This window comes from Coenobita brevimanus, chromosome 24 (assembly GCF_032717465.1).
Source record: "Coenobita brevimanus isolate Jiangsu-jjx chromosome 24, ASM3271746v2, whole genome shotgun sequence".
Lineage (NCBI taxonomy): Eukaryota > Metazoa > Arthropoda > Malacostraca > Decapoda > Coenobitidae > Coenobita > Coenobita brevimanus.
In genome coordinates this window covers 1,892,143-2,034,642 of record NC_136977.1, presented here as the reverse complement: position 1 = coordinate 2,034,642, position 142,500 = coordinate 1,892,143, and the positions used below count along the sequence as shown (strand labels likewise).

Sequence of the window (142,500 nt, the reverse complement as noted above, 5' to 3'; positions counted from 1 at the left end):
TTAAAGAGAGAGAGAGAGAGAGAGAGAGAGAGAGAGAGAGAGAGAGAGAGAGAAAGAGAGAGAGAGAGAGAGGAGATGATAGAGAAAAAAATATATGTTGTAAAGATCATCATAATAATTACTGATATGGAAAAGAGAGGTAAAGAATATAGAGGTAAAAAGAGAGAAAAGAAAATTAAAGAGAGAGAGAGAGAAAAAAAAAAGAGAGAGTAGAGGACGTGAAGGAAATGTGAGCTATCTTAATGAGAGATAAGATAGAGACAGATTAATTTGTGAAAGCTAAGCATGTGAAGGTGAGAAAGTGAGTTTAGATTAGGTACCGTGTTTGTTTGTTGAGAGAGAGAGAGATTGGCGTATGAGTGTCCAGTAGAGGTGTTAAGTAATGTGAGAGAGGAACTATGATGGAGAGAAGGTGAGATATTAAAGTGAGTTGTGCGAGATAAGTGAAAATGGGGGTATTAGAATCCTGTTGTGTAAGAGAGAGAGAGAGAGAGAGAGAGAGAGATTCAAGGGAAGATAAAATGGAAGTGAGAATAGAGGAGAGGAGGAGAAAAGTGAGAGAGAGGGGAGTGTAAGATAGGAAAAATAAGGTAAGAGAGAGAGAGAGCATAAAGTTGGCGGCAGTAGGAGATTTTTGGTGTTAAGGACATGAGATCAATCACATGTTTTAGGCAAATTATTTAAACACACTTACACCTTTGGAATTATATACCTGGATATCTATGGCAGGTGTATAGGAGAAGTGTGTACGTGTGTATGTGTGTGTGTGTACGCGTGTTTGTACGTTTTTTACCCCATAGAAATCAAGCAGCACCATACATATAGGGAAGGCAAAACAGAGACACATAGAAGCTGGTGTTTGTGTGTGTGTGCTTGTGTGCGTGTGTGCGTTTGTCACTGGTGGTCGCCCCTGCCCCCTCTAACCCTCCCCTCCTGTCCCCTCTTGCATTTCTCCCCCACCCCTGCTGCATACACCTCCCGTGAATACACACACAGATGCACACAGGCGCACACAATGCAGAGGTGCACACACGCACATGTACGCGGCCCCCACAGTGATTGGGTGAGGTAAAGAGAGCAACGCTTCTCTCTCTCTCTCTCTCTCTCTCTAAAAGAAAAAAATATCTGCATGCGTCGTTATGCTACGTGTTGTCATGGTTGTTGTTATACTAGCATTTTATATATAAGAGAGAGTGAGGGAGAGCTATATTGTGTGTGTGTGTGTGTGAGAGAGAGAGAGAGAGAACTATAGTGTGTGTGTGTGTGTGTGTATAATCAATAACATTCAGCAGATACCTAAGTTTTATTTGGGTATATACCTTTTCTTATATTCATAGGTGATAAAAGTGGCCTAAAATAATATAATCATCATCATTATGTAAAACCATCATCATGTCATCATCATCCTCTATATCTAAAATTGTCATTATCGCCGTCATCATCATCATCATCTCCCTGAAAAACTGTCATGTCATCATCATCCTCTTTATATAAAATTGTCATCATCATCATCACCACCACCACCAACAACAACAACAACAACGTCACTATCATCATCATCATCATCATCATCATCACCACCACCACCAACAACAACAACAACAACAACAACAACGTCACTATCATCATCATCATCATCATCATCATCATCATCATCATTATAATCTTAAATGCCTGTCAGAAGAATTCATTACCTCTTCTGTAACTTCCTCCGCTCCTTGAAATAATATGGATTAAAACTCGTATTACCTAATCCCCCATCATCCTTTGCCAGGCGTAGGGGGTCGAGGCTAGGTTATCCTGGGAATTTAATCAGTTATTATTTTTTCTGTGTTAATATGAATAAAAATAATTGTGTCCGTGGTTGGAGCAGGGAAAGGTGTATGTGGATCTCTCTCTCTCTCTCTCTCTCTCTCTCTCTCTCATGGGGAAGGGATATTGAGTGGACTAGTGTGAGAGGGGGAAGGCAGGGAAGATAAGTAAGGGAGGAGGGTAGGAAAGGGGAGAGAAATTAGATAGAGGGAGGAAAAGTGAGTGGAAGGGAGGGGAGATAAAAATAGAGGGTGGGAGAGGAGAGAGGGATGGGTAGGGGGAGGGTAAGAGAGGGATGAGTAAGAGAAGGGAGAAGTAAAGAGGCTATGGAAGAGTAGGTAAGAGATGGGAATGAGGAGGGAAATGAAAGGGAGGGAGGTAAAATAGGGGGAAGGGAAGGGAGAGAATGGAATGAGGAAGGGAGAGGAGAGAGATAAGAGTGAGGGGAAATAATAAGAAATAATTAGGGTAGATTTAGGAGATAAAGAATAAGAAATATTTTAAGTATGTAAATAATCTTGAAAAATTAGATGTACTCCAGAAAAAAAAAGATATATAAGAAACTGGTAATATACGAGAGAGAGAGAGAGAGAGAGAGAGAGAGAGAGAGAGAGAGAGAGAGAGAGAGAGATTAACTAAAAAATGGTTTAATCCGTCAAGCCTACTTCACACACATCTCTCATGCACTCTGATCCCCCCCCCTCTCTCTCTCTCTCTCTCTCTGTTTACCTATATTTTCGTGCAGTCTCACCTTCGTTTATATTTTTTTCTCATTTCCTCTCCATTTGTATTTTCAGTATTATGTATTTTTTTGTATTTGTTTATAGTTATTTTTATTGAGTTACTTTGGGTTTATTTCAGTTCTTTTATGTCTGTGGGTCATCATTTCTCATTACATTTCGTGTTTGTTGTTATTTTTCGTCCAGCCAATTATTTGTAGGCCTAAGTTACTCCCACATCGGTAAATCCCCCCCCCCTCTCTCTCTCTCTCTCTCTCTCTCTCTCTCTCTCTCTCTCTCTCTCTCTCTTCTTTCTTTTTTGCCCATTTTTTTCCTGCTCCCCCTGCCAATTACGTACATCCCTCCCTTTCCCATTCCCCCCCTCTCTTCTTTCCTCCCCCCATCTCTCTCTCTCTCTCTCTCTCTCTTTCTCGTGGGGATGGAGATAGAATGGGAGGGAGGGAGGCTGAGAGAGAGCGTGGGGGGAGGGGGGAAGCCAGGTGACCCCCTCAGATAGGCTTCAGGTAAGGGAAAAAAATATATATTGGATATGAAGGGAAAGGGAGGGAGGGAGGAAAGAGGGTGATGGGGAGGGAGAAAATGAGAGAGGGAGGAAGGAGAGAGAATGGGGTAGGGACCATGAAAAAATGAATAAGGGGTAAAAGAAGAAAGGGAAGGGGAAGGAAGAGGAAGAGATGGAAAGAAGAAGGATAGAAGTTTATGGAAAAGCAGTGGAAAGGGATGGAAAGAAAGAGGGAAGGAAAGTTGGGCGAAAAGAAAGAGGAAGAGAAGGATTGGAAAGGAGAGTGGAGAGGAAGGAAGGAAGAAGGAAGGTGTTGAAAGGAGGGAAGGAAAAATAAGAGGAAAATCAGAGGCCGTGGAAAGGTAGAGAGAGAAGTGAGGGAAAGAGGGAGAGGATGGAAGGAAGGAGGGGATGAAAGTGAAGGAGGAAGAGGGTGAAAGAAGAACAAGAACCAGGAAGTAGGGTAGAGGGAATGGAGAGGAATTACGGAAGAGAGGAAAGAAGGGAAGAGAACTGAAAGAGAGAGACGAGAAATAAGAGGAAAATTGAGAAGGGGAAGGAGAGAAATAAGGGAAGTTTGGGAAGAGGGAAACGAGATAAATAATAGGAAGGGAAAGTGATGGAAGAACAGGAGAGAGAGAGGAGGGAAATGACGGAGGAGGGAGAGAAGAAAGGAGGGTAAGTTTGGTATGTGACATCACCTGGACAACCTCTCACGTTTCCTTCATCTTCCCTCCATTCTTTACGCTCCTCTTCAGTCTTCGCTCCTCTACCTCTTCCTCCTCCTCCTCCTCTTTCTCGTCTCTGTCATCCTCTTTTCAACAGGGAGGTAACTATGTGGATGAGAGGAAGGAGGAAAGGGAAGGAAATTTTGTGAAGGAAGGGAGATGCTGGAAATGAGAGACTGGAGGGAAGGAAGGGAGGAATAGAGGGAGGTGATGGAAATGAAAGACTGGAGGGAAGGGAGGGAGGTGGAGGGGAGGAAAGGAGGGTTAGTTTGGCCTGTCTCATCACCTGGACAACCTCTCACGTTTTCTTTATCGCATCTCCTCTCCTTTCTTTGTCATCTCTTTTTCTCCCTCTTCAGACAGCTCCTTCTTTCTCCTCTCCTTTTCTCACTCTTCTCCCTTCCTCCTTATGCTCCTCACCTTCCTTTACTCATCTTTACTTTTCCTTTTTTCTCCTCTTTATCCTCCTTTATGCTTTCATTTCTGACTCATCTTCATTTTCACTTCTCTTTGCTGTCATTACCTCTTCCCTTTTCCCTTTCATCTCACATTTCTCCCTTTCCCTCTTTCCCCCTCCTAGTTCCTTACTTTCTTTGCCTTTCTTCCGCCTCCATCTCTCCATTCTCCATTCCACCTTTCCCGTACCCCCCCCTCCCTCCCTCTCCCTCTCTCTCTCTGTCATCATCATCCCTTCTCTCTTTCCCCTCCCCTCCCCTCACCTGCCCACTTATGTATCAAACCAATCCTCCTTCCCCTCATTTTTCCCCTCACTCACCATTTAAATCCCTCTAATGAATCCTGCTAATGATAGGTGTCCAATCAGAGGGGAGACTTACCTGCGCCTCACCTGGATTTTTTGTTTACATCGGGCTCGACCAATGGGAGGGCGGGAAGGGGGAAGAGCTGAATTCTGATTGGCTGGCTGGCGGCGCTGGCCCTCTGGTGGCGAGTTGAGGGAGTGTGTTGTGGTGCCTTTTGGTGCTGGTGGGAAGATAGGTGAGAGAGAGAGAGAGAAGTGGTAGAAATAGGAACATGGGGAGAAGATATGAGGAGGAAAAAGTAGATGGATGTGCGGATAAAGTGTGTGTGTGTGTGATAGAGAGAGAGTAGAAATAGGAGCAAGGAGAGAAGATGGAAGGAGGAAACGGAGTAGATGGATTGACGGATAAAGTGAGAGAGAGAGAGAGAGAGAGAGAGCGCGCAACTGTTAACTCAGCAGGCCACTGGAAATGCCGTCTTCAGTGGGTGTAGGGGGGGTGGAAGGGGGCGATTAAGGGGGGGAGGAGAGAAAGGGAGTAGGGGAAGGGGAATGTGGAGGGAGGGATGGAGAACAGGAGAGTTACATAGATACACAGACCATGCAGATCTTATGGTTACTACGGGCGGTCCAGTGTCAGTATTAATAAAAAAAAAAAAATAATAAATAATTAAATAAATCTAAGGGAGTAAACATCCAATTTCACATACATTACCTGGTAAATTGTAACGCATAATAATAATAATAATAATATAATAATAATAATAATAATAATAATTGTAGTAGTAGTAGTAATAATAATAATAATAATAATGTCTAGGTTAATGTGGGTGGAAGAATTTATATGGAAAGGAAGAAAATATATGGAAAGGAAGAAAATAAAAACCATGAAGTTGCTCTATATCACTATCTATCTGTCTGTCTGTCTGTAATAGATAATAGATAGATAGATTATTCAACCAAGTGTAGAGATAAGAGGAGAAAGGTGGAGGAAATAGAGGAAAATAGTTGAAGAGATAGGGAGGGATAAAGAGAGAGAGAGAAAGATGGGACGTGAAGCAAGAGGATAGATAGGAGAGAGAAATAGGCAGAGACGGGGGCGATTATGGAAGGGGAGAGGAGGGGGGAGAGGGGAGATTAAGAGAGGGGATGAGGGGATCTCCAGGGAGGATCACCAAGGCACGTGAGAGAGAGAGAGAGAGAGAGAGAGAGAGAGAGTACGGAGGGGGTGGGGGTGAGGTTAGATAGACACGGGTAACCTCAGCAGGGGGTAGGCATAAAGGAGGGGAGGGAGAGTGAGAAAAGGAGGGGGGAGGTAGGTTAGTGGGGGGCATGCAATTTGACCCACCTCCCCTCGACACGTGTTACTTCCCCCCCTGTTACTCCCCCCTCTCTCTCTCTCTCTCTTCCCCCAGCTCTACCATTTATTCTTTCAGCGCGCGCGCGCGCACACACACACACACACACACACACACACACACACACACACACACACACACACACACACACCAGTACTAATTTTTAATCCCCCTTAACACACTCACACGCCCTTATCTCCCCCCCCCCTCAATACCATACACACTCCCACCTCTCTTCTCTCCCTCCCCTCACTTCCTCCCTATTTCCTCAACTCACTCTTTCTCCCTTTACTCCCTCCCCATATTCCTCTCTCTCTCCTCCCTCACTTCTCCTTCCCTCCACTTTCTTTCCCCTCACTTCTATCCTCCTCTCCTCTTCTTTTTTTTTCCCCCATTCACATCCTCTTCATCCCACACCCACACACCCTCCTATTCCCCCCACACTCTTCCCACACCCCTCCCCTCCCCTCCCCTCCCCTCACTCTTACACTCTCCCCCACCCTCCACACTCACTTCCCTCCCTCCTCCACCCTCCACAACCACTCTTCTCTCCCTCCCCCATCCTCCTTTCACATACTCCTCGCCCCCATCCCCTGCATCCACACCCCACCTCTGCACCCTCATTCATTACCATACTCCCTCATCTCTTCACTCCCCTCTCCACCCTCCAGCCTCTCTTCCCCCACTCCCACTCCTAACCCTCACACACACACACACACACACACACACACACACACACACACACACACACACACACACACACACACACCATCAGCTGTGAGGGGTGAATTGGGTGAGAGGGGGAGGGTTGTCTGTCTCTTGCTAGTGAATTTCCCAAAGGTCTGTCAGGCTTTGAGAGAGAGAGAGAGAGAGCGTAGGGTATGAATCGACAGAGATAGATATATAGATGTGTAGATAGCTTGGGGCTGAGAGGTAGATAGCACGTATGAGAGAGAGAGAGAGAGAGAGAGAGAGAGAGAGAGAGACGTGGGAGGGAGGTAGATACAATAGATATAAAAGATAAAAATTATTACGCAGCAAGTAAAGAACTGACACACGAGAAAAGTGAGAGAGTGAGACAGGAGAGAGAGAAAGTGAGAGAGGATTCACAAAGTGGGAGTTGCTGGGAATGTGACAGTTTGACAGACAGACAGACACTAAAGAAAAATGAAAATAATGGTAGACAGAGAGAGGGGAAGGGAGGGGAGGTTGAGAGGGGGGAAGGAGGGAGGGAGGAGGGAGGTTGAGAGGGAGGAGGGAGGGAGGGGAAGGGGAGATGATTAGTGCTACTGTGACGGACTGAGGGGAGAGAGGGGGGGGAGGCTGGTATCAGTGGGGGATGGGTAGATGGGGGAGGAAGGGAAGGGGAGAGGTGGTGGGGGAGGTAGGGAGGAGAACAGGGGGGGAGAGGGAGGGGGAGGGGCATGTCACACAAGCGCACATGACCCCTCTTGAGTACCCCCCACTCCCCTCCCCTCCTCCTCCCCCCTCATCTCGACCCAGCTGCTACCCTCTTCCCCTTTCACCCTCCCTTTTCTCTCCTCTTTATCCTCCTCCTCCTCCTCCTCCTCCTCCTTCTCCTTCTCCTCCTCCTCCTCCTCCTCCTGTGTCACTCTCATTCCTCGCTTCTTCCATCCCATTTCTTTTCTGTTCCCTTCTTACTTCACCTCAGTTTTTTTCCTTTTCATTCATTTATTCCTCCTCCTCCTCTTCCTCTTCCTCCTCTTCCTCTTCCTCTTCCTCCTCCTCCTCTTCCTCCTCCTCCTCCTCCTAATTTTCCCCTTACTAGCCTCCCTATGCAAAGGAAGAGGAAACAGAGAGAGAGAGAGTGGACGTTGATGAAATAAGAAAATAGGTCATTAAGACAGACAGACAGGCATACATTCTTTATACAGACAGACACACACACAATTAAGGTAGACAGAATGATGGATAGACAGACAGATAGATAGATTTAAAAAAGTGAGAGGGAAGGTGATAGAGGAAGGTGTGGAGTAACTTTATATGGACAAAAAGTTAGGCTGGAAGAAAATGGAGTAAAAAAAAGAAAATGTGAGAGAGAGAGAGAGAGAGACGAAAGAAAGTTAGAAAAAATACAGATTATTTTATGTTAGTTGAGAAAAAGAGAGTGAGGGAGGAGAAAGTGAATTGTTAGTGAGAAAGGCTGAAAAAAGAGAGCGAGTGAGAAAAAAAAAGGGAGTGAGAGAGGGACAAAGGGTGGACGTGGCTTTCTCTCTCCCTCACAGGTCTTCCCCTTGAGGGTCCACAGTTTTTTGAGGACCTGGCCAGCTGTCTCCCCTCCCCTCCCCTCCCCTTACCCTGTCGTCCCCTCCCCTCCCCTTCCTTTACTTACCCTCTCAACCCTGCCCTGCCCACATCTGTCCTGCCAACATTTCCACCTCCTGGCACCCTTTACCAACTATTCTCCTGTTAACACTATCATTTCCACCTTTGCCACCACCCTCTGCCCTCCTCATCCCTTCCCCTGCCACCACCCTCTGCCCTCCTCATCCCTTCCCCTGCCACCACCACTCTGCCATCATCCGTCCTTCCACTATTTACACCTCCGCCTTTAATTTACCAACTACCCCCCAAATAACATCACCATTTTCACCCTGCCTACCACCTCCTGCCTTCCCTCTCCCTGCTGTCACCTCTCTTTCCTCCGTCCGTCCACCATTTCTACCCCTGCCACCCTTTTATTTACCCTCTAACCACTTTCTACCCCTGTCAGTATCCCCTTCCCTCCCCTGCCAACATCAGTCCTTCCACCATTTCCTCTCTGTCACTCAGTCATCCCTTCCACCCTTTTACAAGCTGTCTTCCACTGACCACCACTTCCCTCCCTGTCAGCATCAGTCCTTCCACTATTCCCACCTCCCGGTCACCTGCCAACTGTTCTTCCAGCATTTCCACCCCTGCCACCATCCTCCTCTGCCAACGTCAGTCCTTCCATCATTCCCCCTCCCTCCCCTGTCACTCTGCCATCTTGTTAACCCTTGCATGACCAGAGAAACTTGCACTACGAAGCAGAAAAACGTTGTGGCATAAACAAACATTAAATAGCTGAGATTTCCGCTGGGGTACCGAAAGAGCCTGTGTCACTTCGGATATAAATACCCTCTTACGTTATGTGCATTGGAAGGTGTGATTCGATTGTGGTATATATAAATCGGAGGTCAAGGTCAGAGGTCAGTTCAAGGTCTGAATTGAGGTCGCAGCGTCATCCCACCACCGCCCTATCAGACGTGGGTCAAACTTGGCACACGCGATATATTTGACCTGGGGAAGAGGTGATTCGATTTGCGCGCGGATCAGTTGAAGGTCAGGTCGTGAGTGCCATTCCTTCTTGCTTTCTTGAGACGTTTTGGTTCAAGGAGAGACTTAAGACTAGAGGGTTAAGTATGGTCCTCAGTTACCCCTTCACTGCTGGGGAGTCTTATGCCGAGTTAAAGAAAAAGAAAAGAATAGAGTTAGGTAGTAGCAAAAATAAACTAAAATAAAAGTAATTGTGATGAAGTGGTTAAGCTGAAACGTCTACCACAATTTTGTCTGATGCTAGTAAGGTTCATCATCATCATCATCATCGCCGTCGCCATCATCATCATCATCATCATCGCCGTCGCCATCGTCATCATTATCATCATCATCGTCGTCGTCGTCATCTCCATCATAAACTCCATCATCATCATCATCCAGACTTTTCCTACTCTTTATTTTGACACTACCACAACTACAACCATTTATTCTGGTGCTACCACAACTACCAGCATCTGCCTAACTACCTTAACGAGTCTCAAGATAGTTTACCAGTTTGTCTCACTCTTGCTAACTCTAATGACACTTGAATCTCTCTCTCTCTCTCTCTCTCTCTCTCTCTCTCTCTCAGGCAAGATTATTTCCCCTCCCCATAAACTCCCCAGGGTGTGAGGACAGAGAAAGAGGAGGGGGAGGGGAGGGGGAAGAGCGGGAGGGGAAGGGGAGGGGAGGAGGAAGAGCGGGAGGGGAGGGGAGGGGAGGGAGAGGGAGGGTGATTAGATAACCCCAGGGATGCCAGGTCCCTCCCCCTCCCCCTCCCCAATAACCCCCCAGGCCGGGTCAGTTGGCTCTTTTGTCCCCCCGGGCCGGATTACACGAAGGGGGGGAGGGGGGATGGTTGTAGTGGTGGTAGTTGTGGTAGGGTATGTGATGAGGGTACTAGTAGTAGGTGTAGAGGTGGTGGTAGTTGTGGTAGGAATGGTCATGGTGGTGGTGGTAATTGTAGTAGGGCTTGTCATGAGGGTACCAGTGGTAGGTGTAGAGTGGTGGTACTGTAGTTGTGGTAGGAATGGTAGTGCTCAAGATTGTGGTAGGATTTATGATGAAAGAGTATTGATGGTGGCAAGTGATGGTAATGATTTTGGTGGTAGTTGTGGTAGGACTAGTAATGGTGGGGTAGGGTAGTTGTGGTAGGAGTGATAATGGTAGTGACAGTTGTGGTAGCCCTGGTAATAGTGGTGGTAGAGTGGTAATGGTAGTGGAAATTGTCGTTATGGTAGTTGTGGTGGAGCTTGTAGTTATGGTGGTGGTAATGGTGTATGTGTGTGTGTGTGTTTTAAGTGGTACTGAGAGGGAGAGAGTCAGCTGGAAAGGTTAATAAAATGACTGGAATGCTACTCTGTGTGTGTGTGTGTGTGTGTGTGTGTGTGTGTGTGTGTGTGTGTGTGTGTGTGTGTGAAATTCAGTTGTTCCTTGTGTACGTGCGTGGCCGTTTGTGCGTGCATGGGGGAGAGAGAGAGAGAGAATGAATGAATGAATGTGTATGCAATAGTAGGCAGACAGTGAGAGGAAAAAAAAAAACTGAAGGAAAGAAACTCCGATCTTAATTTCCATCTAAAAATTAAAAAAAATAAAACACTCATCTATGTTTACTTTCAACTCGCACAGATAAAACACAAGAAAGGAAAATATGCTTAAATTGATGATGGTGTGAATGTATGTTGCTTTGATAATGTTTACGTGTGTGGCTGTGTGTTTATATTAGTCTGTTTGTTTATATATTGATGCTAATGTTTATACTGAATGTTTTTTTTTTCTCTTCCGCAGGTGTGTGAGTGAGATAGAGTGGCTCTCATGGTTGGGTGGTAGGTATAGCTGTCTCTCTCTCTCTCTCTCCACACACACACACACACACACACACACACACACACACACACACACACACGAGAGTTATCTGATGCATAATACTTCCCAATCATGTCTTTCTCACATCCCCACCCTCCCGAACACTTGCTCTCCTAGACACACCTGCCAGATATCACACACACACACACACACACACACACACACACACACACACACACACACACACACCTGTTGCTTGTGTACGCCAGGTGTGACTGCCGGTGTGGGATGCGTGACAGCTTGCAAGATTGATTATACTCGTTAAGGTGTGTGTGTGTGTGTGTGTGAGTGAGTGATTTCAAGCCAACCTTAACAGTGGACTCGAGAGGAGAGAGAGAGAGAGAATGTAAGAATTAAGGAGTGAGAGGAAATCACAAGTGGACGACAGAGTGTGAAAAAGATATAGATTATTGTAAAAAGAAATTTAAATAGAAAAGAAACAATTACAGAAACAAGAGGAAGAAGAGGACTGATAAGAGGAGGGGGAAGGAGAGAGGGAAGAAGCTGAAGAAGAAGAGGAAGGAAGGGAGTTAAAGAGGAGGTGGATGAGTAGTGAAAAGGGATGGGAAAAGAGAGAGAGAGAAGGACGGGGTGAAGAAGGAGTGGCGGCTTTCCTTTTCCTCCCTCCGCTACTCCTATTTTTACCTCCCTCCCTCCCATATATCACCTCCACCTCTCCCTCCCTCTCATCCTCCACCTCTCCCTTCCTCTCATCCTCCACCTCTCCCTTCCTCTCATCCTCCTCCACCTCCTTCTCTCCCTCCTTTCTTTATCGTTTACACCTCTTCCCTCATCACTTCCCCGTCTCTCTCTCTCTCTCTCTCTCTCTCTCTCTGCTTCTTCCTCTCCATCTGTCAGTTTTACCTCCCCAGCCTTTCTCTATCCCCTCTTTTCCTCTTCCGCTCCCCTCCCTCTCCCCATCGTTCCTACCTTCTCATCCATTACCTCGCTTCCTCTCTCTCCTCTCCTCTCCCCTCCCCTCCCCTCCCCTCCCCCTCCCCCTCCCCATGTTCCTACCTTCCCATCCTTTACTTCGCTTCGTCTCCTTCCCCTCTCCTCCCCTCCCCTCCCTTCTCTTCCCCTCCCCTTTCACGTATCCTCTTTCCCTAGCGCCGTTTCCTGAATGGATGGCCAGGTTGAATGAACGAATGAATGAGATTAATGGATAGATGAATGAATAAATAAGTGAATGAAATGAATGGATAAATGAACGAATGAGTAAATTAATGAATGAATGGATGAATGAAGGAATGGATAAATGAATGAATGGATGGATGGATAAATGAATGAATGTATAAATGGATGGATGAATGTATAAATGGATGGATGAAAATGAGTGAGTGAATATAAACGATAGAGAAATGAAGTGAATTAATGAATGAACGAATCAGCGAATAGATTTTTAAAAGTATGAACGAATGTAGTGGATAAATGAATGATAAAACTGATGTAAATTAGTTTTTGAACTGAATAAAAATCGCCCACATGAATAGAAGTGAATACGCAAATGAAACACGAATGGATGAACAGCCTACCATACCTACCTTACCTGACCACACCTGACCACACCTGACCTCGCTCATTCAAATAACCTAATGTAATCTAACTCAAGCAGCCCAAACCAAACCAAACCTAACCTAACAAGCCCTAACAAGCTATTTCTGACGTGCCCTAACAACCTTTCCTAACCTAACCTTCCCTAACTCTTCGTTAACACTCAGGTGTATTAATTAAGGTGGTTAATTACACCTTGCGATGATAATAGTAAATTAGGAGACGTCATAGTGTTGATGGAGTTAACGGGAAGATGGGAGAGGGAGAGAGATTGGGGGTGGGGGGAGAGAAAAGGAGAGGGGAGGAGAAGCAGGGGTGTAGAGAGGTTGGGAGGGGGAGGTGATGAGAGGTGGAGAGGGTAGAATGAGAGAGAGGGGAGGGGAGGGGGAAAAGTACAGAGATGAAGAAGGTAGAGAGGGGAAGGGGGTCAGGTGGGGGAAAGTAGAGAAGTCAAGAAGGTAGAATGAAAGAAGGGAGGGGAGGGGGAAGTAGAGGGGGAAAGGGGGTGAGGTGGGGGGGGTAGAACACGGGCCAGTGCTCACGGTAATGGTAATGACCGGTAATAACGCGTGTGCCCCCGCTACCTGCCGAACACCCCCCCCCCTCTTCCACCCCCTCACTAACCCTCCCTCCTTCCACCCCCACCCCCTCCCTTCTCCTCGACATCTTCTTCCTCCCCCTGCTCTTCCCTCTCAACCTGCCGAACACACTCCCCCTCCCCTCATACCCCTACACCCCCACTTCCACCCTCTCTCTTATCACTCCACACCCTCCCTTCCCACCTTGACGTCTTCTTCCTCCCCCTCCGCCCTCACTATCCGCCGAAACCTCTCCCTCCTCTCCTCTTACCCTCCCCTCACCATCTTCCCTCTTATTCTTCCCTTCCTCTTCCCTTTTCTTTCCCACCTCCCTTCTCACTCAACACATCTCCCCCCCCTCCCCCTCCTTTTCCTCTCCATCCATTCCTTACACTGTAAAACCTCTTACTTTGCCTCCCTGTTCCTCAGTCTCCTCCCCACCTTTCTCCCCTTCCCTTCTCCATCTTCCCCCTCTCCTTGTCCTTCCTTTCCCCCCTCTCCTCGTCCTTACTTCCCCCCCTCTCCTCGTCCTTCCCTCTCCTCGTCCTTCCCTCTCCTCGTCCTCCCTTCCCCCTGTCTTCGTCCTCCCTTCCCCCTGTCTTCGTCCTCCCTTCCCCCTGTCTTCGTCCTCCCTTCCCCCTCTCCTCGTCCTTCCTTCCCCCTTTCGTCCCTCCTCCCTCCTCTTCTCCTTCCTTTCCCTCTCGTCCTCCATTCTTTTCCCCCTCCCCACTCTCGTCCACCTACTTCCACTCCGCCTTCTCCTCTTCTTTCCCTTCCTCTCGTGCTTTCTTCCCTTCCTCCCTCCACCTCCCCTCCAGCCTTTACCACCTCCCCCCCCCCGCTTCCTCCCAGTCATTACTCTTCCTCCTGTCTCCTTATTCATCCCACTTCCTCCTCTCCTGTTTCCTTCCTTCCTTCCTTCATTTTAGTCATTCATTCTCTCATTTTCTTTCTTTCCCTCTGGTTACTCATCCTTTACCCTCCTCCACTTCCTTGATCTGCTTCTGCGTTTCACATTTCTGGATTTCGTTACTAGAACCTTTTATTATATTAATGACTTATTACATTTTTAATTACATTTTTAGTATACTAGTTTGTCTTCATTTTTTTTTTTTAATTATTTCGTTGTCTTTTGTTTCAGTTTTGGTGCTTGTATCAGTTGTTCGTTTTTTACCTTTTTCTTATTTTCATTTAATTTGACACATATATTTAATGACTTTAGTTTCCCCTTCCTTTACTGTCCCTTCATTGTTGTTGTCCCTTCTTTCCCCCTGTTCTTTTTTCCTTCCTTCATTTTTCCTCATCTTCGTTTATATCTGCTTCACATTAAATACACTTTCTTTTTGTTCCTCTCCTAAATACAAGTGTCTCACCTTCCCCTCCTTTCCACTCCTTCATCCATTCTCTCCTTATCATTCTTTTGCATCCCCTTCTTTCCTTACCTTTCTCTCCTTCCTTTCCCCTCCCGACCCTTTCTTTCTCCTTCCCTCCTCCCTTCTCCTCTCCTCGTTCCCCATTTTTTCTCTCCCTTCCCTCCCCGAGAGTCATGTTGGGAGCGTAGTGAGGGGGGGAAGGTGTGTCCTGGGTAGGTGAGGGAAGGGCACGTACTGTATTTGTCCTTCCCACTTCCCCGTCACTTCCGCTGCCCCGCCCCGACCCCGCCCCATCCTGTGTTGCCCCGCTTTACTTAGCTGTATTCTGTTCTGCTCTGCTTTGATCTTCTCTGCATTGCCCTTCCCTAATTTGGTTACCATTTTCTGATCAGGTATGTCTTGCTTTTCTTCTTCTGTCTTTCCCACTGTCGCCATCATCATCGTCATCATCATCATCATCATCATCATCATCATCATCATCATCATCATCTATTCCCTGCCCTTTCCCGCCCTACTGTGCCTTATACTCTGCCCAGCCCTACCCTGCCCTATCCTACCCTACCCTACCCTACCCAAACCGTCCTTGTTCATCATGTTGTAGTGTTGGTGTGTCTGGGTTGTGGTGTCATGTGTATACGTGTTGCACTGTCCTTCCCTTTCCCGTGTGACCTAGTTCGTACACTGCCCTGCCCTGCCCTGTCCTGGTGTGTCATATCCTGCTTTCTGATGCCCTGCCTTTCTTTATCCTGTTCTGTTCTGTGGTTTTTATCCTTGTTTATTCCTTTACCGCTGTGCCTTGCCATACCCTGCCTTACCCTACCTCACACCTACCCTTCCCTTCTCTCTCCTCTCTGTTTTCCCATCGCCTGTTCACTGTCTTGCCCTTTTCTTTCCTTTCCTTTCCTTTCCTTTCCTGTGTGTTCCATCCTGGCCTTCCCTGCCTACCCTCCCCTCTCTAAAAATACACCATAACGCTTTGTCCCCTCGCCTCATATGTCTTGACCCCAACCTCTCCCCTCCCTGCCACACCTTCTTCTCTCTCCTTATTCTCTATCCCAACACTACCATATCCTTCCCAGCCTTATCCTGGTCTATTTTTATCCTATCTTCTATCCTACACTTCCCTGCTTCCCACTCCACTCTTACCCTAGCTCTAGTTTCATCCCACCCTACCCTACCTTACCTTGCCATCCCTAGCCTACCCTTCCCTGGCATACGGTACTCCTTGCTCTACCAATCCCAACCCTGCCCTACCTCACGTCATTTCTCCTTGTCTTACCCCGCTCCTTCACTTCCCACCCACTCCACTTTCCCCTCTCTTGTCTGCTTGTCTCATCGCCCCCTCGTCCAGTAAGCAGAGTTGTGGAGCAGAGTCACTAGCGTAAATACCCACCACTTCCTGCTTAAAGTGGTGATTGTGGTGAAGGTGGAGGTGGTATTGGATAAGACAGTGAATATCAATCTGTGTGTCTGTCAGCCTATCTATGTATACTGTATCTATCTATCCAGTTATCTGTCTATCTATCTGTCTCTATATATGTATCCATCCATTCATCCATCTATCTATCTATATCTATCTCAGTATACCTGTCTATTCTATCTAGGCTATATAGTGCGTTTGTATGTACCTGGTGCTTGACAGTCTAGTCCCTGAGGCCTAGCAGTCCTCACGCGTGCCGTTTGCCTTCACATGTCACCACTTCTGCGCTAACACCCACCGTCCATACTGAATACATGCTAGTGCTGTCTTCTCAAGGGCCGATGGTATGCTGTTAACGGGGATCATATTATGTGGTGGTGATGGTAATATGAGTGATGAATTGGTGATGGTAATATGAGTGTGATGAGTTAAATGACCGAAGAGAAGGTGTTAAAATGATTACCGCAGTGTAGTGACCTTCGTGGAGATGATTATGGTGAAAATAGTGATGATAGTGATGATTCCAGTGAGTGTAGTGATGGTGAGAAGATGAGTATAGTGACCGCGGTGATGGTGAACGTGACATGGAGAGGGAGCAGTGACCATAGCGATCGAGGGGAGGGGGGAGGTGAACGTGTGAGATTTTGTGTGTGTGTGTGTGTGTGTGTGTGTGTGTGTGTGTGTGTGTGTGTGTGTGTGTGTGTGTTTTACATGTGTACAGTATGTTCAAGCATCTCAAACGCATCTTGATTTTAGCGTCCTGTATTATTATTATTATTATTATTATTATTATTGCCTAAATATAAAATGTCGGGAAGAGCAAATGGGGAGAGGGAAGAGATTGGGGAAAAGAAAGGGAAGTGGAGAGGAGATGAGGAAGAGGGGAGAATGTGAGGAATATGTAGGGGGGGAAGGGGGAAGAGGAAGGAGGAACATGTTGAAGGGGAGATGGAGGAAGGAGGAACATACTGGAGGGGAGGGTGAGGGGAGGGGGTGAGGTGAAGTTGGGGTGGGTGGAGGGGGGAGAGGGGAAAGAGGAAGGAGGAACATGTTGAAGGGGAGATGGAGGAAGGAGGAACATGCTGGAGGGGGGTTTAGGGGAGGGGGTGGGGGGGGTTGGGGGTAAGGCACTTTGCAGACGTAGCGAGAGGCAGGGAGGTCGACTATTATTTCCGGTACGGCCACCACCTTCACCATAGCCACTTCCGCTAACCACTACCACAACTACCACAGCTACCACAACGACTACCACAGCTTCTAGTCTACCATTATTACCACTACCAGCACTACCACTACTCCCACAACGACCACCCTACCTACCACTATCAGTACAACCACGACTCCCACAACGACTGCCAGAGCTACCACTACCGTTACTACCACAGCAACTACTACCACTACCACAACCACCTCACCGTGAATAAAGAAGTTCCATTTTATCACCACAGCTACTACCACAGCCACCACGCCTACCACTACAATCTACCACCACTACCACACTACCACCACCCAAACCATCATCACTTATGTATCACCACACCTGTATTTCCACCTTAACTTGGCCCAGGTTTTCGTCCTTTTGCAGCTTATGTCACGTAGTTCAGTGGTAAGAAAAAAAAATGCTACGGCTCTGCACCCTTTCCATAGCACTTCTTCGTGACTAGCACCGTATTCCAGTGTTTATCTTTTGTTACAGCTTATGACTCAGGATAGATATGTGGCAATTTTAGGTCAAGTTGATTTGAACAGAGTATGTCAACATCTACTTCCAACACCACACTATCACCACCACATCTACCACAACCACCACCACATCTCAACCACCACAACTGTCAGGTTCTTTATCTCCACAATCATGACCTCTTATCATTTCTACTACGTCCACCATTCCTCTCTCTCTCTCTCTCTCTCTCTCTCTCTCTCTCTCTCTCTCTCTCTCTCTCATCCTTCCCTTTACTACTTTTCCTCTCTCCACACTTCTTTCCCTTCCCTCCTCCCTCCTCCTCATCGCCCTGTCCTCTCTCCCCTCCCTCCATCACGTCCCTTACCTCCCCTTATACTCTCCAATCCCTCATCTTACCACAACTCTTCCTCCCCCCTCCCCCCTCCCCGTTCGACCAAATGGAAGTTGTTTTATATTGTTCTCACGAGGGGCTCCCAGGTGTGTGTGTGTGTGTGTGTGTGTGTGTGTGTGTGTGTGTGTGCTTGGCGGGTAAACCTGTGAGTGTATGTGTGTGTGTGACTGTATATGTATTTGTGTGTGTGTGCTGTTATATATGTGTGTGTGGGTAGCTTATAGTGGTATCCTGTGTATGAGAGAGAGAGAGAGAGAGAGAGAGCACTTTGAAGCAGTAATGACGATACAGTTCTGGTTGGGTGGTGGTCAGGTGCCGTGATGGTCATGGTGCTGGTAGTTCGGATGGTTGTAGTTGTGGTAGTGGTGAAGGGGGATGATGGTTGATGTGTTAGTGGTGGTAGTTGTGATACTTCTTGTAGTTGTTAAGGCAGTTGGTTGAATTGGTGGTGGTAGTAATGGTAGTGGTAGTAGTTGTGGTAGTATGGTTAGTGATGGTGGTAATTGTGGTAGGGATGGTAAGGGTTGTGATGATATGTATGATGAGGGATTGTGGTAGTTGTGGTGGTGGTAATGGTAGTTGTGGTATTGATGGTATTAGTTGTAGTAGTAATGATGATGGGTGTGGTATTGGTGCCTGTGGAAGGAGTAAAGGAAGTAAAGAAAGAAAACATGGGAGGAAGGAAGTGAAAGAAGGAAAGGAGGTGAATGAGATGGGTAGGGGTGAAGTGGAGTGAGCAGCTGCACACACACACACACACACACACACACACACACACACACACACACACACACACACACACACACACACACACACACACACACACACACACACACACACTATAATCACCCCCGTCACCACCACCATTATCTAAACAGCACAGCGATTAAAACTGTAACTACACTGCTACACTTCATGCCACACCAAACAACAACAATAGTGCAAGCAAATTTAGAACAACGAAGCACTAGCAAAGGGAATACTAGCCTCACAAAGCTCTTCTAGGCAGGGTGGAATCGAAAACCGCTCTCTTTTATCATAGATTTAGTGGGGAAAGAGAGAGAAGTTTGGGAAAGAAAGGGCATTGGAGGGGAAAGAAATATGGAGAGGAAAGAAAGATGCTGTTAGAATATACAGTAGTTAACTTATCTTCTTAAAGGCCTCTCGTCTCAAAAATTCCCCTCCATCTTCATCTTGAGGAGTCAGTGTTTTTCTGTTCACTGTTGCGTCATTCTGTTAAGTGTCACTGTTATGATTTCTGTTTACGTGTCTACCCCTTTGCGGTCGACATGCAGCACCTGTCTACACACACACACACACACACACACACACACACACACACACGCAATTATTTTCGTATCTAGGAGGTGCGTGACATGGCCTGCAGCACAGTCACAGCCTTTAAATCCAGGCAACGATGGGTACACGAGGTTTTGCGTGCGTGTGTGTGTGTGTGTGTGTGTGTGTGTGTGAGAGAGAGAGAGAGATGTGCATGTATGTCTTTTGCCTGCTGTTCAGTGCTTTCTCTCCGTGTGTGTGTCTGTCCACATGCTCCTGTGTGTATGTCTGTGCTTACGGTTATGTGTATGTGCTCTTCAATGTGTGTATGTGTGTGGTGTCTGTATGTCTTTGCGTGTATGTGTATCATTGTATATGTATGTGTGTACTGTCGTTTCTGTGCGTGCCCTTCTCTCTCTCTTTCTGTGTGTGTACAGTTTTCTCTGCGTGTGTACCGTGTGTGCTTTTTTTTTGTATACATGCGCTGTGTGCTCATGTGTATGTATAACCATGCTCTTCAGTGTGCGTGAATAATGTAGCCTGTGTCGTGTGCGTGTGATGTATGTGCAACTTTTATGTATACTTTTTCGCATTTGTGGATGTGTGCGTGGTTGTACATGGTATCGTGTGTGTGTGTAAGGGTGCCTGATATTGATAAATGTGTACGTGACTTTCCATTCCATGTGCATTTGTACAGTTGTGTGCAGGATGTGTGCGTGTGTATGTGTACCGTTAAGAATACATGTATATATGTGTATGTACTCGTATATATGACTGTAGACCTATATGTACGGTATCAGATTCTCTCTCTCTCTCATAGAAAAGCAAGTGTATATATTGAATAGAATCGAACAGTATTTTTAGCCAGCAAAATTCCGGTTTAAATAGCGAATCGGGTCGTACTGTACGTCCCTTTAAATTACCTTTATTAATAAGCTCACCTGTGTTGGTTTTTAAAGGACTGTGGACTTTAAAAATGGTGGAAAAATATATTGAAAAGGTATGGCTCCTCCTATATCTTTTTGTGTCTATTTATATCTATCTGTCTCGCACTGTCTATCTATCTTTCTGTCTGTCCTAGTTTATCTGCCTACTTATATTTACTTATATCTATAGCTATCTGTCTATCTATCACCATTAAAGCTCTATGATTCTCTCTCTCTCTCTCTCTCTCTCTCTCTCTCTCTCTCTCTCTCTCTCTCTCTCTCTCTCTCTCTCTCTCCATTTGCTTTCCTTTGTTCATGTTCACTTTGTTCTTACTTTATGGCCGGGTCGTATTTCGTTCATTTTATATGTTCTCTGTATTTCGTGCGTGCGTGCGTGTGTGTGTGTGTGTGTGTGTGTGTGTGTGTGTGTGTGTGTGTGTGTGTGTGTGTGTGTGTGGAGAATTATTTAAGGTTCCTAAGTGCATTCTTCGTTGTGTGTGTGTGTGTGTGTGTGTGTGTGTGTGTGTGTGTGTGATTAAGTGGTTCCCGTGTATGTTTTAGAAAGTTAATAATTGGTAGTCATGTATTTGCGCTGGTGTAGGGGAAGAAAGGTGGGGGAGAGGGGAGGATACTTAGGGGTGGATTGAGGAAGGGAGGGGAGGGGATGGCAGAGCAGGGAAGAAGTTAGGGGAGGTGAGGGAAAGAGAGAGAGAGAGAGAGTTTGGCAGGGTAAGGGGAGGGGAAATGAGCATGGGTGATGGTTGAAACAAGGGTGACTGAGGTAGGGTGGCCATTGAGACGACCACGACATAACCACTCTATTGGTCCAAGACAAATACAGTAGCAGACTACCTTTGTTCTTGTGTTGGGGGGAAGGGGTCGTTATAGGGGAGAGGGCGGGGTGATGAGGGGGAGAAGAGGAGGGAAGAACGAAGGAAAGTTAGGAGGGTGGAGAGAAGGGCAGGTAGGGGAGAGAGGGTTGAGGAGGAAGGTAGGTGTGAAGAAAGGGAGATATGAAGGGAAGGATCAGTGTTATGTTGAGAAGTGTGTGTGTGTGTGTGAGTGTGTGTGTGTGTGTGTGTGTGTGTGTGTGTGTGTGTGTGTGTGTGTGTAAAGGGGGAGGTGGATGTATTACAATGCGAGGATAAAAGGGAGGAGGAAACTGGGAGAGAAGGGAGGAGGGAGCATGCAGGAAGAAAGAGAGGAAGAAAGTGGAAGAGAGGCGGAAAATATGAGGGGAGTGGAAAGTATAAGTGTGAGGGTAAGGGAAGAGGGTGGGATGTGGAGCAGGGAGGGGGCTTTAGAATGGGGGAAGAAGGGGGAGAGGGAATAGGAGGGAGGGAATTGAGAGAAAAGAGGATGGAGGAGGGGGAAGTGGCCAGAAAGTGGATAGAGGAGGAAAGAGGAAGGGGAGAGAAAGAGAAGAGGAAGGCGTACGAGCAAGAGGAGGAGTCAGAAAGGACGAGAGGTATGTGGTGGAGCGAATGATATGTTACAAAGAGGGAGAGAGAGAGAGAATTGGGATAATTGGTCAGTTTACAGTGAGAGAGAGAGAGGAGTAAAAGGGGAGAATCGGAGGGTTCGGAAGAGATAGCAGATGGGAGGAAGGAGGTGGATAGATAGATAGAGAGACAGAAAGAGATGAATAGATGACAGTGAAGAGGAAGGCATGCGGGTGAGGAAGGGGGAGATTGGATGGAAGGGGGGTAGGGATGGGGGAGAGAGAAGAGGGGGAAGGGGAAGGATAGGGTTACAGTGAATAGAAGAGTTTGGGGGAGGGGCAGGGGAGAGGGAGGTAGTAGTGGGAATGAGAGTTGGTGGGAGAGTTGGTAAGGGATAGGAAGTAAAATGAGTATTGAAGGAGGGGGGATGGGAGGGATAGGTATAGTGGGGGAAGGAGGATAGACTAGGGAGTAATTGGTGGAGGGAGATGGATAGTTAGGTTACAGAGAAGAGGAAGGTATAGAGAGGGGGTAGAGATAGGGAGAAGGGGTAGGGGAGGGATGGTTGAGCTACAAAGAAGAGGGGGAATAAGAGGATGGATAGGTTACATGAGGGGGGGAGTGGGGGGGGGGAGGTTAGGCAGCTTCTGGTGTGGCGAGGTCGAGAGGTCACGGTGGGCAGTCACGGTGAACTAAGCCAACACCACCTGCCTCACACCTGCCTCACCCCACCCCACCCTGCCTTAATTCACCCTACCCTGCCTCGCCTCACCTTATCCAACCCTGCCTCACACCTGTCTCACTCCACCCCACCCTGCCTCTGCTTACCCTACCTTAACTCACCGTACCCAGCGCTGCCTCAAGTCACCCTACATTGCATTACCTCACCTTATCTAGCCTTGTCTCACCCTACCTCAAGTTCCCCTACCCTGCCTCATCTCACCCTGCCTCAGTTTCCTCTGTCCTGCATCACCTCACCTTACACAGACTTACCTCACCTCACTCATTTCACCCTGCCCTCATTCACCTCACCCTGCTTGCTTCTTCTACCCTGCCTTGCCCCACACCACCCTACCCTACCCTATCCTACCCTACCTTACCCTGTCTTGCATTGCCTTACCCTACCTTACCTCACCTGACCTCATCTCACCTTACCTTACCCTACCCTACCCTACCCTGCTTCACCTTGCCTCACTTTTTTCATTTTATTTGCCATATTCATCACCCTGCCTCTCACCATTCTCACTCATCACTCAGTTTCACACCTGGCTTACTTACCTGCCTCATCCTTTCCCACTGCCTTACCTGCCTCGCCCTGCCTTACCTGTCTTCACCTGTCTTGCCCTGCCTTACCTGTCTTCACCTGTCTTGCCCTGCTTTATTCAATGCTGAGTTCATATAGGTTCCCCCCCCTCTCTCTCTCTCTCTCTCCCCTCCGTATTGACACCCCTGCCTTGTCCCCCGTCACGCCCCCCCCTTTCACCCCAGCTGCCTAGGGACAACACACACCTGTCTATCTGAATCTATCTATCTATCTGTGTCTGTCTGTGTATGCCTGTCTATTCAACCAACCATCCATTCTCTATCCTGCTATCTATTCATGTATCTATCCGTCCATCCCCCCACCCACAACCTCACACCATCCAAGTCTAGGTAGTGGAGGAGGGGGATAGAGGCCCACCCCCCTCCAATAGTTCCCCCCTCCCTCGCCCTCCCCCCCTCCCTCTCCCCCCATTCACAAGAGTGCACTCACCCCCACTCGAGCCCACACCACCATGAAACTACCATAATCTGCCATAAGTCACTCCTTCCAGATGTCACCCTTGCTACCATACGTCTCCGAGGATGCGCTAATGGCTTCACGTAACACACACACACACACACACACACACACACACACACACACACACACACACACACACACACGCACACGCACACGCACACGCACACAGTTAAGAAAGGAGGTTGGCTGAGAAGAGTGTTAAGATTTATTTATTTATTTTATCTGTTTCCTACCCCCTTTTTTGGTCGCCCTGTTTATAAGTCTCCTACTTTTGTGTCTTACTGTTCCTGGACTCCCCCCCCCCTCCATACTCCATGTACTATACTGTCTACTTGTACTTGGCCTAAAATTGCCGTCTCCCCTTCCTGAATGCTGATCTGTAACCAGGCATTAGAATATGGTGTTAGTCTTTGAGCGACAAGAGGGACAGTAGTTACAGATGGACGAAAATATTTTCCAGTTTAGATGGACGAAATAGATTGATGATGATGATGGTTTTAGGTATTTAATCTCCAAATGACTGACGAACTATAGTGGGAAATGAGGTGAAGGTGATGATGATGTTGATGATGATTTTGATGGTATGAGATGCTTAATTTCCACTAAGAATGATACACTGAAGTGGGAAATGATATGATGGTGGTGGTGGCGGCGATGGTGGTGGTGGTAGTGATGGCGATGATGATGATGATAGTGATGGTAGTGGTGACGATGATGATGATGGAAGTGGTGGTGGTGGTAGTGTTGACGATGATGATGATAGTGGTGGTGGTGGTAGTGTTGAAGATGATGATAGTGATGGTAGTGGTAATGATGATGATATATTAGGCATTTAAATACTTTTCCCCCTACCCCCCTTGAATCGATGTCACTTTGATGGGGGTCAGGTGGACGAGGGTGTACGCAGGTCAGGTCGTCAATACACTGTCATGTTTTCTCAAGAGTTTCGCGGAATTTGGGGCTGTGTTTGGTGCTTGTGGGGTTGAATACTTGGCCTTCTAGTGATTTCCGATTGATCTTGACCTTTGGTTCCTTCTTCTTCTCCGTCACCTTCTTCTTCGTCTCCTTCTTTCCCTTCTTCGTCGTCTTCTCCCCCTTCTTCATCATTCTCATCTCTTTTTCCTCCTTTTACTTCTTCTCCTGCTCCTCCTTTTCCCGCTTCATCTTCTCCTCCATCTCCTCCTCCTCCTTCTCCATTTTCTTCCCCTTCTTCTCCCCCTCCTCCATCTCCTCCTCCTTCTCCTCCTGTTTCTTCTTCTTCGTCTCCACCTCCTCCTCTTTCTCTTTCTTCTTCATCTTCTTCCTTTTTTTGTGCAATAAAATGAGAATGTAGCTGTGAATGTGTTTAAGGATTGCACTTTCGTTTTTTCTTTCTTTTCTGTTCTTGTTTTTTCTGGAATTACAGATGGTGTAGTGAAAGAATTTGAGTATTTTTGTCTTTATTTCTTCATTTATTTTCCTTTCCAATTGCCAGACAGTTTTATTTACCTTGGAGAGCGTTCCTGTCTCGAAAGGATTGTAAAACTGATGACTTATGAAGCGATTCCTAAGTGCGTGTGTGTGTGTGTGTCCGTCTGTGTGTGTATGTGTCTGTGTCTGTCTGTCTGTATCTGAATGTGTATGTGTGTGTCTGTGTGGCGGAAGGAGGCAGGAACCTGTATCGGTGTGTGCCTGTGCTTGGGCGGACCGACAGAGAGGGAGGCAGGCAAGCACGTTGGCTTAAACAAGATCCAGTTTGCTGAGTGCGTGTTTTAAGTTCGAGACGGTCACGCACACCTGTCTACACCTGATGGCCTCACACCTGGCGCCTCTACCTACCTGCCTGTCTACCTGTGCTTGCTGATTCGCTCTCTCTATCTTGCTTGCCTTCCTCTTGCTTCCTCAGTCCCTGCTTGCTTACTTGATTGATTGATTGTACCGCACTCGCTCACCTATGCATGTTTATATCTTCAAGGAAAAAAAAAAATCACCTATGGATATGACTGTGAATCCCAGGTATCTAAGTGGTTTATTTAAATCACATAGAAACACACACACACACACACACACACACACACACACACACACACACACACACACACACACACACACACACACACACACACACACACACACACGAGAAGAGTCTATAGATGCGGTGGAAGTTTGCGTGAGAAGAGGCGAGAGTAGATGATAGCAAGTAAGAGAAGAATAACACGGTGGGGAGATAAGATTGCCAGTAGAGTAGTTATCAGAGTAGCTCAGTCAAGTGTATATAGGTATGTTGTGGTAGTAGCAATAACGGCACACCTCAATCTCATCCCCTCACCTGTTCAAGATTGTCGTTTGAAAGGTAGTAGTTGACGGTACCTGTGTGTGTGTGTGTGTGTGTGTGTGTGTGTGTGTGTGTGTGTGTGTGATGGAGGTGCTGGGTGATTGAGATGGCTGTGGTGTGGTGGTGGTAGTTATGGTGAAGGTGGTTGATGATAGTGGAAGTTGATGCTAGCTTTGTGTAATGGAAACAGATGTGGCGGGTGATGGAGATAGTTGTGATGATGATGATGATGATGATGATGGTAGTTGTGATGATAGTGGTGGTTGACGTTAGCTTTGTGTGATGGAGACAGAGGTGGCGGGTGATTGAGATGGTTGTGGTGATGGTGGTAATTGTGGTGATAGTGGTAGTTGTGTGTGTGATGGAAATAGAGGTGGTGGGTGATGATGGTTGTTGTGGTTTGATAGTGTTAATAATTAGTGATGATAAAGATGGAGTGATTGAGGTGGTTGTGGTGAAGGTGGTAGCTGTGGTGGTCTGGGTGATGATGTTGACAATGATGGTGATAATGTTGCAAAGTCGTTATGCTTTCTAGATTGCTGCGTACACTCAGATCTTAAATATATAAAGAGAGTTCCTTTTAAATTGACTCTCTTTTCCTCTCCTCTCTTTTCTTCTATTCCCTCTCATCTCTTTTCGTCTCATTCTCCACCCCTTCCTCTCACCTTCTTCCCTCTTCCCCTTTCTTCTTCCCCTCACTTTCCCTTCCTTCCTCTCCCTTAACCTCTTTTTTTTTTTTTTTCTTCTCATATCTCTTCCTCTCTCTCTCTTTCCCTTTCCCTCCTTCTTTCTGTGTTTACTTTCTGATATCTTTCCTTCATGTGTTCTGGTGCGTACTTGTTTCCTTCGTTCCTACATTACGTCTCTTCTGTATTTCTTCCCATCCTTCCTTCCTCCCCTCCTTCCTTCCTTCCTTCTTTCCTTCCTTCCCTCCTTCCTTTCTTCCCTCCCTTCTTCCTTCCTTCCCTCCTTCCTTCCTTCCTTCCTCAGTATTTGAGTGTTAAATTCTTTCTCTCCACACTCCACTTCCGACCGACCACTCTCTGCCCACTTTATGTTGTTGTTTTCACCTACACACACACACACACACACACACACACACACACACACACACACACACACACACACACACACACACACACACACAAAAGTTTGCACCCGTGTTTTTTTATGTGCGTGTGTGTTTTTATTGGTTTATTTTTTCACTCACTCCAGTTTTTATAAGTGACTAGTATTTCCTTTGCCCTCCTATCAGACCTGTCAGAATCTCTCTCTCTCTCTCTCTCTCTCTCTCTCTCTCTCTCTCTCTCTCTCTCTCTCTCTCTCTCTCTCTCGTCTGTTAATTATCTCTTGTCCTTCCATCTACCCTCATCTCTCCTTCACCTATCCCACCCCACCCTTGTCTCTGCATGTCCCTATCCTTCACCCCTCACCTCCATTTACCCTTCCCTTACACGCTACCTGTCTTTCCTTCCATCCATCCCTCTTCCCATCCACTCCCTTTCACCTCATCCCATTCTATCAAGTCCTTTTCTCTGCCTAACCCTATCCTTCACCTCTGTCTCCCACCCCCCCATACTTCCACCTAACCTCCCCTATCTCTTCCTCCTCCCACAGCCATCCTTCTTTGTCTATCCTTGTCCTTCACCCCACTCCTTCCCCAAGATCCAATCGTCCCTTTATCCTTAACCTTTTCCCTTACCCTCCCTGCCTATTCTCTCACTTTTTCTTCATCCGTCACAACCTCACCCCTCCTGTTTATCCCTCCACCTTCCATCCAACCATCCATTCTGCTTATCCCTCCTCCTTCCACCTAACTCACCTTGCATTATTTTTACCCCTTCTCTCCTCCTACCTTCACCTTCCTCTCCTTTCCATCTTCACCTAACTCATACTCACTTTATCTAACCTGTTGCAATACACCCAAACTAACTCTAACCTTCCCTTACCCGCCTAACTTTACCTACCAGTATCAAGTCTGACAACCCAACCGAACGAAATTAACAGAAAATATCTTAACCCAGTCCAATCTTACCCATCCTAATCTAACCTGACATGACCTAACCCAAACTCACCTGACATGACAACCTAACCTGACCTCTTGACATGACCTAACCTAACCAGACCTGACCTGACATGACCTAAGCTAACCCAACCTAACCTGACCTGACCTGATCTAAACTAACCTGACATGACATGACATGACCTAACCAAACATGACCTAAGTTAACGTTGACAGACTTAACTTAACACTGCCTAACTTAGCACACTATCCTTTCCCCTCCTTCCACCCTCGCTTCCCCTCCCCTTCTCGTTCTTCCCCTCCCTCCTCCCTAATGGTCGACCTAGTGCTGACCTTTCCCCGTTGCCCTTTAGAGCGACGCAGCAGCAGCCGGTCACGCCCAAAGAGGAAGGTCACGGGTCAATAGAGAGAGAGAGAGAGAGTGTGTGTGACCCCCCCCCTTCCCCCTCTCACTGCTACTGCTTCTCCTGTTCTTTTGTTCTGGTTCTGTGTTATTTTTCGTTCTTTCTCTTGATTGACACCCCCCAGCCATCCACACATCTGCTGTAGCGTATCTTTCGTTTTCTTTATCTTCTGTTCTGCTGTTATTTCTTTCCTCTTCTTTGACACACCGCATACTCACTCTCCTCCTCCTGTTTCACTTCATTTCTCATTCATCTTTAGTTTCATTTATTTATTCACTCTTATTAATTTCTTTTTCCTTCTATGTCCCTTTCTTCTTTGATTTTTTCCCTCTCCTGTTAACCCCCATTTTTCTCTTATTCGCTTGTCCTTTTGTTTTCCTTTTCTTTCCCTTTTCCTTAGCCTATGCCAGTTCCCCTCTCACTTCCCCTTTCCCCCGTGACCCCCCCCCCTGATTCCACCTTCACTGCTACTGCTTCTTTCTTTTATTACACACACACACACACACACACACACACACACACACACACACACACACACACACGACTCTCTCTCTCTCTCTCTCTCTCTCTCCCCCATTTAACCCCCACTAACCTGCTTCTCTCTTTTTTTTTTTTTTTTTTTTTTTTTTTCCTCTTTTTCTCTCAATTATCTTTCCCAATTTTAACTTCTTACTGATGTTAGTTCTCTCCTCTCACCCTGCGATCTTCTCTCCTCCTCTCCTCCCCTCTCCTCCCTCCCCTCTCCTCCCCTCTCCTCTTCCCACTTCCGTTTTCTCCCTCACCCTTTTATGGCTTCTCATTTTTGCAATTTTCAGTTCTCCATTTTTGTCTCTACGTTAACAGCCTCTTGTATTGTCCTCTCTCTCTCTCTCTCTCTCTCTCTCTCTCTCTCTCTCTCTCTCTCTCACACACACACACACACACACACACACACACACACTTACGCCTTTTAAATTCAGCAGTGCAGTCTTTCACTTGATATGCTTATTGCTTTCACTGTTACTTTTGTTGCTATGAATACAACTTCCCCTCCCTACCCACTCCCACGCACCTCTCTATTCCATTACCCCTTCTTTTCCTCGACCCTGACCCCCTCCCTTTCCCCTTCACCTTCCCCTTCACCTTCACCTTGCCCTACCTATCCCCTCGCTTCATTATCTTTCCTCTTCCCTTCCACTCCCATACCTTCTCTTCTTTCCCCTTTCTCACGCCTCATCCCATCCCTCTCCCCCTTCTTACCCCCCTCCACACGTCCTTTCCCCATTCCCTTGCCCTGTTCACGACACTCCTCCCCTTTCCCCCTTCTCCTCTCTTCCATTCTCCTTTTCTCTCCCTTGGCCACTCCACCACACTTGCCTGTCCCCTTCTTCTCCTCTCCTTCCCCTTCTCCTCCCTTTCCCCTTCTCCTCCTCCCCTTCCCCTTCTGCTCCCCTTCCCCCTCTCCCCTTACCCTGCTTCCTCTTCTTCCCTTCCCCTTCCCCCTCTCCCTCTCCCCTTTCCCTTCTTACATTCCCCTTCCCCTTCTTCCCCTCTCCTTTCCCTCTCCCGTTCTTCTTCTCCCTCTCCCCTTCCTCCTCTCTCCCTCCCCTTTCCCTTCTTCCCCTCCTCGGTTCCGCCACCGATGTGAATTATTAAAAGCAATACTCGGGCCTGTATCGAACCCTGGATCTTATACTGTATACTCCCAGCCAAGGTGTACTGTGTGTAGGTGTAGGTGAGGGGTGTGTGTAGAAATGGGAGTGGTGTTAGGGGGGGTGTTATGACAGTTAACGATTATAAGTGTAGGTGAGGGGGTTGTGGAGTTGCAGTCGTGGGGGTGTAAGCGAGGGGTTTGTGGAGCTATAAGAGGGTTGGGGTGTTGTGGGGTGTAGGTGTGAGTTAGGAGGTTGTAGAGGTGTAGGCGAGGTTGGGGTGCACTAGTGTGTTGTGGTAATTCTGGAGTGAGAGTGTGGGTGAAGAGGTTGTGGAGCTGTAATTAGAATTCAGGTGAGTTCGTGCAGGTGTGGAGGTGTAGATCTGAGCAAGGGGGGTGTAGAGCTTTAGTGGAAGTGTGGGTGTAAGTGTAAGCATGGAGGTACTGTAGTTGATGCTGTGTGTGCGATTGTGAGGTGTAGATGCGACTGAGGGTGATCATGGAGATGCATTGGAACCGGGTGTAAGTGCAGGTGTGAGATAGTTATGTAATCGATGTTGTGTGTGTGTTTCAGGTGTGGGTATATCTGAAGATGTTGTGGTTGTGGGTGCAGAGTGTGGGTGTGGGTGTGATTTTGGGTCTGGGTGTTGATCTGTTATGTCGTGGGATGGATGTGAGTACTAGACTGGGTATGGTGGTGGTAGATCGTGTGTGTGTGTGTGTGTGTGCTATTTCCTTTATCGTAATTTCCTTTCCTTGTATCTGATCCCGTGTGTGGACTAAGAGGGCCAAGGATAGAATGATTGATGATGATGATGATGATGGTGATGGTGGTGATAATGATGATGGTGATGTAGTTCTATTGTGTAAGTTTAATTTTCCCTTTTTTTTTTATCCTACCCCTCTAGCTATATAGTGGCAGCCGTGTGATGATGATGATGATGATGGTGATGGTGATGTGTCGGCAGCTGTATTGTGCACGTTATGGCGGTAATTTAGTGCGTGTGTGTTGTTGATGACTGTGGCTATGGTGTTGATGTTAGTGATGTGGTGGAGGAAAGTGATGCCCATATAGTGGATGTAAGAGGACGGAAATAGTTGCGTATCGCGTTGTATCGTGTTATCGTAATGTTTATCGAATGGTATTGATGTCTAGCGTGTGGATGTGAAAAAAGATGGTCTGTGGAATTTTGTATATGTGTTCAAAGTTACTAAACCTTATATATCCTGGTCACGTCATTTAAAGATTTGATTATATGCATGTAGGGTGAATTCAAGATGTTTATAAGATTGGCTAATGGCGTACCGTATGCAGTAATAGCGTTTGTACAGTAATTACAATACCTCCCCCCCCCCAGGGAAACCGTCTAAGGTGAGAGGGTTAAGAAACGATCTGGATATAAATGGTTTGTAAATATTGAGGGACGAAATAGGAAGACGATGATGAGAGTAGTAATGATGATGTTTAGAGTAGTACTAATATTGATGATGATGAGAGTAGCAATAATGATGATGATGAGAGTAGTAATAATGATGATGGTGATGATGAGAGTAGTAATAATGGTGATGATGAGAGTAGTAATAATGATGATGGTGATGATGAGAGTAGTAATAATGATGATGGTGATGATGAGAGTAGTAATAATATTGATGATGAAAGTAGTGATGATGATGGTGATGAGAGTAGTAATAATATTGATGATGATGATGAAAGTAGTAATAATGATGATGCTGATGCTGATGATGACGACAACGATGTTGGTGATGATGATGACGGTGGTTTTGATGATGATAATGATGATGATGATGATAGTAATAATAATATTGATGATAACCTAGACGAAATAGAAGGTAGACCACTCACTAATTACCTTATTCTTTCTCTTCTACAGGTAAATAGCTCACCCCCTACTACCTCCCCTCCCTCCTCCCCTCACGTGCCGGTGTTGGTGCAGCTGGCGCCTTGCTCTTCAACACGCGCCGCATCGCACGTGTACGCTACGCCACCTGCAGGATTACGTACATGAGGGGTGTGTACATGTGTGCGTTTACAGGGTGTGTATTTTTGTTTTTCTTTCCTAGTGCAGTTGTTTTTCTTTTTATTTTCATTTCATCCATATTTTCCTTACTTTTTTTCTTCGATCTTTTTTCATCCTATCCTATGAAATTTCCATGGTATTTTTCTATGCTGCCTGGTGGTCCTACTTAATATTTTTTGCCGGCGTCGTTGGAGGGTCGTAGACGAGTAGGAAAATAATCCATTGTCACATTATTTCCTGTAAACAAAGAACCTTAAACAAAAGTAAACAAACATTATTTAGGCTTGTTGTTTGTTATCCTCTCTGCGTCTTTCTACAATTCCCTTCCCTTCCCTTCCCTTCCTTTCCATTCCCTTCCCTTCCCTTCCCTTCCCTTCCTTTCCATTCCCTTCCCTTCCCTTCCCTTCCCTTCCCTTCCCTTCCTTTCCATTCCCTTCCCTTCCCTTCCCTTCCCTTCCTTTCCATTCCTTTCCCTTCCCTTCCCTTCCCTTCCCTTCCCTTCCTTTCCATTCCCTTCCCTTCCTTTCCATTCCCTTCCCTTCCCTTCCCTTCCCTTCCATTCCTTTCCCTTCCCTTCCCTTCCCTTCCCTTCCCTTCCCTTCCCTTCCTTTCCATTCCCTTCCCTTCCCTTCCCTTTCCTTCCCTTCCTTTCCTTTCCTTTCCCTTCCCTTCCCTTCCCTTCCCTTCCCTTCCCTTCCCTTCCCTTCTCTTGCAACCCCTCCAGTGTACGCGTATGGGGTGTACATGTGTGCGTTTGATGGGTGTATTGTTAGAGGGGCATACTCATTTTCTCTCTCTCTCTCTTTCTAGCTATCTTTAACGTTCTTCTTTCGTCTCTTTCCCCCCCCCCCAATTCCCTTCATTTCTCCTTGCCTTCTCTCTTCTCTCTCCTCTTCTCGACAGCTGCGGTGTATGTACGGTACTTAAGGTGTACATGTGTGTTTCTTGAATGTGTACGTGGAAAGGGGATGTGTATATCCTTCTTTTCCTCTTACCTTCCCTAGACAGCTGCAGTGTGTGTGTGTGTGTGTGTGTTTATTGTGTCTATATTAGGAGAGGGTACACACGTTTCTCACCTGTATTTTACTATTGTTCTCTCCCTTCCCTTCCCATTTTTCCCCCTCTTCTTCCCTCCCCTCCCTGTACACATGTAATGTACGTGTATCCAGGTGTACATGTGTGTTTATCGAGTGTGTACTTCAGAGAGGAAAAAAGTAGAATATTTAACTAACCTTTTTTTCCTCCTTCTACCTTTGTTTCTTTTTTTTTTTTTTTGTCATTTAATGTTTTTCCCCTTTCCTGTCCTATTCGTTTCCCTTCTCGTCTTTCCTTTCGTCCCCTTTTCTCTTCTCTTCCCTTTTCGCCTTCTCCTCTCTTCTCCTCTCCTTCCCTCTTCTCTTCCCTTCTTTTCCTTCCTCTGTCTATTCTCTTTTCTCTCCTTAATTTGTGACTCTAACCCTAATCCCTAATTCGATCGTGACGTCAGATAGGATAAGCATAATTATACTTAATATTTTTCATTATCTTCATTAACGGGTCATTTATGGTGCACCGGAGAGTAATTACACAGGTGGGTTATTATTGTATTAGCACAAACTTAATTAATATAGTCATCATCGTCATCATCACATTATAGCGTGCAGGTAAGTGTGTTTGTGTATGATGAGAGTGTGGTGAGTGAGGCCTTGTCATTACCTCATAGTCAGTCTCATCACCCCACACTGACCCCCTCATTACCCTCTCCTCCCTGTCAGAGATGAGGTGTAAGGGTGAGGGGTGTAGGACGAAGGGGGAGTTTGGAAGGTAGACAAGGTGCGTGACTTACAGGTAGATGACATGCCAGGTGAAGGTAGGGTAGAGCAGGTCAAACACAGGAGCACAGAGGAGAGCAAACAGGAGCAGACCTAATGTTCCTTTCGAGGCTGTTTGATATGAGATTGGCTATGAGTAATGTAACGCAGGTGTTGGTTACAGAGGAGTACAAATATTCGTGTAATATAACGAATAACTTGTGTACAAAAAAGGAGGGAGGTAATGGCGAAGGGAGGATGAGGAGAGAACTGGTGTTGGTATAAGATAGATATAATATAACTAAAATAATTTCTATCAGAGACAAGGGTTGTGGTGAAGGGAGGGAGAAGAGGGAATTCTTTCTTTACTGTCTGTCATCAGGTCATATAAAAAGATGCCGTAGGTTAGTAACAGTCTGCTCTGTAACAGTTTCGAAAGGACATTTAGGTCTGTTGCTGTTTGCTCTTAGCTCTACATTTTGTGCCTTTGGGATGAGGACATCAGGAAGGGAGTAAGGTAGAGGAAGGAGGGCAATAGGGAAGACTACGGCAGGCATGCAGTCCCCTACCTCCCTACCTACTTACACACACACACACACACACACACACACACACACACACACACAAATCATTTAGATGCACATGAATAGTAAGCATGCTAATATACGGAAGGAAAAAATGTAAACTATTTCTCCTTGAAGTGTCCTCGGCATGATGGGGGGAGGGGAGGGGTAGGGTGGAAAGAGGATGTGGGAGGGACAGGTGGGCGGGGGGGGGGGAGGTGGAACGGGTATGGTGTGTGGGTGCGGGTTCTGAACGAGTGACCGTCAGGGACCGTCACGCCTGTGTGGGTGTGGAGAAGGACTGGGTGGGTGGGATCAGGTGCAGGGAGACAGACAGATAGAGGAATTTGAGGTAAGAGAGAGGGAGGTTGCTGGGGTAAAAGGTTCATGTAGATAGCTTTATGAACGACGAGAGAGAGAGAGAGAGCAGGGAGAAAAGAAGTGGAGTGGAATAAAGAGAGAGGAGGGCTGTGACGGTGGTGGTTCCTGCTCTAAGTGTGCATAAACCCGGGTCACGCAACCGAATGCCACCTTCCTTGTCTCTCTCCCTCTCTGTCATATATATAGATAGATACATAGATAGATAGGTAGATATTCAGCCATTTTATCCTTTATATTCATGTCCAATTCATAATCAGCTTCTTGTTTTTTTTTAGGCTTGACTGTGTGTGAGAGAGAGAGAGAGCTAGAAGGACAGGCCGACCATCTCATCACTAAAGCATCATTGACCAAGCGAAGAATAAGTGTCACCCCGTCCCTTTCCCCTCCCCCCTTCCCCCTTCTCTCCTCCCCCTCTTTCGCCCTTACTCCCACTCGTTCTACCTCCTCCCCTCTCAACCTCCCTTTCCCCCTTCCTCCATCATCCTGTCATAGTTTTCCTTATATTTCCCTCTTATCTTCCTCCCACCGTCTCCTCTCTGCTTTCCTCCCCACCTCTTCTCATCTCCCTCGTATTCTCCCCTGTACCTCTCCCCAAACCCTCTCCGTTTTCCTTATCCCTGCCTCATATTCTTCTCATTCCTCCCTTATGTTTCTGATACTCCTACTCTTCCTCCCTTCCTTACGCTACCTTCTTCTCTCCCTCCCTCCACTCTCACCTCCTCCCTCATAGCCTTTCCTTCGTAATATCCTCCCTTCCATCTCCTTGACCTTCTATATTCCTCCCTTAAAATCTCCCTTGCCATCTAATATTCGTCCTAGAATTCTCTCCACTCCTTTTCCCTCTCTCTATACCTTCCTTTTTTCCTATCCCTCATACTCTTTCTTCCATCTGTCCTTCTCCATCCCTTCCTTATTCTCTTCCTTCCTCTCCATCATGCCGTTCCTTCCTCCTCCCCGTCCCTCCCCCCCACCCTGATAATCTCCCTCATCCTCTCCCTCCCTCCCTCATACATGCATGTTAACCACCGCCTCATACCACGAATCCCTTATACATAGTGAATGCGCTTGTCTGCAGTCTACATCCATTTATACACTCCATCATACATTTCTCAGTACTGTGTGTGTGTGTGTGTGTGTGTGTGTGTGTGTGTGTGTTTAAATGTGTACTGTGTTTAAACTGTTTATGTATGTATGTATGCATTTGGTTATTTGTATGGGGATTGGAGATGTGTGTGTGTGTGTGTGTGTGTGTGTGTGTGAGAGAGAGAGAGAGAGAGTCGATATACCTATGTCAGTTTATACACCAGATCATACACTTCTGAGTACTGGGAGTGGTGTAGGTGTGACCGGTGTGTTTGGGTGTGGAGAGGGGTGGTGTGGATGTGTATGTTTTGGGGTACTGGTAGGTGGAATTTGGAGGTTAAGTTTGCATGTAAGCTATATAGGCCCTACAATGTGTGTGTGTGTGTGTGTGTGTGTGTGTGTGTGTGTGTGAGAGAGAGAGAGAGAGAGATGTCAGGAAGTATGTGGAGAGGGCGAGGTGATGAGGGGGGACTGAGTGCTGAGGGAAGGAGGGGAATACTTAAAAGGGGTGGGGAGGGAGGTATGGAAGTGCCAAGGAATGTATGGGAAGGGGAGGGGGGAATGTAGGTAAGTGGAGGGGAAGAGGAGGGAAAGCTGTAGGAAGAGAGAGAGAGAGAGAGGAATGTAAAGGAGTGGGAGTGGAGTGCCAATAAAGGGACAGAAGGAGAGGGGGAGGGGGGCAAGGGGAAGGGGAATGCCAGAGCAGAGTGGCAGCGACTGGGGTGTCAGGAGAGAAGGAGAGGGAAGAAGAAAAGAAAGGAGTGAGGGAGAGAAGGAGGGAGGATGGGAGACAAGTTGAGTAGCGAAGGAATGGAGGGAGAGCGAAAATGTAGGAGAGATGGAGAAGAAAGGGGGAAGGAAGGGAAAAAGGAGGAGGCATGGAGAAAAGGAAGTGAAAGGGGGGAAAGAAGGAAGTGCAAAGGAAAGCAAACAACGACAGACCAATTGGACCTTTGTAAGTCGTTTGATACAGGGTAGGTTATAACTGTCCAAACTACTGTATGAGGTAGGGAAATGGATAGTAAAGGAGGGATAGGGAGAAAGGAAAAGGGAGACAAGCAGTGAAGTGCCATTTTGAAGAGAAGGAAGAGAGGGAAGTAGGGATGGAAGGGATGGGGTGGGATGCAATGCCATATAGAAAAAAAAAAAAAAAAAAAGGAGAGGGGGAATAGGGAGAGAAGGGTAGGGGGAAAGGGAGTGCTAGAGAGAAGGGAAGAGTTGATGGGGTGACAGTGCAGTGCCGTAAAGAGAGGGGAGTGATAGGGGGGTGGAGTAGGGGAGGGGGTGAAGAGTAGGGGATGGGGGGAAGTCGGACGGGGTGCCAGAGAAGGGGTGGTGGGGGTGTAGTGCCGTAAAGAAGAGGGGTGATGGAGGGTGTAGGGGAGTGGGGGGAAGCGGGAGGGGGTGAGAGTGGGGGTTAGGGGAGGGGGGTGTTACAGGGGTGGGGGCAGTGACCGCTAACCCACACTCCCATGGCCTCTCTCTTACACTCCTACAGGTGACCGCATACACCACCCACACTTCTTACTCTTCTTCTTCGTTCCTCCTCTTCTTCCTTGATTTTTACTCTTATTCTTCCTCCTCATTTTTTCCTCCTTCCTATTTCTCACTCTTCCTCTACATCATTTTTTCTTTCTGTTCTTCCTGTTACACCTTTCTTCCTCATTCATTTTCTCTCCTTCCTCATACTCCTATTCCCCTTCCTCATCCCTTTCTCTCCTTCCTGTTACTCTTACTTCCTCCTCATCCTTTTTTTCTTCTTCCTGATTCTCTCTCTCTCTCTCTCTCTCTCTCTCTCTCTCTCTCTCTCTCTCTCTCTCTCTCTCTCTCTCTCTCTCCAACAATGCGTAACTACAGATTATGTCATTGCTCTACCGTAATATATATATTTTTTATTTCGTGTTTATTGACCGTGAAGGAACACAATGACGCAAACTGAGAGAGAGAGAGAGAGAGAGAGAGAGAGAGAGAGAGGTTACTGTCTGTTGTATTATTAGACTGATAAGACATTGACTGTTTATGGATGTATTCTTAACCTTGTGTGTGTGTGTGTGTGTGTGTGTGTGTGTGTTGCGTGCCTGTGTGTGTGTGTGTGTTGCGTGCCTGTGTGTGTGTGTGTGTGTGTGTGTGTGTGTGGAGTGTGTCTTGGGGTGTGTTTGCTGCTTGCCTTCATATGTGTTTGTTCCTGTTTGGTCACCGTTGTGTTATGCCTGTATGTGTTGTATTGAAGGTGTGTGTGTGAGAGAGAGAGAGAGAGAGAGAGAGAGAGAGACCACTATAACAACGAAAGAAATAGTGAAATGGAACAAGGTAATTACGTCACTCTCAGGATATAACCCAATTAGGGCTGGCCTCCCCTAATTACAGGTTAATGGAGAGGCGAAGACTAATTGAAAGAGATGTAATTAATCCTTTCACCACGAAGACCTGTTTTTGTGGTCAGCCTTGCTACTTTGAGATTATTATTATTATTATTATTATTATTATTACTACTACTACTACTACTACTACTACTACTACTACTACTACTACTGTTGTTATTATTTAGTGTGTGGACGTCTATTGTTATCAAGAGAAAAAAAAATGGTATAAAGAATGGGATGGTGGAGGAGGCAGAGGTGGGCGGGGGAGAGTCAGGCGTGGTGAGTGGAAGGTGAGTCAGATGGGTGAGTAATGGGTGAGGTGAGGGAGGAGAATAAGGAGGAGGGAGAGTGGGGTGGGGGAGGGGAGAAAGGGGTAGGGGAGGAGAGTACGGAGGAGGGAGAAGGGGGTGAGGCAGGAGGGAGGAAAGTAAGGAGGAGGGAGAAGAGTGAGAGAGCTAGAAAGAGGAAGAGGTGGTTGAAGGAGAGCTAGAAGGAAGACGTGAGGGTGGAAGGGCGACAGGGTTTGATGGAAGGTGATGGAGAGTTAGGTGGAGAAGGAGAGACGGATAACTAGAAGTGGAGACAGTCAGGTGAGTTGAGTAATATGCCAGGTAAATGGATGACGAGTGAGGTGGGGCGGTGAAGCAGGTGAGTTTGAGGAAATTGAGGTGTGGTGAATGGTAATTGAATGTGGTCAGTAATTGATAGTAGATGAAGGCAAGGAGAGTGATTGGGCCAGGTGTGAATGGAGAGTCACGTGAGATGGCAGTGGGTAGAGTCAGGTGGATTTAGAGTCAGGTAAAATGGGTCAGGTAGAGTTAGCTGGATGTAGAGTCGCAAGTCAGGTGAGAGTAGAGCCAAATTAATGAGTCAGGTTGAGAGTGGAAAGTTGGATGGGCTAGTCAGTGGTGAGTTGTAATGGTGGAGTCATGTGGCAGTGGAGTCAGGTGCGGGAGGGAGATATTCACGTTAGAGTATGGAGTCAGGTGGGTGAGGGAGGGAATCAGGTATGTAGGAGGGGGAAGAGAGAAGACAGGTGTTCAAGGGGAAAGTCAGGTGTACAAGGGGAGAGAAGCATATAAAGGAGGAAAGGGGAAAAGGGAAGGATTGCCTAGGGAATGTGGAGAGGAAAAAAACAGGTATTCAGAAGGGAAGGGAAGGCCAGATATCTAGAAGGGAGGGGAGGGGAGGGGAGGAAAGGAGAGATCGTCCAGGTGGGGAGAGAGTCGCGGAGTTCCCAGAGAGGGGAGGGAAACGTCAGGTATCCAGAGGGGGATGGGGAGGAGGTGAGTCAGGTGGTCGGTGTGGTCTGAGGGGAAAATATTGTGTGTCTCATCCCTGACCTGGAAACCTTGCAGCAGTCGCCAGGCACAGACCACGGCCACATTGGGGACCTGGGGAGTGAGGGGGAGGGGGATCCAAGAAGAGGGGGACCCTGGGGAGGGAGGGGGAGAGGGATCCAAGGAGAGGGGGACCTGTGGGGGGACTCCTGTACGTTCCTCACCCCCAAACATTACCACAAGTCCCCCCCCCCATTCCATCCCTCTTTTTTCTCTTCTCGTTTTCCCTTCACCCCCTTCTCTAACCGCAGCACACCCATCTCTTTAAATTTCCTTCCCTTCTTTCCCTCTACTTCTTCCTCTTCTCTGTTCCTCTCCCAAGTCCCCCCTATCCCATCCCCCTATTTTCTCTTCTCATTTTCCCTTTGTCCCCTTCTCTGATCTTAATACACCCATCTCTTTTCTGCCTTTCCTTCCCTTTGATATCTTACCTTTCCTTCCCTTCCCTCTTTCTCCCGTTCTCCTGTATGTTCCTCACCCCCTCACACAAACAACTCCCTTCTCCCCCTCCCATCGTTTCTCCTCTCTCTCTTCCCTTCTTCCCCTCCACTAACCGCAGTTCCTCACCTTGTCTACCTTCCCTTCTTCCTCTCCTCGTCCTTCCCCTCTTTATTTCCCCATCCTTTCCCTTCTTTCTCTCTCCATCCCTTCCCTTCTGTTCCCTCTGCCTAAGCACGTAACACTCCCATTTCTTCTTTTCCCCTTCCTTCCTTCCCAGACATATCTTAACCCAGCCTAACCTAACATGCCAATCTTTGTACATGGATGAGAATTACCGGTAAATTATATTCCTTCTTTCATTGAGGAATTTGAGATGGGAATTATAGTGATAGAGCCAGTTAACTTTTACCCAACATCAGGTACAGGATTCATCGTCATAGACATAAACACAAAGCTGCAAAGTGAAATACAAAGTCCCAAAAATTGACGATAATTTGTGAAGCACGTGAGTCAGATGGAACGTGTTTAGATTTCCTACACTATTGCTAACTGCACTCTGTAATGTGGGATGCATGCTAACCAAACATAAGCACAGGTGTTCCAAGTATGACAACAGAAAATTAGGGGCTCTGCATATGGCCTTTGGAATTATAATGTTAATAATTTTCCCTTCCTACCTTCCTCTACCCAGGTTACCTCCGTCTTACCTATCTTCTCCCCTTGCCCTCATCCCTCTCCCTCTACCTCCTCCCCCCCCCCCTCCTTTTTCCCCACCTTTCCCCTACATCTTACATTCCATCTCCCCACCCCCTTCTAACCTGCTCCCCTCGCTACCACCTCACCCCTCCCCTTCCCTCCCCTCTACCTTCTGTTCTCCATAAATTTGTGGGTTGGTTTAGGGGGGAGGGGATGACCACACGAGGGAAAGAGGTGACCTGTTGGATGAGGGGAGGGGAGGGGAGGAGTATGGGGTAGGGGAGGGTAAATATATAGAGGAGAGCGAGGGAAGAAGGGGAGATTTGTGTGTGTGTGTGTGTGTGTATTTTATTGTGTGTAAGGGTACGGGTTTATCCTATGTACGGCATTTTGTGACTGCTTCTGTGTAACTTCCATCATGTATTTGTCTGTGTATGTATTTGGATATGTACGTTTATCTATGTTGATATGTACGTATGTATATGATTGTATTAAGTTACAGTAGGCTATATACGGTGTGTGTGTACTTTGTTTTATGTACGTTATGTATGTATTTATGTGTAAAGTATGTATGTTTGTTGATATACTTGTGGATGTTTGTACGTTATGCGTTCTGTGTATGGATGTGTGTTTGTGTATGTATGTGTTCTGTGTATGTATGTACCTATGTATGTTTATGTATATATGTGTTCTGTGTATGTATGTGTTGTGTTTGTATGTGTTCTGTGTATGTATGTACCTATGTATGTTTATGTATATATGTGTTCTGTGTATGTATGTGTTCTGTGTATGTATGTATGTTTGTGTATGTATGTATGATTGCTCCTTCCCCTGGCCTGCACCACACCCACCACACACCACAACTACCTCCACACACGCCATTCTAAGCACCACCACCACTACCACAACCACACAATCACCACTACCAAGATTACCTCTCTGTCGTAGCTGTCACTATGTTCTGCCACCATTACCATAACTACAGCTACTACTATCACCATTACTACCACCATCACCACTACTACAACTACCACCATTACCAAAACTACAACTGCTACTATTATCACCACTACTACAACTACCACCATTGCAAGGCTATCATCACTACTACCATCATTACCACACCTATAACTATCACCATTAATACTACCGGTACCACAACTGTGACTACTACCACCATTGCAAGACCACAACTATGACCACTACTACCACCATTACCACAGCTGCAACTATTACTACAACGTTCACCATCACCACTACAGGAGTTACGTTATCTGCTTTCCTTATCTGTGCTTTAACCCTTTATGTACTTCTGAGAGTCACAAGCACATTACAGTACTGTACTAATTACAACTATAACCACTTCTACTACCACAGCCCACACCATAACATCCACCACTATTTTTACCACCACAGTCAACACCATACCAACCACAACTACCACCACCAGCACAAAGCTACTGTAACCACAACTACCACCACCACCACAAAGCTACTGTAACCACAACTACCACCACCACCACCACAAAGCTACTGTAGCCACAACTACCTCCACCACCACAAAACTACTGTAACCACAACTACCACCACCACCACAAAACTACTGTAACCACAACTACTACCATCGCCAAACCCTCCACCATAACCACCACCACCACCACCATGACCCCAGCTACCACCATAACCACAACCACCACCATAACCACAACTGCTGCCGTAAGTCTGACCTTGCCATCCCCTCTACCACCACTCCCCCTTCCCCCCAATCACGGGCAGGTGACCTCACTAACAACTAAAGGTAGCCAGGTGTATAGAACAACCCCCACCACACCATCCCCACCCCTCCACCATCCCCACCCCCTTCACAAAGTCCTCCCCCACCCTCTCTTCATGTTCGTTTTCTTTCCCCTTCCCCCTTCTGTCCCACCTGTCTGTTTCTCTCTCCCCACCACATCCCACTGAAGTATTTCCTCCCCTCTCCCCCCTTCCCCTACCATTGTATCCATTCCTCTCCCTCCTCACCCAATAATTTTCCCCCTACCTCCTTCCCTTTCCCCTACCGTCCTCCCCTTCCCACCCTTCCCGTCCCTTCCCTTCCACCAAGTCCGTTTTTATTAATATTATTTTTTTTTTATCTTTCCCTCCCTCCCTCCCTCCCTCCCTCCCTCCCTCCGGCCTTTCCTCTCCTTCCTGCCTTCCATAACCTTCCTTTCCCCTCCCCTTCCTGTCACCCTTGTGTTCCACTCTTACGCCTTTCCACCTGCTCCTCTCTCTCTCTCTCTCTCTCTCTCTCTCTCTCTCTCTCTCTCTCTCTCTCTCTCTCTCTCTCTCTCTCTCTCTCTCACACACACACACACACACACACACACACACACACACACAAACTACCCCCTCCATCTTCTCTTTTCCTTTTTCCCCGCTTGTTGGGGAAAGCGGAGGTGAAGTCAGAGTGGGGGGAAGGGGGAGGGAGAGGGGAAGTGATGGTGGGGGAGGCGAGGTGAGAGGGGTAAAGGGAGAGTAAGTGTGGGGAAGTGGGACGGGAAGAGGGATATGGGGAAGGAAAATGAGAGGGGAAAGGGGGGGAGGGGGTCTGTGGTCACAAGTTCCCCAGACATACTCATTGGGGGGCGTGGTTGGGGGGGGCGGCGGTCAGGAAGTGTGGGCGGCCGAGGGTGGTAGTGGGTAACAGGTGGTAGTGTGTGTGTGTGTGTGTGTGTGTGTGTGTGTGGAAGGGTGGGGTGTGGAGGTGTGGTAGTGGGTGAGGGTGGGGGGAGAGGCAGAGTGTGTGTATGTGTGGGTGTTTTGTGGGAGTATTTGATGTATGATCGTGTGTGGTGGTAGTAGTGGTAGATGTGGTGGTTGTGGTGATAGGGTGGTGTTTGGTAGGAAATGGTAGTATTGTAACGTAGCAGTGGTGTGTGGTAATGGATAGGTAGGAAGGAGTAGTGTGTGGTAGGTTTGTAGTGGTTGGTGTGTGGTGTGAGATGGTATGTGACAAATGGGTGGGTTAAGTGGATTTTATAAGTAACTCTCTCTCTCTCTCTCTCATCACCATTTCCTCTTCGTATCTAAGTCGCTGCACCAGAAATCTCTTAACCCGTGAGAGAGAGAGAGAGAGAGATTGGATTTATTTGTTTGGTGTCGCTAGTTTCATGTTTTATTAGGTCGTGTGTGTGTGTGTGTGTGTGTGTGTGTGTGTGTGTGTGTGTGTGATTTGGCATTATTCAGGTATGTATAACTTCCATGTATGTATTCCCGGTATACATGTTTGCGTGCATGTGTTGTAGTGCCTGTGTGTGTGGTGTGCGTGTGCGTGTGCAGGGAGGGGTGCATGGTCAAGAGGGCAGGCGGAACTCAGTCAATACGCATCTTCTATTCATACTTACTAGCCTCTGTGTGTGTGTGTGTGTGTGTGTGTGTGTGTGTGTGTGTGTGTGTGTGTGTGTGTGTGTGTGTGACTGGCAGGAGTGTGTCGGGGGTGTTAGAGTGTATGCAAAGAGAGAGGAAGAGTTTTATTTTAGCATTAGTGTATATACGTGTGTGTGTGTGTGTGAGAGAGAGGGAGGGAGAGAGACTTAACCCTTTCAGTACGGTGGCGGGGTTTTCACGGTTCCGTTTTCCTCCCTTCAGACGGTTTAGCCCACATTACGAGAGGTTTGGTTCACTACAGGATTTACAGACAGCCTCCCTTAAGTCTTACCACGATTTATACTCTCGCCAGACGATTTTATTCAGCCTCGTGGACACCTTTCGTAGTGAAGAGGTTAATTAGACAGGTGTATGACAGTAATATTAACCTACCTTTTTTTTTCTCGGTGTACGTATGTATATGGGTGTATATATATATATATATATATATATATATATATATATATATATATATATATATATATATATATATATATATATATATATGTGGTAGGTATATATGTATGTATTTATGTATATGTATGTAGGATATATATGTGCTGTATGTGTTTTATGTATGTATGTTATGTACTATATGTGCTGTGTGTATATGTATGTATGTACCGTATGTATTTATGTGTGTATGTATGTATGTAGGCCTATAGCTGTCTGTAAAAATTCGCCTGCCTTTTTATGCCAGTTTTCTCTCTGCCTTCCATATTTCACACTCCTCCTCAAGCGACAGAATCTCCCTCCTCCTCACTTTCCTTTATTGTCTGCTTTACGTCTGTCATAAGAATAGTTCACGTTGCACCTTCCATTGCCCCAGCCAGCAGAGAAGTGTGGACGAAAAAGTGCTCATGGCTGTATGTATGTAAGTTTGTGTATGTATGTATGTTGCCTGCAGTTAAGTCCGCACATGAAGACTTCGGTGTTTATATATTGAAATTTATGTACACCTGGTCATGTGGATTCCAGGTAGTGCAAAAAATGTGTATGTGTGCGAAATGTGTACGTTTGTGTATGTGTGTGTGTGTATCCTTATGCGTGTGGGTCAGTAGTTGGACATGAATATTTTACACATTAACGCTTAATCACACACGGACACGGGCTGACACGTTCACACACACACACACACACACACACACACACACACACACACACACACACACACACACACACCTAAAAGCACTGCTTTTATTTTTCGTAGGCATGCAAAGACACACACACACGCACATACATAATGCACGTGCTGCTACCCACGTACGCACACATACACAAAAGCGCATTCACTCACTTGCCCTTGTACATTCACACACACACACACATACACACACGAAGATATTATAAGAACATGGTAATGGATGAAATAAAAAGACAAAAAACCTTGGCATAGGAAGGTCACAGGTAGCATACAGGGAGCAGGGGGAGGGAAGAGGAGAGAGAGAAAGAGAGAATGGGGAGAAGGAGACAGAAGGTGGAGGGATAAGGGGAAGATTAGAGGAAGGGGGAGGAAAATGGAGAGAGGGATAGGGGACAGAGGAGGGGGAGGAAAGGGCGAGAAGGAAGAGGAAACAGAGAGAGGACAGGGGAAGAGGGAGAAAAGAGGGCAGAAGGGAGGGTGGGAAAGGAAGAGAAGGTAGGAAGTTTTGGGTGTGAAGTATGAGGGGGAAGGGTGGACAAAGTGTTGATGTGGGTGGTGACAAATGGTGGTGTTTTGTGGTGAGGTCACAGTTGGGTGAGGGTGTCGGGTGCCAGACTGGTGGGGGAGGTGAGGGAGATAATGGGGGAGGGGATGGGGAGAAGGTCGGGTAGGGGAAGGGGGGTTTGACGGCCGGAATGGGAATTGTAGCGAAAGGTGGAGGTAGGAAGGTAAACAGACTTGATATTAGGTGTTGTGGCCGGGAAGGTTATGTGACACTAGAGAATGACAGTGTAAACAAAGGTGACAAAGGTGGGTGACATTGTATATGGTATGACTCGTATTATTTTTTTATAGAATCGATTACTAATATTACATAATGAATCTATGTTTACGATTATATGCTTAAATGAATGGAATAAATTAGATTACGCTTCCATATATAAGTAAAAAAAAAATATATCAGACCAAGAGAGGTTTAGTTTTCAAAATATAATAAATAATATCAGCTCAAAAAATAACGACCCATTAAAAAGTCAAAATAGTGTGTAAATATAAATAACAGTGATTTATTATAGTCAGCAGTGTACTTTAGCATTTAATTAAGAATGATGGTCATGGTTACAGATAGCTGCCATTTACATGACATCAAATACACTCACCATTCCTGATGTCCTGAGGCAAATATTGGTGGTGGCATTGTTGGAAGGTGGCACTGAGGGATGGCATTGTGGGAAAGGTGGCACTCTAAGGGATGGTGCCGTGAGAGGTGGCACTGTAGTAAAGGTGGCACTGTGAATGGCACGGTAGTAAAGGTGCCACAGTGAGAGATGGCACGGTAGGAAAGGTGGTACTGTGGAGGATGGTTCTCTAGGAAAGGTGGCACTGAGGGATGGCACTATAGGAAAGGTGGCACTGAGGGATGGCAGTATAGGAAAGGTGGCACTGAGGGATGGCACTAAAGGAAAGGTGGCACTGAGAGATGGCACTATAGGAAAGGTGGCACTGAGAGATGGCACTATAGGAAAGGTGGCACTGAAAGATGGCACTATAGGAAAGGTGGCACTGAGGGATGGCAGTATAGGAAAGGTGGCACTGTAGGAAATATGGCACTGTGAGGATTGGCACTATAGGAAAGGTGACAGTGTGGGAGGAACAACATTGATTAAGGAGTGACATTTAGGGTAGCACTGCGGGAGGGCGGCGTGGAGGGAGGGAGGGAGGGAGTAGCAGAGGGGAAGAAGGGTGACACGGAAGGGAGAGGCGTCGGGGGGGGGGAGGGTTGACAGAGAGAGGAAGGGGGGGGGACAGTGGGAGGGGTAGCGGGTGCCAACTGACCACACACCCCACTGAGAGCTGGATGTCGAGTCTCCAGTTTCACGTCTTCTGCTTTATTTACAAGTCTGTCAAACAAATTACTTCTCGAGTGGTAGAGGAGGGACTGTTTTTATTTTATTTTTTTTTAATTGGCCTAAAATTGTCGTCACTCCATCTTGAATGCCGAGTTGTCAGAGTGAATTAACAGTGGTGCTAGTCATGAAGAAGTGCTATGAAAAAGGGCGCACTGTATCTTTGTGCCACTGAGCTACGTGAAGTGATCTGCAAAAGAACGAAAAATTCTGGACAAGTTAAAGTGAAAGTACTAGAGTGAAATGTGACGAGGGAGTTTGAGGACATTATTTATATATTTATTTATTTATTTTTACTGTAAGCGTTAATTATATCTCGTTAACTTCTTATTAATACAGAAAGTTTTTCCTTAAAAAAAAAAAAAAAAAAAAAAAAAAAAAACAAGGAAGTGTGTCATGGGATTGAAGGGGTTAACTCATTCACACCGATGACGTATTAACTTTTTTCTTACTGTCCGGATTAGGGGATTTTTATTTTATTTTAGGGATTAGATAGAGCATCCATTAACCCCTTCACTACAAGACTTGCCATTGATCTGAATAAAATCGTCTAGAGACAGCAAGAACGAACCACAAGAAATTACGTCACCGGATTGAAGGAACTGGTTTTGTTAAAAGGAAGAAACACACACACACACACACACACACACACACACACACACACACACACACACACACACACACACACACACACACGTCAGTCTGTTTCATATACTCACCTCAGTTTTCTTCCTCCATTTCTGTGCCCCACCCTCCCACTCTTCCCTCCCCTTCGCCTTCCTCCATCTCTTCTCCCCTCCCCTCACTTTCCCTCCCCTTCCTTTCCCCCATGCCCTCTCTTCCTCTTTTCCCCTCCCTCCCCTCCCATTCCCATCCAATTCCACTGCCACTCACTTCCCTTCCCTTCCCTTCCCTTCCCTTCCCTTCCTTTTCTTCCTCTTCTTCCTCTTCCTTTCTCCTGTTCCCTCTCCTCACCCTTCTCCTTCCCTTTCCTCCCTTTACCTTACATTACGTCCCCTCCCCCTTTCCCCCCTCCTTCACCTTCACCTACACTTCCTCCCTTCCATCCCCTTCCCCCAATGCCCCGCCCTCAGGAAATGCCACCTCCTCCTTCCCTCCCCCCTTCCCCCTTCTGGGCATTGACCTCAGGAGTGCCACAGTGAATGACCCTGACACTACCTCACGCCACAACCACACTGCCACTACCATACAGCACCTACCACTACCACACAACCATTCTACCACTGCCACACTATTACTACCATACTCTCTTCGTAGCCGTACCATACCTACCACTACCACACAACCATTCTACCACTGCCACATTGTTACTACCACACTCTTCGTAGCCGTACCTTACCTACCACTACCACACAGTCATTCTACCACTGCCACACTGTTACTACCACACTCTCTTCGTAGCCGTACCATACAACCATTACTGGTGTCATGCTACCGTACAACATACCACACGGTTAATACATCATGCCATCTCCATACCACCACCACATATCCACTACCACATTGCTTCTACCACACTACCACTCACTCTACCACTGTCACAGTTCCACAAACCACACTACTACATGACCACACGACTCACCTACATACCAAGAACCACACTACCACTCACCATACCACCACAGATCCATCGCTACGACCTCACTACCACACATTCCCTCAACCATACTACTAAAAACCACATTCAGTCACAACCATACAACCAAAATCACTGTCTACCACAACCACATCAACACCACCGCAACCACACTACCACACAACAACATCCGCACTACCATACATCACAGTACCCTCCTTAGAATTGATACTGGTGAAAGAAGAGTAGTGCTTGTGGTAGGAATGTTGGTTGGAGTTGTGGTTGGAATGCTGGTTGGAATTGATACAGTAATGGTAGTGGTTGGAATGTTGACTGGAATTGATGTTGGTAGTTGTGGTTGGAATGCTGGCTGGCATATATATTGGTAGTTGTGGTTGGAATGGTGGTAGGAATTTTGATTGATATAGGTACAGGTGTGAATGGATGGATGGTTGTGGTAGTTGTGGTTGAAATGGTGCTTGTAAAGAATGGATGTGGTAGTTGTGGTTAAAAATGGTAGAGTAGCTGAAATCCAGGTTGTGAAGCCGAATAGTTATGGTAGCTGTGTTTGGAATGGTAGTCATGGTATGGTAGTAAAGACAAATTGTTATGGTAGGGCAGTAAAGACGAATGGTTATGGTAGCTGTGTTTGAAATGGTAGTTATGGTATGGTAGTAAAGACAAATGGTAGGGCAGTAAAGACGAATGGTTATGGTAGCGGTGTTTGGAATGGTGGTTGGCATTGTGGTTAGGGGCGGGTGTTGTGGTCAGGAGGGGGGGGGAGGGGGTGCCAGTGTCATGGTTGGGGTGACAAGGGAGACTGACCACTGGCACTCTTTGGGGGGAGGGGAGAGGAGGGGGTGGAATGGGGAGGGGGGGGAAGAGGTCCGCACGTGGCATGTCTCCCCTCTTCCTCCCCCTCATCCCTTCAGTCTCACCTTTCTGCCTTGTACTGTTCTCTCCTCTTCTCACCTCTACTCATTCCTTCTCTCCCTTTCTTTACTTTCTCTCCCTGCTCTTCTCTTCTTCTCATTGTCTTGTTCGTTTCTGCATCTTTTTCTTGTTTTTACTTCTGTCCATTTCCCTTCCTTCCATCTCGCTCTTTGATGTCTGTTTTCCCCTCCCCTTTTTCTTCGTACTTTTCCCCTTTCGATCCCTCCCAGTCCTTCCCAGTCTTAATAATCTTTTCCACCTCTCTATCCCTTCATTGCTCCTCCTCTCTCACCCTCCCTATCTCCTTTCCTCCCTTCTGTGTCCTTCTTCCCTCCCTCCCATTCTCCTTCCCTCTCCCTCCCTCTCACACACCTGTTAGACCTTCCTCTTTTGCAGTATATGATTTTTTTTTTTTTTTTTTTAATGCCAGGAAATACCTTCTCTCGGGCCATATTCTTGTGGTCTTAGGCGGCTCCGTAGCACCTCTTCCTTGGCGATTTAGTCTGTTCATTGCAACCAATATTTTCTATATCTATCATCGACATATAAATAAGAGGATATACATGGAAATAATAACGTTTCAGTAGCTACGCTTTATTATTATTATTATTATTATTTGTTATATGAGCATAAATATGGACGAATAGTTTTATCACACACACACACACACACACACACACACACACACACACACACACACACACACACACACACACACACACACACACACACACACACACACAGAGGCGGTATGATAACAGTTCCCACGCTGACAACTTCGCTACAACAATAAACGCTGCCCACTCTCTCTCCCACCTACACCCACCTAAACCACAATTCACTTCTTTCCCCCCCACTTACTCTGACCCACACCCTCTCACTCCCACCTACACTGACTTACACCCCTTTTACTGTCATCAACTCCCACCTACATCCACCCACTCACACTTGACACCTACTCTCACTTACACCTACCTATTCCCATTTAAACCCACCTACGCCCACCCGCCTACACCCACACACACAGCACTGTTTTTTTCTTTCATGCTTCTTTCCCACCCCACACCCATCTACCTCCACCCACCTACTTCTACCTTCCTAACACCTACACCCACCTACCTCCACCCATCCACCCACCTCCACCTGTTCCCACCATCTTGGGCCTCACGAACACCTGCGGTCACTACTTTCTTTACGCCACCTCAAATTCGTGTCCTCTCTTAATGGGATCTGGCTACACTAATCAACACTGATCTAATGGACACACACACACACACACACACACACACACACACACACACACACACACACACACACACACACACACACACACACACACACACACACACACACACCGTTTAACATTATATATCGCTTACTTTTTATGGTAATAGTTAAAAAAAAATCTTATTCAACTGTTCTTTTCTTTCTTGTGACTGGTACCATCTAGACTACAACCATTACTACCACAACCGCCACTACTACCACAACCACCACGACAACCACTAGCACTTCTTCCATTACCACTATACAACTAAAACTACCCCTATCACCCCCACGCATACCACTTGTAATAGTCACCACAACTACCATTATCACCATCACACCTACCACAACCAAAGCTACCATAGCCACCACAACCACAACGGTCCTTGACAGTTCCCTTTCCCCATCAGCACCAGAACTACCACAACCATCATCACCACTACCACCACGGCTACCACCACAACCACACCTCCCACCATTAACACTGCCACCACAACTACCACCACCATCATTTACAACCACAACTACCAGCATCTCCCTCATATAAGCAAGAGGTCAAGTCACACGGAATTCCTGTGATAATAAACAGTGGTTGAGAGAGAGAGAGAGAGAGAGAGAGAGAAGAGTATGAAGGAGGAGTGTAGGATGGAAATAAGAAAATAAGGGAGGGAAATGAGAGGAGATGAGGAAGGGAGATGAGGGAGTGATAAAGTTAAGGGAAGAGTAATAGGAAATGATACTGAAGAGAAATGACCTAGCATTATATTACACACACACACACACACACACACACACACACACACACACACACACACACATCCTTCAGTACTTGAATCATACTTTTCATTTCTCTCTCTCTCTCTCTCTCTCTCTCTCTCTCTCTCTCTCTCTCACATGTCTCGTGTTTCATCCATTTTTCTTGCTTACTCTTTCTTCCCTCTCTCTTTCCCTCTGTTCTTCTCTTCACTTCCATTATCCTTCCCTCTCCCTCTTTTCTCTTTTCTCAAATATTTCTGAGAGGTTTTCATCATCATCATCATCATCACCAACATCATCATCATCATCACCACCATCATCATCATCATCATTATCATCATCATCATCATCACCACCACCACCATCATCATCATCATCGTCGTCGTCGTCTTTTTTTCGTACCTCATTTCCTACATATCCATCTCACTTCCCTCCTTCCTCCACGTCCTTTTCCCCCCACCTCCCCACTTATCATTCCTCCTACACTTTTTCCTCTCCCTCCCTCTTTCCTCCCCCTCCCTCTTTCCCTCCCCTCCCTCTTTCCTCTCTCTCTCTCTCTCTCTTTCCTCCCCCTCCCTCTTTCCTCCCCCTCCCCACACCGGAAGTCTGGACCGGAAACTGCTAGGAAGCCACAACCACCTCAGTGATTATCCTCTCCCCCCCCCTTTCCCCTTCCCCTTCCCTTCCCCCCTTCCCCTACCCTCTGCCTCTACCCTTCCCCCATCTCCTGCCCTCCTCTACTCCCCCTCCTCCTCCACAAGCTCGCCCCCACATTCTTCGTACTCTCTCTCTCTCTCTCTCTCTCTCTCTCTCACACACACACACACACACACACACACACACACACACACACACACACACACCAAGAACTTCATATAGATCCAATAGCGTTATCTTCTCCATCGATAAGACCACACCTGATGTTGATTACCTGCTTTGATATGGTGTGTGTGTGTGTGTGGGGAGGGGGGGCTATCCTTCATGGGCTATGTAGGTATAAATCTCTCACCATGTCTACTCCCCCTCCCTCCACCACCACTACCCCTCGTCCCTCACCCCTTCACGCCATCCACCCACTCTACGCCCTCTCCACCTGGTACCCACCCACTCCACCCTCTCATATTCTCTTCTCCACTCACACCACGCACTCCTCACCCACCCCCGGACCCCCCTTCCACCTTCCCATACCATCCTCCACCCACACTGTCCTGTTTTATCCACCTACGATACCCTCCCTTCCACTCTTTTTCCCTTCATTACCCCTCGCCACCCACTCACTCTCCCACTTGACCCCTTCCACCCACTCCCCTGCCCTCCGTCACCCCACTCCACCCACCCACACACTCCTACTACTTACTTCTATCCACTCCCCTCCCATCCACTTCCCCCCCTCCACCCACTCACTTTCCCACTCCAGCTCTTCTACCCTCTCCCCTCATCCACTGAACCTCTTCCACCCATTCCACTTCCCTCCACCACCCCACTCCACGCACCCGCTTCTTCGTCCTCTTCCACCCACCTCCCTCTTCACCTCCCCCCACCTCCCACTCTCTTACTCTCCACTCCTTCCCTCCATCTCCCACTCCACCCACTCAGCCTCCCCACAACCCTTCCATCCCCACTCCCTCCGCCCGCCACCCCACTCGTTTGACTTCCGTAATGATTCTGTCCTGTTCTAACCCTGGGACAGAGAGAGAGAGAGATGACACAACCTCTACGAGCTATGATGATGTCAACCTCTACGTGTGTGTGTGTGTGTGTGTGTGTGTACCTATATCCAGCCGTGACCATTTATGTAGGTATTGCATGTGTAAGCGAGTTGCCTGTATGAATAAATGTGTGTGTGTGGATTAGCATGTATATATATGAATGTGTGTAAGTTAATTCAAACGTTTACCTCTGTCCTGTGTACCAATAAGCATCTATATATGTAAAAACACTTGATCTTGTGAATAGCGTGTACGTGTGTGCGTTTGTGTGCGTGTGTGTGTGTTCCGGCTAGCACAGGTGGCCAAGCTTATGACGTCATCAGGTCACTCGACAGGTGAGGGGGTGGGGAGGGGAGGGGGAAGAGGAGAGAAGGAGGGGAGGGGAGGGGAGGAAAAAGATGGAGAGATGAGAGTGGGTGGGGGAAAGAGGGTGGGGGAGAAATGTGGAGGGGTTGGAGAGAAGGGGAGGGGGAAAAAGGAAGGGGAGAGGGGTGGGGGAAGGGAAGGGGAGGGGGAAGGTACTGGCTACCGCTATAACCCTTACCCAGATACTTCTCCCCTCCCCCCTCTCCCATTCTTCCTCCTCCCCTCCTTCACTTCCCACGCACTCCATTCTCTCTCTCTCTCTCTCTCTCTCTCTCTCTCTGACTTTCATGACCTGACCTTCCCGATTTGTGTCCTACTCTGACCTGCTTTCACTTGACCTGCCTCCATCCTTCCCTCTCACTTGACCTGCCTCCATCCTTCCCTCTCACCTGACCTGCCTCCATCCTTCCCTCTCACTTGACCTGCCTCCATCCTTCCCTCTCACCTGACCTGCCTCCATCCTTCCCTCTCACCTGACCTGCCTCCATCCTTCCCTCTCACCTGACCCGCCTCCGTCCTTCCCTCTCACCTGACCTGCCTCCATCCTTCCCTCTCACCTGACCTGCCTCCATCCTTCCCTCTCACCTGACCCGCGTCCAACCTTCCCTCTCACCTGACCTGCCTCCATCCCTCCCTCTCACCCGACCTGCCTCCGTCCTTCCCTCTCACCTGACCTCTCAATCACCACTTTGGACATTTGATAAGAGAGATAAGTGGGACAGATATTTTACCCCTCTCTTATTAACCCTTTCAGCCCGAGGACGTAATTTTCTTATCCTAACTACTTCACAGGCAATTAGAGACAGTAATTAGGGGGGTACTTGGCTAATTGAGGGGTTAATGAAGGCTAAATTTAATCTATTCGGTATTAGTGTTGTATGTTGAGTCAAATAGTATGAAGGTAGATGGTATATTGAAAGTACGTCATCGTGGTGAAAGGCCTTTTGCAGTGTCATTGGTTATTGTTATTGTTGTTTGGGTATTATATTTCTCTCTCTCTCTCTCTCTCTCTCTCTCTCTCTCTCTCTCTCTCTCTCCTGTGTATGGCCTTCAAATATTCTCAATTATATTCCTTTTACGTAACCCTTAAAGGTAATTACAAAGGTGATGGACAGGTAAGGGAGATGTGGGAGCCTTCTAAGACCACGACAAGGCGAAGAGGATCATTCTATATATCACTCTTTTTATTAACTATCTATTTATCTATTTTTGTCTGTCTGGTGCTTTTTATCTATCTGTCTACATCTATTATTCTTTGTCTATCGAGTGTTTATGCTTACCTGACCTCTGTCCCCACTCACCCGTGTGTGTGTGTGTGTGTGTGTGTGTGTGTGTGTGTGTGTTTTCTTTTACCCTTGCACCTCCACATCTTTCCTCCCCCCTCCCACTCCCTCCTCCTCCCCATCTCTCCCTTTGCCACTCGCCCTACCTCTTGACCTCTCTCCTTTCCCCTCTTATCTCTCTCTCTCTCTCTCTCTCTCTCTCTCTCTCTCTCTCTCTCTCTCTCTCACACACACACACACACACACACACACACACACACACGGAGGCGGGTGACCTGAGCATAATCAGGTCACGCGCCTCCTTGACACGTGCCGGGTCAGGGGGGGTCAGGTCAGTGTGTGGGTAAGGGGTGAGGGGGGGGTGGGGGAGAGATAGATTTGAGATAGTGGCGAGGGAGGGGAGGGAGAGGGATCAGAGGGTGGGGAGAAGGGACGGTGGGGAGGGGAGGCAAAAGAGAATGGTGGCGAGAGAGATGAGAGGCTGGTGGAGAGGGGGCAGATTTAGGGGAGGGGGTGAGAGGTAGACGAGTGTGTGGGGGGAGGGGAGGTAGAAGCAGTAGGCGTAATGTCAGAAAGGGGGGGAGGGGGAAGTTGTTTGGAAAGATGAAGGGAAGGATATGAAAGTTGGAGGTGAAGGGGAGGGGAGGGGAACTGAAGGAAGGGGAAGGAGTGGAAAAGAGGGAAGGGAGGGGAAAGGAATAGCGTGGGAAGAGGAAATAGTCAGGTTGGTAGGAGGAAATAGAGAAGGGAAGAAGGCTAGTGAAATGAAGAGGGGGGGGGAGTAGGGATATCAGATGGAAGAAAAAAGGGAATAGGAGCCGTAGGGGAGGGAGAAGGGGGGAGAGAGGGAGTCAGGTCGAACGGTAGGATGTGAGAGGGAGGGGAGGAGTTACGTCACTGTGGGGGGGGGAGGGTTGTCAGGTCAACTAGAGGGGGAGAGGGAAGGGAGGAGGGAAAGGAGAGGGGAGAGGAAAGGAGGGAGTAAAATTAAAGTTTAGGATATGGGAGGGGTGGGAGAGGGGGAGAATGAATGGGAAGGGGGGGAGTGAGAAGGAAGAAGGGGAGGGGAGGAAAGACGGTATATCACAAGATAGGTGAGAGGGAGAGAGAAAACAGGGGGGGGAGGGGAAAGGGGGAGTAGGAGGGATTGAAATGAAGGATAGAGAGAGAGAGAGAGAGAGCAACACACAAGTCACAGTTAGCACATTTTTAATGGTGGCTTTGAGACGACTCTGTGTGTGTGTGTGTGTGTGTGTGTTCCTCTTTTTCAGTATGTCTTCATCTCTCTCATTTACCACCCATCCCTCATGTATGGATACTTCCCCTATTTGCGTGTAAGGAGTATTTAGACGGAGGGGGAGGGGGGCGATGGGGGGAGAGTGATATTTACACCCCCAGCCTCTGCCCTCCCCATCCCCCTCCATCTTGATCACCCCCATCCATCTTCCCCTCCTCCATTCTTCTACTTCCGGTTAGTGAGATGGGGATGGCCACCTGCTTCACACCTGTAATCTTCCGCCCCTTCCGACCCTCCTCTCTATCTCCTTACCTTTCATGTCTTTCACCATCTTCATTTTTTCTTTGTCTTTCTCCTGCCTTCATCGTCATTTGTTTCATCTTGTTTGTAGCTAACAATCATCATCATCATCATCATTTATCTTTTATCGTTATTATTGTTTATTATTATTATTTTTATTTGTATTATTATTTATCATTACTACTGCTACTATTACCACCACTGCTACTACTACTACTACCACCGATACTACTACTACTACTTCTATTATTATTATTATTATTATTATTATTATTATGTGTCTGACGTCATAACTAGTAACATATATCCAATGTATGTGATAATTTCTCCCGTTTCTCTATCATCTCCATCTTATATATGTGAAAAATATGGGTATCTTAGTTATTATTACGATTATTAATTATTTTGATTATTATTTCGTTATAGCGGTAGTGATAATAATAATGGTGTTTGTGTTATTGTTTCAAGCGTTTACTGTTACTTGCTGTTAATACAATACACCTCATTACAGCCAACCACCTTTTGTTACCTGTATCTCACCTGTAATTATCCTCCTCCACAGGTGTCATGGCGTCCTAGCTCCACCACCAACACCTCCACCTCCTCCACCCTCCCTTCTCCACCACTACCACCCTCCCCCTCCAGCACCAACATATTAATCTAGTCATCCTTCAAGCCTTTTCCACCACCACCACCACGACGCTTACTCCAAGAAATTGTTATTCTCCACCTTCTCCTCCAAGCTCCACCACTCTCTCCAGCTGCTTCGCCAACAGACTTCTCCAAGAACTCCAGTCTCAGTCAAGTTTTATTTCTCCAAGCTCAACCACCTACACCAGTTTCTCTAAAAAGCTTCGGAATATTCTCCACCAAACGAAGCATCCAGATCCACGAAGCCCTCCACTCTTCCAGTAAGGCTTCACCAGTCCACCCGTAACTCCACCACAAAGCTCCACCAGTATCCAAGCTCACTGTCAGAAACTCCATCAGATTCCAAATATCACCTCAAAGCCTCCACCACTACCAACCAAAGCTCCCCCCAGACTCCAACCAGACACCCACTCCAACCATCTCCTGTAATTTCTCCACCACTCCTCCACCAAGGCTACCCCACTTCGCCCAGTTCTCCACCAAAAAATCCCCACTCCAGCTCACCATCCACCACTCCAACCAGCTCTCCACCGTCCCTACACCAAGGCTTCCCCCGTTCAACCAGCATCACCCTGACATTCCCACGTCACCCACCTCTCCACCGAGCCCTCCCCCACCAATCCACCACTCCAGTAAGCTCTCCACCAAGACATCCAGCACTCCAGCCAGCTCTCCACCCAGCTCTCCATCAGCACTAGAGCCCAGGCATCATCTCCAAGGTGTGTAGGGCACTTAGCAGCAGCGAGGGAGTGCGGTCAAAGTGGCGGTGACCCCCCCTCCTCCACTCCTTGACCCCCCTGCCCCCCCGCCACACCCCCTCAGCCCCGCCAGATGACGATGGAAAGCCCCCACCGGCCCCTGAAGGAGAGCCCACCGCCTTCCCCGGGAGACGATAGCAAAGGCAGTGAGTACCCCGCCTTGCCCTTCCTGTTCCTGCTACTTGCACCCTTGTGGCTCCCTCCTGCCGTGCCTTCTGCAGTAGCCTTGATTATTTTGTAAGAGTTGCCCCTAAAATTGCACCTGCAGTAGCCTTGTTTTTGTATCAGTTGCCCTTAAAGTTGCACCTGCAGTAGCCTTGTTTATCATTTGCCCTTAAAATTGCACCTGCAGTAGCCTTATTTTCATCAGTTGCCCGTAAGAAGTGCACCTACAGTATTTTTTTTTAGTTGACCCTTATTGCAAGCCCTCAGTTCCGTTTTCTGTTGTATGTAGCCTAATGCCTCCCAGATGTCGTCCCTGCCTGTTATGTATTTTTTTTTTTTTTTCTAAGCTTCCTGTTGTTGAGCCGTGTTCTCTTTGGCACAGGAGACTCCGTAACACTTATTCCCTAGCGATTTATTTTGGACTGGGAACTTTAATAGTCTTCCATTTTCTTTATATCGTATTTTCTACCCAGGTAACTCACATCATTGACCTACTAGAGGATACTGAGATGAACTGGACAAAATAAATCGCATAGGAATAGGTTTTACGAAATCTCTTAACCCAGCAAGAGAGCGGTTCATTGCTGATTATCCCCCCCTGTTTACGTTCCTTACCCCTGCCTGGAGTGTTGTTGTTTGCCTATTATTCCCTCTTTATCTGTCACCTTATTTATGTATTTTGTGAGGAGTGGTACCTGCTTCTTGGGTATGATTTTTTTTTGAGTCTCCCCTATAACGTCTTCTTTATTTTGTTTTTTTCTTTAAGTTTCCCTTGTATCGTCTTCTGTATTTTCTGTATTATGTTTTCTTTGAGTTTCTTTGTATCTTCTTTATTAGTGTTGCATGTTGATCGTAGTGTTGCAAGCCTCCAGTAGTAGAATTGCAAGCTGTTGTAGAGTTGCAAGTTCCATATCGTACTTTCCAGCTCCTATACAAACAGTGCAATCTCCCTGTGGCCAGTGGAATTGCAAATCTTATCGTAGTGTTGCAGAGTCGTAGTTGGAAGCCCCTATCGTGTATTGCAAGCTTCGTAGTGATAACCAAACTGTATTTAACCACGCCTCTCTGTAGTTGGACTTCGTTATTATCTTGACTGTGTCTGTATTTCTCTGTGTGTGTGTTGGTGTTTTTGTGTCACTCTGTTCCTTGGTATTTTCCCACATGTATTTCCCAGTTCCCATAAAACTTTTTCCACACTGCTGTATCTTTGGTAACTTTTATATATATATTTACTTGTCTCCTAACACCTTTTTTTTCTCTCTCTCTTACTTCACGTCTTGTTTTTTAATGTCTGTTTTCTTCTGTTAATTATTTTTCCTTATAATTTCTCAGGCTGTTTTTGAGTTTTTTATTTTATTTTTTTTATTTTTTTGAGTTGAGGGAAACGAAAAAAAAAAAGATAGGTTGGAGTAAAGAAAGTGGCAGCAGTAAAGAATGTAGGTGAAGGGGGAAATAAAGGAAGTGGGAGTAGTAAGGAATGAAGAAGGTGATGGAAGGTAGAAATGAAGGATAGTGAAAATGTAGGTAAAGTAGATAGATAATAGGTGAAAAAATAAAGTAGGAGAGAAAATAAAGGGAAAGTAATAGAAAAATAAAGAAAAATGTTAAAGAAAAACAGAAAATTGAAGAAAAAAAAACAAAGCAGAAGTAAAGGGAAAGTAGAAGAAAAATAAAGAAAAAGCAAGAAAAAGAAAAGTAGAAAAATTAAGAAAGAAGAAAAATAAAGAAAAGTAGAAGAAAAATAAAGAAAAGTAGAAAGATAAAGAAAAGTAGAAGAAAAAACAAAGAAAAGTAGAAGAAAAATAAAGAAAAGTAGAAGAAAAATAAAGAAAAGTAGAAAAATAAAGAAAAGTAGAAAGATAAAGAAAAGTAGAAGAAAAATAAAGAAAAGTAGAAGAAAAATAAAGAAAAGTAGAAGAAAAATAAAGAAAAGTAGAAAAATAAAGAAAAGTAGAAGAAAAAACAAAGAAAAGTAGAAGAAAAATAAAGAAAAGTAGAAGAAAAATAAAGAAAAGTAGAAAGATAAAGAAAAGTAGAAAGATAAAGAAAAGTAGAAGAAAAATAAAGAAAAGTAGAAAGATAAAGAAAAGTAGAAAGATAAAGAAAAGTAGAAAGATAAAGAAAAGTAGAAAGATAAAGAAAAGTAGAAAGATAAAGAAAAGTAGAAGAAAAATTAAAGAAAAGTAGAAAGATAAAGAAAAGTAGAAGAAAAATAAAGAAAAGTAGAAGAAAAAATAAAGCGAAGTTGAAAGATAAAGAAAAGTAGAAGAAAAAGTAAAGGAAAGTAGAATATTTAACAGTGAGGTATTATGTAGGTAAATAAAGTAAGATTTAATGAGTAGGGAATGAGGAATTTTGAAGGAAGTGAAGAAATAGAATGATGAAAATGAGGAAGATGAATGACACGGGAGAGTGAAAATGAAAAAGGAAGTTGGTGATGGAAGGGCAGGTAAATGGGAGGTTGATACGTGAGGGGAAGAGAGAAAGGGAGAGGAGGGATGGAGAGAAAGATGGGAGAAGTGGAGGGGAGAAGATGGAAGTGGGGAAGAGGAAGAAAGAAGAGGAGGAACGGAGAGAAAGATGGGAGAAGTGGAGGGAGAAGATGGAAGTGGGGAAGAGGAAGAAAGAAGAGGAGGAACGGAGAGAAAGATGGGAGAAGTGGAGGGAGAAGATGGAAGTGGGGAAGAGGAAGAAAGGAGAGGAGGGATGGAGAGAAAGATATGAGAAGTGAATGGGAGATGAAGAGAGGAGGGATGGAGAGAAAGATATGAGAAGTGAAGGGGAGAAGGAAGAGAGAAGAGGAGGGATGAAGAGAAAGATGTCCAAAGTGAAGGGGAGAAGATAGAAGTGGGGAGGAGGAGGAGATGTGATGAGGGATGGAGAGAAACATGTCAAAATGAAGGGGAGAGAAGATAGGAGTGGGGAGGAGAAAGAGATGAAGAGGAGGGATGGAGAGAAACATGTAGAAAAGGAGAGCAGAGAATAGGAGTGGGGAGGAGGAGAGGGATGGAGAGAAAGATGTAAGGAGGAGAAAAGTGGGGTAAAGGAAGAGAGGAGAAATGATGTGAAAAGTGAAGATAAAAGTGGGGAGAAGGGATGGAGAGAAAGGTGTGAGAAGCGAAGGGGAAGAGACAGAAGAGGAGAGGAGGGATGGAGAGAAAGGATAGGTGAGAGAGGAGAGGAGGGAAGGAAGGAGATGAGGAGAGGAGTGCTAAGGATTAATGTCTGTTGATTGCACAAGCGTCATTGAGGCGAATGATCAGTGTTTTTTAAGTACCAAATATCCCTTTGAAGAAGACATGCAACAATCGAATGTACACCCGGGTCCCTAAATGAACAAGGACAAGGGTAAAGGGGAGGAGGGGTTGGGGAGTTGGTGGGGGAGGAGAAGAGGAAGGAGGGAGGTAATGAAGAGGAGGACGGGTTGGGGGAGGGATAAAGGAGGGCGAAGGGAGAAAAGATTGAGGGATGGATGAAATGGTGGGGTAGAGAGGAAGGTATGGAGAGAGAGCAGAAGGGGTAGAAAAAGAAGTTGATAGAGAGGGGGAGGGAAGGATGTAGATAAGAAATGAAAAGGAGAGAGAGAGAGAACTGGGGGGAGGGGTAGGCAGAACCAGTGACCCAGCTAAGTTACCTGACCAGCCTCACAAGTAGTCACATGCCTACCTGTCCACCTGCCTACCTGCTTCTCACTACCTACCTCGCCAGTCTGCTTACCTGCCTGCCTGTCTGCCAACTTACCTACTGCTCACGACATACCTCACCATTATGCCTATCCTCCTTACTTACCTGCCTCAGTCTTAGGTTATTCTGCCTGCCTACCTATCTACCTACCTACCTACCTATCTACCCTACCATTCTGCCTTTCATGCCTACTTACCTACCTGCTTCTCCAACCTAATCTGCTTCTCTCGACCTGTCTCGTCATTCTGCTTATCTTGCCTACCTCTTCCTGCCTCGCTCTCTGCCTCACTCCACTCGTTTCTCACTGCCTTACCTCATCATTTTATATTTGACTCCATTCTTCCTGCCTACCCTCCTGGCTTCCTACATAACTACCTCTTTTTTGCTACCTGTCTCACCATTCATGCCTGCCTCACCCTATCTGCCTACCTGTCTTCCTCCCCTCCTTACCCTTCCAGCCTGTCTTTCTCCCTTCCTCACCCTTCCTGCCTCTCTTCCTCCCTGCCTCACCCTTCCAGCCTGTCTTCCTCCCTTCCTCACCCTTCCAGCCTGTCTTCCTCCCTTCCTCACCGTTCCTGCCTGTCTTCCTCCCTTCCTCACCCTTCCAGCCTGTCTTCCTCCCTTCCTCACCGTTCCTGCCTGTCTTCCTACCTTTCTGCCTCCCTTTTACCTCACTCCCTTTACTTTTTTCATCCCTGCCTCAAAAACTTGCCTTACCACCACCCTTGCCTCAAAGTCTTGCCTCAGAAAATTGCTTTGTCCCTTTCTCAAAAACTTGCCTTACCACAATCCCCTGCCTTATCCCTGCCTCACCTCTGCTTTGCTGCCCTGCCATCTAACATTCCTAACCTCTACCTCGTCACCTTGGTCTCAACCTTTCCTCACCCCAACCTTTCCTCACATCTGTCTTACCCCCCTTCCATTTCCCCGCCTCACCTCTCTTCCTAATCTTTCTTGCCTTACTACCTCACCTGCCTTCCCTCTGCCTCCCTCCCTTGCCTCATGCCTTGCCTTCTCCCTGCCTCAACCCTGTGCCTCGCCCCTCTCCTTGACTGACCTTGCCAGCTGACCCTGCCTTACTAACCTGGATCATTTCCTTATTGGTACTCCTCTGCCTCACCCCTGCCATACTTCACCACTACCCTGCCTCACTACTATGCCTCACCCCTGCCATGCCTCATTACTCTGCCTCACCCCTACCTTACCTCATTCTTTGCCTCATTTCTATCTCGTAACCCCAGCCAACCTTAACATTCTCTCTCTCTCTCTCTCTCTCTCTCTCTCTCTCTCTCTCTCTCAGAAGGTAGGCAGAGTATACAGGCAGGGGAATAAAAAACAATGGGAGGCAGGGCAAGGACTATGAATGAATGAAGGCAAGGCAGGGAAAGGCAGGAGGCGGCAGGTGGGGCAAGAGAAGGGAGGCAGAGGAAGAAAGGCAGGGGAGGGGATGGCAGGGTGAGGCAGGACAAGGAAGGAGGGAAGGGGTCTGGCAGGGTGAGGTAGGGCAAGGAAAACGGGGGGGGGGGCAGGGTAGTACAGAAGGTAAGGCAGGGAGAGAGCATGGAAGGAAAGGGATGTAGGGAGAGGCTGGCAGGGTAGAGGAAGAGGCTGGTTGAGTAGTGTAGTAGGGCAGGGGTAGGGAGAGGTGTGGGCAGGGAGAGGCTAAGGCGAGGTAGGAATGAAGGGAGAGGCAGGGCAGGATGTAGGCAGGTAGGGACAGAACTGCAGGACAAGGGTGTAGGAAGGAATGGGTCAGTCAGGTACAGGCACGGATGGTTAAAGGAAGGCAGGGCAGGGTAGGGTAGGGTGAGGTAGGAGGGTAGAGGAGGTTAGGGTAGGGTAGCGTGGGGTGTAGTAGGGTAGGGTGAGTTAGGAGGGTAGAGGAGGTTAGGGTAGGGTAGCGTGGGGTATATAGTAGAGTAGGGTGGGGTTGGGTGAGGGTATAGGGTAGGGTAGGGCAGAGTAGGGCAAGGAAAAATCAGAGTAAGGCAGAGTAGGTGATAATAGGGCAGGACAGGACAACTTAGATGGCGGGAAGGAAGAGCAGGACAGGGCAGGGCAGGGCAGGACACAGGTAAGTTTCAGTGGATCTGGTTAGGGCAGGTATGGTGGAGACAGAACAGGGCAGGTTGAGTGATGGAAAAAACCAGGGCAGGGCAGGGCAGGTCCCAGAGATAAGTTGAGGCAGGACACGTCAGGTTACCGGTAAGTTGCAGCAGGGCAATGCAGGGCAAGACAGGTAACATGAAACATACTGCAGGACCGGGCAAGGCAGGACAGGGCAGGGTAGGGTATGCCGGGGCAGGGGAGGCCAGGGCAGGGCGGGGTGCAGGCCAGGTGACCGACAAAAACCCGGTCTGGTGAAGGTGACCCGCCGCCCAGGGTCACCTCCTTGCACCCCCCTCACACAAGGTCACACACACACACACACACACACACACACACACACACACACACACACACACACACACACACACACACACACACACACACACACACACACACACACACACACACACACACACACACACACACACACACACACACACACACACACACACACACACACACACACACACACACCATAGAACTAGTACGGGAAAAACTGGACATCCACCACAATAACAAAAACAACTATTAATATCTACCACCAAAACAAACACAGTGACAACAACAGCTACCATCACAACAAACACAAAAATGCAATAACCTCCCACACACTCACGGTAAAACACACACACACACACACACACACACACACACACACACATGACCTTTGGAGTTATCAGTTCATTCCGGGTGATTGAAATTATTTGTGGAGAGATTATGTCTGTGGGGGCCCTTACAAGGTTGGGGGCTGGGGAGGGGAAGGGGAGGAGAGGGAGGTTGGGGAGGGAGCGGGGAGGAGAGTGGAGGGCAAGAAAAAGGTGGGGGGGTGAGGGTTGAGGTGTATGGGGACGTTGGGGAGAGGAGAGGAGAGGGGGGTTGAAGAAAGGGGGGAAGAGATTCTTATATATGGGATCTACATTACGGAAGGGGAAGGAGATGAGAGGGGAGGTTAAAGAAGAGGGGGAGGAAAGAGAAAGGAGGGGAGAGAAGAAAGTAAGGGGAGAAAGGAGTGGTGGGGAGAGAAGAAAGTAAGGGGAGAGAGTAGTGGGGAGGGAATTCGGGAGGACTGGGGAGATAGATTTTGTGGGCAAAGGGAGGGAGAAAGGGAGAGAAGAGATGAACGGGAGGGAGAGAGAGAGAGGGGGGGGGGACGTGTGAGGAGAGGTGAGTAAGGAAAGGTAAGAGAGAGGTGAGTTAAGGTAATGTTAGGAGGAAAGGAGAAATGGGAAGAAAGGAGAGTGGACGGAGGGAGGGAAGGAGTAAGAGGAGGAGTAGGAAGAGGAGAGAGGAGGACGCGCAAATAAGAGTGAAGAGGGGTGTAAGAGGTGGAGGAAAAAGGGAGGAGAGACGTGAGAAGAGAGAAAGATGGAGAGGGAGGGATGGTGTGGGAGGAAAAAGAGGGGAAAGGGAAGAAAAAACATTGCAAGAAAGATATGAATATGAGGGAGGATTGTTTGTGTGTGTGTGTGTGTTGTGTTTGTGTGTGTGTGTGGGTGGGTGGGTGAGAAAGAAAGAGGATAAAGAAATGAAATCGGAGAAGCGTAAATAATGCAATGAGAGAGAGAGAGAGTTAAAAAAGAGAATGAACTTTGAAAACCGTAGGCTAAATAATACAATAAGGAGAGAGAGAGAAGAGAGAGAGAGGTCAACGAGAAAGAGGGAGAAGAGGGGTCAATGAGGGGAGGTCAAGCCTTTGTTTATTTCATGACGTCACGGGAAAGAGGGGAGGGGAGGGGGTGGGAGGGAGAGAAGAGGGGAAAGGGGAGGGGAGGGAAGAAGAGTCAGACAGGAATGTTAGGGACAAGAGAGGGAGGAAGGGAGGGGAGAGAAGGGAAGGATAGAGGGGAGAGAAAGGGGGAGGGATTGAAGAGAAGAGAGGGAGAGGAAAGGAAGGGCCAGAAGGAATTTTAAAGAGAAAGAAGGAGAGAAGAAAAGATGGAGGGATGAAGGAAGGAGGGAGGGAGGGAGGGAAGAGGAGATGGAGGGACGAAGGAAGGAGGGAGAGAGGGAAGAAGCACCAGGGGAGAAATGAGAGGAAGGGAAAGAAGTTGGGAGAAGGAGGAGAGAGAGAGAGAGGGGAATGTCGGGATGAAGAGGACGAGGAAAGGCTCAAGAATGGGTTTGAAAATAGAAGTGTTTGGGTGGAAAGGAGGTAGATAGATAGAAAGCAGGTAGATAGATAAACGTCAGAATATAAAAAATGGGGTAGCAACAGATAAGAAAGGAGATAGAGAGCGATAGTGTATTGAGTGTTTAAGAAGAAAATGATGAAGATTGGAACTGAATGTGGAGAAATGATGATATGAAAAGACAGGTGACAGTAAAAGGTGTGAAAATTGTTGATAGAGAGAGAGAGAGAAGTGGGGGGGATATGAATTGAAAGAGAGAGAGGGGGGAGTGGAATGAAGGTGAGAGTTGAGAGAGAGGGAAGGTGAGAGGTGACAAGGTGGGGGAGGGAGGGAGGGAGGGGGGGAGGGCGACTGAAAGGACCTCTGTGTAACTCAAAAGACCTGAGAGAGAGAGAGAGAGAGAGTGGGGGTTGAAGGAAGAAAGAAGATAAAGGGAGGAAAATGAAGGGAGGAGAAGTAGAACAGGGATGCAACGAAGAGGGGATAGGAGGAGTAGAGATGGGAGAGAGAAGAACGAAGGAGAGGAGAGAAGGAAGAGGAGAAGGAGGAATAAGAGGGAAGAGAAGGAGATTAGGAGAGAAAAAGATGGTGATTTTGATGATGATGATAATGATTTAAATGGAGAGGAAGGAAGATGGTAAAAAGAAGTATTGAGCGAGATAGAGGTAAGGAAGAAGAGAAGAAGAAAGATAATGAGAACGATAAGAAGGAAGGGAAATGAGGCAATGTCCCTCAGGGAGTTGAAATATATCCGTAATACGAAGAGAGAGAGAGAGATGGCGGTGAAAGTGAGTGGCCTGGGTAAGTACATTGTTATGTTTTTTATATCTTTTTATCATAATTCATTGCCTGCCTCAAACAAGACCTCTCCCTCCTCCTCCTCCTCCTCCTCTCCCCTCCTCCTTCTCCTCCTCTCCCCCTCCTCCTGCTCCTCCTCCCCCTTCCCCTCCCCGGTGACCTGACCTCGTGACGTCACAGCTACTAGGTCATTGAAGGGGGATAATTGTACAAGGTATTTCATTACGCTGGGAGGCCGAGGAGATGGACACCGAGAACTAAGTGGAGATGAGGAGATCGTTACTGAGTAGGGACATGCACCTGGAGACCTGGAGTTTTTGTTCCTCCCCTCTCAGGATGCGGCGTGAGGCAATAGCTATCTCGACTGCTACTAGGCACTGCAACCATCATCACTACCAGACGGCCTCAGGTACCACACAACCCAGCTACCACAACTACCATCAGCTTTCACTGGGTTAATGTCTCTCTCTCTCTCTCTCTCTCTCTCTCTCTCTCTATGACGTCAGCACAGTGACCTGATACGCCACTTCCGCCTCCCTCGCTGCCCTAATCTCACTTGACCTCACTTGACCCCGAGTTTGGCTTCCCTTGCCGGAATTTGACCTCGTTTGACTTCATTTTGACCCCTTTTTTGACTTCACATGACCCTTCTTGACCTGAATTCAAGTGAGATGTTCAGTTGACGTGTGACCCTTAGATCTTGTTTGAATTCATTTGACCTTTTTTATTTTTACTTCATTGACCTTACTTGACCTCTTTGGACTCCTTATTGGAATTTGTTTGACCTTATTTGACCTCTTTGTATTCCTTGTTTGACATCTTTTAACAATTTGACTTCATTGGACATTTGACTGTTGAACTCACTGAATTCATTATTTGACCCATATACCCAGTTGGACTCCTGATTTAACCCCCTCACATCTTTGGATTCCTAATTTGACCTCACTCGCCTTCATTGGACCCTTAGAAAGGAAGCTCCGTAACTCCTCTTCCTTAGCGATTTATTTTTGGGTAAGACTGATAATTTTTGTACGATATTTATGTAGACTATGGCGATATTAGAATGACTTACGTAACACAGAAGAGGACGGCAGGGTGTAATAAGCAAAATAAATCGCAGAGGAAGAGGCGTTAGGGAGCTTTCTCAGCCGACGAAAATACGGGAAATAGCGGGGGACAGTGCGACATGTAGGCGATTTGTTTGTGGCCACCCCTTACGGGATTAAGGCTTCTGGCAATAGATGGATAGGTAGACTTCATTTGACATAGGTTAATCTCTCTCTTTGTCTGTCTGCCTGTCTGTCTGTCTGTCTCTCTCTCTCTCTCTCTCTCTCTCTCTCTCTCTCTCTCTCTCAATTTCCAGTTTACCACAAAATGTCTCCCCAGAACTGAATTGACGACCTGACTTCCTACTGTACTCCCTGACTTCACTTCATATGACCTGACCTCTCCTCTCTTTATTTCATCTGACGTGACCTAACCATCTCTTTAATCTGTGACCTGACCTCATTCACCAGACCCGAGACGGACATGACTTGCATTGACTTCATAATATATTCAGTGACTTCATCTTCCTTGACCTGACTCCATTTCATCTTCCGTGACCTGGCCTGACATTAACCACCACAGCCACAATTACAACTCATTTTTACCACAACTACCACCACACAACCACAACTACCACCATCACCTGACTCCCTCTCACCCAAGCCTCATCGGACGTGACCTGGGGTGACCTGGTATGGCTTCCTGACCCCTCGTGACCCCGCCCGGCTCTGCGTGACCTCGCCTGACCTTTCCTGACCTAATTTCCCGCGCGGCCCATCTCTCTCTCTCTCTCTCTCTCTCTCTCTCTCTCTCTCTCTCTCTCTCATTGCGGTATGCAGATGAAATTCTTACTAGTAACTCAGCCTTTCTCTAAATTTTGTTGTAATGCTGCTCTGTTACACACACACACACACACACACACACACACACACACTTGCATTGTAGTTTCTCGCTCTGAGTATTGTGTATCGTGTGTGTGTGTGTGTGTGTGTCTGTGTGTGTTTCTTTACGTGAGGCCTGAGCACAATGGAGAGAGAGAGGGGGGGGGGAGAAGAAGAAATAGAGGTAAAGGGAAGAAAAGTGAGAGCAGGTTAGAGGGGGTGAGAAGAAGAGAGAGGAGGGGGAGGGGGAGAGGAAGAGAATAGAAGTGGAGAAAGAAGATAAAAGGGGAGAGAGGGGGTTGTGGGGAGGGGAGGGAGGGAGGTTGTGGGGAGGGGAAGGGGGAGAATAGAGTGGGTGGCGAGGTTTGTGTGTCATATATTTGCAGTCTTTCTTCCTTCGTCTGAGAGAGAGAGAGAGAGAGAGAGGATGGAGTGGGAGTTAGGGAAGTAGTTAATAGAGTGGTGAGTGCATGAACTGGAGAGGGAGAGAGAGAGAGAGAGAGAAATCAAGTGGTATAGAAACTTTAATAATTGCTGACAGTACCTCACCACTTACTATTATTATTATTATTATTATTATTATTATTATTATTCAGATTTCAACCATGGCTGCATAAACTCCTTTTAATCTGTATAAAATCGCCAAACGGTGGGAAGAAGGAACTTTGGAAGGTTTTTGTCGTCATTAGAGGGGGAAATAAAGAAAAAGAAAATCAGAGTAGGAGTAATGGCGAGCAATATTGAGTTTAAAGAATGATTTATATGTCTTTTATAGAATTAACCACAACCCTATTTATTTATTATTATGTTTGTTATTATTATTACAGTATTATTATTAGTAGTAGTAGTATTTTTATTTGAGGAGGGATATTGAGGTCACGAATATTGTCCCTCGTACGTATCTTCCATCTGCACTTCAGCCTCTGTGCTGACTAATGTTGCCAGTTTTCTTTGATGCAAGGAAGAAGGAACCAAAGACCCGCAAAATTTTTTCCTACTAATATATATAACAGCCAAAATCAAGATCCAGTAAGGGGAGAGGTATGTAGACTACAGTATAACTTTAACCGGGCATTAAATTTGTCTCTAACTAACCTAGTATATTTAATTAGGCTCCATATCGACTCATATTACTTAGACTCGTAGTGATGAGCAAAGAAGAGATGCCAGGGAGTCTCCATAAACCACGAGACTATGGCCCTTACAGACTTAACGCGAGAATATGATGGCATAATAGGGAAAATAAGTCACTAAGGAGGATGTGTAAGGGAGCCTCCATAGCCCACAAGACCGTCGTTTGTCATATGTAGAAGTAATAATAATAACAGGTATAACAGGTAAAACTAAGTCGCTGAGGAAGAGGTGTCAGGGAGCCCCCATAAACCACGAGACTGGTGGAGGGAAGTCAATTAGTTAAGGAAGCTCCCTAACACCTTTTCTCAGTTGATTTATTTTCTTTATTACACCTTACTGTCTTTTTCTGTGTTCCATAAATCCTTCCAGTATCGCCATACTCTGCATATATACAAAGTGATAGTAACCAACCATATCCAAAAATAAATCGCTAAGGAAGAGGTGATAGGGAAGTGACGGATGACCCAAGGAGAGGCAAAGAAACTTACCTGTCACCTTACTTCCTCTCACCTGCCCCGACACACCTATCTCCCCGTAGCTACCCTTCCCTCTCCTATACTTTTTCTCCCCTCTCCCTCCCTTCCCCCTTTTCTCCCCTCTCCCTCCCTCCCAGTTTTCTCACCCTCCCTCCTTCCCTCTCCCTTTTCTCCCATGCCTTTCATTGTTCTTCTCCCCTCTCCTTCCCTCCCTCTTGTCTCCCCTCTCCATCCCTCCCTCTTGCCTCCCCTCTCCATCCCTCCCTCTTGCCTCCCCTCTCCCTCCCTCGTCCTCCCTTCCTCAAACTTTTCCTCCTGCTTTCCTTCTTCCCTCTCTTCCTTTTGCCTCCTGTCTGTGTCCTGCCCCCCCCCCCCAGCTCTTTCCCCTCTTTTCTCTCTTCCCTTCCCCTCTTCTCTCCTTCCTTTCCCTCTTTTTCTTTCTTTCCTTCCCCTCCTCTACCTTCTCCCCTCTTCCTCCTGTCTTCTCTCCCTCTCCCTCTCCTCAAACTTTTCTTCCTTCTTCCCTTTCCTCTCCCCCTCTTCCCCTTCTCAGTCTTCCTCTTCCGTACCCCCACCTTTCTCTCCCCGCCTCTCACTCTCCCTCTCACTTCTCCCCCTCCTCCCTCCCTCCCTCCTCCCCTCCTCCGACCAGCACCTGCCTCCTCTGAACTCCGGTGACCCAAGAGAACGCGCGCGCGCGCACACACACACACACACACACACACACACACACACACACACACACACACACACACACACACACACACACACACAAAACAGTCATACAGACACATTCCCCAAAATATACATATACACACACCGTCCCCAAATGGATTCTTCCTCTACACACACACACACACACACACACACACACACACACACACACACACACACACACACACCGTTGAACCCCCTCGCTACTACCACGTTGACCTGATCGATCGCCTGTCTTCCTTACCCTCCCTCCCCCCTCCTCCCTCAGGTAATCCCCCGTCCCCCCCTGCCCCCTGACCCTCCATGCTAGGTCACGAGGCGGGAGCAGTGGCCCTGACATTATTGACTCGCTACTTGACCTTTGATGACCTCTGAGTAGGAGCGCACCGGGCCACACCAAACACGCTGCTAGGGATCGAGAGGAGAAGGAGAGATGGAGGGTAGGTAGAGGGAAAAGTGGAGAGATGGAGGAAAGGTAGAGGGAAAGTGGAGAGGTGGAGGAAAGGTAGAGGGAAAGTGGCGAGATGGAGGAAAGGTAGAGGGAAAGTGGAGAGATGGAGGGAAGTTAGAAAATGGAGCGGTGGAGGAAAAGTTGAGGGAAAGTGGAGGTATGGGAGGAAGGTAGAGGGAAAGTGGAGAGATGGAGGAAAAGTAGAGGGAAAGTGGAGAGATGGAGGAAAGGTAGAGGGAAAGTGGAGAGATGGAGGAAAGATAGAGGGAAAGTGGAGAGATGGAGGAAAGGTAGAGGGAAAGTGGAGAGATGGAGGAAAAGTAGAGGGAAAGTGGAGAGATGGAGGAAAGGTAGAGGGAAAGTGGAGAGATGGAGGAAAGGTAGAGGGAAAGTGGAGAGATGGAGGAAAAGTAGAGGGAAAGTGGAGAGATGGAGGAAAGGTAAAGTTGAGAGGTGGAGGATAGGTAGAGGGAAAGTGGAGAGATGGAGGAAAGGTAGAGGGAAAGTGGAGAGATGGAGGAAAGGTAGAGGGAAAGTGGAGAGATGGAGGAAAGATAGAGGGAAAGTGGAGAGGTGGAGGAAAGATAGAGGGAAAGTGGAGAGGTGGAGGAAAGGCAGAGGGAAAGTGGAGAGATGGAGGGAAGGTAGAGGGAAAGTGGAGAGATGGAGGAAAGGGAAGGAGAGATGGAGGAAAGGAAGGAAGAGGTGGAGGAAACGAAGAGAGAGATGGAGGAAAGAGAGAGAGATGGAGGAAAGGTGGTAGATGAAGGGTTAGAGACAAAGGAATAATTGTAAACACAGAGGGGAGGGAGAGGAGCTTAGGAGAGAGAGAGAGAGAGAGGAGACAGATGGTTGAAATAGGAGAGATGTAGGAAGAGCAGGAGGGGGGGGAGATACAAGTGCCAACCTAACCCACGGCACTGGCACTATGGATGGAAGAAAGGGAGGGACGTGGAGAGAAGGAGGGAGATGGAGGGAAAGGTAGGTAGGTAGGTAGGGATAAAGGGAAGGTTGAGATGGAATAGGAGTATGGGAGGATATGGGTAGAGGAGGGAAGGGGAGAAGGTTTGGGGTAAGACAAAGATATTCAGGAGAGGAGAAGGAGAGTGAGTATGGGAAGGTAGTTACAGGAAGAGGGAGAGGCAGAGAGATAACAGAGGTAGTGGGATTGAGAGTGTGGTTTGGTAAGAGGGGGAGAAGATGGGGGGAAGAGGAGATGATGTGGGGAGTGAAGGAAGGAGACGGAAAGGATTAAAGAGAGGAGGATGGAGGGAGAGACAGAGAGAGGAGGAGGAAAAGAGGGAGAGTAAACAGCTTTTGAAGGGTAAGGAAAAGGGAAAGAAGGAAGAGGGGGGGAGGGGGAAATATGAGTAAGACAAAAATAGAGAGGGTTGAATGAGGGAGGGGAGGAGAGAGCAGCGGATTAGAAGACAGGAACAGCATAAGAGAGGAAGGGAGGAGGGGGGGAAAGGAGGAAACAGAGACAAAGTGAAGGAAATGAGAGAGGAAGAAGTAGGGTGTGGAACAGAGCCTTTGAAGAGATGCAGACAGAGATCGAGAATACACACGTGTGTATTTGAGAGAGAGAAAGAAAGAAAGAAAGAGAGAGAGCCTTATAATGTCACTACTCCGCTGACTACCGTACTCTCAAGCATATAACATTCTCCTCCTGTTTCTTACCTTTCAGTCCTTCTCACCTTTCAATCCAGGTGACGTCTTTCTTTAATTTACACCTGCTTCTGCCAGACGATTTTATTCAGCTCGGGAAAGAAATCGTACTGAAGGGGCGAAAAAACTCGCACTGAAGGGCTTTATAAAAGTGTTTGCAAGCCCTCCTGATAAGATAGTGTCCCCCGTAGCTGAAGAAAATCGTCTGGAGGTGGCAAGAATGAAATGTCTATCTATCTATCTATCTGTCTATCTATCCATCTTTCTGTCTATCTATCATCCCATCCATCCATCCATCTATCTATTTATCCATTTATCAGTCTGTCCATCTGTCTTTCTATCTATCTATCTGTCCATCTGTTTCTTCATCCATCCATCCATCTGTCTTCCTACTTGTCTGTATATCATTCATGTATCTATCTGTGTGTCTGTCTGTCTATATCCCCGGACTCAGTGGGTTTTAATGTTAAGTTTATGTTTGTGTATTGGTGTGTTTTTGTGTTTGTTTGTGTTTGGTATTTGCATCAGAGGCGTGAGTAAATCCACAGAGGTAGTTATGGCTTAGTGAGAGGCAGGGGAGTGTGACATTAAGGAGCTCTCTCTCTCTCTCTCTCTCTCTCTCTCTCTCTCTCTCTCTCTCTCACACACACACACACACACACACACACACACACACAGATCCCTGTGAGAGAAGTGTAGCAGTATTAGCAAATATAACACGGCAACTCTGTGTATTGGTAGTTCTAGATTTGAGATGATGATGATGATGATAATAATAATAATAATAATAATAATAATAATAACTAACTCGTGACCCCATATAATCCAGTTAGATTGTGATAAAAAAAAAGATAATTGGCTAAGTTTGTTGATGATGATGATGAATAATTGTTAATGATGATGAACACTATAAAGGTGATAGGCCAATTAGTCAGGTGAGTGATTAGTGTAGGTATAATTAGCTGGTCACGTACCCTTAGACTGATAAAAGGGTGGGGTGGGGAGGCCGAAGATAAGCAGGGATGGAAGGAAGATAAGGGGTCAGTGGCTGAGGTGAAGTGAGGTCAGGGGGGTAGGAATGAGGGTGAGATGACGAGTGAGGTGAAATAGGGTGAAAGAGAGAGTGTGCTGCTGGAAGTGAGGAGTAGAAATGAATATGTGGGGTGTGGGAGGTAGGAGTGAGGTGAGTGGAATGAGGTAAGGAAGGTAGTTTTTGTTAAGATGAGGAAGGAGTAGAAATGAATGCAAGATGACGTGAGTTTCCTGGGGATTAACGAAGGAGTGGAAATGAACGGGAGGTGAGGCAAAGTGAGATGAGCTGAAGAGAGGTGAAGTAAGGGAGCAGGTGATGAAACAGGATAGAGGACGTGGAAATGAAGCAAGGGTGAGGAGAGGTGAAGGAATGAGAAATGAGACGGTGGGAGTTTGAGATGAGGTGAAGTGAGGTATGGAAATGATTCTTTGAAGTAAGGTATGAGGAAGTAAAAGAATATCTAGAATAAGGAAAGGGATGTGGAAATTAGGATGAGTTTAGGGAGAGTATGAGGAGTATCAGGAGAGTATAAGTCAAAGGGAAGTCTGACACACAAAAATAATAGGGTGAGGATGTTAAGTATGAGGAGCGAGAGAGGATTTAGATGAGTATAAGCAAGAGTATGAGGAATGAGAGAGGATTAGGATGATGAGTATAAGCAAGAGTATGAGGAGTGACATCGAGGGCTAGGATGATGAGTGTGAGGAAGAGTAAGGTATGTATGAGAGTGAGACAGTATGAGTAGATGAGATAGGTAAGTATAAGGGTGGTAATGAGTATAAGGAAGAGTATGAGGAGAGTATCAGGGTACCGGTAGTAGGAGTAGTGGCTGACCTGACCCGGCATAGTCGAGGGGGAAGTATGAGGCGTATAAGTGACAGGTGAATATAAGGGTTAGTATTAGGAGTGAGAGTGTCAGTATAAGGAGTATGAGATTATGAGAGTCAGTATGAGGAAGTGTGTGAGGATTAGGATGAAAATGCATGAGTCAGTAATATAAGAGAGATGAGTATTAGTGAGAGTATAATTATGAATATGATAGAGTATAAGTAAGTATAAGGGGGTATGAGGGAGAGTGTTAGGGTCAAGATGAGAGTATATGAGTCAGTATTGTAAGATGTTTGAATATTAGTGAGAATAATTTAAAACTAAATGAGAGTATGGTGAGTGTAAGGAAGAGTATAAGGGGTATGAGGAGTGGTAGGAAGATCAGGGTGAGTTTCTTGACCCAGTCCGGCGTAGAAGGAGTATGAGGGAGATAAGGGAGAGTATAATGATCATAAATGAGGGTATGGTGAGTATAAGGCAAAGTATAAGGGGGTATAAGGAAGAATATAAGGGGGTATGAGGAGCAGGATCAGTGTGCGTTTGTTGACCCGACCCGGCCTAGTTGAGCCAGACCACCATCGATCCACAGAGGTCACCGACTCCTACCCCCCTACCCCTCCACTTCCCTCCACCCCACTTCCCTTCATTCCCCTCCACTTCCCCTTCTGACATCCCTTCCTTCCCCTCCACTCCCTTCCACCCCTCCCTTCACTCCCCTTTCCCACTTCCCTTCCCTTCGCAGCCATCCTTCCTTTTCCTCCCCTTCCCTTCCCTTCTCCTCTCCTCTCCTCTCCTCTCTTTCCTCCCCCTTTCCCTTCCTTCCCTTCTTCCCTCTTTCCTCTTTTCCTTTCGTTAAATGACCTCTATACATCCGTCACTTCCTCCCCCCCCCCTCTCTCTCTCTCTCTCTCTCTCTCTCTGTGGCCAGCCTGTCCCTTCCCTGTAGCATCCTCTCCTATCTATTATGAACATGTCTATCTCATCTCTCCTGTCGTCTGTCTGTCTGTCTTGTCTCACGCACCGTCCATGTCAACAATAATACATTATTTTTTAATTTAGATAAAAAGACAAAGTTCATTATTTTATTGTATGTTTATTGCTAAGGAGGGAGATAAGGTTGATGATGATGATAATTGATGATGATGGTGATGATATTTGTTGGTGATGATGATGATGAGAGTGATAAAGATGATGATGATGATAATGATGGCAATAGTGATGATGATGATGATGCAGGTACAGAATGAATTGTAATTTTTGTACTATGACAGATTCTTCACTTACACCTTATACCAATTCCTCGTAGTCCTACTTCCCTGATACTCTCCTCACACTCTCCATATACTCCCCTCATACCTGTGTATTCCTCATATTCTCATTCATTTTCTTTATTTCTTTTTACATCATCCTTTTGGGAGAGAGAGAGAGAGAAGTGAGTGAACTGTAAAGAAAAAAAAATGAGGAAAAGGAAGTGGCATGAGTACAAATAAAAGAAAATCAAGAGAAAAAGGGGAGAGGGAGGGAGGGAGGAAGTACTTGGAAAAATAACAAAATGTCGAGAGAGAGAGAGAGAGAGAGAGAGAGTTACCTGTTGCATGACCAGAATGATCGAAACACACCTGGTTGTTGTTGTTGTTTGTTTGTTGCTTTGAAATATATATATATATATATATATATATATATATATATATATATATATATATATATATATATATATATGGATTTATGGACTGCTTTATTTTTCTTTTTAGCATTCAGAGTATTTAGAGAGAGAGAGAGAGATGAAGCATGCACTGTAGTCGTTCCCTCCCTTTCATTGTTGTTCGATTATTAGTATTAGTATTAGTACTATTATCATTATTATCTGTTGTTATTATTCTTATTCTTATTATTCTTCTTATTATTATTATTAAAGGCTACGTATTAACCCCTTCAGTACGAGATCATCCCTGAAATGAATAACCTTAATAAAACTAATAATTACACCAAACAGCATAATAAATAAGAAGGTACACGGTAAATAAAACAATATAAACGCATAATGAAGGGGATAAAATTTGCTTCAGTTTTGATTAATCTGTTATGTGAGAGAATTAGCATAGTCGTGGTGAAGGGGTTATGTATGTAGTTATCTGTCTATCTGTAAATCTATCTATTTTCTATTATCCTTCCAGTTAAATTGGTCCTCCTGGGCTAAAATAAATCGCTTGAAGCCTGGAGTTACCCACAATAATAATAATAATAAGGTACTAATAAGAATAATATTAATTTCAGAACTCATTTTTTTTTTAGAGTGAGAGAAAGAGAAATTGGCCTCGTTTTCTGTTGGTGGCTTTCTGGGGTTACTATTTTTGTGTTTATGTACGAGAGAGAGAGAGAGAGTTTGTTTACCTCCGTTTTCTTTCGTACCTGCACATCTTTCTTCTCCTTTCGCCGAACTAATTTCCTGTATTTTTTCCTCCAGTTTTTCCCTCCGTTTTTTTCCTCCATCTCTGCACCGTATTTTCCTCCTCCTCCACGTTTTCCCTCCATCTCTCCACAGTATTTTCCTCCATCTCCATATTTTCCCTCCATCTCTCCACCGTATTTCCCTCCATCTCCACGTTTTCCCTCCATCTCTCCACCGTATTTCTCTCCATCTCCACGTTTTCCCTCCATCTCTCCACTGTATTTTCCTCCATCTCCACGTTTTCCCTCCATCTCTCCTCTGAATTTCCCTCCTCCACGATGTATTTCTCCTTCTCAATTGTATTTTTCTTAATCTAGTTTCCCTCCCAAGCTCCACATTTCCCTCCATCTCTCTCCTCTACATTGTCCCCTACCCCTCCACCTTCCCCCCCTTCCTGCTCCTCATTTTCCTGTACGTCTCGTGTTTCCCTCCTCTGACACCGGACCCTTGGGAACTCCACGGCTGGGAACCTTTGCTTACACACCTGTCATAATTATACACCTGTTATACACCTGCTCATACTTTTATACACCTGAGAACCTTTGCCCGCACCCCACACACCTGTCACACCTTTCATACACCTTTTAAATATCAGTCTTTTAAGTTGGATGCATATTGTTTGCCCTTTCTCACACCTGTCATATACCTTTTGTACACCTGATATACACCTGTCACATCTGTCATACCACACGTGTTATGCTGCATACCTCAATACACCTGGGAACCCTTAACTCCCCACTCCCACACCTGTCTCCTACACCTGTCCTATTCATTCACCTGCCTTATTTACGTATTTGTACGCTTGTCTTCTGTCTGCACCTGTGGCCACACCTGTCCTGTTTCTACACCTCTTCTACACCCGTTCTGTTTCTACACCTATTTCCCTGTTTCTACACCTGTCCGTTTACACACCTGTCCTATTTCTGTATCTCCTGTTTCTACACTTCTACAACTGTCCTATTTCAGTTCATGTCATATTCTCTCTCTCTCTCTCTCTCTCTCTCTCTCTCTCTCAAGGTTACATGGATTCCCAATTGAATGGTTAGGGAGGGAGGGAGGGGGAGATTTGGAGGTGTGGGGAGGGAGGGAGAAGAGGGGAGACCAGGGGAGGGGAAAGGAGGGAGGGAGAAGGGTGACGTAAGGGAGGGGAGAGGGGGTGTTGTCCTGTTCTTAATGTCAGTAGGAACAAGTCTCTCTCTCTCTCTCTCTCTCTCTCTCTCTCTCTCTCTCTCTCTCAGTAAAGTGGAGAGAGAGAGAGAGAATTTTCCGGTATCCCTTTTCATTTAATATAACGTCCTTCAGAAATATTGATATTGAAGGAGAGAGGGAGAGAGAGAGAGGTCCATTTCAATCACCAGTTTTCGATATATATGGCATGAGAGCAACGCGTGCTTAGTTTTCTTATGCTTGTTTTTTTTCTTTGCCTATCAGTTCTTTCTTTCCACTCTTCCTTCCTTCCTTCCTTCCTGTACATCTCTTTTACCTTGTCTTCCTACGTTTCTTTTCCTTCCCATCTCTCTCTCTCTCTCTCTCTCTCTCTCTCTCTCTCTCTCTCTCTCCTACATCTCTCATTTTCACCCCGCCTACCTGCCTGCCTATCCACATATTTCTTCCTGCCTCCCTACCTATCCACACTCCTCTATCCCTTCTTCACATACCTGTCCTCTCCCCCCCCCCTCACCTGTCTCTCCACGTGTGTTTCTTCAGTCACTGCCAATCGGTATCTGTCAATTCTTCTATTCCTGTCTAAACATTTTTCTGTCTACCCCTGTTTGCACATTCCTATCTTCCCTTAACTGTCTGCCTGTCTACATGTCTATTTCCATGCGTCTTTTGTATGCCTGCCTGCCTGACTGCCTATCCACATTCTTCTCTTCATGCTTGCCTATCTACGTGTCTCCTACCTTCCACTCTACCTACTTACCTGCCTCCCTACCTATCCACAGTCCTCCTCTTGCCTCTCCACCTGCCTGCCTGGGTGTCTGTCTGTCTGTGCTATGTAAAGGACGAGACCTTCACCCTGTCTCCCTGGACAATACTGATCCCATTTTTCTGCCTCCATCTTGCCTCAACACCCCTCCCCCCGTGCCCCCTCCCCCTGCATCCCTCCCTATCCCTCTGCCTGCCTCCCTCCTTATCCCTCTACCTGCCTCCTCTGCCTCCCCCCTTCCCTCGATTCCATGCTTCTCTCCATCCTCTTCCCCTGCCTGATTCTTGTTCCATTCATGCCTCCCCCGTCTTCCTCTTCCCTCTCCCCCTCGAACCCTCCCTCCCTTCCCTTTCCCCCTCCCTCCCTTCCCTCCCCTCCCTCTCCCCTTTGAACCCTCCTTCCCTCCCTGTCCCTTTACCTCGTCTCTCTTCTGTAACCCTGAAATCTTATTCTGTTCCTTATCTGCTTTCTTCTTACTTTTCCTCTTGTTCTCACTCATATTTCTATCCTCCTCCCCTTATATTCCTCCTCATCCCCCTCATATTCCCCTTCCTTCTCTCCCCCTCCGCACTTCCCTCCTCTCCCTCACGTTTCTCCCCATACCTTACGTAACCCGACTCAACCTAACCTAACACAGATTAACCTAAACAAATCTAACTTAACCTAACCTAACATGACCCACTCCTTTCGTTTTCGTCTCCCTAATCTTTATTCTCGACCTACTCCCTTCCTCCCCCTTCTCTTCCCCTTCCCTATCCGTCCCCTCCCCCCTCCCCCCCACCGGCTTCCTGGTGTCCCTGGCGCAATACAGTATAAGGATTGGCTCTGACCCTCACCTAGAGAGAGAGAGAGAGAGAGAGATGGGGAATTCGATGTACAGAATAATTGAAACATCAAGGAAAATGTGTGTGTGTGTATGTGAGAGAGAGAGAGAGAAACTAGCCAACCTTCCTCACTCTTGTACCCAGATATTCCTTATTCTTGTGTTACCTCCTCGTACTGCACTTCCCCTCCCTCCTTCCTCCAACACCCTCCTCTTCTCTCTCTCTCTCTCTCTCTCAACGTGGCATTTACTATAGGGCAGCAACAGTAGCCGTGAGTTTCTTTTACCTCCCCTCCCCTCCCTTCTCCCCTCCCCTCCCCTCCCCTCCCTCCCTTCTTCCCTCCCCGATAATACCACTTCCTGGAACATTGTCTTTAATCCCTTCACACCGAGGACGTAATATTTTTTTCGTACCGTTTAAAGAAAATTTTATTAAGAAAAACCGTATCGTACTGAAGGGATTTTTGGAGGCAGTCTCTAATCCCCTCCCCCCGAATTTTGAAAAGCCTAAAGTGAAAAAAGGAAATAAAAAAAAATAAATTGAAAGGGTTAACGCAGACAAAAGATCACAGTTTTTAATTTTTATTTAATTATTGATTTTATTTATTGAGCTACCGTCAGACTCACTCTCTCTCTCTCTCTCTCTCTCTCTCTCTCTCTCTCTCTCTCAGCAAGGAGAACACCAATACTGCTAACTTCCCTCTGAACTTTTGCGTCGATGGGCCAGCTGGTTTTTGTGTCAGAGAGAGAGAGAGAGAGAGAGGTTAATCAATTTCACACAAATTCGAATCTGGTCATCATGTGGAAGGGATATTTTATGTTCGTGTTTTGTATTTTTCGTAGTTTGATGATGATTATGATTATTATTATTTTCTGTATTACTTCATTAATTTATAAGGAAGCTAATTAGCCTGATAATGACTTGATAATTAGGGATATTTAGGGGGTAATTTAAGGTAGGCGTGATCCTGTAGCGATAATACAGGAGATAATGATTGTTTGCTGTTTATTTCTTCACTGTTATAAGCCTCTCCTAGTGTGACGGTAGCAACGTGGAAATAAGAGGGAATTACAGAAACTGGGAATTAACAGGGAAATTACAGGGGAAATACAGCAACAGGGAAATAACAGGAAATACGGCAACAGGGAAATAACAAGGGAAATAATACAACAACAGGGAAATGCAGCAACAGTGAAAGAACAGGAACAGGGAAATAACAGTATGATAAATGTTCTATCAGTGAAGTCAGATTGAGAAAAAAACACCTTCATCTTCAGAGACCTCGTTTTAAGATTAAGCAGATCGTTTGAGAGAAGAAAGAATGAAGTATTAAAGACGATGTGGGGTAATATACTTCTTATTAACCGTTTCACTTGCATCCTGGTCTCCTAAACTGAATTAAAATCAGTAGTAGTAGTAGTGTCGTACAGGGGGTAATCTTAGTAGTTTCGTAGTAGTAGCCATAATAATAATCATCATCATCTTCATCTTCATTATCATCATCATCATCATAATAGTAGTCGTAGTAGTATCAAAACGACCCCTCAAAAACAGTGCAATTACACCAGGAACTAAATATTCAACGGACCCTGTTTCTGAACGGGTAGAATGTAGGAAGTTAAAACGGACAGTCCATTTTAAGACGTAAAGAATCCTATATAGAAAGGAACTGAAAGTGGATGTGGCAGTTTTTTATTCACTGTATTTATTATCATTATAGTTGTTGTTGATGGTGGTGGTGGTATTATTTTTTGCAAGGGGACACTAGGTTTGGCCGGTTCCGTCAGTACATCAGTCCGTCTGCAGTTTCGTGTCCGCTCGGTATCTTCCACATGCATAGACAGATTTTGATATAACTTCACACAATTCTTCCCCATACCACGACGGTGTGTAGGGCGCAACAACCAGCCATCGACTCCCAAGGTCAATTACATATGTATGGTCATCATCCGGTAGGGACTTTACATTGCGTGGGGATACTGAATGCACTTGTTATTATTATTATTATTATTATTATTATTATTATTATTATTATTTTACTTTAAGATGTATTGTAGATTAATTATGATGATTTTGGCAGCTATGTGATGGAATGAAAAAAAAAAAGTATATACAACTCAGTGTATTATAGTGTCATAGAAAACTCCGTCTCACCTCTTCTTAAGCGATTTATTTTACGTGTCACCTTGGCATTCTCGTAATTGTTATCGTTTTAATATCGGCACATTGTCCTTCAGTAGCATAAATGAGGATGTTGAGGTAACGAGAATGAATCGGTAAGGAAGAGGTGATACGTAATTACCACTAGATCATTCTCGTTGACCTTTAAGCTGGATAACGTTTTGGACCAAGTTTGTCTATATTTGGTTAATTCTCTCTCTCTCTCTCTCTCTCTCTCTCTCTCTCTTTGGATAAGAAGCCAAAAATCCCGTAGTGTTACGTATATCCTTACAAACAAGTTATTTTTTTTTTTTTAATGTCAGATCAATATTCACCATTGTTCCTGTAGGCACTATTTGTAACTTTTTTCTTATTGTTCTTTTTGTAACTGTGTGTGTGTGTGTGTTTTGAATTTTTTTTTTTTTTTTTTAATACCTATTTTCCTTTCGTCTCAGGTGACTTGGCAGAGAGTAGCAGCGGCCTCTCCAACCCGCTGCTGGTGACAAGTGCTGGGGGTCTCATGGTGACAAATCCAGCCCTCTTCACACACACCATGCTGTCCGCCGCACCAACACTGCTTTTGGGAAACTCGCCCGTCCTGGGGTAAGAGACACGAGAAGGGATGTTCGTCTCTCTCCCTCCTTCTGTCCGTCTTTGCCTCTTTCTGTCTTTCCCTCTCAGTCTGTCCCTCCCTTCGTCTTTCCCTCTCTCTGTCCGTTTCTGTCTGCCTCTTTCTGTCTTTCCCTCCTTCTATCTGTCTCTCCATCTGCTTTTCCTTCCTTCTGTCCGTTTCTGCCTGCCTCTTTCAGTCATTCCCTCTTTCTGTCCGTCTCTGCCTGCCTCTTTCTGTCTTTCCCCCTCTCTGTCTGTCTCTGCCTCCATCTCTTTCTCCCTCTTCTCTCTGTCTCTGCCTTATTCTGTCTGTCTCACTTCCTATCCGTCTGTCTCACCAGCCCAGCACACACACACACACACACACACACACACACACACACACACACACACACACACACACACACACACACACACACACACACACCACTTTATAATCTACTCAGAGAACCACCAGTGCTGGGCAAAGAAACACCAAAAAAGGATAAGGAATTTCCTTCCAGTTTTAGAAAAGATGTATACGAAAAAAAAAAAAAAAAAAAAAAAAAAAAAGTAAAGTACCGGTGTAATACTGTCTCCTTTTTCATTCTCTCGATCTGGTAAATACTGTTTTTCAAATCAAGGAATTGTCCTTGGAATTTAAGGTTTTTTAGTCTTTGGAAAATCGTCCCGGCAGTAGAAAAAGTAAGTCTTATTCCCATATCCATCCATTTTGCTGTTTTTAGATTATTCCCTCGTTTTAAGTCATTTCTGTCATCCTTGTTCCCCAAAGTTTCAGTAAATCATAGTTAGACAGCATACATCTTCGTAATTACATTATAATTATTTTTTAGGCTATACACAGTGTCCCTACAGGTGTGCCTTTCTTTCAGGAGTGACTGGGTGGGTCGTCTGAAGGAGCTACAGGAGCGAGGTGGCTTGGCAGCAGCGGCGGCAGCGGCAGCAGCGGCCAACACAGGCAATGAACTTGAGAACAGGGAGCTGGACGCCTCACACCAGTACACGTCACGCAACACAGGCCAGCCCGTAGCCATGGACCTGTGTGTCGTGTGTGGCGATAGGGCGTCAGGTGAGAGAGAGAGAGAGTGTGAGGGGGGTGAAGAGATAAAATAGGGCTTATGAGATATAGGGAAAAGCAGGTTAAGAAGTGCGTATGAGAGAGAGAGAGAGCAAGAGAGCGATACCATAATGTGCCAAAAAACTTCAACCCTTACAATTATTTTTCAAACCCATTAAAAGCTCTATCATTAAAATTAAAGTTATATTCTCACACATCAGAAGTACAAGTATAAAGTATTAAGAATAAAACATTAAGTAAATTTTCTCGAGTTGTAACAATACTTCCGGTCTGTATCAATCTGCCTCATGTAGGAAGCTGTTAAGGTGATTTGGTCAATAAACGTTGCAATTTATGGGACCAATATGTCGGTCAGCAGGTGCAGTAAGTAGGTCAGGGCCGACAGCTGACCAGTAAGGAGAGAGAGAGAGAGAGAGAGAGACCCCGGGTTCTTGAGATTAATATAAAAAGAAAATGTAAATAGTTGAAGGAGAAACTAAATAAAAATACATTCTGAGATAAGCGAATCAGAATGGTAATAATAATAGTCAGATTACACACATTTGGCAAGTCCCATTATGTGCATATTGGGCAGTGTTGGCTTACCACACCCTAAGTATGTCCTAATAGAGAAGCAGAGACAGTTATTGGCAGGAATATCCATTAATCTTGTCAGGTTTTTACAGCTATACGAAGGAAAATGGGGAAAACGAAAACGAAAAAAAAGCACACACACACACACACACACACACACACACACACACACACTTTTCCGGAAACAGTAAGGTTAAAAAAAAATAAAGTTTGTATAGTACAGTTTTATTCACTTCAAGGGGAGGTCTGTCATAGCGGAGGGGGGAGACTTTGCCACGTGTTCTGGTCGGTTAAGGAAGCTCCCTAACACCTCTTCCTAAGCAATTTATTTTTTTTATTACACCTTACTCTCCCCTTTTGTGCTACATAAATCCTTCCAGTATCGCCATACTCTTCGTAAATAACGTTTAAAAGGATATTAACCAGCCTCATCCGCAAATAAATCGGTAAGGAATCTCTCTCTCTCTCTCTCTCTCTCTCAATAGTGGAACAAAAAGATGCTGTGTCGTGTGCTGGTCACCACTGTAGTGCCATTAACTGTGTTGCTTTCCGTGAGTTAACTAATGTGGCGCGTCGTGTGCAGGTCGCCACTACGGTGCCATCAGCTGTGAGGGGTGCAAGGGATTCTTCAAGCGGTCAATCCGGAAGCAACTGGGGTACACGTGTCGAGGCAACAAGACCTGTGAGGTGACCAAGCACCACCGCAACAGGTGCCAGTACTGCCGCCTTCAGAAGTGTCTGGCGATGGGCATGCGCAGCGACTGTAAGAACGATACTAAGGATTTGTACAAAAGTTTGTGGTGTTTTGTCTTTTGTTTTCTTAGTCTTAGGCACCCTAATGTTAAGTTGGTGGCCAGAGCAGGGGGTCAGCTGCTTTAGTAATTAATTATCTAACAGGCATTTCTTACTGCATAACTTGTATTATTAGCTCAGTATAAATGCTTGTAATAAATTAATGACCAAGTAATACATGTACAGAATTTTACTGCATTGGCTTCTTGTTTTGTGCGTCTTCTCATCAGTTGAAGCTCTTGCTACTAATGGCAGTAATTGCAATCCCCATAACCTGGTACTCATTAACAAGATCATGAGGGTTGTGAGGTGAGCTGATTTTGCCGGAGACCAAACTTAGTAGAATCAGAATTATGCCACGTTATGGTTTTGTTTGCACAGATTATGATTATGCATAGATGTAGATGCTTTTTATTTAATTTTGAGAAGCATTTAATTTTAGTTTTTAAGTTGTAAAGTATGCGTGTGTAAACTGGTCATATTTAGTAAAAACACCGATTGAGTAGTATAATTAGTCACATACTAGACTAGAGCTGCCTGCACCGTCATATAGAATTAAGTGTAGCCTTCAGATACATAACTCCCGTAGTGTCCCTTTGTAAAGGTGTGACCACAGACCCCAGATTCCCCGTCCCTTTCTCCCTCCCCTCTCCCCAATCCTCCCTCCCCTCCCCACCCCCCCTGTGCTGGCCGCCACACCCTGTGAAGCACACGCCTCTGCATGACGTGGAGATGCCTCGTACTGCTACCCTCAACCATTAAGAAAGACAACTACCCTGAAATTTACCACCAGAAATAGTTAACTCTACTTCACACATTCAGCGGGAATTTTATTTACAGTAGCAGAGAAATTATAAGCTGTTACCAAATTTTCACGTATTTAAAAGAAAATTAAACTGGAGACTTTAAGCAGTTACAAAGTTTTCATATTATCAAAAGAAATTATAATATGAGAAATTTACTTTGTTACCAAGTGCTCAGAGTATCCAAGAATTGAAGCTAATGCCATAGTCTTAGTTATTAAAGAAATTTTTGGATATTGCCTAGTCTTCCATACTCAGAGACTGTATTGCTTGCTGTAGTCTTCACAGTTATTAGAGAAATATTAAAGTTTTCACATTAGCACAAAGAAACTATTATAAATGTTGTGCAGTCTTCGGATATCACAATACTAGTCTTATGAAGAAGAAAAAAATTGTTGCTGAGTCTTTACTGTCAGAAATGTTTTAATCTGTTGCTGAATGCTTATAGTATCAGATTACTGTATTTAAAATTTCAGTTCACCTCGTTATAAGGGAAATTTGGAAATTGCTGCCGAGTCACTCATTGTCAGAGAAATTGTTCACTGTTGCCAAGGCCTCATTCATAGTAGATTTCTAACATAGGACTGTAAAAATCCCCCCAGTCTCAGTACCAGTAATGATTATGTAGGAATTATAACCAGGCATTCCTGAGGTACATTCCCATGATGTGTCTTCAGTCTGTAATCCACTGCCTAGGTGTACAGTAATGCTATTCAGGTTGTCTTGAGGCTGGTTTAATTTCTTAAATACAAGCAAGTAATTTTTGCATTAGCATTGCAATTACAGGATGTTGATATCCAGATTAACTCCTTCACATCAGTGATGTATTTTTCACCTTCTTTGTGCCATCACAACGGAGATGTATTTGGCTGTTTTGATGCTGCCCCAGACTATATTGAATGTGAACTGGTGGATTGTAAGGTGAAATTGCCCTCCTGCAATCCATTGTTCTCTTTTGGGGGGGATACGGAAGGAGTTGAGGGATATTTGTATAACAGACATATTGTTGCCACTGTCTGAAAGCATCCCTCTTCAAATGATGAGAGACTTCAAACTGGTGAGATTAGATGGAGTTCATTTACCACCAGACGTCTCCAAAGGTGTGATTAGACTTAACTGGAGATAGCAAGAATAAAATGTATCACAATGAAGGATATCAGAGGATACCATAAAAATGAATGGGATAGTTAAGGCTTTGTGAAGCTCATCTAGTTAAAAAAAGAAAAAAAATCTACTGATGTGAAAAAACAATCTGGAGTTAGCAAGAATAAATTGAAATGTTATTGCAGTGTTACAAATACTGTAAATGATACTGTAACAAGCCAACCCCTTTTTTGGAGTAATAACTTCATTGTGCTGTAGGTATCCATATTTGTTCCTTATTCAGATGATTACCCAGTACTATATATAAAGAGCATCTCATCTTTAGAAAACCATAGGATAAATTGCAGTAGTTTGTCAGCATTTTTTTTTCTCTCTCACTTTATGAGGTTATAGTAGTGTACAGCACTGGAATAATACAAGATGTATATTAGGATGTCGGGCTATAGATAGATAGATATTAAGTTTTTAACCCCTTCACTCCAATAACGAATTTTTAAAGCTGTTGTCTTACTACCTCCAGACAGCTTTATTTAGCTTATTAAACTCTTCAGTATGGTTCCTTCTTCTTGGCTTAAGTTTTGTCTTTTTGCAGGTTATTTCACATAGCTTAGATCAGTGGCAGTACAAGACAGTGCTCTACAGCTTTCCATAGCACTTTATCATTAATAGCATCGTAATGTAGTTTTAACTTCTTGTTGCACCTCAGTTTTCAAGATGGAGAGATGGCAGGTTTCGACTTGGTTAGGGTTAAACGGATGTAGTGAAGGCTAGATAGTATGTAACCAGTTGATTATTAAAAAAAAGAAAAAAGTAATATAAAATCATTTCGAGATAGCAAGATTAAATTAAAAATGGCACTGGTTGAAAGGTAAAAAGAAAGAGAGGAGGGAGTTATTTTCTTTTTTTACTTGAGCTTATTTGGTACTGGGCATTAGAGATTATAGTTTTTACATCTTGTAATTTTGCTTGTACTTTTACTTTTTGTAGATAACTGAAATAGTACTTATGTCAGATTGTAGTACAGCATCTTCAATGTGGACATTTAGTGAGCAGATCATTGGTAAACTGACAGAGAATGAGGTGTTTTGTCATGTTTACTGTGATATCTTACTATTTGTGCCAAGACAGAAATTACAGCAATATTTTATATTTGCACCTTGACAAAAAATATGTTGTGTATTTTCATCCGGTCAAAAAATTGCTGCAGTATAAAAAATTTTATTATTACATTTATTGTGATAACATACTGTATATTTTCACCAAGACACGAATGTTAAGTAATCAGATTAACTGTATAGTAAGTTTATTTTTTCCAGTCCAAACGCTTGTGCATTGAGCAGATCATTTGTAACCCAGCAGACAAAGTGGCTTTTTATCCTGATTACTGTAATGTATTTTGTATATTCATTAAAGTTATGTATTTTCACCAAGACACAAAAAGTTGGGTGATCAGGTTAGGTGACTTGGGTGGTTTGGTAGCATGAATATCTAGCATGAGTGCCCCTGCTGTTGAGATACCTGGGTACCCGTCACACAAAGGTCACTGGGTCAGCATGTCGTGACTCTGCATCGTCCTGGCCTCTGCCTCGTGCAAAGCTGCGTGTCGCTCCTCAGCCGGTGACCACACTCCCAGGGGTCACCAGGCTGTCCTCTGTGATGTGTGCAACGAGTCAGACCCCATTGGCTGACTCCTGGACCATCTCAGAGGACTTATGATTCCTGGAAGACTGGGATCCACCTCTTTCCTTTGCCACTGCCTGCTGCATCTACTGTCTCAGTGATCTGTCTTGACATCAGTTTAATACATATGGCTATTGTAGCATATCAAGTGATAAGTTATATAGCCACATTAATTAAGATCAGTTGCTCTTCAGTACTTGTAAAACAAGGCTTAAATGCACTGTATGTGTTAGAGCTGGCAACCCATGTCAGGTGTGTGCATGTTGGACTCAACTCATTAATACTCTTGTACAAATTTGCTTTCACTGAGGAAGTTTGCAGCAGTGCAGAACTTTGTAACATGAGATGCTTATGGCAGTAGTTAAGATTCAACCCAGCCACTCAGTGCTGAGGTTGACCTTTTAACCTCTGATCCAGAATGGTATCTCATGTTTGGTACAGTACAAACCTGTGGTGATCAGTACAAGCCCATCATATTACATACCTGCTGCACCCATCAAGCAGTACTGTATAAATCACAGTAACCTTGTTCAGCCAGAGGATGTTTTTCTTTTGTTCTTGCTGCCACTAGGGGATTATATTCAGTTTAGGAAGAGTCCACCTTGTAAAGGATGATGAGTTTTATGTGACCCTCCCAGTGTAAACAAGCTGAATACAGTCACCTTAAGATAACAAGAATTAAGATAAACAGTACATCAGTGGATTGAAGATATTAAACTACATAAGTATGAATTAGTTATCAGATAACTGAGATTTTCACTTACATTACCGTGAGTGATTTGATGGGAATGTGCTTGTCACCGGTCATAATGATCTTTCTGTCACATCTTATAACAAATGGAGTCTCATAAATATATCCTGATTAATTTCTTGGTTGATACTCATAAGCCTGACACAATGGCAAGAAATGTACATACACATACTAAATTGCTTTTTTTGTCTGTCCCCTCATACTGATATCCTCATCATTTCCCTCCCCTTCCTTCATACAGTATTTGTAATTGGGATTCCACTGTGCCCAACACCTTTTAGTTCATGGATTATGGCACCAACTGCTCCAGGTTACCAAATGGAGAATGCAGACTGAAAATTACAGTTACCCAAGGGCTGGTATTGTTGGTCTATAAGACTTTTACTGGCACTTCTCCCTTAGTGACATTTTCTGTTTTACACTACAGTCGCTTGTGTGTTACTTATGCCCTTTTTATATCATCATTGTCATCCTGATTCCCTCCCTCCCTCCCTTGATGATGGGATAAGGCAGAATTTGGAAAGTAGGGAAATGGAAAGCATGATATAGGGAGAACTGTCAGCAGCATCATAGATTACCTAAATGTAATACAAGAGAATGTAAATGTAACAGGCAACATGTCTCACCAAGGAAGAGGTGTTGGAAAGCCTCCTTAGCCAGTGGGAATACAGCCCAAGGTTTCTCATTTGTGGTTATTTCATCACAGTCTCACCATCTTTACCTTCATTGGGGAAAAGAATAAATCACCAAAAAGTCTTCATAAGTCTATTTGCACCAAAATTTCACTCTTATGCACAGTCACTTGTATAATCAGATAGTCTTGCTCTTGAGCTAGATTCTATTGGGTTTTAATATTTCCGTTATCTGAATTACAAAACATCCATTTTTGTATGATGTGAAGAACAGTCATTGATTAATAAGTTCCCAAGTTGCAGTATACAGTATATAGTATTTCAGTGTATCATAAAAGTACTGTACCCTACAGTAATGGCTTCTTGCTAGTGCATCACTTGCATCAGTAAATATCACCATTATTATACATAAATTTTATTTACATGCAGTATTTGATTATTTTTGTACTCTTTTGTGCCAGAATGAGATATTAGTCTTTTTAAAAACTGATGATATTTTCTTATAGCTATATGCAAAATGGTGATACATCTCTAACATATAGATATTTATTTTAAGCAAATCAGTGTTGGTAAGTCAAAGTTAACATCCCTTTTCCCCTCCCCTCCTTACCTGTGGCTCCACCAACAGCAGTCCAATCAGAACGAAAACCAAACAGCTACCTAGGATCAGGGGACCGGCAATATAAGGAAGAGAGCCCGCCATTATCGGTGAACCCGTTGTCAGGAGTCGAGTCACCTTCCTTGGCCTCAAGCAAGACTCCAGTAGTGGGCAAGGACATCCCCTCACAGCCACCCACCAGCCTGGCTGAACTACATCTTCAAATGGCTAAAGCTTTTGAGGGAGCGTTCAACATGGAAGCCAGAGAAACAGGTAAGGAGCTGCCCCAGCGAGGAATTATACAGTGTTATGAATAGTTTGGTACCCACTCCAAACAGCACATGAATAACTCACCAGCAATCCACTCTAATGCAACCCCACATCACAGCACACATACTGACCTCATGTGTCTCACTTACAATAGATTTCCTTCAACATGGCCTCAGAAATGATGTCTTGGAGTGCCTGGTTCAAGTGGCCAGTTTTGTACAGTCCATTCAAGCTCTCCTCCAGATGAGCATAGGGTCACAGCAGCAGTCTGTTTCACTTTATGTTTCATTGGGAAGCAGGGTTTGGATGATAATGATAATTTTTCATTATTAATCACTTGTAATAAAAAATAACATTCATGGATATATACTATATATAATTATTATTATTTTTTTTTTTTTATTTTTTTTTTTTTTTTGAGGGGGGGGGGGAAGGGGGCCTTAAAAAACTATCTTGAGTAACCTCTCGCTGCTAGTACAACTAGAATTTTATTTAGGCAGACCTTTTTTTAATACAAATCTTAACAGTCATAGGGGTAATTATGCATGACTCACAACTTCACTATAATGACGTCTTTGATATTTTATTATGCTATATGCTGACCATTCTATTCTGCTTAGGAGAAAATTTCAAGATGGAGGGGTCACCTACAGGCTTCATTAACCTCCCCAATAGCAGGCTGTTCCACTACAGTTGAATAAAATCATCCGTTAGTAGCAGGAATTACATAAACTGAAGTTCGTGGGGTGAAATGATTATCTGGTGTTCTGCACTTAGATTACAGCTTAGAAGAGTTCCACATATTCCATCATTTGTTATTTACTACTTATTATTTTTTCTTAGGGCATTATACCTTACTGCCCCATCAGAAGCATAAAGTCCTGGGGCTAGGCTGCTTAATCCAAACAGTTAAGACAAGATTGACCACATGATTCTGAGTGGCATCATGTAGCTAAGCAGTAAACTCAAACCACATGAATTCAAACCCCTTATTTGCCACATTCAGTTAGCATGCCTTTACCCTCAGACAACCACTCATCTCTTTCTTGATTACATGTTACTATTATTTGCAGATTGGCATGAAGCAAGTAATGGGGACGCTAGACAAGATGATGATTCTCCAGCAGCGAATGGTGATGGTGAAAGACATACGAATGATAAACAAGTTGCAAGAACAATGGAAAATATGTCAAAAGTAAGTGTGAATCAAGAAGTTCCAATTATTTGTTACTCAAGAGAGGATATCTTTGCACAGTGAATCATCGTTACAGGTACCATACCTCTCTCTCTCTCTCTCTCTCTCTCTCTCTCTCTCTCTAAAAAAAAAAAAAAGTTCCAGTGGCACCTGTAAAACTGATTTGCCAGTTTCCTTCAATTTTCAGAACAAAAGTGTATTTATGATAACCTGACAAAGATCCCTAACCCCCTTGCCACTCAGTTGTTAAGTTTAGTCAAATTGGAGGGTCATATTTGATTCACCATAGTAACCAAGGAGGCTCAGTCCTACACCATAGCTTAACAAATTTCAAGCAACCACAACTTAATAATCAAGGTTTGAGTGGCCCTGTTCCATCTGGTGATAAAAAAACAACACTTATTATCGGGAAAATATCGTGATAGAAAACTTCCCAGATTTTAGAATTAGAGCTGCCTGTGTGGAACCACCTGGCTGCTGAGTGTACTATTCTCTAAGTACAGTTGTATTGAGTGACACCTGTTGAATATTTACATGATTTTTATTTATTTATTTATTTATTTACTTGTTTAATTTTCTACAACTGTACCACTTTTATTAAAATATTTACATTATGTATTTATTATTATTAATTTATTTATGTGTTTTTCTATACCTGTACCACTTTTATTAACTTGATACTTGATGGATTGACCACCTGACAAGTAGTGTGAATTGTATTTGTTAAAAAAAAAAAAAAAGTGTAGCTGGTTAGGCCTGTGAGATGGAGCTGGGATTTTGGAGGCTTGAATGATGTGTGAATGAGCATCTGGCCCATTTCACTCTGCATGTTGTCACTAGGTCTCCCTCTTTTTTGCTTTCTCTTCCTTATTCACCCGCACCCCATCAGTATGTGAGAAGGAAAGGTCAGGAAGCTAGTGACGAAGAAATAAATGTCATTGTAGCTACTTCAGTCTCATGTAACCTTAGAGGGGAGATCGGTATACAGTACTGGACTTGAATGCTACACTGATTGGTTGTGGAATTTTGAACGCTCCTGCCCTGCCTGCCCAATTATGGGTTGCCATTTAGCTGATAACAGTTTGCATTCAGTGTTACATGTAGCAGTACACTGAATACTGACAGTTGCATAGCAAGCATTTCTTAGTTGAAAATTATTTGAAATGATGATGAAACTCCTCCAGGTATATTTTTTTGGGGAGTAAGTGTTGGGATGATGAATGGTTATGATGGAACCACTAGCTGCTGCACATAGTTTTCTGTAGTATATATATACAGTGTATATATATTTATATATATATATATATATATATATATATATATATATATATATATATTGGATGTTTCTTTATATTTACCTTCACTTTCAGTTCAACGGGTCAGAAAATGGGGACTGTGAGGATACGGAAAGCAACAGCACGTACGAGTTGGACGGCCCCTTGCTGGCGGACAGTCTGGTGCCATTCAACCTGACTGCACCGTCACCCATGCCCGCCTACCTCAATGTCCACTACATCTGTGAGTCTGCATCCAGGCTCCTCTTCCTCTCCATCCATTGGGCTCGCAACATCCCATCCTTCCAGTGCCTCAGGTATTAACGTTAGAATTATTATATTGTAAATGTTTTTTGTTACCTTTCCTTAGTTTATTACTTACTGTAGTAGTTTGGTTTTATTACTGTTCAAAAAAAAAAAAAAAAAAAAAATTTATAAAACAGTGAGGGACATAAGTTGTAAAATTCCACTGTGTCTGCTTTGAACTTAAGACATGTTCATTACTTTCTTCCTGATGCTTCAAAACAAAGAGTCATCAGTGGGCAAAGAAACATTTCAAGGTTTCTCAGCCTTGGAAGGTTAGAGAGTAGTGGGAAGTGAAAATGGTAAAATTGTGAAATATTTGGCAAACTAATGTCCCTTACTACCAGTACAGTAAAAACTTTGTGTAACTTCACTGTTGATAAGAGTTTTTCCACCAAAAGTAATACAAGAAATGATTTTTTATTTGTACACATGGGACATTATTGTTTGTTTGATGGTCAGGTACAACTTTCTGGTCTTGTAATGTAGTTTTAATTGCTGATTAAATTTTAAAAGGTCAACATCAATGCTTTTTAGCTGATTGTTGGTTTACTTGTATATATAAAATAGTGTTTCATTTATCATGCTTAATGATGTACTAAACTTGGATGGTGTTGTAGCTTGATATTTATTTATGTATTTAATTTTTTTTATTTACTTTTTGACTGGACATCCCCAACTGAAGTTCATGTTCATAAATCACATTCTTTCACTGAATATTTGTAAGTCATATTCTTTCATTGCACTAGTTTTGTGGAACCTGTATTTGTACTGTTACAAAAAAGTTTGGCAACATCCCTGTGCCAGCAGTGTGTCCTGCTCTCCAGCCATCCATTCAGTCCATCAGCTAGTCTGTTATTACCTCATCAGGAACTTAGGGCTGGGTCTAGGTTATTCAGTTCAAACTTTTAATATGAGAGAGACCAGTTGCTCACATTAAGTGAGCAACAGACCCTAGCCATCTCCTTCAAGTAGACCTTTATGTTTCACATCTGTTTCGAGCACCATAACTCACAAGATCACCAGGCATAAAATGTATGAGGGCAGTGGGACTGATACACAGCATAAAGATCCATTCTTGATCCCCCTACAGTATATACATCAGAGAACTGTCCCATAAAGGGTAAAGCACCCACGAGTGACTGGGAGTCTTGCCGTCCTTAATTCTCATTCTCATCCCCCTTCCCCCCCAAATCCTTCAGTCTCGTACTTCTTTGCTGTGTGCTGTATATTATCATTTTGATTGTCCTGTACAGTGGGAGTTTAATTGGTAATGTGTTTTTGTTTGCAATCATGAATGTTGGATAACTGTTCCAGTACAGTAGTTGAAGCTGTAATATTGTTTGTGTTAGTATAAGTTTCTGTTGCTGGTTTTGCGTACACCCACTAGAATTGCCTAAAAATCCAGTATTGCTGGAATATGTGTTGCTGGAGTTAGTACATGAAGGTATAATCCTGATGTTTCTTCATACAATACTATAGATTAGCATTCTTTTTCATAGAACTTCTTCGTGGCTAGCATCATATTCAAGTGTTAATCTCTTGTTGCAGCTCAACATTCAAAATGGAGTGATGGTATTTTTCAGCCAAAAAGTGAACAAAATATAGTAATGTTGCTAATGTTTGTTGCGTTTGCAGCCACGAGAGCCAGGTATCACTGGTACGAGGGTGCTGGTCGGAGCTATTCACGTTGGGTATGGCGCAGTGTTCCCGTGTCATGTCCCTCAACACCATCCTCACCGCCATTGTCTCTCACCTCACTCAGGCTGCAGCCACAGAGAAGCTCACACCAGCACGATTTAAACAGGTACCAAACGATTTCTTGAACAGAATCAATTAGATAATATGCTAGTTGTTTTGTCCTTGGTGCCACTAAACAGTTTTATTAACATTATTATTATTATATAATTATTATTATTATTATTATATGATCATTATTGTTATTATTATTATTATTATTATATGATCATTATTATTATTATTTATTAATTTATGTATTCTTTAAATAATTATTGTAGATCTGTGAATCCAGGTGATGTCCTTTTAGGTTGATTTGCTACCACCAAATGATTTAAGACACAGAGGACTTTTCATGCCACCACTACAGGGAAACTCACAACAACATAGTTAAACCAAGTATCAGCAGTAATTTTTTTTTATTATTTTTGTCTTTATTTATTTATTTATTAGCTCTGGAAGACCTTTCAGAATGGAGAGTTTAATGGGAATAATTTCTAACCCCTTGACTGAGAGAGGGTTCCACAAAAGTTTTAAAAAATTCAGAAGGTAGCAAGAATAAAAAATGAAATACATCACAGTGAAGCAGTTAATAAACTAAATGTATTTTATGTTTTATGAGATCACATAATCAGTACCAATTACAGTATGTAGAATGTCAGAGTAGATGTAAAGTGTAGTTTGTTGAACACTGTATGTATACCTGAACATTGGCTCCTTCCTATTCTTCTTGACATGAAAGGTTGAATGTCCTTAGTAATACAGACAGTAGAAAATTCTGTTCCAAAATGATTATTGTACAGAGTCCGTAACTTCTTCGCCGATGAGCAGTTAGCTATAATTTATAAGAGTCATGTGCGCTCTCAGCTTGAATATTGCTCACCCTTGTGGAATGGTTGTGAAGAGGTTGCATTAAGACAACTAGACAAAATTCAGAATAAAGCTGTTAGAATCATTAACAACCCTGCCATTACATATAAACTTCCTCCCCTGCAAGTAAGAAGGAATGTTGCCTCCCTTGCATTATTTTACAGATATTTTTTTGGCAAATGCTCAGACGAAGTTGCATCCATGGTGCCACCTGTCCATGCCTTCCCTCGTGCTACACGGGCATCTGGTAGCGCTCATGACTGGAATGTCACTCAACCATATTGCAGAACTTCTGCCTATCAGAATTCTTTCATTCCCCGAACTGCATCTCTCTGGAACTCGCTTCCCCAGAGTTGTTTTCCTCCAAATTTCAACTTACAACTGTTCAAGTCTAACTGTTACAGATATTTTATGAACAGAGGACACCAGTAATCTGGTGTATGGATTATTTTTTTTTTTCCTCATTTGTTTTTCCTTCCTCCGTTCTGTTAAAAAAAAAAAAAATATGAATGATATTTAGTGTCCTCTTAACGTTATTTAGTGATACAAAGTTAATTTCTCTGCACTTTTCAGGTGTCCGAGCACATAACACGTCTACAAGACTTTGTTGCTGCCATGACCAAACTTCAACCAGATGAACATGAATATGCATATTTAAAGACCATTGTCCTCTTTCAGTATGGTGAGTATTACATATTTAGTATGTATTTCTTCCTTTCCATCATTTTTTCCTCTTCCTTCTGCCTGTGGGTGACTCTACACTGAGTGACAAACCAAATGGTTTTCTGTACACCAGGAAACCAATTTTGGCGCCCGTTGGTTTAGTGGGTAATTACGGCGCTCCAGTCGGATTGAGCTGGTGAAGGTAGGTTGGGGTTTATTGCTCACGTAATGCCACTCAGGGATGAGTATGGCTGGTCACTCTCATCTTAAATGTCAGGACCAAATGATTATTTTATTTTTATTTTATTATCATTATTATTCTTTTTTTTACTAGTGATTTGTTTAGAAAACTTTGAACTATAAGAATTGTTAACTCTGGAAGAGAGGTGTGTGCCTTGTGAGATAACAGGAGAATAGGTTGTATGCTGGTGAGAAAATACAAAGTTAAAACAGCCAAGGAAAGGAGTAAGAGCAGCATTTAAAAAAGATAATAGTTTGGAAACATGATGGTGATGATGGTTTTTGTGATAGTGCCAGCTCCAGGCTTATTGAACCAGGTGGACCATAAGGTGAAGAAGTCTTTCTCCTGCAGTTCACCATCCTTTTGGAGGATAGGGAGGGAGTTGCAGGACATTAATATAGTAGTGCAACTGCATGTAGGCATCCATCTTCAACACATTATTACTGTTCAATACCAGATTGGCATCCTTTTCTAAACTGCTTCACCATCATCATTCTGACTCTTTCTATCCAGCTATCATTCAATCCTCTGCAGTCTGTTAACAGGGGTTGGGTAGGACCTAAGGGAGAGGAAAGAAAAAACCTAATTCCCAACCTGTTAACCCCTCAGAAAATATGATTGGGAATGAAAGAGATCAGATAGAGGATAAAACTGATTCTCCTACTCTTTGCCCCTCAGAAAACGTAGTTGGTAATAAGCGAAATCAGATAGAGCGTCTTCAGGAACGAGCGGCCCAGGAGCTGCGTCTACATGTGGATGATGCATATCCAGACACACCTGACCGCTTCTCTCGCCTCCTCCTCAAGCTTCCCACCTTAAAAGCTCTCCAGCCTCAGGTACAGTCATTGGTACAGTGTATCCGCATTACCATGGCAGATATTTTTGTTATTTTGGAGCTTATTTCCCGGAGCTCAGTGGTTGGATTTAAGACATAATTGTACTGCAGCATTACATCCCACCCATAGCATTTCTTCATTACTAGAATCATACATGACACAAACAACTCTGCATCTTCTCTGTAGCACTGCTTTTGACTAGCACTGTAAGTTAGTGTTACTTCATGTCGTATACACACAGTTTATTGTTAGGTTAGTGTTACCTCTTGTTACGTATCATACGCTTGTGCATACAGTTCAGCATTCATAATAGAGAGAGGGCAGTTTTAGGTCAAGTTCATTTAGACAGAACAGTTTTGCACTGATCTGAAGGGAAAGTGGAATGTAATACTTCCACATTTACCAGTTCAGCTCTCTGTCCTGTTATTTCCAAATATTTTATTTAATCCAGCTAATATATTATGTTTGAGCAATGTTATTAATACCTCATTATTTTATGTAAGTTTATTAACAACAAAAGCATGACAATATGACATGCCAAGTTAACATTTTACCATGATATAGAAGTCATATGGACCACAGGCAGTGAGGTATTAGTCAAGTATTATGTATCTCTATCAATGTGTATAAGGTCCATACAGATATCAATGTGTATAAGGTCCATACAGAGGAACTGAACTTCTCAGTTAAATTTAAGTAACATAAATGAAATAAATCCATTCTAAAATTCCAGTTTTCATTCCTGTTGTATGGTGCTAATATTGTTTATATGTTGGTCAGTATCGTGAAGTGCATGCCTGTCTGGTGTTGTTTTTTGGGAAGGTGTCAGTACACTATGAAGAAGCATTCTGTTTTGGTAGAGAGAACGTGTTCATGCATTTCTGCAAGTTGTCCGAATAGGAAATGTAGCATTTGGTTGCACAAATCCCTGCTTTTCTTTGCTGCAAGTCACTTACAGCATTAGTAAAATTTGCCAGCAAAGGAAGAGGAGTCTTTAGGAACTTTCCAGATGCCACAGGTCTCAATCCATTTTGTGTGATGTTCCCATGAAAGAAGAGAGAATATAATTTTTATTGTCACATTAACAGGAGAATGCTAAGGATAAGCGGCAATTTAACACTACCTGAATTCTAAAATTTGGTGCAGCTGTGTACTTGCTCAACAGTGACAAAAATGATGTAGCTACCATTGTGATAACACTGCTGTTGGCTGAGCAGTACTAGTGTCCTCATGCCTTGTTCACGGAGTTCCTTGGCAAAAATGTCAGTGTAATGCCAGCCTTGTGGGGGGAAGAGCTCTCTGATAAGACAGCCAAGGCTGCAGCATCCCACTGTGCACCTGCCAATCCTCTGCCAGTATGATATTATTTGTGGTCAGGTGTGCTGTATGAGCCTCCTGGCATTGTTGTTGGAGTACAGTATGTTTGCCCAGCCAAACCCACAAGATGAGAACAGTTGTGTGACTGTGGATGTGCCCACCCATAACCAACTGCTGGGAAAGTACCATTGTCTGTCTCATAATAGAATCAGTCTTCTGTGCTTGACTGAGGTATCTAATGCAGGGGATTGGCTTTTTAAACTGTCAGCCTTTTCAACATTGCTTTAACTTTGAACCTCTTAGTTGGATAACTGTCCCACAGGTGTTTCTGAAGTGTTTAATCCTTTGAGTGCTCCAGCTGCTCTTGACAAAGTTTGCCTAAATATAATTCCTTGTTGTACCATTAGCAGAGGAAGGGCTGCTGAAGATAGGATACCTGGACTAGTAGAATTTGTACTAGTTGTCAAAATTGTAAGGTGTTAGTCTGATTAAAATACAGAAGTAGACCACTCACAGCAGAAGGTTTAATAAGGAAACACAAATACAAGAAAATGTGTAAGGGTGGAATTTGCTTGAGGTGTAGCCAAGATTTTGAAAGTGTCAGTGATGTATACATGGCTGTGGCCAATTTCACTGGACATTGTTGGTAGTTCTGTTTTTGAGCATTATCTCCCTGGTTTCAGAAATCTATTTACCTTGTTGTTTTTCTGTGTGAATTAGAGTTATGATGGTAATATTATTATTGCCTGTTTCCATACCCGTTCCAGTTATCAGGATGCTGCCCATCATTATCATCATCATCATCATCATCCATGATCATCTTTCTCATGTCATTAGGATTCAACTGGGTTTTGAGGCTGACGTATATACTTAATGTAATTAATCTCTGAAGCATGGTGGTGCCCCACTCAAGCAAAATACACTCTGGAAATACTGTGAATAAAAGTAAAAAGACATTACTAGACTAAAGGGGTTATTGCTTCTAAGCCCTCCAGCCCACATGTGTCCTGGCTAGCTAAACAAAATAGTCAGGCATTTAGCTTTGTCATTTTAAAAAAGTGCATACCGAAAATATTGTTATGTGTAATATTAATATTTATAAGGCCATTGGGCTGAGCAGTTTTAAATAATTGTATTAATATACAGCACCTAATAAACTCTGTCTCTGCAGGTGATGGAGGAACTCTTCTTTGCTGGTCTAATAGGGAATGTGCAGATTGATTCTGTGATTCCTTATATAATGAAGATGGAGATGGCTGAATAGTCTAGTGTAAGTGACAGTGGCATGACATGGCTGGCCAAAGAAACAAACATTTTCCTACTGAATGAATATATAGAAAGCTCAGTGATATGGAAGTGGAGACAGTGTTCAGATATGGTGAAGCAGTGGGTGAGTCAAAAGACAAGTACCCAAAGCACTGGCAGAACCCTGTGTTGACCTGTGGTTCAAGTGAAATAAGTGTTGGTGATAGAGACTGGAATAGTGATCACCCGAGGTGAGTTGCTCATGTACAACATCAGTGACTATTATGTGAGTAAAGGCTCTGTGATTGGAGGATTCCTCTTTGTGGAAAGTTAAGCTGTGAGGACATTGATTCGAGTTATAAAGGTTGAGCAGGAGGTAAAAACCTTTAGCTGAACTGTCTAGTTGTTGATGCTCACTTAGCTTGACTTAAATAAGATTTTCATCTCCAGTGGATCAGGGTACTTTAATAAGAATTATTTTAAGTATAATTGCAGTTGTACAGTACACTTTGTCACACATACAGCCACTAAGTAATAAAATGAGGCTGTTGTTAGTACGGAAATGTGATTATAGGCCAGTTTGTGTGACTACTCCACTGTTCATGCAAGATTGACACCCGGTTTCAGAAGACTAATATTCGCACATCTGTTTCAGATAATGCTGTATTTTTGGACAGACCTTTAATGTACAGCTATTGATCTCATCACAGTACAGTGCTGAGCAGAGGAACTTTGGGCTTCCTTGATGTGTGGCATGACCAGCAGTACACAAATATTCATGCTGGTGCAAAAAAGACTTAAAACATACACTTAACACATAAGTTGTAACTATTTTTATCAATATTTGCTGGTCAGGTCAATCTGTTGTGATATAATCAGTGACATTATGATCCAGATTTTAAAAAGCACAATTTTACAGTTCTGAGTTTATGACTAATCTCTTTCATGAGTTTGGATAATACTGTCACTGACTGTTTCACAGGATCTTTAAGTTAGGGTCCAGATATAACATAAAAAATTACAAAAAAACACAAGATTCTCTCCCAAGGAAGGGTTATAGTATAGTTTCCTTCTCCTACAATTTGGGCATAAACCCATTTGAAGTCAACACACTTTATTCTTTAAGAGATTTACGATGTTGACTGAATGGGCAAAAGGGCATATATTAAGGTGGCTGGATATATAATTGATAGCCATTTAATCCTTCCAACATTCTGGCCTACAGAACTGCGATGAAATATGTTGATGTTGTCACTGAACTTGTACTGTTTTAACAATAGATTTCCCCTATCCCTTAACCATAACACAGTAACCAACAGTACTGGCTGAAATATCAATATCATATTTTATTTTTTTAAAGTGTTAGTTGGACGAGTATGGGAGGAAGTTATGTACAACACAAGATCCAAAAATATATGAGACAAATTAGTAAATCGTAGTCGTTACCGGTATATGTTTCTCCAGCTGCAAGATTTTTTTTTTTTTTTTTTTTTTTTTTTTTCCAAATGCAGTTTTAAGAATTTGTTAATTATTGTAATAATCTGTATATAGGGTGGTGCCTTTAGTGAACATAATTTCTTTAACTGATGTTTGGTTAGGGTTATTTTTTATAGATTACTCTAAGATTATGTCAGTATTATTTGTGACAGATGGATTTAGAGTTTTATGTAAGGATAAATGCAGTCTATTTCATGGCAGTCAAACATGAAACCTTTATTCAGTTACCTTGTCACAGTTTTTTAATCTCTTTACCCTGCTAAGTCGCTGACCAGTTTTATTAAGTAATGCTATTCTTTTTAGCTCACGGAAATATTATTTCTAGCTTAATACATGAAAACTTGCCATCCTTTGGAACTGAAGGAGGAAAAGGCAATTATCCTTAAGTCTAAATGAGTTCAGCTACAATAAGGCTACATGAGGAAGGTAATGGTGGTATGGTATCAGTTAAGACAATTGTTGGCATCTTCCTTATCTGTGAGAAAGACCAATGAGTGAGTTTTGTATAGTTTCTCTTTGTTGTCCTGGAACAAACACATAACTACTCCTGATAATTACTCTAGTCTGGCCTCTTCAGATATGTTTGGCATTATAATGTTACTTTATAGAGTATTGATGTCATCCTTTTTATTTTGTGTTTTTTTTTATGTATGTTGCGAGTCCTGGTGAGTGTGCCGTTGCATGTTGCCCAAGACACACTTAGGGTAACACCATATTTTGAACAAAGGAGAATCTGAGGTGGTACACTATTGTTGTATATATTTGTTACGGGAACGGCTGTTTCCACTGTATTGTTTTCCTCTGTTTTGTTTCAAAATTTGGTGTTTAAGCAGTTCGTATGTACCGTAACTGCTATACTTCATCTATAACCAGATTTAATGATTAACTCATATGTCAGTCAGAACTGCATGTCAGTTTAACAACAGAGAAAGTACAGAAAAATTCTAAACTAATTCTTTGAGCTTTACATGTGGTAGACTGCTCGTGATTTGCCTACCAAAAGTGTTATTATATTAAGAAAATGTTTTTAATGTAAAGACTGCAACCAAGTTATTGTTTAAGCCAGAATCACACATGGGGTGCACACAGAGCCCCCATGTTCATCTTAACACGTCACCGGTGAATGACAGTGCACATTGTGAGTGAATATAACATGTTTCAGGCAGAGGCAGCAATTTTTAGTTAATTTGTTGTATTCAGGTAATATAATAGTCATTGCTTCCCAACCATGTTCTGTATCTGTTAAATTGCAAGTATATTTCTGTAACTACATTTCTAACATCAGACAGTGGTAGCATTATGATCTTGTGACCATAAATTCTGTTGTTGATGTAATCAAAAGTCAGTGCAGTATCCGAACAATATCAAACTTTAGTTGTAAGTGTTCTGTACTTGTGGAAGCAGTGATCAGGTATCATGTTACAGGATTCCTAAGGATATTCTGATACAAAAATAATGCTAATTTGTGGTAATGACAAGTCAGTTAGATAAAATTTTAAAACTTTTAATTGTTGCCTCTGCTACAAATTAGTAATTGTGTATCCAACAACGGTGAGGTAATATCCCGGCAATTAAATCATGCAAGGTTCTTCCGTTACATTGAGTGAATTATCAAAAGATAGACTTTCATAATGGAAATGCCTTAAGAAATACAAATCACATTTTTGTATATGAAAGATTCCTCATATTTTTGTATGAAATTTTGAAAAAAATAACTGTAATAAACATTTCAGCTGCTCATCTACTAATACACAATAGAGCTTTTTTAAGTTGTGGAGGACTGAGGTGGCAGGGCAAAAGGAGGAAACAGATGAAGCACAGAACTGTAAACCTCCTCTTGCCACCACAGTCAGATTGCGGATTTGAAACGGACACAAAGCCACAACAGAGTAGTAATCAAATGAACTTTTATATTTTGTATGGAATGACTATTACAAAATGCACTGTATTGCAGACCAAGCATGTTTTTGTGTCTTTTTCAAATACGTGTTTTTTCTCAAAGTTTTCATGGGAAACACCCTTGTATATATCATTTAGGAACAACAATCATCAATCGTTTGTCTATTTCATTACTTCTCAACGATGTAATTATGTATTTCTTAACATAAATTTTAAAAGATTTTTGAGATACATATTTTTCCTTCTTGTCTTATCTTTATGTTATTTTAGAGGAAATGAAGGGTGAGGTGAAGGGGCAAAGGATGAAGATGATAAAGCAACCCCTCAAGGGGAATTAACCCCCTTATCTCGCATAGGGATGTTTACTTCATTTTTGCCACTCAAAGGAGCAACCGGTCCCCCAAGAGGGGCTACTTGCACCCCACATGTCCTCACCTCACCCTTCAGTGGGAGCTACATCCCTTATCACTCCACAAGGATGATACCTACCCCCCTCCACACACACACACTTCCCAACGGGGATTACTGCCTTCTGGCTTCCGAAGGAGGGGTGTTCTATCATCATCACATGCTTAGAAATTTGTCAGCAATTGAAGACTTTTGTACACACATTCAGCAATCTGTTTTAATAATACAGTAAAACCAAAAGTCAGAGGTGAGATACACGTACTGTACAAACCTCACAGCACATCTAAGATTTCTTTTTTTCTGAGCTGTTTCCAGCATCTTACAGGAAGTAATTAACATATTTAGACACTACGTTGGTGGTAGGTGGTGGTGACCATCATCCACTCACTTGATGTAGTGCTGCCTACTTCTTCCTTCACCTTTATCATTCTTTTTCTGTGTTTGCCCTCCTCTCTTCCTATTTCTCCAATCTTTTTTGTCACTTTTTAAAACTCTTCTTTCCTTTTGAGGTGGCTTTACATTGAGTGACAAGCCAAATGATTTCCTGTAAGCCAGGAAACCATTTACAGTGCTGGGTGGTAACCATATAACCAACCCATATAGGTTCCCCTGCTTGTCAACAAGTGGGTTGGCGGAGGGTTAGTGCCCCTCCCCGTAAAACATGTAACTAAGATAAACGGCCACCCCTTATGGGATAATGGCGTTGATACAGTGTTGGATTAAGATATAAAAACCTATACATTGTTGCTCTTTATCTGTCAAGTTCCTGGGTTCAGGTCTTCAATGGTTGGAGGTATTTGATCATGCATTACCATTCAGGGGTGAGTTACTGAACCCATCACCATAAATACTTGGACTTAGTGGGGCAGCCGAGCCACGACTTCTCTATTTCTTGTGGCACAGGCTCGATTGGTGGATGTTTGTATTCATGGAGCCAGTGTGGAAAGTATCTCAAGGTACAAATAATCCAGTGGTAAATTCTAATTGCCTGGACCATTGTCAACCTTCTACCTAACTGTACTGTATGTGAACTTAGTTTAATTTTATTTATGACATTTGTTTAATTTTTATTAGAAATCGTCAGTCATTAAATAGAATAATAGCATTGTAACAGTCATCATCATCTAATTCTGTGCTGCCCCATGAGGAGAGTAGGAGCCTGGGGCTAGGCAAGTTGGTCCTGACTAAGATGAAAGTGACCAGTCTCACTCATCCCTGAGTGGCATTACATGAGCAATAAACCCCAATGACCCCATGGATATAAAACTGCAGTCTTAATCTGACTGGAATGCCTTAATTACCCATTAAAACCTCCAGGTGCCATAATGTGGTTATATGGTTATCACCCAGCTTAGTAAATGATTTCCTGGTGTACGGGAAATAATTTGGCATGCCACCCAGTGTAGAGTCACCCATAGGCAGAAGGAAGAGGAAAGAATGGAGGAAAAAAGGACAGAAGAGGGAGTGTAGTCACCCTTAGGCATAAGGAAGAGGAAAGAAAGAAATACAGAAGAGGATGGAAGAAAGGAAAGGGCTGTCATCTGTGAGCAGCAGTACATTGAATGAGTGGATGGTAAGCACCCCCACTGCATTATAACGTTATGTCACCTAATAATGAAAGAATAAAAGTAATAAGTTACTAAAATATGGGTTCAAGGGAGGTCTTCGGGTAATGGATGTTAACCAGAATAAAGAAAATTGCCCTCATATAAGTGGTTCAGGGATAAGTGTCCTCAGCATCGTAGGGAATAGCAAGATATCAAGTGTTATTTTGATATATAGCCCATATTTGATGACAAGTATTGTAGTCTGGCTAACGTCTGAGATGATGCTTGTCCCTGAAACCCCTTGGCCGATGGGAGTTTATTTGCTATTTGTAAAAAATTTCTTTCAACAATTCAGTATTTGAAGACCGATTACGTTACAGCAAATGTAAAAGGAAATATGTAGCCAGCTTTAAGTTTCCATCAAACCATCTTTCATCAATTCCCTGTTTTTGAATTACCGCCTTGACGGTAGATGAAACCCTTGTCCAAACTTGGAATAAGAAATAAGTTTATTTCTTGAGTTACATTGTGAAACGTACAATGCCATATATAAACATTCAAGAATGTACTGTCTTTTCTTCTTTTTTGATAGAAATATAAAAATGGAAAGAACTGAGGTTTTGAGCTTGAGCAGTCATTTCTCAAGACGGCCAATTATGATGTCGCATGCGGACCGAGTGTAATGGCGGTCGAAGAGGAGGTCGGTAGCGGATCTGCTGACGATACCAGTTTCCTGGGTGCTGCAGGCTGCTGTATCTGCCCTTATCTTCCATCGGTTTATGGTAATGTATCAGGATGACATTGCTTTAGTTTTGGGTAGTGTTGGAGGGCATTTTGTTGGTAATGTTTATAGGTGTTGAGTCGCATGGTTCCGTTGGCAGTTCGTTCCCGCATCAGTGTATGTCTGGTGAGAGATGTCGCGGTCTCTCCGAATCTCTCTCCTTGGCCTGCAGGGCTAAATGGTCTATCGGCCCTAGCTCTGGGGAATCATCCGTCAGAACAAAAGACAATACCCCGTTAGGACTATCACCCATCATACATTTGATTCCTGGACCATTCGCCGTCAAAATATGGACGATTCCCCTTCATGACAATTCACACCCCGTCATTCTGTAGATATACGTAATACTATAATAATTAATTTTCATGGAGAACTGTCAGGGTCTATGTTCATTCAATAGCGTTGTATGTGGATAATAAGTTGCACATTTCGTCAGTTATTGTTTCTGCCTCGCTGTTGATAACGGAATTATATTGTGGCGTCACCCATGGCTGTCCTCATTAATTTTGATTTTCACTACAACATCCTGGGTATGTTTTAAAACGACTTTGAAGAGACGAAAGTGTATATTCATCTCAAATAACAATATCCAGTGTCTTGCGTCTGAGCCATAGCGAACGGAAACAATGGGGAAAGGTATGGTTCAACCTCAGTGCAGGCGATGTGACCGAACTTAAATGGACCAAAGGGTAATTAACCAGTGGTAACTAGTGGCAGAAGGAAGAGGCTCCATTATTTCCATTTTTCTTTGCACTGGAAACAATGTTCTGTAAGAGCTGCTTCATCGTCTCAAGGAATAATGAATGAATTATAGTAAAACGCAGCTATTAATAGTAATGGGTTAAGGGGGGAATAACATCGTCCCACTCAGGATTTCTTTCACGACAATTACTATTTTATATATGTATATATATATAGTTCACTACGGTTTGTTTCCGTCCTTTCCATTAAAATTTCCATATCAGTTCCTAAACTGTGTGTGTTCTACCCGTTTTTCCCGTTAATTTCAACTGACGTTAGTGTTCCTGACGAGGGACTGTTTTTTATATTTATTTTTTACAGCCATTGTTTTGTCGTAGTTATGCATCAGTTCTGAAAAATTATACGAATATAATTCCCAACACTTCCCCTTGCCACTGATTATATTTCCGGTGGTCCAAGTTCAGGCTCTAATCTGCGCAAGCGGTGACATCAGGTGAATCTATCTGCCACACGCCTCAATCCCGTCAGGGGTGGCCACAAACAAATCGCCTCAAGTCGCCCTGACTAACGCCATTTCACAGCCCTGCTCCCAGCTCACATACTCCAATATACCTCCACTCCAACCCTCCGTCTCATCCCCGGCCTCCCTCTCCCCCGCACCACCTTACTCGCATGCATTCTCCTCGTTAGTCTCTCCCTCTCCATGCTCACCACATGGCCAAACCACCTCAGTGTATTTCTTCTAACGCTTTCTATCACATCCACACCAAAACGCTTCTTCATTTCCTCATTTGTCAGTCTTCTGTCTCTCCACGTAACTCCACACGCTCTTTTGGAGTAACTCATTGCCACTGCTCACATTCTAGACTTGTCCCTCCAACAAAGTTGAAGCTTTACTTCCATACGTTAGGGTTGGTATCACTATACTGTCGACATGCAACGACCTTTTTTTTTTTTTTTTTTTTTTTTTTTTTTTTTTTTCCATGCTCACTTCCCTATTTCCTGTAACTGCTTTCAAAGAACCAGCAGCCTTTATTATCTGTTGTACCCTTTCAAGCACTTCACCGTCTAAACATCCATCCTTACTCATTACACTACCCATGCCCAAGTACTTAAACGTACTCACATTTTCCACTTCTCATCCAGTCTCACTACATTCAGTGGCGGCTTTCAAAGACCATAACTTTACTCTTCCCTACATTCACCTTTAGATTCCATATCTTACACACTCCCAGACTTATTTACCAAGCCTTGCAGTTCCCCCTCGTCTTCACTTAATACAGTATCATATGCAAACAACAGTACAGGGAGTTTCCAAACATTACAATCTTTCATTAGGGTCGCTCCAGCATCTACTGCCCTACCCTGGACCTCTTTTATAACCCCATCCATATACAGATTGAACAACAATGGGGACATGACACATTCCTGTTTCAGTCCAACATACAAATAGAAAAATTCACTCATTTCACTATCCACATCCTTAGACCCCTCATATATACTTTTGAAGCATTCAGCAACTTCCCATTTACTCTGTAATCTGTATATTCTTGGTATTTTCCACATTTCTTGTCCATCCACCCTATCATGTGCTTTCTCCAAATCCATGAAGGCCGCATACAGCTTCTCTCTCTTCACTAGAAACTTTTCCACTTAAGACCTAAGAACGAATATCTGATCTACACAACCTCTTCCCTATCTAAAACCTTCCTGTTCTTCTCCAACTAATTTCTCTGTTATTTCCCAAACTCGGTCAATAAGTATCCTGCAATATACTTTTCCTATTACACAAAGAAAATAAATGCCCCTATGATTACCATACTTCTTTTTCCCATAATCCTTTGTACAGGGGATAGTCTTCCGGAATGCATTCTACTACTCTCTCCCCTATGCTTCCGCATTTCACCACACTCCATCAGTTCATGGGGCTTTCCCCATTTTGACTTCATTACTTCAACTACTTCCATCCTACTGATTTCTTCCTCTCCTCACCTCCTTCCTTCTCCCAGCTAGTCCCAAGCCACTTATGCTCGCATTACTATGTTCATCAATTCCTTAAAGTGTTCTCTCCATCTGCTCACTTTTTCCTCCTTCTCCACTAGCAATCTACCATTTTTATCTTTCAGTCCCCGACTTACTTCTGTGTGTGTGTGTGTGTGTGTGTGTGTGTGTGTGGAGGGGAATACAGTAGGATGAGAATATCAAGCTTACATAGGGTATATAATTATTTATATACACTTAACATCAGTACCGGGTAGGTTATTCGGTAGCAAGATTATGGAAGACACTGTTGAATGGAACTACACCAGATTGTTGTTATTGTTATTATTTTTATTATCGTTATCATTTTTTATTTTTATTTTAGAACATTCAGCCAGAGGTCAAGATAACAGGTGCTTGAACACTTTCGAAATTTGAACGAAACAGTGGAATTGTTTAGGGTCAAGCAAGGAAAAAACAAAATACCTTGAAGGGGTAATGTACCGGTACCCTGCTCCATGTACTTCTTGAAGGGGTATACAGTATGTACTCCCTGTGTGCTCCTTGAAGGGGGTAATGTACTACCTGTGTACTCCTTGAAGGGGGCAGTGTACTCCTTCAAGAGTTGTACTGTGTGTGTTCTTGAAGTGGGTAATGAAAGCTGTATGGATTCTCAAGGTCGATCGTAGAGAGAGGGGGAGAGAGAGATGCTTTTGAGCGATCCCTAGTAATGTTTAATGTCTTTGATGCTCCAGAGGGACGCCTTCAAGTGGTAACGGTGGAGCTGCCTGGTTATACAAACGTCCCTCATATCCTTCCTTATCCCCCAGAAGGAGGATGTGGACTGCAGGGCACGGCCAGCGTCAGCCATCAGTCCACTGGGTTCACGTTCAGTTGAATTTTAAGATACAAGGCAATGATAAAAACAAAATGTATTAATATATAATTATGTAAAACAATAAATTAAGTATAGTACAATGAAATATTTACAAGGAGACGTAAAGAACATTGTGGTGATATACCGGTAAATTTCTCTCTCTCTCTCTCTCTCTCTCTCTCTCTCTCTCTCTCTCTCTCTCCATATTATTTCATGTAAGTCGTTGTGAGAAAAGGGCAGTGGCTACAGCTCTACATCCTTTCCATAGCTCCTCTTCTTGACCAGCATCAGTTTCTAGCAATTGATTTCAACAGCACTTAAGATAGACCGATGAGTGTGTGTGTGTAGCCTAGTCTCCCCTTGATTAACCATTTCAGTGGGACAAACTTCTTTTTTTTCTCTCTCTCTCTATTTTAGGTGGAGGATATCTGTTACCTTATGACTTGCTGCTGTATTATTAAAAAATAAGGACCGTATTCTAGCCAACATAGAAGGCGTCCTAGCACCTCTTCATTAGCGATTTACTTTTCATACTGGGCTTTAGCATATGACGTACTACCTTTAGTGTTTAGATATCGAAGCAGACGATCCTGGTGGGTGGTGGTGGCTTCGTAACTCAACTGCATTAGCGATTCATTTTCCATACTAGACGAACATACGGTATTTACTTTTTGGATATCGAAGCAGAGTCAATCACAATAAACGATACATGTGCGTGTCTGGTAAAGGTGATGGCGTGGCGGTTCAGAGGTGATGAGACCAAGGTCATCTCAGGACGTTGTTATATTTCAGATGTTGGCCTGTTAGCTGGGACTACCACAGGGGCGACCACACGCAGGCTGCTCCTCCTCACGGTATGTAATGGTGTTTTGATGTACCCAATGTCCCAGGTATTTTTCGGTATGTAATGGTGTTTTGATGTACCCAATGTCCCAGGTATTTTTCGGTATGTAATGGTGTTTTGATGTACCCAATGTCCCAGGTATTTTTCGGTATGTAATGGTGTTTTGATGTTCCCAATGTCCCAGGTATTTTTAGGTACTTAAGCGTTGCCCTCGTGTGCATTTAATCGAACGTATAGTGACACTGGAGGGCTGATCTGACAAGGAAGCAAGTAGACTCATTCCATCCTCATAACTAAGGCAATTAGAATTTCTGCAACACCACGATTTAGTGAGTGGCCCAGTTCCCTCGGGTAAAAAACCAAGTAGTATACATAAGCTGTTGCTGATATCGCCGTTTACAGTACGTATTCCCCGTAGTGATAGTCCCTGTTGATAGCCCCCGTGACGGTGATAGTCCCACCTGGTTGATAGCTTATAGTCCCCCCCCCCCGTGGTGATAGTCCATAGTCCAGTTCCTCCCATAGTGTGATAGCCCAGTCCCCCCCCCCTGTGTGATGGCCCAGTTCCCCCCCCCCCGTGGTGATAGCCCAGTTCCCCCCTCCCGTGGTGATAGCCCAGTTCCCCCCCGTGGTGATAGCCCAGTTCCTCCCTCCGTGGTGATAGCCCAGTTCCTCCCCCCGTGGTGATAGCCCAGTTCCTCTCCCCGTGGTGATAGCCCAGTTCCCCCCCCCCGTGGTGATAGCCCAGTTCTCCCCCCCCCGTTGTGATAGCCCAGTTCCCCCCCCCCCCGTGGTGATAGCCCAGTTGCCCCCCCCCGTGGTGATAGCCCAATTTCCCCCCCGTGGTGATAGCCCAGTTCCCCCTCCCCCCGTGGTGATAGCCCAGTTCCCCCTCCCCCCGTGGTGATAGCCCAGTTCCCCCTCCCCCCGTGGTGATAGCCCAGTTCCCCCTCCCCCCGTGGTGATAGCCCAGTTCCCCCTCCCCCCGTGGTGATAGCCCAGTTCCCCCTCCCCCGTGGTGATAGCCCAGTTCCCCCGCCCCCCGTGGTGATAGCCCGGTTCCTCCTCCCCCCGTGGTGATAGCCCGGTTCCCCCTCCCCCCGTGGTGATAGCCCGGTTCCCCCTCCCCCCGTGGTGATAGCCCGGTTCCCCCTCCCCCCGTGGTGATAGCCCAGTTCCCCCTCCCCCCGTGGTGATAGCCCTGTTCCCCCTCCCCCCGTGGTGATAGCCCGGTTCCCCCTCCCCCCGTGGTGATAGCCCGGTTCCCCCTCCCCCCGTGGTGATAGCCCGGTTCCCCCTCCCCCCGTGGTGATAGCCCGGTTCCCCCTCCCCCCGTGGTGATAGCCCGGTTCCCCCTCCCCGTGGTGATAGCCCGGTTCCCCTCCCCGTGGTGATAGCCCTGTTCCCCCTCCCACCGTGGTGATAGCCCAGTTCCCCCTCCCCCCGTGGTGATAGCCCAGTTCCCCCTCCCCCCGTGGTGATAGCCCAGTTCCCCCTCCCCCCGTGGTGATAGCCCGGTTCCCCCTCCCCCCGTGGTGATAGCCCGGTTCCCCTCCCCCGTGGTGATAGCCCGGTTCCCCCTCCCCCCGTGGTGAGAGCCCGGTTCCCCCTCCCCCCGTGGTGATAGCCCAGTTCCCCCTCCCCCCGTGGTGATAGCCCAGTTCCCCTCCCCCGTGGTGATAGCCCGGTTCCTCTCCCCCGTGGTGATAGCCCGGTTCCTCTCCCCCGTGGTGATAGCCCAGTTCCCCCTATGGTGATAGCCCAGTTGTCCCCCCCCGTGGTGATAGCCCAGTTGTCCCCCCCCGTGGTGATAGCCCAGTTCTCCCCCCCCGTGGTGATAGCCCAGTTCTCCCCTCCCCCGTGGTGATGGCCCAGTTCTCCCCCCCCCCGTGGTGATACCCCAGTTCTCCCCCCCGTGGTGATAGCCCAGTTCTCCTCCCCCCCGTGGTGATAGCCCAGTTCTCCCCCCCCCCGTGGTGATAGCCCAGTTCTCCCCCCCCCCCCGTGGTGATGGCCCAGTTCTCCCCCCCGCCGTGGTGTTGGCCCAGTTCTCCCCCCCCCGTGGTGATGGCCCAGTTCTCCCCCCCGTGGTGATAGCCCAGTTCCCCTCCGTGGTGATAGCCCAGTTCCCCTCCGTGGTGATAGCCTAGTTCCCCTCCCCGTGGTGATAGCCCAGTTCTCTCCCCGTGGTGATAGTCCATAGCCCTCCCCTCCGTGGTGATGGTTCTTAGCCCTCCCCTCCGTGGTGATAGCCCATACCCCTCCCCCTGTGGTGATAGCCCATACCCCTCCCCCTGTGGTGATAGCCCATACCCCTCCCCCCCGTGGTGTAATAGCCCATAGCCCTTCCCCAGTGGTGATAGCCTGTAAGATGATAGCCCATAGCCATCCCCCCCTGCGGTGCGATAGCCCATAACCCTCCCACCCCCGTGGTGTGATAGCCCATAGCCCTCCCCCCCGTGGGGTGATAGTTCATAGCTCCCCTCCCTCTTGTAGTGATAGCCCATATTCCCCCCTCCCCCTGTGGTGATTGCCCATAGCCCCCATCCCCTCTGGAGTGATAGGCCATAGCCCCCCCTTCTCCCATGGGGTGATAGGCTGTAATACCCCCTTCCCCTATGGGGTGATAGCCCATAGCCTCCCTTCCCCTCATGGGATGATAGCCCACAGCTCCCCTCCCCCCTGTGGCGTGATAGCCCATAAGCCCCCCTCCCCCCTGTGGTGTGATAGCCCACAGCTCCCCTCCCCCTATGGTGTGATAGCCCATAGCCCTCTTCCCCTCTGTGGTGTGATAACCCATAGCCTCTGCTTCCTCCATGGTGATAGCCCATAGACCCCCCCCCCCCTTCAGAGGTGCGATAACCCGTAGCCTCCCATCCATATTGATAGTCCTGATACTGTGCCTCTTTTACACTAACTTGGCCTAGATTTCGGTCTGTCTGCAGTTTATATAATGTAGGTTGAAAGCAGTAAAAGACAATGCCATAATTCTCTATTCTTTCCACAGCATTTCCTCGTGAATAGCACCATATTCTAGTGATAATTTATTGTTACAACTCTGAATTAAAGATGGATAGATGACATTATAGGCAAAGAGTAAATTGTATAGTCACGACGGTATGGAAATTGTAGTCCATCCATCATCCAATCTTACATTGCCCCATGAGGAGCGTAGGAGCCCGGGGCTAGGCAGTTGGGCCCGATATTTAAGATGAGTGACCAGCCTCACTCATCCCTGAGTGGCATTACATGAGCAGTCAACCCCAACCATCCCTTGGATATAAACCTTCACCGGCTTAATCCGATTGGAGCGCAATAATTACCCACTATACCTCCTGGCGCCAAAATTTGGTTATATGGTTACCACCCAGCGTAGTAAATAGTTTCATGGTGTACAGGAAACCATTTGGCTTGTCACTCAGTGTAGAGTCACCCACAGGCAGAAGGAAGAGGAAAGACAGAAGAGTGTAAAGTTACCCGTAGGCAGAAGGACAAGGAAAGAATGAAGGAAAGAAAGACAGAAGAGGATGGAAGGAAAGAAGGATGGAGGAGAGAAAAGGACTGACACCCAACAGCAGCACTACATCGAGTGAGTGGATGGTGAGTGCCCCTACCAACTTCACTCGATGTAGTGCTGATGTCGGGTGTCTGTCCTTTCCTCTCCATCCTCTTTTGTCTGTCTTTCCTTCATTCTTTTCTTGTCCTTCTGCCTACGGGTAACTTTACACTTCCTCTTCTGTCTTTCTTTCCTCTTCCTTCTGCCTGTGGGTGACTCTACACTGAGTGACAGGCCAAATGGTTTCCTGTACACCATGAAACCATTTACTACGCTGGGTGGTAACCATATAACCCAATTTTGGCACCTGGTGGTTTAGTGGGTAATTATTCTGCTCCAATCAGATTGAGCCGGTGAAGGTTTATGTCCAAGGGATGGTTGGGTTTGACTGCTCATGTAATGCCACTCAGGGATGAGGCTGGTCACACATCATAAATGCAGGGACCAACTGCCTGGCCCCAGGCACATACGCTCCTCATGGGGCAATGTAGGATTGGATGATGGATGGATGGACTACAGTTTCCACACCACCTTCGTGACTATACAATTTTCATGAAGGTGTAGAAACTGTAGTCTTGATATTATTTTTAAGGACTTGAGAGATATTAACAATAAATTGAAGTGCAATTATTTTTATTTTTTAATTACAATGTTATGGAGGCTTCACAGCAGACATTTTCACTTGTTTGTATTTACCATGCCTCACCATAGTCTCTCATCCATAGCCCTCCTTCCCGTGGGGTGATAGCCCATAGCCCTTCCCCCATGGGGTGATATGGGACTGCTGAGGAATGTATGTGGAGTACAGAGGGTGGATGGGATACGAAATATGTGATTCGTGAAAGATGTGGAGTGAGGAAATCGGTAGATACCAGAATCGAAGAGAGTGTGCTGAGATGGTATGGTCATGTGGAGAGAATGGATAACAATAGAGTGGTGAAAAAGGTATATCTGAGCGAATTTGGAGGGGGGGGGGGGGAGGCGCGGTAGGCCAAGGAGAAAGTGGAGAGATATGGTGAATGAGTGTGTGAGGAAGAGAGGTTTGGACGTCCATGAGGCTAGGGAACTGAGAAGAGATTGAGCTGGCTAGATGAATGTAGTGAGGAGAAGTACATGATCAGGGATTTGACACCCATTTTAACGTGGCAGCATCTGGATTGACTCAATTGGATACGTTTGTGTGAAGCTACAGAACATGGTGAACGTTTTTGGCCCATTGGATTGGGCAAATTTGGGCTGTCTGGACATTGCTATTCCTCACCCTGCCCTAGGGTGGGAAAGGAGGTCCGGATGATGATGTTGATGACGATGATTGTATATACCTTTAAGAGCTACTGTGGCGTGTAGAAATGTTATATGTAAACCACCATAGTCTCAACTACTGATATACTGTATTAAGCTTTTACAAAGGTTACTAGCATTGGACCGTATGAAGTTTGTTATACAGTTGTTTATACAGTATTAAAAGATAACGTGGACTTGAAGTAGCTTCTGCCCTACGGGTGTCATGTGCTGTCTGCTGACCCTGTCCTGGCATACTACTCTAGTCCTTCACTTGCAGAAGGATTGTGCTCTTGTGGAGCATATACTCGTATTTGAACTACTACACTGAAGTTCCATAGGCTTTTGTCTGCTGTTAGCCCTGCTGTCGTGGCAAAGAATCTGCTCTTGCCCCTGCCAAGTGCTGCTGACCCTGCCATCCTTGTGAAATCTGGCCTTTCCTTCCTCCGAGCAATGATGAAAAACTAGAGTTGTGCCCCTGCCATGTGATGCCAGAGGACTGTGGTGATCATACCCTTGCTGAGTGATGCCTGAGGATTGTGGTGATCATACCCTTGCTGAGTGATGCCTGAGGACTCTGGCAGTTGCCATACCCCTACTGAGTGATGCTTGAGGACACTGGTGGTTGTCGTACCCCTACTGAGTGATGCCTGAGGACTCTGGTGGTGGTCATAGCCCTGCCAAATGCTGCTGAAGGACTCAGGTGGTGGACGTGCCCCTGCCAAATGCTGCTGAAGGAATCTGGTGGTGGTCCAACCCCTGCCAAATGCTGCAAAGGACTCAGTTGGTGGTCATACCCCTGCCAGATGCTGCTGAAGGACTCTGGTGGTGGTCCAGCCTCTGCCAAATGCTGCTGAAGGACTGGTGGTGGTCATGCCCCTTCCAAATGCTGCTGAAAGACTGTGGTGGTGGTCATACCCCTGCCAAATTCTGCTGAAGGACTCGGGTGGTGGTCTTGCCCCTGCTGAGTGATGACCAAGGACTCTGGTGGTCATGCTTCTGCCAAGTGTTATGGAGAACTGTTGGTGAGTACAGTATTCTTACTCTTAAAAGGTTTGTATGTTATGTTTAATGTTGATTTTAATACTAAAAGCTAATGTGGATTTGATCCTAATCATCATCCAATCCTACATTGTCCCATATGGAGCGTAGGAGCCTCAGGCTAGGCTCCTGACATTTAAGATGAGAGTGACCAGCCTCACTCATCCCTGAGTGGCATTAAGTAAGCAATAAACCTTCACCGGCTTAATCTGATTGGAGTGCCGTAGTTACCCACTAAACCACCAGGCGCCAATATTTGGTTATATGGTTACCACCCAGCATAGAAATGGTTTCCTGGTGTACAGGAAACCATTTGGCTTGTCACTCAGTGTACAGTAGAGTCACTCACAGGCAGAAAGAATGAAAGAAAGAAAGGCATAAGAGGGAGTGTAAAGTCACCTGTAGGCAAAAGGACAAGGAGAGAATGAAGGAAAGACAGGAGAGGATGGAAGGAAAGAAGGATGGAAGAGAGGGCCTTCATTCTTACCTCATCCTTCTGCCTATAGGTGACTAAAACGAGTGACAAGCCAAGTGGTTTCCTGTACACCACAAAACTATGTACTACGCTGGGTGGTAACCATATAACCAAATACTGGTGCATGATGGTTTAGTGGGTAATTACGGCACTCAAATCGGATTAAGCCGGTGAAGGTTTATTGCTAATGTAATGCCACTCAGGGATGAGTGAGGCTGGTCACTCTCATTTTAAATGACAGGACTAACTTGCCTAGCCCCGTGCTCCTATGCTCCTCATGGGACAACGTAGGATTAGATGATGATGATCAAATCCACATTAGCTTTTAATATATAAATCAATATTAAATATAACATACAAACCTTTTAAGAGTAAGAATACTGTACTCACCAACAGTTCTCCACAACACTTGGCAGGAGCATGACCACCAGAGTCCTTGGTCATCACTCAGCAGGGGCACGACCACCACCCAAGTCCTTCAGCAGCATTTTGCAAGGGCATGACCACCACCACAGTCCTTCAGCAGCATTTTGCAGGGGCACGACCACCACCACAGTCCTTCAGCAGCATTTGGCAGGGTCATGACCACCATCACAGTCCTTCAGTAGCATTTGGCAGGGTCATGACCACCACCACAGTCCTTCAGCAGCATTTGGCATGGGCACGACCACCACCACAGTCCTTCAGCAGCATTTGGCATGGGCACGACCACCACCACAGTCCTTCAGCAGCATTTGGCAGGGGTTAGAACACCAACAGAGTCCTTCAGCAGCATTTGGCAGGGGCTGGACCACCAACAGGGTCCTTCAACAGCATTTGGCAGGGGGTATGACCACCACCAGAGTCCTCAGGCATGACTCAGTAGGGGTACGATGACCACCAGTGTCCTCAGGCATGACTCAGTAGGGGTACGACAACCTCCAGAGACCTCAGGCATCACTCAGTAGGGGTATGATAACTGCCAGAGTCCTCAGGCATCATTCAGCAGGGGTATGATGACCACAGTCCTCTGGCATTACTCAGCAAGGGTATGACAACCACAGTCCTCTGGCATCACATGGCTGAGGCAGGGACACAACTCTAGTTTTTCATTATTGCTTGGAGGAAGGAAAGGCCAGAGTTTGCCAGGATGGCAGGGGTCAGCAGCACATGGCAGGGGCACAAGCAGATCCTTTGCCACGACAGCAGGGCTAACAGCAGACAAAAACCTATGGAACTTCAGTGTAGCAGTTCAAATCCATGCTCTGCAAGAGCACAGTCCTTCAGCAGGTGAAGGACTTGAGTAATACGCCAGGACAGGGTCAGCAGCCAGCACACGATACCTGTGGGACAGAAGCTTATTAGTTCAAGTCAATGTTATCTTTTGATACTGAATAAACAACTTAAACAGTAACAAACTTCATATGGTCCAATGCTAGTAACCTTTGTAAAAGCTTAATACAGTATATCAGTAGTTGTGACTATTGTGGTTTACATATAACATTTCTACACGCCACAGTAGCTCTTAAAGGAAATACAATCATCGTCATCATCATCATCATCATCCGGACCTCCTTTCCCACCCTAGGGCAGGGTGAGGAATAGCAACGTCCAGACAGCTCAAATTTGCCCAATCCAATGGGCCAAAAACATTCACCATGTTCTGTTAACTTCACACAAACGTATCCAATTGAGTCAATCCAGATGCTGCCACGTTAAAATGGGGTGCCAAATCCCTGATCATGTACTTCTCCTCACAATATTCATCCAGCCAGCTCAATCTCTTGTCAGTTCCCTAGCCTCATGGACATCCAAACCTCTCTACTCTTCCACCATATCTCTCCACATTCTCCTTGGCCTACTGCACCTCCTCCCCCCTCCAAATTCACTCAGATATACCTTTTTCACCACTCTATTGTTATCCATACTCTCCACATGACCATACCATCTCAGCACACTCTCTTTGATTCTGGTATCCACCGATTTCCTCACTCCGCGTCTTTCACGAATCACATATTTCGTATCCCATCCACCCTCTGTACTCCACATACATTCCTCAGCAGTCCCATATCACCCCATGGGGGAAGGGTTATAGGCTATCACCCCACGGGGAAGAGGGCTATGGGCTATTACCCCACTGGGGGGAGGGCTATGGATGTGAGACTATGGTGTGGCATGGTAAATACAAACAAGTGAAAATGTCTGCCATGAAGCCTCCATAACATACAAATGATCCACAGATGTTTTGTGTCTGGTGCTGACCCTGCTATCCTGGCAAACAACTCTGGCTGTGGTCCCTTGCTGAGTGAAGAGGAACTTTGGCTGTGGTCCCCTGCTCAGTGATGAAGAACTCTGGCTGTAGTCCCCTGCTCAGTGATGAAGACCTCTGGCTGTGGTCCCCTGTTCAGTGATGGGAAAGACCTTTATCAACTTGTACCAAATGTCTCTACTTTTGTATTGATTTTCAATGTACAATATAAAATACTGTCTTGTTTTCTTACCTTTGTTTTATGCAGTTATTTGACTTAAGTTTTAAAATGTCTCACTGAAATAACTAATACACCTGAGTAACTTAACTAAGACTGAAATATTTCAAGGCTGTATTATAGAACAAACTTAGATATCTACAAATCTTTCATCCAAAAAATATAAACAAAAATGAAAATAAAAACAAATAAAAATTTGAATTAAACTAAAAACATTCAAGTGGAAAAAAATAAAATTTTTAAATGAAGAGACACTTAAAACTAACAAAATATGAAAAAAATGGTCAATTAAAAAAAAAAAAAAAAAGGATTTTGTGGCCCTCCAAAATGTACCTAAGACGACTGCGAAGATTAATGGGTACCCTCCAAAAATTTCCCACCCTTTTCCCCTTCCTCCCTCACCATACCTACAAGTAGCAGGGCAAGTGAGGAAGGGCAAAGAAGTTGGGAAGTTTTGGAGAGGACACACAGACAAAAACACAGCAAGTGGGAGTGTGTGTACAGTAGCAGACGTAAATACTGATCCACTTCATGAGCGACAATTAACCAGGAAGTGAGCAATGACCCCTGAAACCCTGTGAGGTTATCTTCATGCATAACAAACCTTTCAGAATACTAACTATGAGTTTCATAATTCATGGACTATAACTGTGGAGTAGTATTTTGTCCGCAACTGTACCAACTAGGCTCACGGCATCAACACACACGCACAGCCATCTTGGAACTGAAAGTTGCCAGTTACTGATTTTACAGGCAAATTTTTCGACAGTAAAATTTTGACATGCCACCTAGCTTTTTCTGGTGAAATTTTGGACTTAGTATAAATTCTGAGATGCCAACTAGTATTAGTATGTATGACTTTTTTGGACTCAGTATTTTTCGACAGTATTTTATGGATGCTTCGATACCAATAATAAAGAACTGCAGCCATCTTGGATTTAAAAGCTGCTCATCAATATTACCAAAAGCAAATTTTGTGACGCTCAGATATCAACGATACTAAAGTGAGGCACCAATTAATTATATACAGTACTTTATAAATAATTCTGTGGACATTCATTAACAGAAATGATAGCACCAATTTACAAATTACCTTCTTTTTCTGACTTTAAAAAAATATATATATACAAGTATACTAAAACACAGAATTTACAGGATAATGTTGCTCATGATGTGACTATTTTCAGATTAATCGTATCAATGCCAGCTTGTAATTAATACAGGGTGGTCTATATATTACACTCGTCTAATCTCAAGGGGACAAGAGTCTTGTTAGGAGAGGAACAAAGACAATTTGGCTGCTTCACAAAAATAAAAATCAACATGCAATTAATGGATATTAAAAAGCAAATACGTTACCACTGAACAAAAATGGGGTTATACAATTAATGGACACTGAAAAAAAGATATTATAACACTAAACATGAGAAGGATCACCCAATCAAGAGACGTGAAAAAGCATATAACACTAATCATGAAAAGGGTTATGATAGTAGAAAAAGATGCAGGGGAGACAATGTTACAGATCACTTAGCTATACCCTCAATATACGTAAAATACGGACCACCCTGTATGGCATGAGAGGCCGTAAATGTGTGTTGATTCACAAACAAACTAGTCGTAACTATTATTGAGTTTTTGCTGGAAGGACAAGGAACAAAGGGCACAGCCTCTCTCTTGTTCTTCTGGCAAAAACATAACATTTCTTTCCCCTTAACTTGGCCCTGACTTTTTTTCTTTTTTTTTATTCTGCAACATATTTCAAATGGCTTATTGTAGAAAAAGACAATACAGCACTAAGGCTGTACATTCTTTCCACATCACTTTGTGACTATCTTTCTGCATAAGCAGTTTGAGTAAGAACACTATACAGTACTCAGGATGAAACTTGTAAAATTCTTGTCACATACAGCTTGTAAATTTTCCTGTTTGAGAACCCCCTAAATTTCCTTTTCTTCTCGGCTATGGAACCAATCGTGATAGGTTGCACCATTTTGAAATTGTCATAACAATGTCATAATAAGTATCTTCTATTGGTAGCTACAGAACCAAACTTTAACCCCAAAAGAGCTAAATACAACCAAAAAATGCTAAAAAACATTTTCACAAGGCATGAACAAAGCAATGAAAATTTATTCATTTCTCAGCTATTATGCCATTCATGGGACATCATACTCTGAGAATGTCATAAGAATTGCCTTCCAGTGGTATCATTAGTTTTCAAAAAGAGTCAAACGTATCCTAAAAAGGCCCAAAATACAACCCTGCTCACTCAGGTAGGTCCCACATTTGCAGTGTGGATGCCTATTCTTGATACAAGATTTTAGTATTAATCTATATTTACAGTTCAGTGGCAAAAAAAGGCAATACAAAGGCTCTACATCCTTTCCACATCACCAGAACCATATTCTGGAGTTAATCTGATGTTAAAACTCAGTATTCACAAGAGGTGGAAGGCAAGTTAATGTGAAATGAGTTTAATTATGAGAGAAAAGTTATCACAAGTTATTTTGTGAGCACTCCCAGTACGCAAAAATACATGGCCACGTGGAACCGACTACAGTATATATACGAAGATCATAATCTGGTGGCAGTAGGAGACTTCTTAGCATATTTTCTTTAGCATTATGACTGACTGACTGAATGAGCAAAGCAAGCCAGTGAGAACACTATTAGACATGTAGTTGGGTGGTAAGGCACACCACCTAAACTGCTATCTGGGAAACTATACAAGCATAAGTGGATCTATGCAAATCAATCGAAAGCACACAAGGTAATAGGAATTACACATCACTTTTCTCAAAATTTGCCACCATATGGCTGAAAACAAGAGTAAACCAACAAAACTGTGTTCTTAAACTATTAAACTACAGTGGATAGCCTATATGCACACTGCTGAAATGCTTATCAAAGAGTAATATGTGCCAAACTGGGCACCAAACTAAGTTGTCTCGGAAATGATTAAGTTACTGTACATCTAGCCTATACACAATGTCTGAAAACCTGCTGAAAAGTTATGGGTATCACTAAGTGGTTTTCTTCAAAATATCAATGTGTGCATTAACATCTGGCAAGTGAGATGGCAGAATCTTCAAAACGTCAAAGTGTGCATTAATATCAGGGAAGTGGAATGGCAGTTTCTTAAAAATTTCAAAGTTTCATTAATATTTGGCAAGTATGATGGTGTTCTCTAAAATGTCAAAGTGTGCAATAATATAAGGCATGTGGGACAACGAATTTCTTTTACCTAAAATATCATTGACAAACTTGCTCACTCATAAAAGTACCACATTTTCCAGTGTGTACAACTTGATTTTATTCATTAACAGCATACTGGTGACATGCATGTGCGCAGTTAATTCCATGTGACCTCATAATACAAACAAACATAAATAAGAAATGCACACAATACATAAACAGAGAAAATATAAAACAATGAATTCTGTTTAAACTCTAAAAATTATATTCAAAGAAAATCTATATAACCTTTAAAACTTCTGGTAAAAAATCTATCTAACCTCTAAAAATCTGAGTCAAATAAAATTTATCTAACCTCTAAAAAAAAAAAAAAACTAACCTCTAAAAATTCTGGTCAATCTTCTGTTTCAATAAATCTGCTGAAAAACTCATAAAACAGGGTGATGAAGAATGTTATCACTTACATAAGCTACAGGTAAAGTAGGGTAAGGTAAGGTAAGGTAAGGCTGGGTAGGGTAAGGTAAGGTAAGGCCGGGTAGGGTAAGGGAAGGCAATGTTAGTTGGGTAAAATATAGTAGGGAAGGTTAGATAGGGTACGGTATGTTAGGCAGGGTAGGGTAAGGTAATGTTGGTTGCATAAGATATGGTAAGGAAGGTTAGACATGGTAGGGTATGTTACAGAGAGTAGGGTAGGGTAGGGTTGAGAAATGTTGGTTGGGTAAGATAGGGAAGGTTAGATAGGGCAGGGTAGGATATTATATGGTAAGGTAAGGTAGGGTAGGGTAGGGTAGGGTAGGGTACAGTAGGGTAAGGCAATGTTGGTTAGGTAAAATATGGTAGGGAAGGTTAGATCGGGTAGGGTATGTTAGACAGGGTTGGGTACCGTATGATATAGTAAGGTAAGGTACGACAGAGTATGGTATGGTAGGATAGGGTAGGGAACAGTACGGTGGGGTAAGGTCATGTTGGTTGGGTAAGATATGGTAGGGAAGGTTAGATAGGGTAGGGTAAGGCAAGGTTGGATGGGGTAAGATATGGTAGTGAAGGTTAGATAGGGTAGGGTATGTTAGGCAAGGTATGGTGTAATACAGGTAAATTAAGATGAGGTAGGGTAAGATCTGGTCAGGTTGGGTCAGGTAGGGTAAGGTAGGGTAGGGCAGGGTTGGATTGGGTAGGATTGGGTTGGGTAGGGTAGGGTAGGGTAGGGTAAGGTAAAGTTTGGGCAAGGTAAGGTAAAGGTTTGGGCTAGGTACGTTATGCCTGATAGGGTAAGGTAAGGTAGGGCAGGTCAGAGTCAGGTAATGTACAGTAAGGTAAGGAGGCTAAGGTAAGACACAGAAAGGTAGGTAATGGTAAAGTATGGTAAAGTGAGTTACTTTGCATCAAATACATGGGGGGGGGGGGGGGAGTCCATAAATCAGTAACATCTTTTAATCACCCTGCAAAGTTTTTTAAACGTGTTTTTATTTTCTCCAAGCTCAATGAAAATAAAATGCTAATAACTGAGTCTGGGAATTTAGCCTACTGTCAAAATCTGGACTGACCGCTATAAAACTGAGAGTACGATGGTGTAAGTCCCTAATTTCTTATGGTCATTTAGGGAACACTGTAATTACTTCTGCCAACAAAGTTGGAGAAGGATATGTGTTCATCCAAGTCTGTCTGTCTGTTTGTTTGTGGACATGATACTGTTATCTCCAAAAGCTGTTTATCAGATTTCAACAAAATCTGGAGGATATGTGGGCACTGGGTCAAGAAGTTGCTTAGATTTTCAGGTGGATCCAAAGACATGAGTAAATCATAAATTTTACTGGTGTCAGTGGAGGTATGCCTTCTTTTTAACTGTTTAACAGGACAGACTATGACTGCTGAATTAATTACCTCCCCAAATGAGGTTTCATGGAGGTTTGTATATCGTTTCGTTTCGTTTTTAAAGGCTCCAACATGCTTGCATGTGTCGGCCTTGGTCACCTAATGGTGGCTCTCCATGCTGCACGATCCACTGCAGCCTCCCTGTTCAGTCCCTTAACCCTAAGGTCACACTTAATGACCTCGTCTCATGTCTTTCTCGGTCTACCCCTCATAACCCCACTCCCAATATTAACACTTCTCACCTTCCTCACCCAATTATCATCCCCCATCCTCTCCACATGTCCAAACCACCTCAATCTACCTCTCCTCATCACAACACCAATACACTCCAGTCCCATCCTACCTCTCAACTCTTCCATTGTAAACCCAGCCACTCCAGGCCTTGGATGCAGGGACGCACTGCACATCCACCTAATCATTGTCATTTCTGTACGTCTGAGCCGGCGAATATCTTCCTCCCTCACTGCCCAGGTCTCACTGCCATACAGCATTACACTCCTAACACATGCTGCATACAAAGACCCCTTAGCACGTAGGGAGAGCCCTCTCAATGTCAGGAGAGGCAAGAGCTCCCTGAACTTCTTCCAACCACTTCTCACCCTAGCCACAGAGCTAGCTCCAGCCCCACCTCCAGCACACAACATGTCTCCCAAATAACAAAACTCTTCCACACACTCAAGAGATTCACCCGCAAGTTCAATCCTTTCACGTCTGACAATCTCCACCTGCTCACCCCGGCACGCCGTACACATAAAATCAGTATTATCTCGCAGTCTACCTCTGATACCACTACATCTCTTATGCACCCATTTATCACACACACCGCACAAGATAGAATTACTTCCCACGCCCTTGTGGCAAACTGCACATGGCCACTCTCCCTCGTCTTTGACAGTACCGGCACCAACCCTAGATATCATCACTTTTGTTTTATCTGCATTTACCCTTAAACCCTTTTGCCCCATACCATCTCTCCACTTCCTAAACCTTTCCTCCGCCTCCCTTTCATTCTCTGCAATCAACACCTAATTATCAGCATACAACAACTCCCACGGGAGTCCGTTTCTAAAGTCACGTGAAAGGGCTTCAAGTATATGGTAAACAATGAATTACACTGACACTGGCAAATATATGCACTTTCTAAATGCTTTTTAGTTGTCAGATGTGATCATCCTGCATTCCACCTTACAGAATGCAGTCAAGCAATGGTACAGAAAGGTCAGACATGTTGTATCACCACATTTAGGGGACACCCGTAACTGTCAGAGGTGATCAGCCTGGACCCAACATTAGAGTGCAGTCGGCAACAATACAGAATAGTCAGACATTCAATCATGGTCTCATGCTTCAGAAGTACCCGGTAACTGTCAAACACTATGAGCTTGTCCAAATTTTCACACACTCAGTTTTAATATGACCCTCACACCTATGCTACTCAGGGTCACATTCTAAGTGCGTTTGGAGATTTCATAAGATCTCTTCCTCAGTTATTTATCCTACATATTAGAAGATCTTTTACCCATGTGACTGTAGGTAAGAGTCAAAATCCAAGCAAAGACTCTCAACTTGTTACAAATCATATTATACATCTCAAATTTCTGTTTTTACCCCAACAGCTTCCAGCAGTTGTTGGGAAGTAATTAAGGGTTTTTGGCTTGGTTTTGCTTCTAGTACACTGAGAATATCAGCTGTACCTTGGCCAACCACAATACAGGAATTCTTTAGGTGGAAACATGGTGTAATTTTTATATTACATTAAATTACATCTCAATATAAGTACTCTTTTACACAATGAAAAAACCAGGTGGTTCCCCTCCCTGGTTAAACAAATATTCCTCTATTTCCTCCATATCCCCAAATAAAGGATGGTAGACTGCAGAGGAAGGGTTCATATTCAAATGAGCCTCGAATTGCAAAATAATACTGGGTTAATTGATGTTACCGAAGTCAAGGGCTTGAACTGGAGTGTGGCCCATTCAACTGGGAAGACTTAGTTTTTTTTTTTTTTTTAATTATTATTATTTTTTTAATCTGACTCTACAGCAGGGGTTCCCAACCTGGGGTAAATTACCCCAAGTGGGATAATTTGGTCTTTTGTGAAGGGTAATGGGGGAGGTAAAAAAAAAAAAAAAAAAAAAAAAAAAAATCATACCAGTTATGATAGACTTTCAGACCTATACTAAAATTCAGAGATGAATGTTTAAAGTCATGTTTATTTGGTATCAGTGTTAATCATAAAAATAAATTACTCCTTGCAATAACTCTCTTGGTTTTAGCCTAACCTTTAATTAAGTCCTACATTCAAACTAAAATCTAGGCATCAAAATGTTAAGCAGCTAAAATGCAATTGTGGAAACATAAGCAATGAGGGGTAATGAGTGAAGGGAGGTGTGGAAAATGGGGTAATGGGTAAATAAAGGTTGGGAACCCCTGCTCTACAGCCTACCTCACCCTCTCATCCAAGGGTAGGAAAAGAGGTATGGGTGATAATGATGATATTGATGCAGACTAAGCTGATGCAGTATTAAGACGGTATAAACAGCATACATGAAAAATATTATCATGTAGTATACATGCAAACTGTAAATCACTAAAGAAGAGATGCTACAAAAACTCCTGTGCCACCAAGAAAAATGGCCTTAATTCTAACACATACAGAAACACTAGACATGTGGGATCATATGGGCCTTAGCTAAACTAGTGAAGAACCTTATGCCTGAAAATTCTTAGGGTGCTAAACCGATGTGTAATATGGGCCCTTGCTTGAGTGACATATCTTCCATATAAAAATTCTTAGGGTGTGGCTGACTGACCAGGCCTGCATCTACATAGCATATGAAAAAGAAATCTGGTTTACCTTTAACATCACAGCAAGACGAATGGATGCAGATGGTTTTGCTGATGATAGATTTCTTGCATTGCCATCCATCAGGGCAGCAGCCCAAGTCAGTCCACTGCGGAATAAAGGTTCCTCCATCTCTTCCACTCTGATGTATTGGCTGTCAGCATGTTCCATCATATCCCAGCGAATCTTGAAGTCAGAACAAGATGGCAAGATGAGATTTGGGATCCACTCCTCCATCTGCTAACAAAAATCATTATCAATGTCATCATCTTCAATTATATTCTCACTATTATACATGGAGTAGTTATGATCCAGAAATATGAAAATACAGAGGTTATTATCAAAAACATTTTCATTCTCCAAGCCTTGCAATTCCCACTCACTCACTCAGGGTAAATGCTGCAGGGTGTAAACTTCACTCACCTTCTCACTCCATCCACAAAGGTTCCCTCATGCAAATGTCAAGGCAACGACTCTTCCCCCATTCAGTATCTCCCGATAAAAATGACTGACATAATTCAGCCAAGATTTGCAGCCTTCTTCTTGGTGCCTTCCTTCCCGGGTTGATGCATTCAGATATTAGCCTGTGAAAAGGATCAACCTAAGGAAAACATGCCATGTGCCCATATATCTAGAGTTACTGTTCACGTATTATGCAAATACAAAAAAACATAAAGCGTACAGTTTTAACATTATGGTACTATTTACTGGGAGAGATTTGGTTACATGGTGAACTCTCCTAGTTTTGCTGGCAAGAATATCATATTTCACTCAGCACACATTTTGGTGCACACTGTTTCTAGGTTATAATGAAGTAAAATCATTATACGGTACTGTACAATGAAGTCTCGCATCTGGCGTTTTTTTATCTGGAGGTTTCGCATCTGGCGACTGGTTAGAAACTTTCCAAAGCCCCACATCTGGTGAGGTAGCTTCACATCTGGCAGGCACTCGCCAGGCAAAATTCCGTGAGCATCCAGCACGGCATTTGGTGGCCATCTGGTATTTACCTACCGGTAATTGTATTTACCTAATTGTGATATACAGGAAATGTGACGATGCCACTGTGTACACCACCACAGCACAGACCACAGTGACCACCTTGCCTGACTAGTTCTTGTGCCTGTGTCTTGTGTTTGGTGGCATTTAGCCAGAACTTGTTACAATAGTACAGTATGATGGCAACCTTGCGAGAGACCAGAAGCACAGCTGGCGGTGGCGAGCCACCTTAAAAACCTGATGGACCGAAGGTTTTGTTTCCTTTACATATTTATATTGATGTTTAGTATAGTTATCCTTAACTTCCTTGCAATAAAAGTACAAAAATATGTAAAATAGGGTACCTTTCAAGTGACAAAAGACTCCTGTTAATTTGTCCCCATTTAAAGTTTGTCCCAGATCTGGCGGTTTCGCATCTGGCGCGATTTATTTAGACTACTGTATTCACCAGATGTGAGGCCCCCATATACACCATTTCCTGAAACTAATTTAGTTCTGCTACTTTCATTATTGGATACTCACTTGCTTTTCCACTAGCTAAACCTGTGATGCTTGTTGGGTACAGCGCACCCTCATTATAACACCCGAATGCATTTTTGAAATCCAATCGTTTAATGAATTTTGTTTTGTAATCATGTAATCAAGAAAAAGATCACATACTAGTAACGAGATATCAGGCATCACAGTGACTGTACAGGCAAACCCCGACTTACAATACCCCTAGATGCGATACCCTGGACTAGTGATGGGGGTAGAAATATTGTACAACACAACCCCCACCTATCGTAGGCCTATCCCCGGTATTGCAATGGGTTTAAATTTTATTTTACCTTTTTTGATGACATTTTAGACTTAAATTTTGTGTTTGGGTTGATTTATAAACTGTTTTTAGACTTAGCTTAATGTGTTGTGAACAGTGTCATCTGGGGTATGGATTCTCACCCATCAGACAAGGTACAAAACAGTGTGGACAACTAGGCGACTCAACAAAGAATATTTCGTGTTTGACCACTGAACTGTCATAACATATCATGGAATACATAATAATTTTAAATAAATACAGTATTAATAATTATGAAAACCTTAGAGTGACTATTTCATGCACTGATGAAAACTGTGACACTGATAAATCATGTGTTTACATTCAGGCTGTTCAAGGGAAGATGTTTTGAATATACAGAGGTACACAACAGTAATGTTGTTGCCTGAGGATCCTGTCTAGGACGAAAAACATCTTGGACCAACAAAAGACATAGAAAAAATTAATATTGTCACAAACTCTTCAAAAAGTGCCCCCCAAAACATCAACCTAGACCTATTTTGGCACCAAAACAAATTTCCTCACCCTGAAAGTGTTGCTTCTGAGCTTATCTCCAGCTTAGTATCCTGAGGTAGATGGCAGCACTTCAAGGGGTTAGCAGACAGTTTCCTAAGCATAGTTACATATGAGGCAGTAACCTAGGAACAAACACTGAGTGCAACATGCGGCAAGTGCGTCCACGATGCTCTGGTGAAAGACAAAAGCAAGCCCTGCTTGCTCGTCACATGACTAGATGCCAATATTTTATTGGACAACATCTCAACCACGTCACTCTCTCAGGCGCGAGAACCGTGCTGGACCAGGCGAGACCGTCATGACTGTATTCTCCTTGGATTTGGGCATTTATGAACCATTGGTTCTGTATTGGATGCATGCAACTGTATTACACCAAAATTCTGGAGTATTATTTATGGTCTCCGTATTGGATGAGAATTGTCTTGGACAAACCCATCTTGGACGCAAAGGTACTGTAAATGTTGGAAAACAAGAGAGAAGAAAATAAAGCAGCTTGGAAACCAGAACAATAACATAAAGGACATAAAGAGGGGCCTTTGAGCAGGTTATCCCAATCACATCATCGATTGATAACTCATGTGTTTACATTCGGGCTGTTCATGGAAAAACACTTTGAAAATGCAAAGGAATTTCAAAATAAATGTTGGAAACCAAGAGAGAAGAAAATAAAAGAGCTCAGCAACCAGAACAGTAACAAAAACAACATAAAGAGGAGCCACTGAAAAGGAATTCCCGATCACATCATTGATCGCATTCCCTGTCAAAACATCAGCTATTTTCCGTCACAACATATCGCACCTTGGACGATTCTGCATCGTTCATACATTATTGTTATGCATAACATTTGTTTATTTAATTGTCCCAGGACCATCTGATGGTGGGACTGTACACAATGCTGCTGCTGCTTCTCTCCCGAGTTTGAATACAAGTCTGAGGTCACATTCTCCAGTGATCTTGACTGGCTACAAGCGAGATGGGCACTGATTTTAGGATTAGGTTAGCTTCTTTTACACCTGTTAGGCCATTTAGATTGGCTTTAAACTTTTTTTTGGACTCATCTGGGTGGGTTTAGGACTTGGTTGGGGGGGGGGGGACCCAAGGCTCAAAAACACGTTAAATCTACCCCAAGATACGGTACCCCGCCTAGCGATGTGTTTTTTCTTAACCAATTCCATCATTAAACTGGGGTATGCCTGTATATGCAAAAAAAAGTTAAATTCTTATTAATCTCATGTGCAAATGACTGTACAGTACACTATAATGATTGTATAAAGAGAGTGTGCTGTATTTCTTGTACTAACTGGCAAACACAGGGTATGCAGTTGTGTTTTCTATAGGTTCCTCATACCAGTAGCAACAACCTTTTCCTTTACCACTTCCTTAGCTGATGATGTTAGATTAATGCTTAAAACTGCCAACTTCACTGTCTCATTTTTCTTCCAAGCAGCCTGATTGGGTTAGATGAGGTTAAATTACCAGTAATGCTTTGGGGAGTCTGAGGAGCAAAGGCATCCAGTCAGGTTGTTAGATGTGGTTAGGTTTGGATAAAACAAGGGTTTTCTGATTTATGCAATTTATGTGATATTAACCATCATTTTCCTGTGAAAATGCTTCTTTTCTCTACATGAGTTTCCATGTTCAACAGAGGGACTGAGGAAGTAGAAAAAACAGGGAAACAAGGCAACTCCGAAGGAAATGAGTCAAAATCAAATGAACCACAAAAACTAATCAGAAAACCTTTCTTTTATCCACAAAATTGTGTCTGCCTGAAATTAAAAATTTGTTCTCTGTGGAAATGAAATTCTACAATAATGGGGTCACGAAGTTCTGGAGGGTGACAGCACTACAGAATGTTGCATGCAAAAGAAAATAATAAAAAAAGAGCAGAAAAAAAAATCCTTACCCCTTTCAACAAGATGAAATGCATAGGCAATGCCATGCCTTATAGAGGTGGTGATGAAATCGTTCACCACACTGCTCAGCCCATCCAGGTGAATGGTTTTGAGTATGCCAGAGGTCTTTGTGTGAGGGTATACCTGGTTCACTGAGGTGTAGCTTTTGAATCGGCACTTACTCAAAACATCCTGCCAAAAAGGAGAAACGGAATTATGTCATTGTGAAAGCCTAAGCAAATATATTGGTATTATGTAGCCTGGTATTCCTAGATCCCACCAACCTTTGGCCCTTAACGGGTATCTTCATTTCTTACACATTTATCTGATGCCTAATTTTACTCTTCTTACTACAGCAAGACTTCTCTGATGCAGTGCGCCCAAATAGATGTGATAATCTCGTACTACCAATGCCAAATATACTGGTGCCAGCCCAAGGGGCCCCGACACTCGGGATTGGGGGATACAGCTTACTTCCTGCCATTCAGACCATTATCTGAGTCACAAAAACACAATACATGACCTACCTTAATGTAATGGTGTCTGCGTCTTCCACAATACGAAAAAAACAACCATCCAGTATGTACCGCACCACGGTACCCACGTGAAATTCACCGGCATTATAACACATACCGTCCTTATTGTTTATTTAAAGAATCTATACTTCCACTGAAAAGACGATCACATTTAGGTCCAAGAAAGGATCGGAATCTCTTCTGTAATCCCTCCGTTATTTCTTCGTTATGTTATCTGAATAAACACAAAACTTCAAAACCAATGTTGGAATTTATTTTACAATAAAGGGCTAAGCCGATTGGGAAATCCACTTCATCTCTGCGGGGTGCGGAGTTGGACCCGTTTATCCGCTTTCATCACCCCCCCCCCCGTAGAATGTAAATATTTCACACACATCACTCGGCGTTTATCGATCGTCCACTTATGGTTATTAGACAATTATAAATATGTCTCGTATGAAGCCTAACGTTAAAAGTTACGTACATCGCATGATTCGCGTTTTAATGTTCCAATTTGTTTCCGTGTTGGGTTTAGTTAATTTTTGGTTAGGTTAGATAATTTTTGGTTTGGTAAATTTAATTTTGTCCAAAGAGGTATTGTCCGAAACGGCGAATGCACCCCAATTGCATATAAAGCTCGAGTGGACCTATAGATAATTAGTGCAGTGAAAATTTTCTCGCTAACCTTTGTTCGGACGCCATGACAGCCACTCAAAATTTGCCGGTATACTGTTCTTCGAGATAACGCCTAGCTGGCCAATTAAACTGGGAAAATATATGGAAAAATTCATTCGTAATAAAGAAATAGCATCCGTTTTGTCTAGTCATTCTTCAAATTACGTAAACTGGGATTATTTTGGTCTTTTTGTGCCTGATGGCTTGTCTTGATCGGTTGAGTTGTTCACACTTTTGTAACCCAGTGCTTAAGAAGTCTTGTTGTGAAGGCTTTGACAGTTTTTAACAAGGAAATAATTTCACGTCTATGCTACCCCATGGGTACAAATGAATGAGCAAACTTACACACCAGGAAGGCCACTGATAGCAGCAAAAAGCGCACTTTTTTCACAATGTCGCTTATTCCCCCCACATATTGGAGCTGATATGCAGTTACAAAATCTTACAACAATGTTAGCTGCTGAGCATAGTCAGGAGTAAAGTTGACAATGCTCCACTACGTCTACATACTATAGGGGCACGTGATATATGTTATATACTGTACTTCCCTCACTGATGCATCATTCAAAGATATATACTTCACGATCATCTATGGGCAGAGAAAACATACCAGACTATTAATTATTTTCGTATATTACTCAGCAATGGGAAGTGACAAGAAGAGATACCAGACTGTTCATAAACTAAATGTGCAGGAAAAAAAAGCAAGGTCATTTTTTACTTCCTTGAGTTCACTCTCGCTTATCGACCAGTCCCTCTAAAAAAAAAAAACTGGCCCCCTGCAACGAGCTTCTGCTGGAGAAAAAAAAAAAAAAAAAAAAAAAAAAAAAACTTAGTCCTTTATTGCATAAGGGCCCGAGGGGTTGGCTACTTACTCCAGACATTGGAGACAACATTGACCAGTTACTCTTCCCAGAGGGACATTATATATGCAATGCACCTCGATCAGTCCTCGGATTTGGGCCGCATCCAGCTGGAGCGCCTTGGCCCATTAGATCACCAAAAGTCCAACTGGTTATGAGGTTATCTGAAAATATTCTAATTAAGCTTGTGTCCTCATTCTCAGTTCTCACCACTTCGTTTAATCCGGTTCTGACCAGATTATACTGACCACGAAGTGCTATGGAAAGGCTTTAGTGTTGTAGCACTGTCTTTTCTGCTACAGAGCTATGTGAAATAAACTGCACAAGAACAATATTCAGGTCCGAGTTAAGGATGTGAAATATCTTGGCAAAATTACAATACCTTTCACTATGGCATACAGCTCTGATAGTCTAACTGGGTGTGGCCTATAAGAGATTGCACCCATGCGGTAGTTGCAGAGACGGCCTTGGTAGTTCGGGCTTACAGCTCACGTAACATCACTCAGGGAAAAACAACAGGTCACTCTTACTTCCAATGCCTGGACAGTCTAGTTCCAGGCCCTTACGCTCCCGATAGGGCAATAAAGAGCTTGACAACAAACATATATAATATACAGCTCTATCTATAAAGTGTTATATCCCACATCCATCGAGGGGAGGCCGTGACAAAATGACATATCCTTCAGGCATGTCTGTCCCTACCCAGTAACAGCCGCTCCTCCCATTCCCAACACCCTACCGTCCCTCACATTAGCCACTACCTTGTCCTACCTTCTTCCCTCCTCCTCTTCTCTCTCTACCTATCCATCTATAGCCAGACGCCATCACAAGGCAATATTTATACAATTTACTGGATAATTGTGTTGCCACAGGTTAACTATGAATACAGATTGTTTGTCTTATTTTGTCACTATTAACATTCACTGATTTGTAAATGCCTGCACATATCCTTGAGTTTAAGTGATGACAGACTTTATACTGATTTCCCTACTAAAAAGGAGAACATTTACAGTAACACATGAACTTTCTTACTACAAAGGAAACCAAACTATCCATCCATCACCTGAAGTAAGTACATCTTTGCACAAGAACAGAGATATAAGGTACAGTGCCTGACCTCTCCTCTCATTGCTGGTGAGTGACAAATTAAAATTCCCTAGTAGGGACATGTATACAGAATGCCTGGTACTCCAAAACAGGCAGGCATATAATACACAACAGAGACAGAGTATGACAGCAATGGGGATAACCCAGTAGATAAGTACACAGCATGTAAGCCAACTGAGAACTGGTCCATAAACAGAGTACAGTATTCAGGTGTGACAGAGTAAAAAACTATCTATCTGTCTATCTACACCCAGCTGCCATAATCCCATAATGGGTGGCTGTTTGTCTTTGTTTTATGGGTAAAGGCACTAACCCTCCACCAACCCACTTGTTGACACATAGGGAACATGCATGGGTTGGTTATATGTTACCACCCAGCGTTGTAAATAATTTCCTGGCTTACAAGAAATCATTAGGCTTGTCACTCAATGTAAAGCTACCTGAAAAGGAAAGACGAGTATTAAAGGTGACAGGAAAAATTGGAGAAATAAGATGAGAGAAGGGCAGACAATGAAAAAGAATGATGAATGTGAAGGAAGAAATAGGCTGCACTACATCAAGCGGGTGGATGATGGTCACCACCACCTTAAAAAAAAAAAAAAAAAAAAAAAGTATATTAATGACAAACCTGGTTAATAAAAGCACATATATTTGTCACTGATACAAAAAACAACACAGCTTGTAGATCAAACAAGTATCACATTGGAATCATACAGCCCTTATCAAACTACAAACAAGTTTTGACTATTATCACAACCCAAGAGGAAGTGCATTTTGGGAAGCTCCTAACAAATACTGATAAGGAGACTTTGGGCCACATTATAAAAACTGAGTGTGCAAAGGTATAACCAAGCCCAAATTTCTGATGGTCAATTACGGGATGTTTGTTGTAGTAATAGTAGTTGCAACCCCCTGTTGATCTGAATGAGAACCCAGTGAACTGTAGGCTTAGGTTTCTCTTCTGCAGTCTACCATCCTTGTTCAGGGGGATAGGGAAGCAACTGGGAGATTTTTGTATAACCAGGTAGTTGAGCCCCTGACTGTATCAGCATCACTTCATGAAGGCATCCCCCTCCAGCACCATGGGACACTTGTAATTATTATGTGTGACCAGCCTGCATTCCACATACAAGGTCTAGACAACAATGATACAGGAAAGTCATATATAATCAAACATTATCACATACATCATAAATTATTGTAAAAACCTGGGGCTTGGCAACAGTTTAACATATTATCCAGTTTTAATAATAAGGGCCCCTGTCTCTTCAATCTGCTTAAATGTTTTTTTTATTACATTCCTGGTATTTACAGATGGTATTAACCAGCTTCAAGAGGCTTTTCAAACTGGTAGGGTTAGATACAGCCTTTATTAACCCCTGTACTGCTTGGGTGCTCTCCTAAGCTGAAAACACATCATCTGATGGCAGGAAGATGAATATATAAATAACATCTCCTGGCTGAAGAGGTTAACAACTGTACAATAAGAAATCTGACGTACAAATTTTTATGTATTCATTTTACATACAGTATTATTTTTCACTTGTGGTATGCTAATATACTTTTTAGAAACCATATCTCCTATGCTCCTCATGGGGCAACACTGGGTAAGATGATGAGTGAATGAAAAAATATATATTGCAAAATATATTTGTGCTGTTTTTTAATTTTTTTTTTATGTCATACCAGTACAGCACTGTACAGTAATACTGTAATATGGGATATAGCTGACCTAAGGTGTAAAGCTGGCTACCATTCATATTCAAAATACAATTCATCATACAAACATTTACAACCTTTCTGAGCTTTCCCTTTGTATAGCATGAACACTTACTGTAATAAATAAAATATGTATACCAGTGTATATTTATAATTCTGGTCAACTTCAACCCATTTTACAGAATGCAAGTACTGTGTTTATTCTAAAACACCCAAATACATTACATCTGACCACATTCACATAGGGTTGGAAGATTCAAAGCAAGGCTCTTTGATCTCATTAGGGACATGAATCAAAGGAGACAGGAACCCCCAGATAGTTTTGCCTCTACTGAAATATTTAAAAACCACCAATAAACTGAATAAACCTTCATTCCTTTTAGCTCTTGCATTTTAATATTAATGATCATACAATTTACCACAAATTCTGGCACACTCCTATTTTATATCAACCATAGACAATTTCAGTTCAGAGTATTTTAGGATTTGCCCAGGACATGTACCTATGAAATGAGTGGTATATCATGAAAAATTCATACTGGTATGCTGAACTGGGAGTTTCATTTTGTATCATACATAGAAGATACCGGTAATCCATTCCATATTCTTTTGTCTCTTTATAACATTAGCTTAAATATGACAGTATATACTAGGTTCCCCAGCTTCTTATACTTTGCACAGAGTAACTGTTTTGGTACCAGTAGCCTTATCTATCTATCTACTGCCAGATGCCTTAATCCCGTAAGGGATGGCCACAAACAAATCGCCTTCATGTCACCCTGTCCCCAGCCATTCCAATGCCCTACCCCCTGCTCACACACACCCTCTCATATACCTCTCCACTCCATCCTTCCATCTCATTCTTCGCCTGCTTCTCCCTCTCGCCCCTCTACCTCACTCACATACACTCTTCTCATTCATCTCTCACACTCCATCCTCTCCACATGGCCAAAACACCTCAATGTGTTTCTCCTAATGCTTTCTATCACATCCACATCTACACAATGCTCCTTATCCATCCATCATCCAATCCTACATTGCTCCATGAGGAGCGTAGGACTGTTTTATTATATTATGTACAGGTTGACTTTCTCTTCAATATTTGCAACATATTCAATAGATCATTCTTCACAAAAAATTAACGTACAATGATAAGAGGCAAATTCAGTATTATGCACAGATGACGATAAACACATAAAACTTCATCATCTTACGCTCTTCCCATTCTTTGGTCCCTTATCCATGACAAAACCAAGTGCTTTCAGTGTTTTATACATTCCCATTCCTTGGTCCCTCATTCTCAAGACACATAACAAATATCATAGTCAATATACGTCTGTCCCTTGGTCCCATGTTCATCATACTAAGTGATTTACACATTGCACCCCTTTTGTCTCTTGGTAAATACTTAAAGGTTGCTGGGATATTTTCAGTCAGCATTACTTATGCCTTCCCTACATCATTTTCTTCAATTTTGTTTCATTAGTTTTGCTGCTTAACCACTATCTGTTTGGTCATGCAGACCCGTTGGCCACAGGTAAGCAACTGTTTCTGTTGGGCCATCCAACAGTTACAGTACAGTGCATACACTGTGTAGGGTTCCTCTGCCCCGTTGTGGTAGATAATGCCTCACCATGCATGGACCAGGGTCCTTCTCCACAGTGAGGTTCATGGAAACACGAGGAGGTTTGGCTCCTGTGCAGATGCCACAGCTGTGCCACCCAGGGAGCACAGTGCCGTCACATGTAGACTCCTCATTAGTGCCACATGGTTCATTAGGAATATCATTAGGCAGCAAAAATATCTGCACTCCTCACATCAGCAAACCAAGACATCCCTGCAACATACAGGTATGCAATATATGGACCACCTTGTATAACCACCTGATATCACTACTTTATACATTCCTTTTTCTTGGTCCTCCACTTGTTTCACTCATTCCTACAAACCATACAAAGTGGTTCCTCTGCTCCTCAAAATGCATTACAGACCTTCAAGTAACACTTATAATTAAGTGACTATTACTTACACTGCCTGTAGATAACACGGAACAGAAGAATACAATGACATTCTCCAGTTAAGTACCAGTAAGACTAGTTCCTTCTAAGTCAATATAAAAGTCTGAATACAGTATATCACTATTAATTAATAAATAGGTGTTGATCTCACAGCATTATTCTGGACAAAGTTATTTCTCTTAAAAGTCCAGAGAATAACTTAATAACGGAAAGACTGATCAACTTGGCACGAAAGTTTGTGAAGAAGGAAAGAGCTTTGGAAGAGCATAAGCATTTAAGTTTCAGACTCTTCTAAGTGTGTGGAGTTCTGTGATGCACTGAAAGACGTTACTGTGACACACTCTGACCTTTCTCTCGTTTCACTCATCTGGTCTGATATTTTTATTCTCTCGGCATCTTCCCCTCTTCCCTCTTTTGTGTCCTCCTGATTTGGGCTTGAACTTGTGTTTGTGCCTTCATGATGCTTGTTTTCCTTATCAGCACTTTCATTTGGTTGCTGCTTACAATCAGCTTTGTCTTCTCTACTTTCCTCACTTTGTTTCTTCACCCCATCTGCACTTTCACTTATCACACCTTTCACTGTAGTTTCTTGAGTTTCTTGTTCCTTCCTTGCCCCACTCTTAATCTGGAAAACCTTTGGCAAACTGTCCACCTCTACGGGGGCAGGGGTGGAGGAGCAAGTGGTGGTGGTGATGGTGGAGGGGGTCACTTCAACAGGACTGGATGTGGAGGATGTGGCAATGGCTGTGGTGGTGATGACTGTAGCTGGGGTGGGTGATGCTGTGGTGGTGCAGGATTGTGATGATGGTGTGGCATTGATGGTGAAGATCTCACTGACAATCTCCTCATACCTAGAAAAGATGAATAGGGCTATTACTTATCTGGTATTTCAAATACAGTACTGTACCGTGCATGACACTTTATACATAAACTATCTCATCATCACCTTTTTCACCATCACCACCACCACCATCCTCATCATCATCATCCCAACACAAATTTCCACCCACGAGATGGGATATGAAGGGATGCAAAAACACAGAACGAGAGTATGAAAACCATATAGCTGTGATACTGTATTATACAGATGAGTATACACAGCCACCTAAAAGCTGCAGTTACCTCTCTCAAGATATGAGAGGGCAGTGCAAAATAATATGCTACACAACATGAAAATCAGTTTCTTCTATGCTGTCAACCTCCAGGTCAATAACCAAGGGGGACCTCTGTCATTAGCATTTTGATATTAAACTAGTGTGTTATAGAATTTCATTCAGCTTAGGGGAGATCCCTCACAGTGAAGGTATTTAAATACCCAGTATCCATTCTTGCTCCTGCAAGAAAATTCTATTCGGTTTAAGGGCTCTTGTAGTGAAGGAATACCTGAATACTATGCCTAAATTGTTTTTACTCTTACTTGATCCAAATTTTCGTCTTTTTGAAGCTCAGATCATGCAGGTCAGTGGTAGGAAAAGACAATGTTTCTGTTCTACATTCTTTCCATTGCACTTCTTCATAACTACTGCAATATTCTACTGTTAATCTCTTGTTACATTCAGTATTCAAGATGGAGAGATTGCAATTTTAGGCCCGTTTGAGTAAAGAGGGTATAGCCAGCAACATTAATGAAATGCCTAATTTCCCCTCACCAACCTCAAGCTGCCACAGTCCAATGCCCCAAAGAACTTTCGAAGGTATAATGCAATGCATAGTTGTACAAATTCATCTAGACCATGGTATGATCCCAGCTGGAGCCAAACATTTAACTGGATGCAACAATAAGATTTGATATAGATAATAATACATTTGCACTCAATGGATGTTCCCTGTTGCTGTAGTTCCCTTAACACAAGCCTGCCACACCAACAGACCGTACCTCCCTGTGCACGTCTGACCATAATTCAAATGCCTTCAACATCCATACATGTACCAATGGTGGGAGAGGGTTCGTCCTCCAGTAGAAGAAAGTGTTGTCCCCCTCAGCCTAATTACTTCGTTGTGTTACAGGGCTCAAAAAGTAAAGCTTGAATATTTCTACATTACAATACAGTAAGTTTAAAATGTACAGTACACCCAGGTCAAGCATCTGTAATAATACATACACACCCAAACATATCTAAATTCCTCAGACCAGCACCAAATTACCCACACGCTATGGATGTTTTTTTTTTTTTTTTTTTTATATATATATATAATGAAAACAGTTGATCTCACAACTCATTGCCACGGTCGCATAAAATTCAAACGAGTTGCTCTTCCAAGTCGTAGCCATGATTGCTTAAAGTTCAATGAGTTTCATGTTGTGGTTGCGTGAAATTCAATGAGCCTTATTATGAGGTTGGTACGAGTCTCTTTGTCAAACAAACTCTCCATTCTAACTAAACTTACCCAACAGCTGCGCTAATATGGGTTAAATATCGTCCAGTCACACAGAAGTGTTACTGAATGGATTCCGAGCCATACTACACTGTCCTATGCTGCCTCTGGGCCATGGTACAGGAAATATGCTACATCTGTCCATTCATCATCCATTTCTTATTTTCCCCATCAGGAGTAGAAGCCCAGGACCAGGTTACTCAATCCCGACATTTAAGGTGCGGGTGACCAGCCTCACCCACCTGAGGCACTGAGTGACAAACCCCAACCAATCCAAGAGTGTAAATTCTGAAGTGTAAATTCTTACAGGCCCATTTTGGTTGGACACCCTTAACCCACGAACTACCAGACATTAATGGGTTATATGGTTACCACCCAGCATAATAAATGGTTCCCTGGTAAAGAGAGAGAGAGAGAGAGAGAGAGAGTAGTCACCTGAGGGCAGCATTACATCAAATGAGTGGATGATGGGCACCCTCACCGTACCACCAAATATTCCTACCTGGGTGGCTTCTCCGGTATGATGGTGAAGTAGTCGGGAGGCAGACCGTCGGAGGTGATGATGGCGTCGTAGCTGGGGGGCTTGTCTTCGGGGTCCGTCCCTCCACTCCCACTGCCATTCCTCTCCTCGGCTCTCTGTGGAAAGAAGTGAGGAATGAGAGGCTGGGATCAACTGGGATGGGTGAGGGGATGTTAGTGGGGTAATCATATACCTGTAGTAGTAGTAGTAGTAATAGTTGTTGGGGGGTTATGTTTAATCAAGCAGTGACATCACATGAAGGCGTCCCTCTCCAGCATTATATA

General features: G+C 44.2%; 2 protein-coding genes and 1 long non-coding RNA gene across 4 annotated transcripts in view; 2 read left to right on the top strand and 1 right to left on the bottom strand.

The window, feature by feature from the left end:
• The first annotated feature begins 57,947 nt into the window (after window positions 1-57,947).
• LOC145393469 (orphan steroid hormone receptor 2-like) lies at window positions 57,948-104,501 on the top strand. Of its 2 annotated transcripts, none has more exons than XM_080267572.1 (11): window positions 57,948-58,020; window positions 82,810-82,957; window positions 83,839-84,035; window positions 85,201-85,410; window positions 91,008-91,250; window positions 92,321-92,442; window positions 93,813-94,033; window positions 95,658-95,826; window positions 97,200-97,308; window positions 98,209-98,366; window positions 100,855-104,501. In XM_080267572.1, exons 1-11 carry the CDS (start codon window positions 57,948-57,950, stop codon window positions 100,945-100,947), a joined length of 1,743 nt encoding a protein of 580 aa, XP_080123698.1. In that variant the 3' UTR covers window positions 100,948-104,501. The 2 variants fall into 2 exon arrangements, with proteins under 2 accessions (XP_080123698.1, XP_080123700.1); XM_080267574.1 differs by having other exon boundaries at window positions 57,956-58,020; window positions 85,201-85,380.
• An 854-nt stretch (window positions 104,502-105,355) lies between these two features.
• Window positions 105,356-120,221, top strand: LOC145393406 (uncharacterized). The gene is made up of 4 exons (XR_013896189.1): window positions 105,356-106,305; window positions 106,872-107,061; window positions 111,412-111,473; window positions 120,036-120,221. It is a non-coding gene; the product is annotated as an uncharacterized LOC145393406 (long non-coding RNA).
• A 19,352-nt stretch (window positions 120,222-139,573) lies between these two features.
• Window positions 139,574-142,500, bottom strand: part of LOC145393405 (uncharacterized) — a 26,657-nt gene continuing 23,730 nt past the window's right edge. Inside the window, exons 2-3 of the mRNA XM_080267500.1 lie at window positions 142,199-142,332; window positions 139,574-140,171 (exon numbers count right to left, since the gene is read on the bottom strand). Coding sequence (XP_080123626.1) covers window positions 139,595-140,171; window positions 142,199-142,332 — 711 coding nt within the window. The 3' untranslated portion in view covers window positions 139,574-139,594. The remainder of the gene's footprint in view (window positions 140,172-142,198; window positions 142,333-142,500) is intronic.

Bases quoted from the DNA above. Each gene is read 5' to 3' on its own strand.
- LOC145393469 (XM_080267572.1), top strand. From the start codon at position 57,948: ATGACGATGGAAAGCCCCCACCGGCCCCTGAAGGAGAGCCCACCGCCT. The intron at 58,021-82,809 runs GTGAGTACCCCG...CTTTCGTCTCAG, and splicing joins GGGAGACGATAGCAAAGGCA to GTGACTTGGCAGAGAGTAGC. The intron at 97,309-98,208 runs GTGAGTATTACA...TTTGCCCCTCAG, and splicing joins CATTGTCCTCTTTCAGTATG to AAAACGTAGTTGGTAATAAG.